This window comes from Empidonax traillii, unplaced genomic scaffold, assembly GCF_003031625.1.
Source record: "Empidonax traillii isolate 1590-97213 ecotype Southwest subspecies unplaced genomic scaffold, ASM303162v1 scaffold38:size1800464, whole genome shotgun sequence".
Classification (NCBI taxonomy): domain Eukaryota; kingdom Metazoa; phylum Chordata; class Aves; order Passeriformes; family Tyrannidae; genus Empidonax; species Empidonax traillii.
The window spans coordinates 1,605,068-1,749,246 of NW_020955231.1; the positions used below are offsets into that span (position 1 = coordinate 1,605,068).

Sequence of the window (144,179 nt, forward strand, 5' to 3'; positions counted from 1 at the left end):
ACATTTTTGAGTAATGAGACCTCAGGCATTTATGCTGTGCAGAACACCACAATGCTCAGCACTCAGTGAAACTCAGAAGAGAACCGCTGCCTTGAAAAGCAAAATGCTTACTGGCAAATGTTTTTTCAAAATGGGTATTGGAAAGCTGGCTTCAGTGCCCAGTTTAGTTCACTACTCCCTGTGCAGTTTCAGGCAGGCCACTTTGTCTGAGTCTGTAGCCTGGAAAGCAGTAACACAAACTTCCTTCTTCTGCATGTTATTCTATCTGCTTCCTGCTCTGACGTGTGTTTCAAGTAGAGGAGAGCAGAACTGTGATGGTGTTATTCCCTAGTAGTAAGTGAAGGGAGATTGACTCCTATCAGATTAAACTGATCCAACTGTGAAATCACAGCAGCTTTGGCTCACTAGCCCTTTAGCAGCGTTTCATCCACTGACAAGAAAAGACTGTCCTCAGCTCCTTGCATTTTACCCCGTTCTCTTTAAAAGGGAAAGACTGTACGTGACTGACTCTCAAGCAGGAGGCTCCTGCTGCCCTTCCTCGAGAGATCCTTGAGAGCTTAGTGACATCTGGTGGAAACTGGAAGGATCGCAAGCCCTTTATGATCACTGAAGTAATTTATAAAAACAAATTTTCAAAAGTGTCCCCGAAAAACAAACAACAAAAATGTATTGATTTTATTCTTAGAACCACAAGAGTAAAAAATCAAAACACTATATTATAATGATACATACCAAACACTGTACAGTTTGGAGACAAAAGTACTTGAAATGCTGATGGGACAAAACAGAGATGAAATATGAGGAATTGGCATTGGATTTTTGCAGGCATGTAAATTATCAGCCTGGTCAAAATATCAGTATAAAAAAACAAATTATGTAGGTCACATTTGCTCATCGTGTAGCACCAGGCCCCTGTGATATAATCAGTCTCCATCATGTTTAAACTTTGCTCAAAGCACCTATGTGCCTTTGTCTGGAATGTACCACTGTGGGTTTGTTGACAACCCACTTGTGAGCAGTTAGATATGTGTTCCCAGAGTTAGGATGGGGTGTGGGTCTGGCAATGGACACACCCTTCAGTGAAGGGAAAAGGAGTGAAGTTAATGTTATATTCAGGCAAAGTCTGGTAAGGAAACAGAAAAGGTGTTGCATGAAGTTCATATGAATTATCTTGTTTGATCTACATGCATATGCATGTGAACGGGTTTTTCCATTTTTTTTTCTAGATCTTTTAAATGCTATAAACATAACTACTATTGCTTTTCCTCTAATTTTTGTAAGTGCCCTTTTTGGATCTGGTTGGGTACAGCATTTCTGAAGCTTTGCAAGATGGAGCTAGTATTAACCAACAAGATTTTCTCCCAATGTGTTTTAGATATTGAAATAGTACATCCCCTGGAAGGTAGGGGGTTCCCTGTATTTGCCAAAGGTTTTGTGAGACCTTTGATATAAGGGGGGAAATATGAAATATTACTAATCAGTCTCCTTGTCCCCTTCATCCCTGTTTAGACTCAGTAATGGAAAAGAATGAATTTAGAAGAAGGAAATCAATAAAATGAAGGTCAAAATTTTAAGAAGTGATTGTGAAGGCTACAGTACAGATCCAGCTGCTGCTGAGAATCCAGAATGTGGATACACATTGAAGAATGCTGAACTGTGATCTTTAAGCCACTGGTAAGTTTAAATAATCGCAGCCTGCTGCTGCAATTTACCTTCTCATTCTCTGATAAGAAAGAATTAGAGGACAAAGCAGCATGAATTTCCAGCCTACCAAGTCCAAAGTGGATACCCTCTTTGCTACTTAGGAGGAAATTTTTCACTCTAAGGATGCATGTTGTCTGCCCTGAGCTCCTCACACCTCTGCCTCCCTTCACATGCAAGCTCATCTCTGCAGTGGTGTCATGATGTGTAGTGTCACTGCTGGTAACCTTATTAGCAGAGCCGATTGTCCAAAGACTTTCATATATGAGGCTGCTTGGCACTGCATGAGCTCTGGCCCTATTGTTTATGACAGCACTAGGTGACCTAATTCACTCCAGTGGGTCCATCACACATATCCTCACAGGGTGATTTCCCCCTCTGACAGGCCATTGTTGCCAACCATCCTGTTAGTGCTACACACAGACGGGGCCCTTACCAAAAGCTTGTCCAGTCAGTGGGGATTTACACGGGTACAGGACATGAGCCTAAACCTACTTGGGCAGACCTTAGGTCTTTAACATAGCAGACTATACAGAGTCTTCGGAGTTCAGTGTTAAGTAAGCCCATTATTTTAGTGTCCCTGACCAACACTGGAGGAGGATATACAGTTCTGCTGATACTGAGGAATTCATGGAACTGCTATGAAAGAGTAATAAGCTGTTAAGTCCGCGCACACAGAGAAAGCCATGTTCAACACCACGCTATACACATGGCATCTTCTGAGGGAGAAGGATTGTCCTACACAGACAGGAATGAAGGTAAAATCTCCACTTCCAAAGTCTCTAGTAGCTGTAAAAGGTTGAATGGTTTTGATTCTTTTCTGTAGAGAACAGTGTTATGTACATGCACTCATACACAAGCACACATTATTGTAGCTTACTTTTCAGTAGATTAGTCTGTGATTTGGCAGAAGGTGAGAACAAAGAAAAAAGAACATGACCACGAGAAGTTAAAGAAAAGTAGGAATTCTCCCTGCTTGCCCCATTTGCTGCATAATTTGTTGGCAGCCTGAATCCATCATCAGCCTGCTCCTGTGGCTGGTGAATGCATCCACACTAATACAGATGCCCTTCCCAATCTTGTCAGTTTCCTCACAGACCAGTAGATATCATGTATGTTTGTGATATTAGATCGATTGGGAATGAGTATATTCTATCTCTTCCAGAAGCCAAGGTAATTGCAATATGCAGGCTTGGCCCTCAGCTCTTGCAGAAGTAATTGAGAATTAAAAGCAGATCAGTCACATCCCAGTCAGTGTTCAAAGAACAGCCTGATAGGAAGAGAAGTGCTGACGTTTTGGAGGGAAACCACAAAGGGAGTTGAACATGTGCAAACCCTGTGGCTGAAAGCTGTGGAGAGGGTGTCCTCCCTTTGGTGGGCAGCAGAAGAGCAGCCAGGACACATCTCACAAACACATTAGTTACAGATCATTTTGGTGTAAATGATGGAAAAGAGGAGATGAGGGTGTAATTAAAGTTTACCAACTTTGCACTGGTAAGAAGCAGACAAGTGAACAATACCAAATGTGCTTTGATTATGGGCCAGTCTAGTCTATCAGAGCAGTGTGGTAGAGGTCCTACAAAAGCTAAATGGAAACCTAGCCTATGGTAAGAAACTTTATTGTCTATTCTGAGTCCTATAAATGGATGACTTTTTGAAGACTTCTCAAGGATCTGATCCATGTAATGATTTTGAAGCAAGTTGGACAGAAGCTATAGAGAGCAGCAGCTTTGATAACATTTTTCTTCCCTGCCCAAGGCTGTAATTTCTTCAGCTGGCTGTAGGCCACTGACCAGTGCAGTCCTGAAGGAAGTAGCCTAGCTGCAGTTTGGACTCTACAGGACTTTACAAAAAACTGTGAGTCAAGGTGCACAATCAGAAGTGAGGTGTGCAAACCTGTTGCCCTATTAACTGAACAGCTGAGAGGGGAGAACCGTTGAACGCAGAGGGGAAGGAAAAAAGTTTTATTGAATGAATACTTTTAACATATTTACTTTTGTCTGTGCTCCCAGTTTAATCTCTGTCCTTCTCAGAACTCCAAGGAAGTAATTGAGTTTCATCAAATGCTTTGATAGAGCTCAAAACAGTGTTATGTAAGTCCCCAGAAGGACCCCTTGTGTAATTGAACCTGGACTTTTGAACCACTGACAAAGTCTAGCAGAAGAACATAACCCAGAAGCCACCCAGCTCTTAGCTAGGGATCTAAGCAAATGTTGATGAGAAGGGGAGTAGGTGGAGAAGTCTCTATGAGATTGAAAATCTCAGCAGGAACTGGCATGAAGTGCTCTGGAAGGAGATGCTCTTGCCTAGAGCAATGTTGCTCTGAAGGAACCAGGCATTTGTATTGAGCTGAGTGGTGTGGTCATCCCAGTGCTGCTGGCATTCCAGGCTTTGTCTGGGCTCTGACTATGGGAACAGTTTTCAAACTTTTGATCTAAAATTGCTGTCAAGAAAAAGGAATGATGCTCAGTCTGTGCCAAGTGACTCAAGTTAGGTGATGCTAGCGGAATTTCTAGCTATCAAATAACTACTTTGTCCCTTCTCAGTTTTTAAATGATACATTAGCAGAATCCTACTCTTCCTCTAGTGAAATGTTTCCCTTAATGATGCAGCGCTAATTTCCTAATAATAGAGATAGATATATGCTATGTGTGTCCTAACTCACACACAGAGGTGAAGGGGAATGTGTGGTAATTGAAAAGTGTAAGACTGAAGAATATTTTATGCTTCCTTTTGTCTTTTCCTTGAGTACTCACTCAACACTTCACAAGCATTGCCTGTGACTCATGCATCTTCTTTAAGACAGCAAAGCAGTAGACAAGGAAAATGAGGTATGATAGTGTCAAGAAACTTGTCTTATAATGAATTATTAATATAATGAAGAGAGGAATCCAGGAGCTCTGGAGGAATATGTGTAGTGTTATTACAAGTTAAAGAAACTAACATTTTATTTTTTAGATCTACTGAAAGTCAAAGTCATTCAATTATTTCAAGAGTCATTCAATTATTTCATTTTAAGATTAAAAGAAAGTGGTCAGAAAGCATTGTCTATGTTCCTGTTGAATATTCCACCACAAGTTTTGCCCAGTTTCATTGAACAAAAAAGGATAGTTTAGTATAGTTTAACAAGAGATTAAGGCTCATTTCTTGCTTCTGGAATGATGTCAGCCTCTTGAGCATCATAAGAGTGTTACCAAGATGGTTCCTTAGCTGATATGGTGCTAAAGCTGGAGTAAAATCTGGAGAAGTAAAACAAAGACCTGAGTGAGGTTCGAGATTTTCTAACAAAGACCCAGTTTTGGATCCGTTGTTTCACCCAACAGTTTCTGTCAGCTACAGGTGCACTTTTGTTACCTTTTGTGGCAAGACTGCAGGCCTGGCATGCTTTCTCCTGATGTTGTAGCCCAAGCTCCTGCTTTATCAGCACTTTTACATATACAATGACAGCAGTTTCCTTGCACTCTTAGTGGGGACTTGCTCTGTGAATACTAGTGTTGCTATAGCTACATTTCCCTAATGTTCATTATTTCTCATAGTGTCCTTGTCACTTATCCAAAGATGCGGGCATTAGGCAAGCTCACAGCAGTCGTTTCTGCCTTGGGAGCTTTTGGTAGGTGCATTGAATGAGCCAAGAGGTACTACAGCTGAGGCTTTGCCTGGGATAAATTTACTTCAGCCCTGAAGGAAGTGGTAATGGGAGTAGTTAGGAGCTTTTTTACAGCAGTGTGATGGGAATGGAAAGCCTACAATCACTGGCACGCCTTTCAAAGAGGGTTGAACAGGAAGGAGGAGAAGGAATTGTCATCCCTCAAGAGAACAAATACAGGGAGGGGAGGGAGCACAGGCAACCTCAGTTAATTGCTCAGTTTTGTAATGAGCTGGGGTGCTGGACAGCTACTGTATAGTCCCTATTGTGTCTGTCGCCTGGTTGGGGGTGTACTGCTCTCAGGCATTTTAGCTGCTTTTTGTTTTTTTTTTTTTTTGTTTTGAATGGTTCAATGAGCAAGCTAAATAACACTGTAATTCAGAGCAGGATTGCAAAAAGTTCACTGTCCCTCAGGCGTGCATGTGTAACTGGTGCTGTGCAAAAAAGGCAATGAATTCTGAACAGCCACCTACTTCATGTGGGAGGACACTGAAGGAGTTAAGGCTAACTAAAAAAGTAGAGATGATCACTGGCAGATCTTGCAGATCTTGCAGATCGGCATCCAAGAGATGCTCAATACTCTGCATCTTCACTTAAACTCTATGGTAATCAGTCCTTAAGTGCTATTAAAACAGCAAAAAACTCTCACATGAAAAGTAGGCACCAAAAAATGTATCTCCTAATTTCAATAGACATGTATCTGTTGAATGGAATCTTGTCCTCTCCCTATACCCGTACTGGCATATTAAGGCCACTGAGATGATTAAGAAATTGGAATGTCTGTCATATAAGGAGAAGCTGAGAGAGTTGTGGTTGTTTAGTGTGGAGAAGAGAATGCTCAGGGGGAACTTATCAATAGATACAAATTTCTAAAAGGAAGGGAGTAAATAAGAAGGTGGAAACAGATTCCTCTTAGCAGTATCCAGAGACAGGACAAGATGCAATGGGCACAAACTGAAATTCAGGAAATTTCATTTAAACATAAAAAACCCACCTTTTTTATTCTGAGGATGGTCAAATATCAGAACAGATTGCCTAGACAGCTCATGGAATCTCCACCCTGAGATATCCAAAACCCACAGTCTTGAGCTCTAGGTGACACTGCTGTGAGTTTAAGGGTTTAGACCAGATGCTTCCCAGAGGTTCCTTCCAATCTCAACTATTTTATATCATAGCTCTTATTAGTTGTTAGTTGTTCCATCTGTTGGGCCTGCAAATGCATGAATGAAGCATGATGTTCTGTTATTCCTGGTGTGCACAAAGTAAGTAACCAAGAAAAAAAACCCTTATATTGTATGGCACTAGAGAACACTCCTCTGGTTTCACAAGCTTATTTCTAAACCTGCAGAGCTCCATCAGCACAAGGTTATGTGTAAATCATAAAACTTTACAGTTACACATATCTTTATAAGTGCTGTGCCCTTCCATCACACACATTACTGGACATTTAAAAGATTCATCAGATACTGGACTGTAACCCTCATTCTGCTTAGACTGCAAGGGAGACCTCTATTTTCAGTGTAAAGATCTCAACTGACATCTATTTTTTGTAGAATTACAATAATATTTGGTCATCTTTGCAAGCAGTAGGTAGGCAATCTTCATGTTGAGTCAGCTTTGTGATTTAACAGCTCTGAGAAACGCCATTGTTTTTACTGGTAACTGAATGTTTTGCATCTGGAGTTGCTGTTCCAATGTAATTTCAGTAAGTAAGGCACTCAGATTATGCAAAGTATCATTTAAAGTGCTATTAATTAACCCTAACACTGTAAAGGAAGGGATGATAGTATAGATAAACTTACATCCTCAGATGCTGAGAACTCTTTGAGTTGTGGAGCATCAAACAGGCATCTGGTCTGTGTGCAGCACACCCTGCAGACCCTGCCTGTGGAAGACTCACCCTGTTTTGGCCATTTGAACTATTGTATTATTTCCCACAAGGGAACAATTCCATTCAGTATTACTACTGTCCAGTAGAAAGAATGTTCATGTGATAACTTCTTGCTGCACTTTTAGGTAAAAGCAAGAACTCACAGTGGCATAATTTCAAGTAGCAAGTGAGAGCTGCCGATAAGCCCTCTGTTGCACGTAACTGGCTATGTTTATCCTGAAGCTAAGAGATATACACAGCACAGCACAGGCTCGGGACTGCTCAGGTTAACCCTTATGGGGATCACATTCCTTAGTATGCAATGATCAGGGTCATCACACTGAGATATGTAATGTTACCTCTAGCCCTCATTTTGCAGACAAATTTGCAACATACTGGAAAAATAAACGATTTTACAGGGATTATTTTACACTAAATAGACTCCAACTGAATTAGATTTGGATGCTCACAGTGTTTCATAAAACCAGTTTTTGTAAAACTCTGGGAGGATTTCCCATCACTCATAATTTTCAGTAAGAAAGAACGTGCTTCATTCCAAAGGCACTCCTGCTTTAAGGTCAAGAGCAAGGTTATTCATAAGTTAGGCTCTCATCAGATTTAGACAGATCCTACCAGATTTATAAGTATCTTTTCCTGAGGCTGTCTGAACACTTCATTATCATTATTTTAGGCTCTGTAGGACCAGGAACAGCGTGGGTGTATAGTTGTCAGAAGCATGCAGCACCTGCCTGGCCAGGCAGGAATTTGCCAGGCTGGAGGGAAGAGCACTGCATCCTGCCAAACCTGTCTTGGTAACACTTTTGAGTGAACTTCAGTGAAAGTTCATGGAGTGGTTCTGTGCCAAGGGCAGGAGCGATCAACAGCGACAAATGCTGTTGCAGTCACGATTTGCCCCTAGATGGCAGTGATTGCTGCTCTTTGGCAGCACAAACCATGTTTGCACGTATTTGTTCCATCACAAAAGGGCGTGTTGTTCAGTAAAAGGTAAACCTCCTCTCTTGCATATTAGAATGTGTGCAAATTACAGGCAGAGCACTTTATATACTAAATAATATCTAATAAGAAATTGGCCAGAGCAATATGATCCTTTTTTCTGACAGTTTAGCCTGACTTGTCAAGTTGTTTGAGCTCTTTAAAGAGTGGATTATCTTTTGTTCCAAATGAATGCATATCAGTGAGCCTTGATCGCCACATGAGTTCTACGTAAATGAAGAACACAGGAGTGGAACTCTAGTTTCTGCTTTGTATGGAGGGAAATGCTTATCAGCTGCTGGATGTAGCCAGATTCCCCTATACTTAAATGCTTAACAATCTTCTGACTGTTCTCAGTTTATCTACACTTTGAGCTCAGTAGTCCTATCTACAAAGGATGTGAGTGTACCCCAGTAGTACAGTGTAAAAGAAGAAAACTGTGAGGTGCAGATAATCCTGCTTAAGTGGTTTGGCCTCTTCAGGAAGTCTGCAGCAAAGCTGTAAGCTGAATCCCCGAATCCTGCCTTTAAAAGGGAGCTGACAACATGTGGTTCCTTACCATCTCCAAGAGAGTATACATAGCAGTCACATCCACCAAGCGCTTTCTGATGCTGACTCATTGTTTATTTCTCCAAGCATGGTGTCTATTGTAGGATGAAGCTGTGTCTATCATTTCAGTCATCCCCCAGATTATCTGCTGTCTAGGCTGACTGTCAGCATGGAGATCAGGAGCAGACCTGGACTGAGGTGACCACCTTTAGCTTCGAAGATGTGCAGAACCCTTGCAAGTCTGCAGTTTTCTTAAAATATTTTCAGGCCATAGATTGAGAGACTTGCTCTATAGGATCACCCCAGAACTGTGACAGATGGAGGGCTTGTCACCCAGCATGTGGTAAATTGTGTCGATCTGGCTCTGCCTAAAGTTGGTTTCAGAGCCTAGGAGATTTTCTGTGAGTGATAGTTTCTTTGTTGTGAAACAGCTTACAGAATATCTGGAAGGACAATTCTGTTTTATCTTACTCTGCTAGCAGCCTTAGAGGACTAGACCTATAAAAAAGTGTATGTCTCATCCAAACCAAAGTCCAGTCTCAGAGAGTGTGTCTTTATGGGGATCATAACTGTAGTACCTTTATCTGTATAAATGTAATTATTAATATGTTCCCTAAGAATAAGTTCATGAGATATGGCAGAATGTCAGTAATACTAGCTTCACAGGAATGTACAAAAGGTACCATCATCACAAAATCTGCCTATAGAGGAATATTAAATATAAGCTCCAATTAATAAAATATTTTTCTGTAGAGCCCTTATTAGTTAGTAGTTAAATACTGAAGCTGCTTTTTCATAAAACAAAATTGAAATTAAACAGATTTTTTTCAGAAATCTTTTTAATATTCCTGTAAAACAGGAAAAACTTATGTCAAACAGCAAACACATCTGTCAAACAGCTGCAAAGATGATGCACAAATGTGGAGAAACAAGTAATGCTATGAGGATTGTCTTCTAAACCCAGAAAGCTTATTCTAAACCACAGAAAAAACCACCTTTGCATCAAGTAAAGGAATATTTTCACTGAGAAGCTTAATAAAATTGTTGTGGTACAAAAGTCAATTGTGCATTCACGCGCAGTGTAGTGCATTCATTGTCTAGTATTTGTGCAGTAATTAAAGTGAAAGTGAAAGGCCAAATACCAAATGAAGGTAGCAAAGTTCTGAAGAAAATTTGGCTGATGACATTTGAAAAAATTGTGCGAACAGTCCCTTAAATGCAACATAAAGATAGGAAATGCAGAATATATGGAAAGTAATGCTGCAAGAAAGGAAAAAATGCAACGAATTTAAGACAAAACATTGAATTCTGCTTATGATTATACCACTATAAATCCAGAGTTACTCCCAGATTTATTTAGCTTTACTCTGGAACTTTATTAATATTTTTTAAATTAACATCTGGCTCAAATAATAAACTGCATTTCTATCTTTTGCTGCCTTCCAGCAGACTATTGGAGGCCAGAAAGAAAAAGTGGGCCTTGGCCTTAATTATAATTATATTACAGTGGATTTTTCTAAAAGTCATACTTTTAATTAGTATTTAATCCCCTTTTTTTTTCTGAATCATAAACCTCTTATTCATAATGAAAATAGACAGGTATTTTATTGTCTTGTTCTACTTCAGTTTTATATCCAATGCCTCTTAATATTTTTTCTTTTCCTGATATCAAAGAAGTTTTAAAAATATGTACAATCCAGTCAGATTGATGCAGTTTTCTGTGTTTAAAAGTTACTCTTCCAATGGACATGCAATTACACTTCCATATATGTCACCTTCTAGATGAAGGACTTAGAAGCAATACTATAGAAACGTGCAATCTTACAACTTTAACATTTCTGCTCAGATCCATTCACATGAACAGAAATACTTTTTACAGGAGAAATAAACTGTACAGAGAATTCTTTACTCTAATTTAAAGATCTGATTCAGCCCCTACTGAAATCAGTGGGAGTTACCATAGATTGGTTCATATCCTAGGTAAGAATTACAAGATAGTTAATCAGTGGAAAGGATCAGGGGAAGATGAAATGTATGTGTGTGCCACAATGCACACACAGTCATTTCACCTGGCTTAGTATTGCATTCCTTTTTACACAGATGTAGAATGAAAGAATACGTTCATGTACATCTGTGCATATTGCTGGGCTCTTCCTTTGAAGAGAACCAGTGAGGGTTTAAAGGCATCCAATTTTTATTGTCAGTTTCTTGATTTAAGATGACTATTGAAGGTGGTATAAACCCCTGGGCCGGGGTGATGGCTGGAAATGGTTCTACATTGTCCAAGCAACCAAAGGTAACCAAACTGAGTCCTTCCACATAAAAGCATAACTACTCTAATAAATACTGTCCAGAAGCCAATAGTGCACAACAATAGATGAAGGACAACTAATCTTCTACAAATGCCAGCAAAACCGTAAATCTTTATAGTTGCCCTCTGGAAAGTAAAGCTAATATTCCTGACAAGGTCCCAAAATATCTTCCTAACAATTAATATATTGTTACATAGAATACAAAAATTGTCCATGGCAATTTAACACAGCAGTGTTGCAGTGCTGCCTGGCTGCTTCTCCAAACTTAGAGCCAAGATTTAAATGACTTACCCAGAATGCGTTAAGCAAGGGTTTGAAATGCCTTAGAAATCAGAATAATCTAAAAACACATGTAATGTAACATTTGTTTGTGCTGGCTTAACATCTCTTTAAAGAAATTGCTGAGTGGTCCCTGGAGTCCAAGGGGAATAGCAGCAGGGAAGAGTCATATTGTAGTCAGTAGGAATCCATTGCTCGGAGGATCTGAAGGACTTCCAGCACAACTTCATAACAGAATAAATACTCATCCTGTGTGCAGAGACACCGAAGTGAAACACCTGGTTACATTCAACATAAATTCTAGGCAAAGAATAACAGACTAGTTGAAGTGCTGTTTATAACAACATCACCTTTGTAATATGAATACAAACCCTCACATATTACAGGGAATCCCTGTTCTTTTTGTTCCATCACTTGTAAAAGTTCAGGAATGCTGTATTTGAAGCATGTGTTTGACTCTCATTTAGGTCAGTGAAAGTTATCTATCTGCTTATTTTTAGTCACATGCTCAATAATTACCCTGAAGAAAAATGTATCAAAGCATGTGCTAAAATGGAAGGAAGAACTTACGCTAGTCTTCTCTTGCTTTTATTTCCACCACCTGTTTTCTCTAAATTGAGTTAGCTGCATCTTGTCTTCTCCTGTGTGAAAAATCTTTTTGGGAGTGGTTTTAACTCAGCAGTAGAAGAGTTTACTTGGTGATAATAACTCAGCAATAGCAAGAATAGCTGAAAGCTGCAATTTTGCAGGGCAGAGTTTGTAATATCTCACTGTTTTTGTGATCCTTGCTTTTGTTCTTGCTTTAAAAACAAAAAGAGGTGTGTGTTGTATCTGTATTATACTACTGCTTGGCTCTTATTTCAATTATTTAGTAAGGGGCAGACTTTCATATTTTAAACTAGACACCGCTTGCCTGGAAGGCTGTTATTTTCCACAAATGAGAGCACTAAAATTATATTTTAAGCCCCAGGTTTATCCAAGCATGTGGATAAGTATCCTAATTGAGGCTTTTAAAAATCATAATCTAGTTGAATACTGAGAACTTACCTTAGTTTGGATTATGCCAAAACGCTGATCTCTCAAATCCCTCACTATCTGCTTGATGTTGAACTATAAGAAGAGAACAATTTTTACTTGGTTGACATGCAAATTATAAAGAAAGATTTAAGCATATTCAGAAGGGGAAGCTGTGACTCATTTCTTTTAGAGATAGTATGTTAACTTATTAACTTTGTTGTTTAAAACAAAAGCTGGGTTTATTCACCTGTTTTGTTAGGGTGAATTCTAAGAGGAATTACTCTGTTCTAAGATGTTGTTGACATCCATACCATTTTGCAATACTTAACAATGATCTGTTTGATACTTACGCATAAATCCTTTTCTATATAGCTGAGCAGAATTTCAACACACAGCAAAACTCCACTTCTTCCAATACCAGTGCTGCAGTGAGCAACAATAGGTCCTGTACTGTGAGCTTTTCTCATGTAACAAATAAATTTTACAAGCTGCTCGGCCAGTTTGGAAGTATTGTGGTCTGGCCAAGTGGTGAATTGCAAATGACTTACAAAGCGCTTCTCTTCTGTCTGAAAGAGAGAGACCAAAAAGGTTAAAAATTATTAGTCCTAAGACCAATTTTCAAGGAATTCCACTAAAAAATTTCCAGCTCTGTGACTATTAGAGGACTCATTTTTGGAAGTTCTTGTCCAAAAGTCTGTAATATCAGATCCATTGCTTGTGGAATGAGCAAAGAGATATTATCTCATTAACTCTAAATTCATGCCTGTTATTCAGATTTTTACATTCCTAAAAAATCCGAGGACATGTTATAGAAGAATCAAGAATACTACTAGTATCTACTCATGTTAAATATATAATCAATTTCATCATATATAAAAGTATTAAATCTACCCAACTTACCTGCTTGTTAATCATTTCTATTTTTCTAATTACAAAGTATTCCAGAATCTGGTAATTGTCTAGCCTGAGATGGAAATTAGCCAGGTCTTTAGAGTCATTGGGAGGTTCAGGCCAGTACCGATGACATTTGACTTGTCCTAACTCCACTTCTTTTGTCATCATGGCAATCACATTTGATTCACTCTCCCAGATCATTTGCCAGAAATCGCCCATAGTGGATGGCAGAGGCCCTTGGGTTATAATGTAAAAATGTTCCTCTTCTCCAACTTTCATTCTAATGTAACTTGCGTTAATGTAGCCATTCTTTTCTCCCAGAGGAACTCGTGTCTTATCATCTGTACAGAAACAGAAAGATGCTTTTTGAGCTGTGGATGTGAAATGGAGTTCTACCATCTCCAGCACTCATGAGATAGGGAACCTCAGTCTCTCCAGCTAAGTATGGCTCTGGATTTTAGAACAGAATTTGACTAGTAGCACTAATATTAATCACTGCTAATAGGAATTCCCACAGATAAATTGCATGGTTCACTGCAGCTTTATTTCCCTTAAGATACTTGTGTAACATTCTGACAAGATTCCTAATTACCATTGAATTGTCTGGCAGTGATTCAAAATAGGGTATCCAGCGCTGCGTTTAATGTATTGCATAGAAATATTGACACTGGATTTTGGTGTTAGAAATCAGGAAAACTTCTAAGACTATATATGCTGCATCATTAATACATAGAGGTGCTGCAAATTTTGGCATGTGTTGTCCTGCTGCTGAAATTTAGAAAGACATCAAGTGTTCAGAAAGTGGTCCTTTCTGTCATGATACGTCCCAGGGAATAATGGGGCAGTGCATGTTTTTTTTTGTAAGTCCTTGCTAATAGCAGTCATTCAGCACTTGGACCCAAATCTTCTTTCTAAAATGACTTCTCATCAGTGATGAAACTTGTTTCTGACTCTGTTCAGAGCTGAGCAGCTGAAGGTCTGGTTGGACAATATGCTTTAAAATACTTTTGAAAGAACCTTTATTTTTCAAAGAGTTATGCAACTTCATAATTTCCACTGTACTTTTCAGATTTCCACTGTGCCACAAGTAGTAAATGTAGCTGTACATTTAAATAGATTTAAAGAAATGGTACAGTTCAATGCCCACAGAAATTTAGATCAGTAACTCTGAGAACAAGGGAAGGAAACACCAAGACAACTAGTCCCCTACCAGGCCAAGTCCTGCTTCATGGAAGATGATACTTTGGATAATTACATGTTGTACAATGCAGCCATGCTTATGTGAACTCTATCTCTTTTGGAAAAATCTCACTAATCATAATGAATAACTCCATTATTAGTGAAGCTCTCTGTGACTAAGGATGTGGTGAGATTTGCACCTCCTACATCTCAATGTTATAACTGGTTTTCTGTTTTCTGATGTCTTTGTTCACCCAGTGTATGTTTTTGTTACTGTGCATACTTACATGGAAGAATATCTTGGTATCTGTTTTTATTCTGGTTTTCTGGTGCTTTTCCAGTTCTGCACTCATCTATTGGTTTCACATGTTCTAAAGCCTAGATCAAAAAGAAATATGCATGATGTTCACATCCTCTATAGGCAACTTTTACAGTGTCAGTGTGAGCAAACTTTACTGCAGTGTATGACCCAAGACTGGCAAATAGACTTCTTACAGAAGACAATCAGTACACCATTCTCTAAACTCCTAGGCAAGGAATTGAATTACTTTATATTTTCTTCAACCTGAACAACATTTCTAGGCTTTCCAAGTAAGATTTCCAACCCTTATCCTCAGCCTCTGTCATTACAAATCCCTATTGTATATTGCTGTATGATAGATGTTTGGAACAGCCAAATGTCAGCATTTATAATGGATAACCTACTGACTAAAGCACTAACTATTGCACTATTAGCAGGGCAATAATGACAGTGAGTACTTTTCAGTGATGGAGAAAGTGATTAATATAGGGAACAGCATCAATATTATTAAGTGCAAATCATATGGTTGTTAAGTACTTCATAGTAGATTTAGGGGAACATGATGCAGTGTTGTTGGAAGCAGAAATGTGGAAGTTCATTTTATTTACAGTTTTGAGTTACCTTGACTTTTTTTTTTTACTCTTGTACCTATTTGATATGCACTGCATAATGTTCAGCCATCACATTATGCCACTGTACAGTCTATATGAACTGAAATACATGTTACAATTCTTGAACACCTGCATCAGTTACTAGAGGTTTTACTCAGATAAAATATCCATTGGCTTTGGTAACCAGCTCCCTATTAGGTCTTTATGTTTTCTGTGCAGATGTATGACTCAGCTCATAGTATGCTATACCTGTCTCAGTAATGGAATAGAATGGAATGAATGGAAATTAACACATCCCCTTGAGCCTTCAGGGAAAGTCAGCAAATCCTGTACACTTGAGCCTGTTGGATTTTGTACCCAGAAAGTCAGAAATATAAAGACAAGTGAAAGAAACTGATAATGTTGCAATTACTATGGAAAAGTGGCAGCTATTCATTTCACTGATACATCATTTAAAGGAAAATTCAGTACTGTGCTGAAGAGTTATAAGTCTATTCTTTGGGAATTTGATAATAGCTGAATACTCTATTTATGCTCTGAAACGAGAGATTTTATATGCCTTCCTAAATTTACAGTTTTTCATTATTTAAATGCCATCAGTTGTAATTATGTGTTTTCATTACCTATGGAGTTACATTACTTTTGATTTTAATATCCCAAAATTCCTGACTTTAGTAGCATCTTGTGGCAATGAGTTTCGTGGATAACTGTTGTATTATGTGAAACATTTTCCTTTCAACTAAATGTTTCTACATTAGTGAATCCCTGGAAGCATGAATTTCTTGCTTAGTGCAGCCCTTGGTATAGTTCTTAGGCAGACGTTTAGCAGAGCTGAGGGGGTAATGGGAAGAAGTCAGTCTAGGAAAAAGTGATTCGTACTCTACTTTTATATGTTATTTATTTTCATTGCACATGGACAGTATCTTTGGAAAGAGAACAGTGTAAGCCTGGCCTACGTGGAAAGATCCAAATACTGTTGTATCATCCAAACAGCAGAATAGAAACCCCATTCTGGAATAATTCTCAGAGAAAGTGGTTTCAGCAAAGATATACAAGTTGATCTCCCATACAGTATGCAGAAAGCTATTAAAAGTCACTTTCTTATGTGTGCTAAACAGTTAGATCTTAAAAAGGAATCACACTTTACCATAAACTCCTTTAACACCTCTTGATTCTCAATCCGCAACTGAAGGCCTTGAATAAGACCTGTGATGCCAGTTCTTGGATCTACTCCAGACCGTGATGGTTTCAAGTTAATTAACTGAGTCAGTTCATCTCCAGAAGCAAAGGTTCTGTCTATATATCAACAACAACAATAAAAACCACAAAACCAAAACAAAGCAACAAAAACAAAACAAAACAAAGTTTTTAATTATTATTGTTCATAGTGCAAGGTCCTGGCCTAAAAAAACTAGGGAGCTGAAGTATGTATGTACATTTTGATGCTTGTATGTGAGAAGATGTGAGAAAATATTTTTGGCTTACTTATGTTCACAGTAGAAAGAAGAATAAGTCAGCACCATGGATACAACCGGCACTACATTTCGTGCTATGTGGAAGCAGATACAAGTATTGCAACTTATTGCCTCATACAGTTTATAAATGCAGTCTATTCTAAATAAACTATTTTTGCTGAATTGTAAACTTTAATGCTAGTTTATACTGGTATAGGAGACTCTGGCCACATCTTCACAGGGAATCATTTTCATGTCTCCAACACTTGCCTGAAAATTAGTATTGCCACACCCCACTGATAGGAATAATCACTGCACATTCTTCTCTTCTAAAGTTAGAAAATATTTTTCTCCTCATTTTAGCTCACACTCCACTTCAAGAAAAACATGTGAACTAGCTTTTATGCATCAAAGTCAGGATTCAGTTTTACTAAGTAGCTCATCCTGAAGTACATATTCTGATCCAATACTTGACAGATTAAGAAAATGGATAAACCTTATCTCTCCAGAAACATCACTGCTTTACTGGAAAAACTTTTGTTACCATGTTGAGTAAAAACAGTAGCTTGTTGGTAAAAATTAATGGTTTGAGGCAGGGGAATAATGGAATTTATCTTTTTTATTCATAGGCTACTGTTGGCAAAGAATAACATGCCAGCTGTCTCAAAGAAAACCTGATTATATGTTTCAGAGGTTTGTTATAGGCTGAAGACAAGGAGCAATGCTGTGTTCTCCTCTTGTAAGATATCATCACTACTTTTAACTATTCTCTGTCAAAAAAGTATTGTGTTTGCTATGTTTTTGTCTGGGCTACAACTTTCCCCTGCCTTGCCTGAGCTTCTAAGACACTTTCTACTCACTTTGTGTTCTGTAAGTCTCACAGATGCGAGGGTGTTCCTATTAACTATTTGAGAGGGCCAGTGAAGACAGATCCCCACTCCAGACAGAGCACGCTATTTCCCATATAGCTGTCTTCCAGATCAAGTGGAATTTAGAATCCCTGAACTCTGAGTAGGTAGTAGATGATAGATCAGCTATAATTTTTTGTTTGCTTGCCAGCATGGCTTGGTAGTATGAGGGAGATAACTGTGGTTTGCTTCTGATAAGAGTCATCAGTAATTCATTGCTTCCACAAGGCAAGGGAGAGAGAGATCTATATTTCAGAAAATCTATGGGATACTGCAGCATCCTGAGTGTGATTCCTTTCACAAATTATTCTCATCTGGGGCAGAACAAGTTTAATTTCCATAAAGGAACAATTAGGTGGATTCTTTCTGTAAGCTCTTCTGGTGTCAGAGAGGCTTTGGCACCTGAGCTGTAAAAGTGCTTCAGTACGTGCTTAAGCACATCAGTTCTAGAGGTCTTAATGAAGCTGTTATGTGAAGTGAAATTCAGTGATTCTGGGAACGAAGTCTTGAGATATAATTTGGCCCTTCATTTTGTGTTTTGGTTTAAGTGTTTAATTTACTTCTCTGAGAAGTCGTATGAGAGCAGAAAGGGAGGCAGAGCTCCTGATGTATGTCTTCTTTTTGGAGATGCAAAAGTTTAGATGGCCTTCATATATGCCAGTGTTTTGAGTGCCTTGGTCTTTGAGATTCAAAGAGCAAATTCTTTGCTTATATTCAAGGTACTAGTGTTGTTTTCAGTGTACGTATATGGAGGAACTGGGCTATAATGTCAAAGAAACAAAAGAAGTTTTTGCATGGTTACTTCTAGGTAGAACAGGAATCCTGTGGGGCATAACATCATCTTCATTGTTCCAGCTGTCTGACTCAGACTGCTGATTTTCTCTTCTGCAGCCTTCACATTCTGCATATTTCTGTGACCTGTAAAACAGCGTTAGTTGAAGTGGTAAAAACTTTGATACTCTGAACTGTATAAAGATTTTGGGTTTAATATGTTTTTGATCACTTTTGACTTTCTTGAGCAACTACTTTTAAGAATTAGTCTGAACTCTGAAGAACATAAGTTCAAGGAGTGGTACTAGCATTTTGTCTGGAGTATTATTCACAACTCTAGCTAGTGAAAAACACTGTTATCTGTATGTGGTGGTTGTTTTTTTTCTCAGAGATAAGAGCATACTTGGAATAAAAAGCTGCTCAAAGATGACTGGAAGTAACAATTCTTGCAGTTATAGACCATTTTTCATATATGACATTTTCCAGTTTTTAGGCAACTGTAGCTTAATTGGCTTTAAGTGATACTTTATCCTAAAATATTTGGAAAATTTTAGGGCACTGGAATATGTTTTAGGTAGAAGATAATTTTGCAATCCAGAATATAGCTATAACATATGCAGCATGGGTTAAATATTCCTCTACTGACTAACTCAGGTACCCTCATACTTAACATTTAACTATGTTAGTAGGCTTAAGCAGTTAGAAATAGTAAAAGGTACACCTAAGAGGGAGAATAAGACAATCAGCAGCAATTTAGCCAATATCAGTAACCATTGCAGGCTGTGCATGTTCAAGTTACACAAAACTTTTGCACGTAGAAAATAGAAATACTGGAAAATACAGATAGTTAAAAGATTCAGATTAATAACATGGGCCAGAAAATCATCCTATTTGCAAAACAACCAGGAAAGATACTTGTTGTCCCTATATATGATAACTTTGTCTTAGCCATTAGAGGCATTTATGCATGTTGCACACAAAGCAAGATAATTTGGAAATAATCACACCTGATTAGCTGGTATACCATGAGATAATATATCAGTAATGAGATAATAGCCAGGGGCATCAAGTCTGTGCTGACATGGATGCTCTCAATTGCAGATGCTCTCAGAGCATCTTTAAAAATTTATCTCTGCAAACAGATATGTTAGGGAAGATTTTCATCCCTAATTGATTGGCCAAATACTTTTTATACAAAATTTTGTTTAAAATTTGAATATTTGTCTTTTTTTCCATTTATTTAGGTTATGAGTGCTAAAAAAGATCATATTTCATATATTCTGTATCATTGTAATAAAAAAAAACATGTATTACCACTACTCAATTATTCTTTGATTTCCCATTATCCTAGAGATTTAAAATTTGAAGTAAAATTCTTCTCTTCCTGTACTATGTGCTTTCTTTGAAGTAACATCCTCTAATTCTCTTGATTCCCATATGTCTGGACTTCAACATCTGTATTGTTACAGCCATAGTAGCACAGGGTCCAGCCCAGTCTGCAAGATCTGCTTGGAACTCTTAGTAAAACCCACACCACTGTTCTCTCCCCTCCTTAGCTGAAAGGCCAAAGATGGTTTAGGCAATTCCTTATGAGATGTTACACCTGGAAGCTTATATTCCATTTGCCTTAGTAATTGTGTGGAAGCTGTTTAGCAGCTCTTGCTGCAGATGGAGCTGCGTTCCAGTGGAACTGTATTTCTGTCACTTGGGACATGAGTGCATTTGCATACTATTATTAGGACAGCCCTGGAAATATAAGCATAAATTTTCCATACTATTTATTTTAAAAATTTTGTTTTATGTGAAAGACTTACCTGTCCGAAATGTTACTGATGATATCCTCATAGTCTTGTCCAGCCAGCTCACCTTGAAGAGGAGAATTGTGTGTGCTTTTTAGATCCTGCAGGTTTCAAATAAGAAAAAGCTGTGAAAAAATCAGTACACAGAAACATCAAGAATATAGTTACTTTCATCAGCATTCTTTCTTATTTCTGACAGAAATGTGTCCTTCACTCAAGAAGGAAAGGGAAAATAGAGTAGCTTTTACTTTCAGAAGAAAGTATATATTGCAGTATCTACTAGGAGTAGAAAGCCCTATCAGCTGCATTTGTGAGTTTCAGAACAATACAGTCTTCAGACATCTCTACAACTTAGCATGCATGAATGAACTTTGAAAAGGTTCATCTTTGTAATACCCTCTCTGATCTCATGAAGAGAATTCAGTCACAGGAATCATGAGTCACACTCATCACCAGCTCTTGGCAGCAGAAAGCACATGTTCAGTGTCTGAGATGGAACTGTTGGTAATAATTTACTTTTTTTAATCTCAGACACAAAGATGCTAGTGGCAGAAGCAGGATGCAGCTGCTCTACTGGAGAAACACTTAACTAACAGAGAAGGCAGACTCTTGATCACTCTCCATGTGCAGTAGAAGCAATAGTATTGGTGGATGGTTTTCCATCCTAGAGAGTAATAACTAGGTCCTGCACTTAAATAATGATGCAGGACATCTGCTGTTGTTATGTGGAAGAAGCTCCTTTTCAACTGTAACAATGATAGAAAATTATTTAAATATTAGTTCAAAATGGTGTTTCTTCTTCTCTTCTTGCTCAGTATTCCAGATGCACTCAGAAACTGCCCTGGCATACTACACAGTAAAAGTAGTGAATACCCCACAGAATCTTAATGGTAGCCACCACTTACATCTCTTTTCTTACCTTTGTGCTTGTATTTCCCCAGTAGAATGGGGACATTCATAGCTACATGTTTAAACATGAATTCATCTACCCAGTTTCTCCACCTTCTGACTGTATAGATTGGAGGCCCTTATATTGATTTTTGGCTTTAACTTGCAAAGGAAAGGTATTTTACTGGTTCTTTTATATATATATATATATATATATATATATATATATTTTTTTTTTTTTTTTTCAGTAGTTTGTAATTTTCAAAGTCTACATCTTTGGACTAGATGATAGTTGTTCTCTACAAAGTAAAGCATAAATAGTTTCTATTCATAGGAGACAGCTAAAGGTTAACTGAAAATAGGGAAGATGAGAGAGTTAATGGAACCAGTTCAGCAAAAACACTCAGGATGTGCTTTAGGTTAGGCATGTGCTGTGCTGATAGATAGATAGACTTAACCAAATTTACTTCAAAACCACTTTAAAACTAAATTTGTGCCTTAATACTGTATCAACTCAGGGATCAGGTAAGGAACATGTAACCCTACCACTATCTCCTACTTCTGATATTATTTCTTCGGTGTACTTTTTTTGTCAGATCTTAGACATTGTCTTGTTTTTATATTAAAAATTTGGCTCCAACACTCATTCCAACACTGTATTTAAAACCTCCACAAAGAAATTCCTCTTCAAGATTTTCTCAGCTTATTCATGTCAAGGATTTCTATCACTTTTCTTTTTCTAGTTTGATTATATTGGTCGAATCAGGGTTTGGTTTTTTAATTTGAGAAGACCTAAATTTCTCACATTTTCTGAGGGGTTTTAGAGTTGTAAACTTAGAAATAATAGATATTGTGAATTTTGATGTGGAATATTTTTCAGGACTTACTAAGGTTCAATACATAACCATGTTTGAAGAAGTTTGGATGCCTTGGACTTCTGAATATTAGTGGAAGACAATTGAATAGAAATCTTTTAATGTATATACTTTAGAAATACTGAAAGGATAGTAAAATTAGTAAATTATTTATTTCAGTATTATAATCAGAACAAGACTTGCAGATGCAACCTTCCTTTCCCCCCACCTGTTTGGCATATGTCTTATATTAATAACATGCTCTAATTTCAGTGAAATCCCCTGACTTACTCCAATGTCAGCAGCTCCAGTCATTGTAGCACATTTCCCTCACATCAATCTTTTTTCGTTAAGAAGGTGTGTTTGTTGCCCACATTGCAGCAAACCCATTTTGTAAACAAACATATGAGTACATTGCCCGATAACTTCCGATAACTTCTCCAATTTTACCTTGCTGCACATCTGGTTGGAGCCTTCTTCCTTGAAACTGGAAACAGGTTGAGCTCGCAGGCTTTCCTCAGCACTAGCTGAATACCAGAAAACAAAATCAAAACAAAATGTGTGAAAATATAGATCTATTTCTTCTCTGACAGCTACACCAAAGGACTTTGACCTTGGAAGAGGCACTGAGATACAGAGCAAGAAACTGGCATGGAATATCCCTTTCGTGGATGCTCTGAGAGGGTTAGCACAGTACAAATGCCATGGATCCCCACTGAAGAAGCCAGCATAGTTCAGACTTGAAAGATACACTGAAGTACAGCCCTATATGAGCAGCAGTTACAAAAAAACTGAAATGGAATTTAAATCTGCCCTCCCTAACCCAGCCCATTCCTTCGTAGTGCTAAGGGGCAAGTACCATAGATTAACTTTGGGGCCAGTGCTTCTGTAATATCATTGGGGTTTGCTGGTCCAGGAAATGAGTTTAAACTTTTCAGAAACTGTGTAATTCACCGATGTCATTTAAGATGAAAATAGCAATGGCAGTGTCTTCCTGACTGAGAATACTTGAAGCAGAGCCTCTGATTTGTAACCAGCAGGCCAGAAGGAGGAATTCTATATGCTTCCCACTGAAGTTTGTCCACATAATAGGAAACATTTCAGTGTTCAAAGAAATAGAAATTTGAGGACCACAAACTATTGGTAATATTATATAGTTGCTTCCACTCCCAGCTTTAATTAGTATTTAATTTCTGAGTATTCAGTAGAGCAGATCATAGAGCATAAGTTTCTTCCATAGAATTAGTCAGCCCTCTTAGTACTGCCCTGTGCAAGACGGGTCAGTTCTCAAATTAATAACAATCAACCTCGGAGCAGAGGCTTCTGGATTTGATCACAAACAAGCACAGAAGAGAGAGTGTCTGCCAGACAGAGCAGGAGGTGTAGTGGCTCCAGGAGATAAGTAGGAGTGGTGAGATGTGAATTACTGGGTAATGTATTTTAGCAGCTGGCTTCAATAATGGGCTGTGATTCTATCAATGAATTGTATAAAATGAGTTAAAATCAGACCAGGATTCATGACTAAAAAAAACAAGCTGAGATAAAGCCTCTTTGAGGGTCTTGCAGCTTTGCTTCCACTGTTACTAGACTTAAAAATCACACTTGGACATTCCCTTCCTATGGCCCTGTATCTTGAATAGTTTAGACAGTGCTGCAGATCAAGGTGAAGAATATGTTTGTATCTACAGATATGAATCAAACTAACTGCAAAATTGAAATGTTTTGCTAGTAGGAAATATGAATTCAGGCAACACATAATCCCACTTTTATCATATACTGAGTGGATGTAGCTGCTTACCAGGCTCTGCTTTTGTGTTTGTGGGGGAAGCTCTGTTGCTCTGATTGCCTGAATAAGCCCAGTGCAAAGCCACACTTCGGCAGACTGTGAGTTGAACGATGCCTTGAGCCTTACGCAGCAAATCTGTAACTGTTTGGCGAGGCAGACCAGAGACAAATGTCTCATTCACCTGAAAAATACGATGATTTGTATTTCCAGATTCCTTTAACAGAAAGCTTTTTTTTTTAATCACATATCCTAGCCTTAAGCAATCTTTACATAACTTCTTTGCACTTCATGTGTCCTCATTTTCTCCCATTTTTGATCCTCTCCTCTCTATGTCTTATACTATAATTGCCAGCAGAACACCACGGAAGTACAGTCTGAGACAGTAAGAGCACATTGTTTCCCCCCTTCTTCAGATGGAAAATGGAGAGGCGATGGAGGTGAATGAAAAACAGAAAAGGAAATAAAAAATACTGAAACTCCTGGAGGGGGAAGAAAAAATAGTTTTGGGGTAAAAAAAAAAAAAAAAAAAAAAAAAGAAGATGATTTATATTAAAAGATGGTAAGGTGGTTAGGATAGTATGATTTTAAATAAATAATTAAAATCTCTGTTTTTAGCTTTGCTTGTCTTCATAATACCTAACTGGCATCATGAAGGTTCTTCCCAGTGTCCTCCTAGTTAGCTGTTACATGCAGGCTTGGTCAGCTAACAGTTGTTTCCCTGATCTTTTCATCTGTCTTCCTTCCTGGGTATAAATACAGTATGGAATAGTTACAGTTTACTGCTTGCTTTGCTATTCTGGGTCTGCCTCTGCTGGAGTGTCCAACTGCTGGCTGTGGAGAGGCCCAGTCCCACAGGAGGCTGAACTCTAGGAAGGAGGAAGGGCCCCCAGAACAGTCCTCTGGCCATCAGGCAGCAAGGGACATCACGTTCTACATGTTGCTGTGCCAAGCAGCACCAGATTTTCAATATGCACAGTCTTTATACTGAACAGATGCTCATCATAGAGAATGTAGAGAAAATGTAGGCCAAAACAATGAAGAACAAGCATTACCTTAAGTAGAATGTCACCAACTTGAAGCCTTCCATCTAGATCTGCAATGCTGTCGGGGCTGATGGCTTTTATTAGGATAGCCCTGCCATTTCTTCCACCTACCAGTGCAAATCCTAGGCTTCCATTTTCTGCTTTTTCCAGCTCAATCTTAATAATGAAGTCCTACAACAGAGAAGGATTCAATCTAAAGTGGCGTTTATTCAGGGCTGTATTTTTTTGCATTTTTATTACCAAGAAATCCCATTATGCTTCACTGACTGATGTAGATTATGGGATATATATCCTAGTCTTGAATAGATATATAGAGCTTCCAGGGATCAACATAGCAGGTCCATGTATGTATCAGAATGAAAATAATGCACATTTATTTTCATAATCTTTTTAATAATTGCTGCTGGGGAAAATAACCTCTTAGGAGCAAAAAAATGTGTACTTCTGTAAGCCTTTTATAATATATCAAATAAATCACCTTCACTGGCAAACAAGGCACTCTGATCTCCAGCATGACAGTAACGCAGTACATAGTTCATTCTTTTATTGTTCTATAATGAAAATTTTAATCTTTCAACCCCAACATTCCATCTCTTTGGCTTTAGCGCTTCATTTGGTTTTACAATCAGCTGCCTCTTTAGGGTCAAGTACTATGCCAGAAATAGCAGCAAACTAGAAATGTTTAGGACTTGCAGCATGACTAGTTCCAGTGTCACAAATATCAGCCTTAGAAATTATTTTTGCAAGTTGAACAGATAAACCATCATGGATTAAATGGTGCAGAAGAAGCAGTAATAGGGATGACTTAATCAAAAGTGAGGAAATTGTTTCAATTTTTCTGCCAGGTTGGAGGTGTAATTTTAACAAAACACAGCCTTTTTTGCAAACCACAATCAAGAGAAAACTAGTATATCTATTCACATGAAATATCAGTCCATGGGGATAATTTCAATTAACATTGTTTTGCATGTGTTTTCACAAACAGAAGTTATGCTTGGACTTGTAAGAATTTTGAAGCACCACATGTTGCACTTTTTTTCCTTAAGAATAATTCCTGTGTATTTTAGGAATTCATAATTTCAAAAATGGCATTCCTCTTGCCAAATTCAAACCCTTGTGGTCTATGTCAGTGCTGCATAATAGTCCAAAGGTTGGGGTAATTATGCCCTCTTTTCAAATGTCCATCTGAGAATTTCAGAATGAAACATTACAGAACCACTTAATCACAGAAATTACAGAATATGCTGAGTTGGAAGGGACCCACAAGGATCATCGAGTCCAACTCCTGGCCCTGCACAGGACCATCCCCAAGAGTCACACCATGTGCCTGAGAGTATCCAAATGCTTCTTGAATTCCATCAGGCTTGGTGCTGTGATCACTTCCCTGGGGAGCCTGTTCCAGTGTCCAACCATCCCCTGGGTTTAATCTCAAGTTTTAAAGATTGTTGTGGAAAATATTTCACAATTACACTTATTTTCCCTAGAATCCCATGCTATGACATTCTGTGTCTTTTTCCTGTGCTACTTTCTTTCTAAGCATTGAAAAACAGCAACAGAAGAGTCTGTCCCCAGGATGTGCTCAGTGCATTCTAGTCCTTGAATGCTGAAGCAATTCCATACTTCAAAGGGCACTCTCCAAGTGCATTATATTCATATTTTCAAAGAAACTGGAGAGGAAGAAAACACATTAAATACCACTATTGAAAAAACCTCCCTCTGTATAGCCCACTTCATTTGATGGACCATCTCACACTTAAAATTATCACTTACTTTACATTCTGGAGAATCAGGAGTGTTTTGCTCAGCACCACAGTTTGTTTCCTCCAAATGTTTCTCTGTGAAAAAAGCAGCAACACTTTTAAGTAGTTGTACTGGTAAACTGTTCTATGGTATAACACTCAAAATCTTACTCAGAGATGAAATAAAACATTTTATATTTTATATATAAAATACAAAAATCTGGTGGATTTATGTGGGGTCAAACCCCTGAACTGAGCCTTCTGTGCATTATCCCTGGAGACTCTGTACCTTCCAATGAGAAGGTTCCAAAACAAGCTTTAAAAGCTGCATGTTATAGCATCTAAGACACCAGATGGACAACAGGTATAAATGTTCTTTGCAACTCCAAAGGAGGCAGACTTTTTTATGAAGCGTTAATCTTTCCCAGGTGCTGCCAGTATCACCTAGAGACTTATTTTCTTTCAGAGAAGGCACAAAATTTTACAAATTCTAACTGAAAAATGCAAAGTTACTTACCCTGTTCATGCAACAGATGCTGCTCTCTGGAATTCAGGCTTTCATTTGACAAAGAAATATTGGCCTTCTCCGTCTCAGCCAGTGGCCCTGAAAACATACAGGTATGTTTGTTCTGACAGGCCTCCTGCTAACCTTCATATACACATGGGAATGTAAACTCTGTGCTGAGATTATTAAACAAAGCTTCAAAATCCAATATTGATAGTATATAAGGCAATTTGAGACACTACTGCATTATTAAGTTTGCCAATTTGCATAGGGATATAAAGAATTGCAGAGATATTGCATCTCAGCCACTGCTATTTTAAAAATTGTAACAACAATCAGAGATCAGGTGGAATCATTTTAGACACTTGGCAATGATCAGGCTGACAAAAAAACACACCTCTACCCACCCACACCCAGTTTCGAGGTTTTGCTTTATCATATCTTGGTGATCTTAGTTGACTTCCACAAAGTACTCTTAATATGTGAATTATAGAAAATGATGAATGTTCTGTTGTTTAAAAAAAGCTACCTGTTGCAGTTGCAACTTTAGTATGCATTTTTGTAATTATGAGAGTCTATAAAAATGAAGATTTGCTTTCTTAATAACAAATTATTACAGATTTCTCTACAAATCTATCAGTGATGATAGCAAACAGAACACCAAATACCACAGTACTGTGGATTTTTTAAAGTGCCTTATAAAAGAGAAAAGAATCATAGAATTATTTGGGTTGGAAGGGACCTTAAAGACCACCTAGTTCCCACCCTCTGCCATGGGCAGGGACATCTTTCACTAGACCAGGTTGCTCAAAGCCTCAACCAGCCTAGACCTGAAGACCTCCAGGTATGAGGCACCCACAACTTCTCTGGGCAGTCTGTTCCAGTGTCTCACCACACTCACAGTAAAGAATTTCTCCCTAATACCTAATCTAAACCTGCCCTCCTTCACTTTGAAGCCATTCCCCCTTATCCTGTCACTATATGCCTTTGTCAAAAGTCCCTCTCCAGCTCTTCTGTAACCCCTTTAGGTACTGGAAGGTGCTGTAAGGTCTTCATGAAACCTTCTCTTCTCCAGGCTGAACACACCCAACTCTCTCAGCCTGTCTTCATAGGAGAGGTGCTCCAGCCCTCTAATCATCTTCATGATCCTGCTCTGGACTTGCTTCTTTTCTTGGGGGTCCCACAGTCAGATGCAGCACTTGAGGTGGGGTCTTACAGAGTAGAGGGGCAGAATCACCTCCCTTGACCTGCTGGTCATTCTTCTTTTGATGCAGCCCAGAAATGGTTGGCTCTCTGGGCTGTGAGCACACATTGCTGGGTCATGTCGAGCTTCTCATCTACCAACTCCCTCAAGCCGTTTTCCTCAGGGCTGATCTCAATCCATTCTTCATCCAGCTTGTGTTTGTGCTTGGGATTGCCCCGACCCAGGTGCAAGACCTTACACATCTTGTTTTATAAGAGAGGCACGTAACTGTACCAGTGTAAAGTTCATAACTCTGTTTTAGAGGTGGATCAGACCTGGTTACTTATTTTGAAGGTGTCTTGAGAAATCTTCACATCTGCAGAGCTCATGGAGCAAGGTTGTATAACCAAGGTCCTACCGGAACATACATTTTCCATGCTTTAGTTATACCAAATTAACTGAGAGTGCCCATAGCTTTATTCATGTCTTGTAGTAAACTGCTTCAGCTGATAAAAGCAAACACATGGGTGCATGTGGTAGAGTAGGAAATCTGTAACTAGCTTGACTTGGAATAATTTCTTCAGGTAACCATATGCCAGTATTCAGATGAGTGTAGGCATGTGAACAATTCTGGTCCAGAGTTACTTTTTGAGGTCATCTTTGCATGATTGAAAAAAAAAAAAAATTCAAATATCCAGTCAGATAAATGAAATTGGGGTTAGGCCTGACTTAATTCTGCAGTCAAATGTGCACTGGAATTCCTACTTTCATAGCTAACACACTTTGCATGCAGAGACCTAGATGTGATACCTATCCTTCCACCTCATGGTGCAAATGCAACCTCTGCTTGCTGAGGGTCCTTCTACTGCTAGAGCAATACTGGTCAAGTCTTTGTAGTGAAGATGTATACTCAAGTTTTGTATCAGTTATAGTATTAAATATCCCTGACAAGAACTGTCTTATATTAACTGAGAAATAACAGTGCTGCCTGTTTCTGATTTTCTATAGTTTGTTGATAACAGTTTTGAAAGGTGGGCTAGAGGATGAAGTAGTGGCTCATATTAAATAGTGGCTCAAAAAGTGCTGGAAAACTTGTTAAGGAATAGTTTCAGTCAAAACAGATGTTGAGATATGACCACATAAAATTCCCATTTAATAACAACAAATTAGAAATAGAAACTGACTATGCAAAATTCTTTTTTTTTTTTTTACAGAGAACTATACATTTTATTTCTGTCTTTACAGAGCTACTGAGTTTTCTTCAGACCCTTAAAATGGCTGTAACAGAAATACTGAATGCTAAGTTACAATTTGTTAATAGCTTTTTAAATGCAATGAATCAACACTTTATGTTTATTTTCAAAATCAGAAGAAAGTTTTGAACTAAACCCCAAAAATATTAGCCTTACTTACTATTTTCCTGCTCTATAGGAACCACTGGATTGCCATTTCTGGGGGCAGAAAAAGTGAAATATGTGAGCTATTTAGAGCTGCATGCTTCGTAAAGCACATATTAAAATTATATTTTAGAAAGGTAGTTGTATAAATTGTAGTTGTGCTTCTATGATTTTGTAAATGGTGCTCTTTTAAAAAGCATTTCTATCAGTATATAAAAATATTTTATTTTATTTAACAGTAGTGAAGCATTTTATTTAAATGGTTTGGGGGAAAATGGGAATGTTAAATCACCTGTGCCAAAGCAGAACTGCTTTCTGGTACATTTTGAAATCAGCTTCAGTTACCCCTCTGTAAAGTGCGAATGCTCTGTAAGTTCCTTTACCGTGTTTCTCCTATTTGTCTCCTTAGAATGTAAATTCTGACGATCAGAGGGTTCTACCTACTGACTAGGTGTAATGAGGCGGCAGTTTCTTCTTCTGCTAGACAAGTGAAGGTTAATAAAACATTGATAAAGGTTTGAACTATGTTAAAACAGAGGTGACAGCCATATAATCACTCACTCTGGTTACGTAACTTAGTTATTCACATGCTTTTGGGTTAATATTTGACTGTTCCTCAGATCAACCTATTTCTGTATCACAGCAGGACCTGTGCTGGTGTTACCCCAGACTGTGGAACATAAACTGCACCCATGAAATAATGAGGGAAATCCTTTACTGCAGGTTATTCTTTAAGCCTGGGATGACTTCTTGTTACATGCTGCAGATTAAATGCTGCATTTTAGCACCTTACTAAAACTTTTGGCTATTAGAAGGAACTCAGAATTTCCCATCAGAAGTAGTTTCTTGCTTGTAGTTGTGTATCTGAGATTGTATGGAGAAGACTGTAAATATAGTGGTGTAAATATAAAGATTTTCCCTAGAGAACAAGATATGTGAAAATGATGGTCAGCCTCACAGTTAAAGGGTTCATATTTGTATTCGGATGGTGAAATTTGAAGAGTTCTCATTTGTGTTGGGTGAATCTACTTGTACTCGCTGTGTTGTAATTACAAGGACTTAAGACATTTTATGAATGTTATTTATCAGGTTGCAAAATTCAGACCTTTGAGATAAAGCATTTTTCCTGTAGTTTGTCTTGCGCTGATTGTTTGACTTGCTGATGCAAAATTTAGAAACCTGCTTCACCGTTAGGATTGAGATTGAGTACGTGCAGATTTACCTTGTGGCTCTGATTTGAACATTCTGCGTGGCAGCTTCACACACTCTCACTGCATCCTCCAGGCTAATGCCCTCAGTCCATAGTCCACAGATGTAAACAATCTGATCTCGTGGCTGCAAACTGCCTTCCACACTGGCAGGAGAGCCAGGCACTATTTCTAGCACATAAATACCTTGTAACTTGCTTCCAGCTCCTCCTGTGAGCTTCAAGCCTAGAATAATGCAGAGAAAGCATCTTTTGTGGAAGTGTGCTTTGAATTTCACTGTCAGTGACATAAAGTCTAGCAGAATCGATGTGAGTCATTGAAACATAGGCTGAATAAATCACTGACTTTATAAATAACGGTTTTGTCCCAGTAAGATGGGGTATACAAGCTGGACTGAGAGAGTGAAATGCCTTTAGATGTTAGAAAAAGTACTGAAAAACTTAAATGATGCTGTCCATCTCTATGCTTCAGTGATTCCGTAGCGCTTTATTTCACCTGATGTTCAATAGTCATTTCAACAGAACTTTGAGCTGCATAGCAGTGGCTGCAGTGCATTGCCAGAGCACTTAAGTGCTTTGCAGTCTTCAGGTAGGGAAAGGAGGCCTATGACAACTGAGAAGATAACTATACAGTGGAAGTCTGAATGGTGCACTGACGTTCAAGGAATTTCTGAAGAAGGTAGTTTCTCACCTGAAAACAGGATATTGAGCCTGAGCAAATATAGCCATACTGTTTCCTGAGTCTACAGTTTTATCCCTGTGCAGTACTCACCACATTCTGTAGAAATACCAAGATACTCACATTGTGGGGATTTTCTTTTATTATTTGTATTGCACAATGATTTATGCCTGTGGTGAATCAAGGATTTAAGTGGAGATTTTTTGAGTAGCAAACTGTAGCCCTAATCTGTGGCTCACTGCTCTCAAACTTTACCTTTTTTTATTTTTTTTTTTCTTTCCCTCCAAACAGATCTTTATGCATCTCCACAGGTACTAGACATTATTATCTAACTATCCACAACTTATGTATATCAGTAACATAAAGAGACTGAAGGTCTGCCAGAAACTTCAGCTGATAGGGTGATAATGCAAAGATAATTTCTCTTCATTGGTCTAATAAGAGATATTAGTTTTCCCTCTTAGGCCTTGCTCAAAATAAAGCTCATGGGTGATGGCAGAGACCATAAAGGTGTCAAGGTCACTCTGAATCATACTGATTCAAGACCACAGTTGCTTATGATTATCTTATGATTGCTGTAATCCCCATCCAAATTAGCAAGCACAGTATTCACTACACACCTAGCTGTCCATTGGCACCTTTTGTGAGAGTAATTTCAGGAATTTCATCTGGCCTAATAGGGGGATGTGGATCACTGTCAGCACGACCAACCACAAGGTGCAGATCTGGAGGAGAGCTTTGCAGTAAAGTCAGGACTTCATTGCATGGTAAAGATGTGACATCAATTCCATTCACCTAAATGACAAACAAGGAAAATCATGTCATAGATCTCATTGACCACATGTACTTCTACCTCCACTCTGAGTTTTGCATATGAACTTACTTAAATTAGTTTTCACTTTCATGTAACTGCTTTGCTGTGGTATTCATTTCAGTGAATGCAACAATTTAAATACAGTAAGATTTCCTTCTTGAACTTTTACTTTTCTGAATGCAGAGCTTTCATAAAAGTAGCTTTTTTTTTTTTTTCTTGAAACTCAAGGTCTCGCAAAAAACAAGGAAGAGAGTCTAGTGCAACAAATTGTACATGAATCAGGTTGAAAAAATAGTTTATTCATCCACTACAAAGGACATCAACTTCTGCATCCTTTGTACGTCACCTATCTTATTACAGTAATTCAGTTTGTGTCATTTAATTGGGAAGGCATTTAATGTCTCAGTTGTCTTGCGTTGGTGCTAGATGATTCATGTAATTTGCCTGGTCATAAAATCTATTCAGTCTGAAATTTATCCAACTGAAGTCAGCAGAATTAGATTTATTACATGATTCATGTGCAATTGCGTACCTTAATGTGTGATAAACTGGATGCTACCAAAGGAAGAATGCCAAAACTAAATGAGATTGATCTGCAAATACTTTCTCCCCTGTATAAACTACAACAGTTACTGTACCATAATGATTCTGTCTCCCCTTCTCAGCCTTCCATCAGAAAGAGCAGGGTCATTCAAGATTTCATCAACATACAGGCAGGTGTCCACTTTGTTAAGAACTACAGAGAATCCATACCCGTTGTTCTCTGACTTGGTCAAAGTCACAAATATCTCCATTTCCTATTAAAAACATGCACAAGATATGTTTGATGTAGGCTTTTCTGTTGCTTCATTAACATCTTTCATTATGTTTTATATGCAGATAGGAATCAGATTCTCAGGTGGTATAAACAAGAGTACACATGAGGGTTTCTCTGACCATATTTCAAAATTAATTTTCGTTCTTTTTACCTTGTGGACTTCATGTTGATTGATTGATAGGGCCTAATAAGGTAGAGAATGCCACCTGGGCCTGGAATTTTGGCATTTGAAATATGTAAAGAAAGGCTTGGAGTCCTCTGAGCTGACAAATATTGCAATAGCAGGGTGCAGAGATTATTGTTGTTATTACTATTACTGTCCCACTGAAAGAAATGGCTGAAGCTAAATTTTGTCCACAGTGCTTCCACATTAATAGGAATTTAAAGCTCATTAGTGTCAGTAGGAATGCAAAATGTTCTGCATTTGGCAGGAGACTGAGCCTTATATTTTGAATAATAATTAGCACAAAGATCATACTTTCTTATCAGAACATTACAGTAATATCACTGTAACAAAGTGATTTTCCACACGGGCTTTAAAGATGACAGAAAAAACCCAAGTAGCTGACTCCAATGAATTTTAGAGGCTACTAGAGGGCTTTTAAGCCCTTGCACATTGAGAATAATACTGCAGAATGCTGGAAAGTTGGAGAAGGAGTAAGATGTCAAGAACAAGGAAATGGCCTTAAGGCAAATGCTTAAGAATTCTGGAGAGGTGGGCTTAGTGGAAGGTCTGCTTTATTTGAAGATTGTGGATATTCAGGAAAGGAAAAAAAAAAGGCATGTAGAAATAGCATAGAAAATGAGTTAAAGTTTAAGAATGTAACACTCTTAAAGTTGTTTCTTTTCCCTTGTATTTTATCTGTTAATAATTTTGTGCCTATCACAAACCTGAGCGCAATCTTCATTTTCTTCCTTCTCTTCCTCTGGTTCCTCCAAGTCCTCCCATTCATTGTCACTGTCGTGTGTCTCTCTAGCAGGCGGGGATGATGATAAGGGACCACAAACACGCGGTTGTGGGATCACAGGGGTTGCGGAGAGAGTCTCGGAGCTTCCTCCTTGTGAAAGTGGGGTCACAGGCATTGAGCTGACAGTGAGATACTCTTCATCAATAGGGGTTAGAGAGAGAGTTTCAGGCATACATTTTGTGTTCGATAGGTCAGCATGACTCTTATTAAATATGCGGCTGGAAAATAAAAAGATTGCAGTGCTGGGGTTTTCCTCCGTACGCTTTATTAAAAGGCCACTGAAAAGTCTACTGCTTATGCATGACCTTATTTTCACTTTAACTGAAGTACTAGTTATGGTATTGAATTGCTGTCTGAATTCTTCAATGTTAGTATAAAACTGAAAAAAACCCCAATATTTTGCTAAGCTACTTGAAAGATTAAGAAGCTTTCATAATTTGAAAAATGCCTTGGCAAAATCTTCCAACTGTTTTTTTTTTTAAGGCATTAGTTAGTACTTTTGTTCCTTCTTGGAAAAAAAACCCAAACAATCAGACAATGCCCAAATCACTAATTATTTCATCTTCCATAAATGAATTCATTAACTTTTCTGGTAAGTGGTTTGCATATTAAATTACTACTACAATTTTTATATTTGCATTTTTCTTGAAAGAGGAATGATAGCCACATTTCTGGCTTCTCCAGCTCTTGGTATCTGAGAGCAGACTAGAAACATAAAATGATTCCTGTCTTTCCATGAAAAATGTAAGTCCTGACTTCTTTCTGTCAGCCTCGACGCATATGAGTTGTCCTAAAGAAATCAATGGATTTATTCAATTACTAGAACTAAAATTATTATTGATTTAATTCCACTCTATTGCATACAAAGTGTTCAGCACTTTTGATATTCCAGCCCAGACTGCAATCATGTAAGTTGTGTTTAATATGTTTTTGTAAAATTGTTTTGGCTGTTGTCATTAATGAACCCTATAAACTACTATGACATTGTCTCCCATTAAATTTACCATTAAAGCTCAAAAAAATGCTTGAAACATCTTTTTTTTTCAAAGTATGTTTTCTTAATATCTATCCTTATTGAAATATTGCTAAACCTCATTCATCTTAAAAACAGTTAAAATGGCATAGCATCTACTAATGCTTCACGTAGCAGATGCCATGTCTTTACATATCTAAGTCACCCAGGATCTTTTGTTCTTTCATAAAAAATGAGCTGTCTACTGTCTCCCAAGCAAACATGGACAGCTAAAAGGAAAACAATTGAGTTTCTTGTATGAAATCACAGACGATCCCTGTTGTTAAGCTCTTGTTTCAAAAGTTGTCTATAGTCAGAAGGAAGCTATAAAGTAGAGTAGCAAAACACTCACTTTAGTTGGACATAGTAGCCTTCCATGGTATTTTTGAAATACTGATGAAAGTAAGGAAAATGAATAGGCTGGTGCTGTATGCCCTCAGTGAGGGAGGCGATCTAGTCTGGTAGCATGTGTCTGTGCAGGGAGGAAATGAGAAGCTGGACATCTCCAGTAGCACAGCAAAGATGAGAATGAGGTTGACAGTTTCTACTTTAATAGCTGGACAAGGTACTTAGAATAGTGTGGAAGAAAAGTGGGATAATTAGAAGAAATGTTTAAGGATAGCAGCAAATAGAGTCTGCTCCTTTCTTTTGGAGAGAGGAAAGAAAAGAGTATGTTCAATGGACGTTGGTCCAAGTGGATGTCATAGAAGCTGTCACATGCTAGTGGAGTGCTGACTGACCTTCAGAGGGTAGGAAAGGTGTTTGGCAGAGCTACACAAGCTCAAGGCAACGAGCCAGCAGTGAGTGGCATAATCTTAGCACAGCTTCTAACACAGTTCTACATCACCACAGGAAATAACACGAGTCTTGGTTCTGCAGGCCCACATACGGGCTCTGCTGAGATGCTTGAATTTCTTTCGGAGTCTTGATACCCCTACACAGAACTTCACAGGGGAAGTTATGGGCTGAAGTTTTTCAAAGCAGCTTTTTCTTATTGATGGTGACAAAGAGTGAAAGGAATTTTCCATGTGAAACTCCGAGCAGGGAACTTCTAAAAATCATATGAGAAGATTTATACACTTGCATATACATTGCATTTTGAGCAATCTGAAGAAATTTCTTCATTAATCAAAAGGAATTCTTTTATTAAAGCCTATTTCCTTCCAGGGGTTTTGCATGTTTTTGCTGGAAGGATCATTTAGACTGAGATTATGTTTAAAATATTGTTTAAAATGTATGCCATCTTCAAGTGCTCTGGCTGCCTTTTCAAACTAAATAATAATGAAAATGTATCAAACAAAAACATTTACTTCAGAGCTTCCTTCTTGGAAATAATCCAAAACTTTTCTTGGAATTTATATTTTGCCACAATAAATGTAGTTTTGATGAATCTGTATCTCTTGCCAAATATGTTTGCTACAGCCGTATTTCTGCTGGTTTTGCTCTCAGCAGTAGAGAAGCAGATATGTAAGCAGGAGCTTCATTCATTAATCAAGTGAAGCTTGTCCTCTCAACAAAGAGAAGCAAAAATTATGAAGTGCCATCATGGCCCCACTTGACTTGCAGTCACCTAGTGCTATAAATTCCTAGACATTAGAATATCTGTCTGGGTCTGTTCTTGATGAGTGTCAAAAGAAACAAAAAGATTTCAAGAGACTGTGTGGAAAAATAGAAATTAATTTTCAACAGAATTATTAAGCTGTAAGTTAAGGGAAAATCCTCTTGGTTCTGATACTTTATATTTTTGTGCACTGGGAAGGATGATGAAAATGAAATGGATTTTCTTCTGTTTGCCAGTGTCTGATAGATCCAAGAGAGTGTAAAAGGAGACTGAATCCATTTGCACTGTATTTTATTGTATAATTCCTCTGTCTCAGGGCTGCTATTGGCTTCTGAAGATTAGAAAACAGAAAATAACCTTTTTTTTCCTCCTTGATCACAGTTTGTCTTCTGATTTTTTTTTTTAATTCCTATGAAAAAATTTGAAATTAAAAGATCACATAATAAGAAAAAAATTGCCTAAGTCAATTCTGAAAAAGGTTGAAATAAAAAGAGGATATAATAAATAAGAAAGTATTTGCTTTCTATATAAGTCAACGGGAGTCTTTCCACTGACTTCAAATGGCAACTAGATTCAGCTGAACAACATAAATGATTACAGTAGTGAAGCACTCACAACAACTGTCTTGCAATATACTTATGCAAAATTCTAATAAAATGACAGTAAATAGGGAAAGCAGATTAGGAGAGTCAGAATAAGATGGTAAAACAAAATCTTCAGTAATCAGTAGTGATTAGAAGCAGAGATCCCTGTACTTTAACTTCAGCAATTCACTTTCAAAATTCTAAGAGTCAAAGGAAAGATTGCAGAGCAGATTTTGGGATTTCCTACCTTTTGACCAGTCCAAATTCACATGGTGAGTAGCAGTTCTGCTTCATTTCTTCTTCTAGGGAGTGTAATACTTGAGAACTGGAAGCTTCTTGATGAAACTTCCAAAGATACTTATAGAAACTCTCCCTGGATGTTGTGAGCTTCTCTATGGGCTTGTCTTGAAACTCAGCTTCCTGCTCTTCATAAGCTGAGCTGTCATCTTCAGGAGGCTCACTGAAATCTTCTGCCACTGGAGAATCAAGGCAGTCTTCCAGGTCTGGAGAGGTGCTACCTCCATCACTGGTAGACTGATCCATACTGTTTCCTCCTGGCATTTCTGCCACAAAATCCTTGACTGGAGATGGTGCTGGAGTCTATCAAAGTAAGAGAAAGGTTAGTGTAACTCCTTTTTAATCTCCTATAATTTTTCCTTTAAGAACAAAATATTTTGAAAAGGCAATATCAATAAGCTTCTGAATCAGAAAATATCAAAAGGTAGCTGGAAGGAAGGGAAAAGCATAGAGGGAAGTACTCTCTCACCAAGTAACTTTTTTGTCTTTATGCTTATCTTTCACATTCTTTGGAAGTTCCAGTTGGAATTACTACATAAGTTCACAATGAAAAATTTTCTAGAGACTCCTTTTTTTTTTTTTAATTTCTGTTCATCTCATGCCTCAATGTTGTGTCTATACGCTGTTCATTCTGTAGAAGTAGCTTCTAGACTTGACCCCTCTGGCACTGACCATAGAAATCAGCCAAGGGCACATTGCAGGGGTGCAACAGGAGACAGTTTGTTATCTGGAGATGGTTCTGACAGTCATTTCTGTCTGCCCATGGACCTCTATAAATCCTAGTGGGACAGGAACCATGAGCAGACCATTCTGCATGGAGCATGAGTAAAGCAAATGCATGTTCATTTTAAGAGTACTTGTGTATGTGTCTATGACTTTGTTCAAGCAGAAAGCTAGCACATCTAATGGTACTGGTTTAGCTCTGCAGTCTCTACTTTTTGGGGTTTTTTTGTTTGTGTTTTGTTCTTCCCCCTGCAGACTCTGCTAACTCTCAGTAGGAAGCTGGATAACCTGTTGAAACCATTATTTCACTTATTTAACTTTGTTAAGAGATAGTCTGGATAGGGAAAGCTCTGTAGCTTCCTCTCACTTTAGGGAGTAATATAGCTACTCCAAGCCCAGGAGTTACAATAGCTTCTGGCTGAGGATCTATTAGAGCATTTTTAGAACCACCACTAGAAGACCTGCTTGGGTATGTGCTGTTTCACTCCAATGACAGTACTGCGACTCAAAAATAGTTGGACTGTTTCATATCTGCAAGAGTTGTATTATTTTGTTTGCTATGGAAATATCAGTTAAACTCTAGAGGATGAGTTAAAGCCAGGAAAAGAAAGAAATGGAATAGAGGGCCTTGGAGAAAAGGGAAGGTTGCCTTATTCAAGACTGGACAGTAGTGTCTTTCCAGGTTTACAGAAGCAAGTTTCTGTCAGAAGCTTTGCCTTACCAGGGCAAACTGCTCAATTTCTGGAAGAACACCTTTTGGTGGTCTGCAAAGTAGCAGCGTAACTTCTCGAGGAGCTCCTCTCAACAAGTGCAGGACATCCTAAGCAGAAAGAAGAAATAATATTTCTCATAGAACACAGTCTATAGTACACATCATTTTACCAACTGAGATGGAGACGATTTTTATTGTGAATGCTAAATTCCTGGTATTTGTGCCTCTCAGCAGTTTCTGAGGGCCAAAATTTGCTACTGAAGGATTGTCATATATTGTCATAGTTTATATGTGAATGTGTATATAGTTAGTTAGTTGTCAAGTAAAGTCAGCTTTGTTTACAAACATCTGTTCCACCAACAGACACATAGGTTTAAATTAATTCATTTTCTTTTCTTGAAGAAAACGGAATTTTTGGACAAATTCATTCAAAGCACACGTGACAGCGACACATCTTCAGTCAATTACATCAGCACAGCTCCCCAAAGTGCCATATTATGATGAAAAAAATAAACCCACATGTAGCCTACTTTTACCATGTAATTTCTCCATGTAAGTGTGGAATTTTTCATTCCAGCTAAGAAGTTACACTGGATTTGCCTCACCTGCTGGAAATTTGAATCTGGGGCATTTGAATCTGCTTGACATTACAAAGCACAAATGATCCACAGAGGGAAAATGCTCTAATCATGCATAACAACAATAAAGATTCCAACTAATTAACAACTGGTGTGCCTCTAACAATAGAATTCATGCATTAGTGGTAGAATGTTATAAATTAAATAGCAGAAGAAATTCTCTCTCAGAATTTTTTAGAAGGAAATTCTCCATAAGAGTTCTAGAGAAGAATCATACATAGAAATCAGATTATATGCAAATTCTGCCTCTCTCCCATGATAATTAAATTTAAATGTAGTTTCATCCCATTGTCTTTATTAACCTATTATCCATCCAGAGCCCCAGTAATAGTACTGCCTGGTACCTGATACAAAAGCCCTCGAAGAGGTTTCCCATTCACAGCTAAAATGATGTCTCCAACTTCAATTTCTCCATTCTCTTCAGCTGGCTGCCCTGGAAACAGTCTTTTGATCCTGACAATAGCTCCTCCAAGGTGTTGGCAAGAATCTCCTTCCATTTGCAGAACACTAAATCCAAGGCCTCCAGAATTCTTTGTTAATTTCACTTCAAATGTATTATCTGTTCAAAGCAGAGATTGGAAAAAAAATGAGAACCATGGCATATGTACCCCCTAAGGAGCTGATGTGCTATACTCTCAACAGACATTTTCCCTGTGTGCTGCAGAGGTAGATCTCCTCATAGTAATGGCAAAAGAAGAGTTTGGTGTTCCTTTATCTTACATAAGTTCTTGAAATCTCACAAGCAGAATAGGAAGAACTGAAATCTAGTCCACCTTATGTTTGCAGTCTAGTACAAGCCCATAAAGCAAGAAGCCTTTTGTAGCAACATAAAGAGTTCACATGCTATCCTTTTCTGACATTCTTCTGTAAGTATTGCATAAATTTTACTATTCTGTAGCTGCCCAAGGTTAGTTTATCTCCAGCATAGCCAGCATAAGCTGGAACTGCTGCTCTTTCATTTGAGAATGAGAGATCAGGCCATTCCCAAATCCCATGCTTGTAGCTGAATTCCATTCTCCTAAGAATAATGTAGAGCAGTAACTTCCCCATGGAAAGGTATGGTTCAAATGTAGTGTTTATGAGACAACCTTCAGTAAAAGATACAGCATTTATTTTTTGGCTAAATTCTGTGAAAGTGATCTCTGAATCTTCTGTTTTAAAGAAATTAAGTGATGGCAGTCTCCAGTCCTGGCCCTGGGGCAGCAGTTCACCCCAGCTTCATCACTGTCACAGCATCAGCAGTTGTGCTGGCAATGCTCTCTCTGAGTAACAGCCTGAACACATTGGCACAGATGTTTCCTGCCTGAGAGTGCCATAGAACACAGACAGGGGCGTTCCCTTGCCAGCCCCATCTCACCAAGTCTGAAATACAGTATTTATGCCTAGGATAAGTTCATCTACATCTAGCAACTGTAACTCTAAAAGTACATCAGAAATCACTTTATTCAGTTTACAGTTTTTCTTCCAACCCACAGAAATTTCACAGAATTATTTTCATTCATTCCTTTCTTGCACATTGTAGGAAGTCACCCTGAGTTCCTTTTTTATCACTTACCATCTGTCAGAAAGCAGAAGTCCTTGGTACCATCTATGAAGGATGTTGCCACAGAAACAGCTGCACATTGGTCCTCCTTTCTGTCATTAGCAGTCACACCTGGCTCTGCCAGTTGGTAGTTTCCCCTTTCTAGAACCAGCTTGGCAATCTAAAACAATGATGAAAAGGTTACAGTTACACAGTACACAGTGAGCCCTAAGTCTTCTCACTTTTCAGGAGAATGGGGTTGGAGGGGGAATGAGTTGGGAGTGGGAGGTGAGTTTCCTTTGCTAGTGTGCTTTATACTAAGTCCAGTTTAGTCTACTGTGTATCTTACTGAGCACTGCTGTTGTACAAACCTGGCCAGATTTCTTAAGGTGTTCCACAGCCTGTTTGTGGGTGATGCCACAGAGGCTGATGCCATCTACTTCCAGCAGACGATCACCTGAGGCAAAAGAAAAAATAAAAGGGTCAAGATGCTTTGATGTTCAGGTTCAGAGAGTGTAAACCTTGAGGCTACCCATGTTACAGTAGGTCTTCATGCTTACATGTGTCAAATTAATATTATTACTTCATAGGAAAGCAATACTGCTTGTTGTACAGCATTCTGTAACTAGCACATAAAACATACCAGGGTATTCTCTAAGTAAATGCAGTGATAGCATCTGGTTATACCAGTAACACTGAAAGTAGATGTCAGAGTCAGTAGCCTGATGGCACCTACAGAAAGTAACCCTACAGTCTTGGTGTGAGGCTTCTGTTTTGTCAGTGGGATATCTACATGTAGTACAGGGACAGGCTGAGGAATAATGGACTGCATATTACATTTCATAGTTGTAAAATCTCTAATCCCAAATGTGTTTCATTGTCTGCACTATCACCGAGTTCTGCAGCCCAGAGTATTACTGCCAGACAGGTTACCTATCTTTATTTGTCCATCTTTATCTGCTGGTCCTCTGGGAATAATTGACTTCACATATATCCCACCGTGACGCACACTAGTGTTAATTCCACCCTGCAAAACATATGCCCACAGATTAGAGTGGAGTCTTCATATGTTCTTCCTGTGATAAAAATCAAAGCAACTTATACATGCACGGCAAAGCAACTGTTTCAGCAATTACATTTTTTTTTAAATATAGGAGAAAAAGGAAAGATGATGTTACTCCAAACCCCTGTCCAGTTGTAACACACTTCCGTAGACAGTAATCTTGTTTTATTTTCTCAGGAAAATGCAATGCATTTCTGTGTGGCTATATAGAAACATTAACTAAATGTTTATAAATTTTTCCCTATGCTCACATAAAGATGGGGTTGCATCTTTCAGTTAGTCTCCTGCCCAGCCTCTAAGCTATGCAATTTCCATTCTGCAATTATTAACCTTTTAGACAATATATAAAGAATGGACCTCAACTTGTGCAGCTCAGAAAAAATTGAGATTAACCTAAGAACTACGTTCTCTCCATCTACATCCTCTGGCCGAATTCAGATGAAAAAACAGCCCTAAATTTCTTCTTCAGGCAATGGAACAGCTGTTGCTTCCTACTCAATTTCAGCAAAGACTGTGAAGACATCTCAGCCTGGAGGGGTAAATTCAACTTTCATAGGCAGGACAAGCAATTATTATTCAAATGTGGCAGATGGTTTTCACTGCTGCCTTCCCTAGTCCTCTAAATATACAGAGAACTGTTTTCCTTATATTACAAAATAAAGTTGTCTAGGGCCCTTCCTCTGGCCTTCAGAGTGAGATGCACAGCTTATCTTGAGCCTACAAAGCAAATCTTTCAGCTCCCCAGCATGGGATGACTTCTGTTGCCCTGGTTGTTGAGGCACAGGCCAGAGCCATGTCAGGGGCTCTCAACAATTAAACAGAGCCTGTGGCCCCTGCTTGAGCCCTGCCATGGTCCCCTGTGGTCTGCATATCCCTCCCTGACCAAACTCCACTTTCAGTGGTAGACCTTGCTCTCAAATTCAGTAAGGACAAAAAGGCTTTGTACTGCCATGTGCTTTATGCCAGGACACTTCTTTCACAAATTGTGCAGGTAAGAACCGGGAAATGAGCAGAGCCTTTGTTCTCAGTCATGTAACAGTTTGACAGACAAAATGAAAGATTAACAGTAACACTTGCAGTCACACTGATTCCAAAAGTCCCATCTTCTTTAAGAAGCTCCACTGTATAGATTTCCTTTGAGTTGGTTTCTGATGGAGATGGTAAATGTGCAGATTCAGCTACCTGTCTCAAAAATATAAACACTAATGACATTACAGCATCCCAGTTTAAAAACAAAAAAGGGGGGGGAGATAGAAAAAAACGAAGAGAGCATTTGCAGAAGGTATAAAGGGTTTGATCCTGCTGTCACTGCAAACCTGGAATGATACGGTTTATATCTCTGATATTATCTGAAGCTTATGCTAATGTTACTCAAAATACAATCTGTCTAAATGTGCATAAGCTGAGTATATATAGGGAGGATGTCTAATAGTAGGAAATTAGTCATAAAATGTTGTTGTTCTCTGATTGGCTGGGAACTTAAAATATTTCAAGAAAATAATCAAAACTTTGTGCCTCCACTGGCAAAGGAAGGAAATTTTTTAATAACATTTCTTAAAACAGTTTCCCTATTCACATATTTCAGACATGTCTCTAATTTGGACATTTCCAATGTAATTTATTCCAAGGTTTTCATTCTCCTTTTCACAAGTTTTTAATTTCTCAGTTACTTTCCATTCTTAATAGCTGCTATGTTGTTATATGCTGGGCGTAACATTACTTAGCAGCATCAAAATCTCAGTTACCTCTGCATCCAGGCTATCAGCTGAAGGAGCTGGAATCTTAGAGCCCAATTTTGGTGCTAAACTCCAGGAAATAGTCTTCTCAAGTTCCTCTATGTTTATGTCTTGTTCTTTGGGGAGAGCTGTATGACAATCCTGAATCTTTTTTCTCCCACTGTCTACACAAGAGATCTCAGATCCACTAGTGCTGTTTCCTCCTGACAGAATCTTTTCTTCATTTAATCCTTCTTCATACAAGTCTGTAAAGCCATACCAAAATAAAACATTGCTGAATGTAAGTAAACTTGAAGGCAAATATTGCTATACACCAGAACAGGAGGACAAAGTAATTTCCTATTTCAACTGATTGTGAAATCTGATCCATAAAATGAGTTAGTCACCATACAATGGAGCACTGCTATTATAAGTGTGCAGAAATGTGTTTGCTTTGTCACTGCAGAAGACTGACTCTCTATCAGAGAAAAAAATGCCAAAATTCCCTTATGTTCAGCAATGGAGGCCATAATAGACTTTTTCACACTGACACAGATCTCAGGATACCTGCTACGAGTTGACTATTTTCACTGCTGGCACGGTTATTATAACTGGCACTGAGTAGCAAGAACCTACTACTACATCCCAGTGCCTAATAAATAGGAGTGTCCTGAGTTAACTATTAGCATTCCAGATACAGCAAAGGCATTTGCCTTTATACCTTTGGGTTGAGAGATGATGAGCTCCACTTCATCAGGAGAGTTCTGTATGATTTTAACTGCAGTATTAAATGAAACACCCTCAAGGCTAATATTATTCACAGAGATGAGTCGTCCTCCTTATAAAAAAAAAAAAAAAAGGATAAAACCGAGACAAAGTACATCTAAATAAGGAAATAAATCCAGAGTAGCTAACTTTGCACTATGCAAGTATTTTAATTCTAATTAAAAACTAAGGATAATGACCTGGTTTGATATTTCCAGCTTTGTCTGCAGGTCCTCCAGGGATAATTGAAGCGATAAAGATACCAAGGTCTAATTTTCCTACATTTTCTCCTCCGATAATTACAAAACCTGCAAAAATGAGATAGCATGAGAATGCAGAGATGTTGGCAGCATTAGAAAAGATGAACCTTAGGAACACAAAAGGCTCTTACTCCAATGGTGTAAGTTTTATACTTTGTCTGAGGAATGGGGAGCTCTGATTTACATGGCATCAAGGTCTTGATTTGGGAGAGCTTTAAACTTGCATTATAATTAAACTGTGCTAGTGACTTTGGTCGCTATTTAAACATAATTTCACAATAAGAATGCTTTCCTGGCTTCCTACTTCTAAAGACTCCCAATTACTTTCTTGTAAGAGTCATAAATTAGGTGGATCTGCAGTGTTTAACACCTGCAGGAGCAAGTTGGTATAAAAGCTCTTTAGATAATTATTAACATTATTCTACATCATGCAGCCAGGAAACCTGAGGGCCCCATGTAAACTTCTAATCTAAGAGATCTAAGAAAATTAAATCTACTGTCAAGTAGTTCAATTTCACGATCCTAGCTCTGCCTATTTCAGAATATATTCTTCTCACTGCTGTAATAGTTGGGTTTGGGATTAGGATATTACCTACAGACCTGCACCATCTAGAAATTTGATTTTTAGTTGTATTAATGGTCAGCTGTGAAACCAGATGGTCCTCTGAACTCATCCACAAGAACAGGATACAGTGTTACTACAGTATTAGATAACTAGATGATTATTATCCAAATAACAATCCAAAAGTTGAGAAACATTCATGTTGAGCTTGTGTACATATTTTGCACCCTCACAGGCAAACCTATACGGTTTAAGATAAATAAAATCAGTACATATGTATTTCAGATACAAAACTAAAACCATGTTCCTTTCATTCTACTCTTAGCACTTGGTCCCCTTGATCTCTGTGGCCTTAGTTAGTCCTCTTAAAACATAGTGGTCTTGAGTTATGTGCTTTTAAGTCTTGGAAATTCTAAATCTTTTACAAAGATTGGTAATCTTTCTCTATAATAAGTATAAATGGGGTGAACAAGTTTACAGTCTTGCCCAGCTTGACGCAGCAAGCATCAGTGTTAGCACCAGGACCTATTAGTCCCAGGAATATGTTCCTTACTTACCAAATCCATTCTTAGGGTCACGTTTTAGGCTGACACAAATGATTTCTCTTTCTAGACCACTTAGAAACACTTCCTTTTGGATGGCTGGTGATGCAGGTGCTGCAGAAACAGAACAGCTAGAATAAATGTAGATTAATGCAGGGAGACAGTAGATTCGTATATTGTACAAAACTGGAGCTCCAAAAATTAAAATATATTTTGTCCTCGATTTCAACATTACCACTATTTTAGAATTAATATAACTCAGGAAGGAAGCTCAAACAAGTGTTCAGAAGTTTTCATTCTTTAGAAAAGTCTGTGTACAGAGTTGTGTAAGCTCTCCCTGTAATATTCCTTTCTGTGAAACTATACATTTTTCTGCAACGTTTTTATTAAGGTTAGGATGTTTAAAGAGTCGGGCATGTAGTGGCCATTGAACCTGGCCATGATTTGGACACAAAATCTCCTATGGCTTCCTTTGGAAACTCTAGCCTGTGGGCACCTTTGGCTCTGAAGGTGCAATCCAAGCAACACTGATTACAATGGTGACTTCTGTACTGTTAACACAACTTAAGACTGTGCAATTGCCACAGTGTTTTTGAAGTAAAGTTCTAATTTTAAGATGGACTAACCAATTAAGCATAGCTTCATATTCCATAGATCTGCTCACTGTGTGCGTGCAATATAGCTTCTGTTAGAAAATTAGATATCCACACCTTAGTCCAGTCAGTGTCACACAGATGCAAAAAGAGAGGAGCACCTGTAGCCTATTCTGTTTCATGCATTATTTACTGAGTTGCAGGTCTCAACTGCAAACCAAAGCGACCTCTGAGCACAGGGACACTGCCCTGTACAAGAGTGTCTGGAGTACTGAACTACGTCTCTGTAGAGCAATAGGCACCATTATAGAATAATTTTATCATGAAGTCCCTTACCACTGATGCAGACAGAAAGAAGGAGTTAAAGGGAAGAAAACAGCTTGTCTTGCTAAACTCTGGATTAATTCCCAGGACCAGAAGTTCAAAAGGCTATTCTTTAATCTGTAAGTAAACTATATCTTGGTCTCCTGATATTGAAACAATAAATATTGAAGGGTACTGTCTCTCTTTATGTTTATTATACTTACCACTGATTGTGTTCTGAGTTGAATGGATAGAGAGGTAGTCATAACTCCTTTGCTTTTCATTCAAATTGATGTGCATCTCTGACTGGGATAGGCCTGATAAGGACCTGAATGAAGGTATGTTACAATAACAAATCAGCAAAGGTATTTATCACCTTTCATTGTCAGTCTGCCAGAGCCAAGATGGGAAGGCACATGTTTATATCTTTTCAGCAAGTATTTTGATTTTCTGGGACACATTTCATTGTAGGGGAGAGGTAATTTATCCTTGCCAGCATTTGCTTCCAAATAACAGCAGCCATTAGACCATTCATATGACTGATTTCACCCTGTGTTTTTCTCTGAGCTGAGTGCAGGCATCAGGAAAACAGAGCATAGCCTCATCATGATTCATTTAGCTCTGCTGTTCATTTAGACAAAACTATATCTGAAAATTTTCCTGGTAATTCATGTTCTTCTTGGCTCTGTTCTAACTCTAAGTATTCTAAAAGCCACTAGAATTCATCAAAGGCTTCGAGACTGTGTGCAGCTATAGTAACCACCTACACAGGTGAATGTACCAACACAAACAAGGAGAGAGAAGTTCTTGTACTGTTCCTTATGATTTGCACAGGAGGAATCAAATTGACAGGAGGAATCAAATTAGGAATCAAATTGATTCCTCCATTCCTGATGAAAAAACAGCTTCCCTAGTGCATTTAGTTCAGATACTGCCATTCCCAAGAAGATACAGAGACAGATTTTACATTTATTCTTCCTTATTTTTATACTTCCCCATAACCCAGTAAATGGTTCATTCCTGAGTCTGGTACAAATTTAAATGTCATTCTTTTTCAAGTTCTTATCTGTTAGTCTGTTAGTTTCCTGCCTGTGTTTGTACTACTGCTGGCACCATGGAGCCCCTGGACTTTTGTTGTGACCACAATAAAAACTTTAAAAAAAAAAAAAAGGTTGCCTCATAGTTTACCACAGAGGTTTGCAATTATATAGTCTATGACTGAGTATTCTTACACACATTTAGAGGGAAAAGCAAACCTACCTGCCAAGATTGCTTCTGTCTCTCGTTCTGTTGTTGGTTTCCACACTGAGGTTATCACAAGATTTGCTCATCATCCCAGCTGAAAGGTTTTCCAGGTTTGCTCCATAGAGTACGTTCTCTGAACGAGACAGTCTCTGGATAAGAGCAAGGTGTTCACGCTGAGCTGCATATGCAGAATTTGATTTGTCGATTTCCACAAATTTACTGTCCTCTGATTAAGAAGGGAAAGAGAGAAGGAAGGAAAGAAAAATCCACTGATATTATCCCATCTTTTTAAGCTCAAAGGAACTTTCCATCTAACCTTTTGAACATGCAAAAAAAAAAAAAAGATCAACATTACAGATATATTTTTCTTGTATCCTTGAGAATACCTAGGCCTTGGAGTCAGTAGGAATTTTCAATTAATTTCTTTCATAGAAAGCATATGCTGTATTTCGATTTCATTTCTGTGAATTATACTACAAATTCACTTTCCACACAGATGAAACGTACATCCCTGTATAATTTAAACCTGAATATCTCTGTAAAGTGTATTTTGTCAATGTTTGGTATATGAGACATCTATGTCTGTCAGAGTCTGAATTAGCCATCACGGTAGTAATTTCTGATCCTTCACAGGTCCTCCCCTCCATTATATGCATATCTCAGAATATAGGAGCTCTACTCTACATGCTTTCCAACATTCAGAGAGGTGCCAAAGAGCTGAGTGATTTGCACAAGTGAAGTTAAGTAGGGGACCATCTTGGTGCCAATGCTTGCTACCCAGTTTTTCACTTTTGTGTGAAATCTACTGCTTGCTTAATGACACCTGGACTCTGCTATATACAAATCTGTCCTCTCAAAGGATTTTATTTTTCTGAAACATGATGGTGCTTAAGGAGGCATTAATTTATTTAGGTTTTCAATTGGTGGTCTGAAAAGGGAATTTGGAGGAGAGAGGGACAGCAGGCAATTGCAGACAAAAACAAAAACTCTGCTTGATACAGGCCAGCATCAATATGGGCTTTAATTCTGCTTGTAAATGACAGCTAACCTCCCCTGTGTTTTCCTAATAAATATTAGCCCGAATACAACTTTCTGGAGCACTACTCTGCAGCATTAAATCTAGGCTCCTCTTTCCTTGGTGGCTTTGATCAAAAGCATTTCTTAAGGCATCAGAAGGCTTAACTGTCCACAGTATTAGCGCAGTCTGGAGTTGCTATGGTGATTCCGAAGTAGGGGGTTGCTATCAAGTTTTGAAGTGATGGTGACTTATACATCTGAAGAGTGCAGCAGAAGCAGAAGCATGCAGAAAGAGTCTCATAATCTTTTACAGCCTCACTGTGTTGGCAAAAGCAGCATTTTGAACTACTGCCTGTCATTGCCTTCACAAAGCTTTTTTTCTGGGACAGCAAGCACACACTGAACCTCGGAACCTGTGGTCATATACTTTGTGTAAGTCTGGCTTGTTTTAGTGATTTGGTGTACTTGTAATCAGGACTTGGGTTATAATTTTCTTAGTTCTCAATAATTTTTTATGTTATATATGTTATATATGTTAATTATGTAATAATTTTTAGTAGGATATATTACTACAAACAAATGTGACACAGGAAACTTTAGGATTCACTATTAGCACTCATTTGTATGCTAAAAAGCACAGTCCCACTAAATTAGGTTTGAAGCTACAGGCGTCCAGCAACAAAAGGTATTTTGAACCTAAATGCTATCCTAGCATTTTTTTCCATGGGAAAAAATCTGTGCTGGTGGAATTTCACCTTTCATTAAATGGTTTTAGTAGGAAGGAGACAATATTTCAATCATCCTGTTCTATCCCATGGTATAATTTGTTTACAGTTTTACTACAGAAAGAAGTATGCCAGCAGATAAGGCATGACACTTGACTCTCGTGCTAGAACTCACTGGTTCAAGCACTCAGGGGTTGTAAATGATTATTGTTCTGTTCAAGGAAGTGAAATGATGAGCTAGTGAAAACTCCTGTTGCTTCAAGAGTCATGACAGCGGTCAGCTTAGACTGTTATTTCTTATGTGCCTCAGTTTCCCCATAACAATCCTCGCCCATCTTTACAGAACATGCTGAGAATTGTGGGTGGAAAGTGCTATGCAACTGCCCTGGGTTGAGCAGACCCTTGTCTTAGAAACTATGGAAAATCTGAAGTCTTAAGGAGGTATTAGTCATATCTTCCACAGACATGGCAAAATCTAAGATAAGAGCTGCTAGCAGCTACGTAGTTGAGAGGGTATTACTCATGTGCCTTTGGTTTAGTGGTTTTGTTGTGGGACTGAACTGTAGGGTTGAATCCCTGTCTTATGCTAAGATAACTAAATTCAGCTCCAGCATATCTGGGCGCTACTATAGTTCTAATTTGGGTGGAACATTTTTCAGGTTACATTTGGGGTATAATTCTAAGCAGGTCTCCTGAAGGGAAGTGAAACCATTCCTTTTTTTTTTTTTTTTTTTTTTTTTAAATCTGAGTTTAGCTACATAGTTGTAATCATCAGAGAACCCCTCTTCAGCTGCTACACGTACCCATTCACATGCACATGCCAAGTTACAGTTACACTCCTCTAACTTCCAGTGTAGTAGGAGACATTATTTTCTAACTTCAGCAGACTGAAACTGATGTGGCAGGCTCTAATTCTCAGCTTTGTGAATGCACCTTTCCTAAAACCTAACCCTGTCCTATGGGCCCAGTAGCGAAAGCGTATTTATACCTCACCTGATGAAGTTTGCCGAAGTTGCCTAGAATTCATCTGTGCATTGAATTTGTGCTGGGCAGAACAGAGGTCCAGTAGATATTTACATGTCTTCGCTGTATCAGTAACGAAGGTGTGTTTCTTGCCACTGAAGCTGCTTTCAATCATAAATTTTTTTCTCTGAAGGGAAAAACAAAGCACAGTTTGCTTCATATATCAGTCACTACACTGAGTTACTGAAAGTTCATTTATATAATTTTGTTTTGTCCAGTTGCATTTATGCCTGACTACATGCCTTCTGGGTGCAGTAAATGCCTGTTGTAAATTCAATAGTTAGCGAGGTATCAAAGTATCTTTTATGTGACAAGCCTTTGGACACTGAATGCGTTGAGAGCAGGTTGCTAGAACTGCAAAATTTGGCCCTACAGATGTTAAAATTATTAAACAAATTTAATATGAAAATGAACATATCTTCAAGGGGCAGCAGGACCATTTTGAGAGCAAACAAGTTGAGAAACGTGTGATGCAGTTTGACACCTAGACCATATGACAGTAGATGGATATACCTCTAATGTCAAAATCCCACTTAGAAAGGGTCACAATCTTGTCACCAATACCAGTTTGTTAATATATTAAGAGATGTGGATAGGAATAATGAGATCTGAAAGCAGGAGACATGATCCTATTACTGGTGTAGGTAAGAAAACAGAAGAAAGAAGAGAGAGTGGTAAAGACAATAGAGAAATGAATATGCAATATGCCATAGAGAGATTCAACATAGTCTCTCTGTAATAGTCAACACCAGATTATTCAGTTTTATAGTAATTTAACTCCAGCTTTGGCAAAAAAACCTCTAGAACTACACCTCATGAAGAATCGGGTATCTTCATATCCACATCCACATCCAGCTTTGATTTGAAACTATTTGCAAAAAGTACTTGCCTGTATGGAATGAGTCTAATTCTGTCTCTTAATACAAAGTGACAGGAAGAAGGGGAGTAAAGTTGTCAAGCAGAGAAGAGATTCAGTTAGTTCCAACTCACATGAGCTGAAATTCTCTCTGTTTCACGCCACTGGAATCGTAAACTGGCAATTCTCGTGTGATTTTTGATCTCATAGACAATGATGCCTTTGGCACAGATTCCCAGGATTATGTCCCCTTCTGCTCCTTTCTTCTCTTGGGACACGCGATAGAATAGCACTCCATATTCGGGAAGTTGCTGAGTCACCTTGTAGAGAAAAAGGACTTTTACCATGCATTACTGGAAAAGATTCAGGGGAACAAAAGATGGGTAGATGGGAGAGGAAATGCTTTTGAATGTCTTTATTGAGTATTCTTTCACTCTGTCAAGGATCCTTTGAAAACACCAAATTTTCATACCTACTGCCTCACAGAGTCATCACCTTCCTTTGGGATGTCATAGAGTCACCACATACATTAATTTTCCTTGTGTAAAATTGAAATAACACTTTCCCACATACTTCATTTGAAGATGTAGGGTTGTTATGTAGCTTCCTGCACAATCATCTAAACATTACAGTGGCACTGAGGTACTCAGCATTACTGCTACCTGGCACTTGTGTGCATTTCTGAATAGAAACCCACGCAGGATTAGTGCAGCTAACTACTGTGAAACCTTGTTTATTTCCATTTTCTTTTCTGTTTCCTTGAACAAACCCAGAAACCATGAGGTATACCAAATATGATGATCTTAATAAAACTATTAATACTTTGTTGCCAGGGCTACTCTGACATTATTATGGGCTTGTGGGGTTTCCTTTCTACAACAGTGATGATCAACTGGAAATCTTAACTGCAGTGACACTACAGCTCCTAGCTTGCAACTCACTCAGGCATGTATGCCCATTCCTTCATGGCTATCATCTTGGAAAATAAGACATTATATATTTTCATCACCAACCTCTTAAGTTACCGGTTTGACTAAATTGTACCTCAAAGTATCTCACCTAAATATAGTGGTGACTTTGGAGGGAATTTCACTGCCCTAAAATTCCCTTCAGTGCCAGACAGATCTTCAGTGTCACTTCTTTCTTCCACAGTGCTCATTGCTGGACAAAACATTAAGTAGGATTTTACTTCAAGGGACTGAGGAGCCAGCTTCTGCTCCAGCCCTCAAACTGTGCAGAGAATACTCTGAGGAACTCATACAGAGGCTCTTGTGTTGATGCTTGTCTTTCTACCTCCTGTACTTGGCCACAAAAATGCTAAAATGTGATCTTTTACAGAACTATAGAATACAAGGATGGCTTACTGTCCTTTTTTTGTGATCTGCAGATCAACATGAGTTTATGCTAATACTTTTTTTTTCATTCTGAGAAGCTGTTGTGGAACCCCCAAATGACTTTTCAACCATGAATAGAAATTTTCAGTGACCAAAATAAAACACTTTAAGAAGATATGCTTTTCAAAAAGTATCCATAGCACAAATGTTCAGGTCCTGAAAACTGGGGCATCTATAATCACTAGCTGAATCTGGGGTTTAATTTTTAATCCCTTTCATATTTGGAATTTACATGTTCTTGCCATGGGGGCTATCTTTCTCACTTTGTGTGATGTCTTGGCTCCTTCTACAGACTTATTCATTGAAACAGCTACCAACAAAGCTACTTTTCATCATTGGATTTGCCACACATGATGGAACTGTCATTAAGACTAAGCTTCAATCTATTTCTTCAGTTCCACTGACAGTGTTAGATGGGGAGCAAATATAATTAAATAGCAACTGAACTAAAATGATGCTATAAATAGAAGCATGTGGCACTGCAGCAATATGGGTCCTGATATTTATCACTTGTTTAATCTAGGACATTTTCATTTGATGGAAAGCAGAGAAGTTTAGGGAAAGGAGAAATTAGCAGGAAGAAAATTAAATCCCACATCATCATGACACTTCAGAGCCCTAGAGAAATAGTCATGCGAGAAAATACTTCAGAGAACTCCTTCCTCACTTTCAGGGTTCACAGATAATTTTAAACAAACAATCACTACCTGTTTAGAAATTACAGCTGCTGTAATTTCAGAAGTCCAAAAAAGGGCTTACTCCCATGTTTTATAATCACCTGGAACCCAGACATGTTGGTAACATGCCAAAAATTTGCATCAAGCCTTAGGACGCTGAAAATACACTGAGATGTGCTTTAACGCTTTATATAAACTCTCAGAGAAAGTATCTACAGTAGAATGAAATTCAGAGGTTTTTTTACTATTTAAATTTGTTCACTGTAACTAAAATGTGCTGTAGCAGGCAAGAAGGAAATAATAGAAAAGGCTAAATAGAGAGGGGCTTTCTACCTCAAAATAAATAAATAATGTTTGGGTATGGCAAGTTACCTTTAAAAATTCTAGTTCAGCTTCATCCTCAAATAGGGAACGATTCATGCGATGCAATTTAGCGAGCTCTCGCTGTACATATGCCAGGGTCATTTTCTCTATTCGACTTGCTGGAACATAATCTTCAACACGAAAATAGTTCTTTCCATGCATCTGTGGGGAAACAAAACAAACAAACAAAAAAACAACCAGAGAAACAAGAACCTTTTGTTCTTACTTGACTTTTCTTATTCTTTGCATTTCATTTTCAGGGTGGTCCATATGCAGAAATCACTCTGTTGCCTTTTCCTAGAGGAAGGTGGAGAACAGCAGTGTAGTGTCCTGACAGCCTGTGCCTCTTGTGTCTGTGCTCAGCCAGGTGCTCTAAGCACATACCAGTTCTTCGTGCAGAGGGGACAAGGGTGTGTCCTACAGTATGTTCTGCACTTGGAGCTGCATTGGACAGCTACGGCTACATCAGTACAACCTACAGTGGGGGACCGTGGCCGTGATGGATCCAACCAGATGGATCAGACCACTCAGAGTTCAATTAGTAGAGCTACACTAATTTATATAACTTAGGATATGGAAGAGAACATAAATGGGTATTTTCTACACACTTCAAAACTAGGACAGCTAGTTCAGATACACCATACATGACCTTCCTGTCTTCGTGGCTTGTGGATCTGAGCCTAGACATAAAATAGCTGTGAATTCTGGAGTGTTCATTTGTCTTTCTCTTCCATGCCTACTACTCTCTAAGTCCCTCTGCACATCCACACTGTGCCTATGTTGGAAATTTTCCACAGATTTTCTGGGGTTCTCAATTATGAAGGATAAAAATCTCTCATCATTCTGCCATATTTCCTGCAAAATTCACCCGTCTCACTACTGCTCCTTAATTGGGAATATTTTGTAATTTTTTTAATTAAATCTGGAGGATTTAACTGAAGGACTTAAATGAAATTCTGTGCTATTCAAATTTCTTCTTTAAATGCTATGTGACAAACAAAAGCTGCAAAAGTTGTTGAGAGAGACTTCTGTGAAATATTGTATTATTTATCCACACCTCAGAAGCATAATTGCCAAGCTCTGCCTGTAAAGCCAAAGCGCCGAGTTTCAGGGCAGTCTCGTCATTGCAATATAATCGTTCTTCCAAAATATCTTTCCGAAGCTGCAGGTAAAATTGATGCCTTGTCAAGCCGTGTCTGGAATACAAAAGGGTTTAGGAACACAGGAGGAGCTTTGAATGGTATCCCTAAAAGCTCCTGTTTTTCCTGCAGCCCACAGAACTGTGCACTTACTGGATAACATTAAAGTGGTTAACAAAGAATTTTATCCTTAGAAAGAGTGTAAAATTAATGATGGAGGTTTTCTTCTTGTGTTGGTCATTCCAGCCATCTGGGGCCACTTTGTAGAGTTTAGTCTCTTCATCCAAAAAGAAGAATTCTTTACCTGAAATGAGAATGTTGGGTTCTGTAATAAATCTGGATATACTTCAGCAGTTCAAAGTTCTGCTGTCTTCATATAGTGCATCACCAGTAATGAAATATAAAATGGATTGTGAAGGTCAGTGAGATTTACTTCTTTGTGTCATAACTTACTGTTCTTTGATGGAGAATTTAGGATAACAGCATGCAATTTAGGATTACAATGTTAGATGCAGGATTAGTGTGGTATCTATGGAATCACTTAGAATTGAGGGAGCTTGCATTCTGCTCACCACTCAGGTTCTGCACCCCATTGTAACCCTCATTCCCTAGACACAAGGTATGCTTCTTCCTAGTGTCTCAGCCATGCTTGCCACCAGAAATGGACTAGGGAGAGGTGGGTCTTGTAGATGACATAGCTGAACCTGTACTCCTATCTAGGAACAAAGACAGTCAGCTTTCCTCAGTTCAATCCTTCCTGGAATTTCTACTGGAGCTCAGTATTATTCCAGGTCAAGGCTGTGACACAGCCTTTCCTGACTGGGAATATCATCTAATAATATGCACAGTTCTGGGATAGATATGCTTTACTTCAGTGCAGAACAGTTTAAACCAATGTACCTTACTTTTGCCTAAACTTTTTATCTGCTTTCATCTGAGGATCTTAAAAGAATTGTAATGGAATTCATTAATGAAGTGACTACAGAGGCACTGAGGGAGAGACTGTTACTGTACTTAGCTGTGTCTCATTACCTTTCAGGTAAGCCAAGCCAAAGTAGAAATGTTCCACCAAGTTTGCATATGCCACCACAGTGTTGAAAACATCTCTTGCCTTGGTCTTGATGTCACATTGCACCTCAAGGCACTGCCCATTGAGTAGAATCACATTGAGATCCCTTTGGGACAAATAGGATTTCCCTTTTTTAGTCTAAGAATATGCAACAAAGAATGAAGAATGAGTGCCAAGTACAAGCAATTCAGGTTCCACAGCATTTTATTACTGAGGCCTCTTAATCTCCTATCTCTCATATCTCTACCATGGAAATGGTCACAACACTATGCTATTCCCTGCCTTCTCATAAATTAATATCACAAACATTTATAATTTTAAAAAACACCCAGAGAATCCCAACAAAACAACTGACCATACCCAGACTCTGTAGTCACCAGGGTTATTCTAGATTTGGGGGTAATTCCAAATTCCCTTTGCCCTCATTTTTATTTCTGTATGCTGTTAGCTTTTTACCTTATCTTAATGAAAGGTAAAGGATGTGGCTGCAAGCTGGAGAAGTCCCATACATCGGCACTAGATGTTACATTGCATATTTGTTGTATGATCTTTGTCTCAAAAGTCTTGGACTAAAGTGAGCATTCTTAGCTGAGAAGGATAAATTAAGCTGGTTTTAAACCAGCAGAAATAACTAAATAGCAGTGAGAATTAAATCACTTCCTTTCAAGTCTCAATACCTCTGCAGGTACTTCGTTGTGAGAGGAGGACATGGCGAGAATACTGGGTTGGGATTCAGATGCAACTTACAAAAAGCCCCAACTAAAAGGTAGCTAGATTAGCCCTAAATTCTTGATCTACTTACTTACCACAATTGATCCAGGCAGCTGCACGGTAACTGGTGGTTCACTAGACAAAATAACAAATTCTGGACCTGAAAACTGCAAGGAGGAAATTTAGAAATTTAGTAGATTGTCTCCATAATGTAATGAACAAGAATCAATGAAACCCATTTCTGTTATCTATATGATGGAGCTAATTGACTTCAGTGTCTAATAATGTACAAATGCTGACTGAAGACTTCTCTCTGAGGTCTCTCCTGTGTGGATTCTCTGCAGTCTAAGTAGGGGTAAATTCATGCTGAAGCCTTTTCTTCTATAAAGGCACTTAACCAAGATTAATTTCCTTTGCAAGGCATCTATTTTCATGACACCTATGGAAACTTACTTTATTCTGAGACCTTTTCCCATTTGATTCCTAATTTACTCTGAGGACAGCCACAGACATGTAAACACATACATACACACCACTGTGATTTCATAAGCCTGGCTTACCTAGGAACCAGACTGAAAACCAGAGCTGCTTTTTTCCCTATAATAAAAATTGACTGATAGTTCTAATTAGTAGACTTTTTTTTTTTTTAACTTCAACAAACTTTAACAGGGCAAGATGGTTTTTTTTCTTGCTGAACATCAACCTCAAGTAATTTTGCATATTGGGTTTTCACCAGATTTATCTACGCTTTTAGATACCTTACACAGAGAGAAATAACTAAATGTCTTCAAGTGATAAGAATGTGAATCCTTCCAGTCACTGTCCGTGACTTAGTAACTTGACTCATTCAGATCCTTTTGAAAAAAAAATTAGGGTTTATTTCATAATAATAGTATTGTCCTGTCTACAGACAGTGAGCTTTTATATCACATTAAAGATTTGTTATAACAGTTGCTGAACTCCTACTGAGGAACTCAATTATTATCCCAGCAAAAATCATATTAATAAAATTTAAAACCAAACTTATATGCAAGAGGATAATTTTCCAAACTCTCTAACTGAAGCTCTTGACCAAATATCTACCACTGGTCAGTCCTGAGCTTCTGAACTGAGAAGAGGTGAAAGGGCTCATCAGCCTAAAACCTGTCCCTTCTTCCACAATAGAAAGCTCCATAGGAAAAATCACTGTGGAGTTTTCTGTGATTCAGTTATTTCTGGATTTTTGTGATCCAGCTGCCAAAGAAACATTACCCCTCCCATTTAACAGAGTCCTACAACAAATTAGCAACTACAAATAGACACTTAGGCAAACTATTGGTTTGGCACACTCAGCGCTTGCATATGCTTTGTGTAACAAAGATTTTAAGTCCTTTGAGCACTGTTGACCAGCAAACGTTTGGGTTCAGTATCTCTGAAAATTTTTATGCTGTTCTGAAGCTCCTGTTAAAGTGGCTGGTAAAAACATTCTGTATGGTGTTTGATGCTTGCAGAAATCACACATATAGTCAGAGAGGGTTTTATTATCAGCTTTTGCATACTCTTTATGAACATGAGCTTTCAGTGTTGTCAGTTCTGAGATACCACAGCTGGATCATGCCTAATTTGGAGTCTGTCAATTTAGAGATGATTCAGTAACTCATATGCATGTCACTGTTGAACAACAATTAGATGAGAGGTTTCTCTTTAGTGATATTTACATTAGTGATATTTGAAATCAGCCTGTATGTTTTTCATCATTCACCTTTTCCTTCCTGTGGAACAAACATTTCTGTGATGAAGCAGCTGCTGTGTAGTCTTTTGTAGACACGGAAAAGGTGGAACCTAAGCTTAACAGGTTCTGTCGGCTGTTCTTCTGAGTTCCACCAGGGATTTCTTCTACAGCACTGACCGACCTTCAACAGAAATGTCACAGTGAGCAATATATATAGCATGCAATCAAAGCAGCACTGACTTGAGGACAAAGAGCTTAAGGTACATTAACTAGGAATATTAGGGGGTATTATGAAGTCTAGGAAAATGTCAGGTAAAAGTTCTTAAATGTTTCTTTACAGAAAAAGAAAAATAATTTAACAGGAATAATATTACTGATGCCTTCTGTAAATAAATCCAAACTCTGCTTTAATTTGGTAACAGCTGTTTTTTTTTTTTTTCATTTGGTGAGCCAGATCTAGCTGGTATAAGTTTGGTGAAGCAAACAGGCAAAGAATTTAGCCCCATACCCTTCTTGGAATTCTACGGGATTAAATAAATTTCTCATTTCTTATATTCTCCAGAAAAAAGCTTCAGAAAACCTTATAACTTGTTGTTACATTATTCAGAATTTTCCAGGAATGGTAATTAAATTATCTGAATACTAATCCATTAGAATAAATTAATGTCTTAGGGAACTGAGGGAATTTTCAATTTAATTAATAGAAATACGGGTGAAATCTCAGATCAGAAATCTGTCTTTGTACTACAGTTTCAACACATAAAGTAATGGTGTTTTCTGCCTGAGGAGACACATGTATCCTTAGAATAAACTTAAAATATGCTATGTATTCTTGTCAATGAGAAAAGAATGATCATGTGGCTCAGCAGGAAAGGTTTTCTTGAGGTGGATTTTTGTTAGTTACATTTTTTAACAAACGCCAGAGTCACATGGAAGGTTTTTCATTATTCCAAAGTTTCATCCTTTTCTTTTGCATATTGCAAACTTACTTCAGGAGACTTTTCAAGGAGTTTCAAAAAAAATTTAACAAATTTACTTGAGTAGTTGCTGATCTCTTGCACCTAGTATCCAGTGTCAGGGAACATGGGAATGGTTCAAAGCTACATTCTGTGGGGTTCAGACATGATATTAAGAAGCATTTCTTTACTTAGAGGGTGGCCAAATGTTGGCACAGGCTTTCTAGAGAAGTACTCATTGGCCCATTTTAAAGGCATTTGGACTTAATAACTTGCTTAGCTTTTGGTCAGCCCTGAGGTGGTTGGGCAGTTGGACTAGGTGCTCATTGCAGGTCTCTTCCAACTGAACTATTCTGTTCTGTTCTATTCTATTCTATCAATCCTAGTTTACATTCCTCTGTCTATAAAGATATCTAGGTATTTTTGTTTCTATCACTGCAACGTCATCAACATTTACCCAAGAAATATGCCTAAAAATTGCCTGAAGTGACTTTTGTGAGCATAAAAATACTATTAGCTCAAAACCCAAGATTCTTTATTAAGAAGGCTTTCTTTTCCTGTGGAAAACATTTCCAGTTTTTAGTCCTGTGAGGTGAGAGATGCCAGATTTCACAGCTGTGTCTTCTTTATATGTAGCCCAGAGCCCTGCATATACTTACAAGTTTAACATGTAAATGTCAGTTAGACTGCCAACAGAACTGAGCATGATAATAAGCTGTATAGCTAGTAAAGCCATCACTAAGTTTTGTATTGATTGTCCTTCTGCACAGGAAACTGGTGATTTCCAAAATAGTTATTTCATCTCCATTGCTGTTAAGGTACTTGCAATAGGATGGTGACCCTGGTAGAAATTCAGTAATGTAAGCAGGTGCTTACAACTAAAAGTCAGGTTCACAGTCCTTGAAGTTCTATGGGAAACAGCTTGCTGGAAATTTGGAGAAGAGAGTTCGTCTTTCAGCAGAGAAGGGGAACTTATCCTTGGCATCATGAGTTTAGATCAAGGATATCAAGATCATAAGCAAGTTATTAATCAGAGGCATGACAATTGCTCCAAAATACTCAGTAAATAAATCCAGTTACTGATTGCCAGGTATAAGATGCATATATAGATGTCTGTATACACACAAATATATGTGTGTGTGTAGTCAGACAGGTAGACAGAGACTTCTTTTTTCACAAAAGCAGCCACTATCCTGCAATCCGCTTGTAGTTCTGTCTTGTAGTTTTAGAGGTGTACTGGGGTATCTCATATTGCCCAGATTATCATGGTTGATTTATCAGGAATTTCAAACTGTTTACTTGGGATACATTTAGCTGGGAATTGATCTAAATGGAGGATTTCCTGTGGACCTGAATTACTCATGTCATGGTTAAAAGAAGAAACTCCTGTTTAACTGGGTCAAGAACTCTATTAAATGGGATGTCTGTAGGGATTACATGGTGCTTAACTATGGGATTCTGGTCTTTGCGGTGCCTAGAGGCTAACAGTACTGACATCTCCTCTTCATTTGTAAACAGCCATGATTACAGCTGCACTGTGCTAAGACCCAGTCTAGGAAACTCTTGTTTTGCAGCAGTGGTGTTTCCCTGGCTTTTGAAAAGGAGTTAGTATCACCTGAACAATTCTCAGTTTTCTTTGTCAGTGCCTACAGGGCTGCTGTACATGCCATGGCTGAAATGAGGCTAATCCTCATGGCAGAGCAGAGGTCTTTACTGCTTGTGTCCCTGGGTTACCTGTAACTCTTCAGTAAAGTAGTACTGAAGGGCTGGATACAGCTGACACAAGTGAGAAAAATCAATCTAAGTACCTAGATGGAAATGTAAAAAGCCACTGAAAATTATGGATCATGTGGTCTGCCAGAAGCACTCCAGAATACATAAGGAACACATCTGCTAATATGACAGCAAGGCAAGACCACATCCAAATTATGAATACAGACAAATAAGGACTCTGCCAGAATGCCTTGACAGGGAAAGCGATGACTGTTCATACCTTCTCAACAGGTTTTCCCCTTCATAAAATCATATAATCATTAAGATTAGAAGAGACCTGAGAGATCATCAAGTCCAGCCTTCCACAGACTCTGTGGAGCTGCTTCCCAGTTGTTTCAGTCACAGAGGGCTATTGCTCTTTGCCTGATTCTGATGGAGACAGCCAGGGGCAGCTGTTCTGGGAGGCCCTTGGCATCTGGCAGGCCACAGCGGTGAAGAGTAAAGTTGGAGATCTTGAATGTGCCTTTTTTGTATGGATTGTTCAGGGCCCAAGTTTCATTTCACTAGAGCATTTGGACTGTTCCACTCAGAACCAAATTAAGCTAAGTGCACATTATTTATTTATTCTACATAGTAGAATATGATGTATTATTAACGTATTTATTCTGCATAAATAGTATCTATTATCAAAACAGCCCAGATGGCCATCCCAGCATTTTCTGATAATGGCATTGCCACACTAGTTGTCCACTTCACTCGGTTATAAAACAGCTTTCATCTTGTAGAAATATGACTTGAGATTACCTGTTTATGAAGAGCTTGTAGCTACTTTGTGTCCTTGACTCACTAAGTGGAGGGTCACATGACCTGTGTGTCTCTGGAACTCTCCCTGAAATAAAAAAAGGAAGTTTCACAATTGAAGCAGTTGTAGCAGCACTTAGCATCTGATGTTGGGACAATTACAGCAGGCAAGAAATTTATACTGGCTCCTTCCTCTCTTTCAGATTAGCTACCATCCTCACTTGGACATAAATGGCTATTTAATAAGGTTAAGTGAATACTACCAGCAGTATTCCCAGTTTCCTAGTTATTGTTATTTCCTCTTCATACTGCTTCATGTGAATATAATTTGGAAAATAGCTGCATAAGTACAATGTCTGTAGTTTCCATCTGTATGGGGGTAATTTGTGAAACAGCTTTTTCTCCTCAGAAACTATGTCAAATTTTTGCATAAAATTGGGCAGAAAAAGCCATGACATTTCTCTGGATTAATCAGAGTAGAATATCAGATCACTGAAATGAAAATGTTTGTAAATATTCCCCTGGTTATTTGCTACATTAAATATATTTTGAATGTTTTTACATCATAAAATATGGTGGGAGTAGAGGATGGTTTGTGAATCCTTAGCAAATAAGATTTGTATTGTTTTTCACCTTCAGTAATCACTGCTGCTACAGAGAGGACGGGTGTTCCATTGTCCATATACATGAAAGCTGAAATTTAGAGGCAGACCCAGAAAGGGTTATGCAAGTGGTAGCTCTATTAAGGATTTCTGTAGCAGCAAAGATGTTTTAAATCACACTCTCATGCACACGGTGTGGCTATTGGGGATGGTCCTGTGCAGGGCTAAGGTTTGGGCTCAATGATCCTTATGGGTGCCTTCCAACTTAGCATATTCTGTGGTTCTGTGATTTAGGGAAGGGTGGGAAGGTTAAATTTTTCTTCACTTAGATCATTTAAATAATCTTATTTTAAGAATTACGTATCAAACTATTACATAGGCAGAATGATAGTGTGATAAGATGAGCTCTGTGGAAACAATCATTTAGGTCAGCTTTTTTTCCAGATAAAACATCCACGCACTACATCCTGAGACCTCACTTCAAATTCCAAATGAAAACGTGACATTGAATTCTAGTATACCAACCAACCAAGTGCAATTTTACAAACTAGAAAATCTACAGTCACTTTCCTAAAATAAGCATAAACATGTGTTGGTTTTTTCCAAGCTGCAGATGGTAGTGACAAAATGTGAGACTGGAGATAAACTAGTTAGCAAAGTTAAGATTCAGTCCTGTGTTCTAAAATGACATGCTTTTCAAAGAGAAAAACTTGCAAAATTCTCTGCTTACACTATAGTTTTCACATAATTGAAAAAAAATACTTTGACGAGGACGTATAATTCCCCTCGGTTTTTCTTTATTGACCATCATGGCAGTGGGGCAACTTGGGTAGTTTCAGTGGCCAGACTGCCATGCTTTGATCACAAATTTAACACTTTCCTGATGTTAAATTAACATGTGGCACTCAAAGAAGTCAATCCTGTAGATTATTATTTTATCTTTTAAAGTACAGTCTTGCTAGAGGTACTGATCTGCTTGGATAATGGTTCTCTACTAGATGGTAGCATTTCTTTTCAGAGAAGAATGCATTTTTTTAATATGTTATCTCATGAAAGAATGTCTGTGGCAAACAAGTTCTCACATTCCATGTTGACTCATTTATTTTTAGACTCCTGTATTACAAAATGAACAGCTACCAGGGTTTCAGTGGAGACTGAGACACACACAAAGTCACTGGAATGAGCCTTTGTCAAGTTTATGATCAAACCTTTTTTTTTTGAAAGGGCTTACAAAACAGTAAGTTTACCTTCACTGTGTGCAATCAAGTTTACCTTCACTGTGTGCAATCAAGTATATGACTGACACGTATGAGTCACATAGGGAAAGGCTGCAGTCTCAGGTTTTTATTGCTGCTGATACTGACTGCAATTCTGGAGCTTCAGAAAAGTGTCTTTCAGGAGGAGAGCATTAACAGCAGTTGTACAACTAACCTCACTTTCCTCATTCTTGGGGCAACAGCAGCTCTTTGCTCTTGGGAAATATGAACATCTTGTCTAGGTGATCCTAGATCAGATTCCAATTTATACATGAAGATAAAACCTGCACAGCAGTACTCCCCTTCCTACTAAATTCCCTTCTTTGCTTTAGGGTATCCCCCTACAATATGATTTACATGGCTTGGAAAGGAACTTGAATGATGTCTAACACAGTGTCTTCACTGAATGCATTATCTCCTGAACAGTTTCTTTCATGCTCTTCCTACCACAAAAGGATTAAAAGTGAAGATAAAATTCCAACTCTGATATCTCCAGACAAAGTAAATCAGAAGAACAACATGGCATTTAGTACAACAAAAACAAGACGCTGAGCGGGAAATATAAAATAGTTCCAGGACAAAAATGAAAAGAAAACAAAGGGGCTTTTGTTTTTTCCCCTCTAGATTTCAGAATCAGTCCCTTTTTTTTTTTTATTCCATGGGTTTGGAGAAACATTAATCCCTACCTTTCAAGACTTAGGTATTATTCATAGATTCAACTGATTTCAGTGCTGCCATCTTGACATTTCCCATCATATGCATTTGTGGGGTAGCTCAACCTTTTCTCACCTGTATCAAGACCCCATGTGCTAAAAACATACGTCAGGCTTTGTGATCTGCTGAACAGCTTCACCTCGAAAAGGGGGCATAAAGCAAGAAAGAGGTGATGGTACTGCATGGTAACCAGGGAATATATGTACAGCTTTACATTAGGACACAAGTGAAAAAGAATCTGATCTAAGTATCTTTCTTCTCTATGACTTAGCACAAATATACCTACCAAGTTATATAACCACAGGTTGCATGGGAGTACCTATCACCTGATATACCTATATGTGGGTAGGCCCACATATTCAAACAAAGGACAAAAAGGATCAATACATAATTCCTAAAAATTCTTTCATAAAAATCTTACCTCTCCTGTGTCCTCGATTAGACAATATCAAAGATGCACTTTCAGAAATACTATTAGAGTCACTATAGTCTGCAGAGAGTTGTCTGTAATCTTCTGTTGACTGACTGTAATTCATTAATCTGGACCCTTTGTCTGGAAACAGAAAAGAAATATGGTGAATCACATACTTCAGTTATAAATTATTATATTTGCACGATAATATAAATAACATTTGGCTTAAGTAATTTTAATATAGTCTACATCTGTCTATCTCTCTGTCTGTCTTCTAATGCTGACTCTAGTTCCTTAAGGACAGAGGAAAGCTTGATAACTTCATTCTATTACTTTCATAATCTTATTCTGACCAAAAATAGTTTTCAAAGTTCTTCTCACCCATTCCAAATAAAACAAATCTAATACATTAACTCTAGTCTACGTGTTTAACTGAAAGGTTACAAAGTGCAGATAACCTGCAAAGTTCTCATTCCTTGTACTGTGAGGCCCAAAACCTTCTGCTATAAAGTATTCTTTCTGTATGGAGGATGGACAATGCCTAGACACAATCCCCTACCAGAGCCAAATGCAGAAATTCCATTAAGAGGTCATCCTAAGTCATTAGGAAGTACATATTTATCTTGCACACTGACTTTACTTTGGTTCCATCGCCTCTTATCCTTTTAGAGAATCTCTGAGGGTGATAATTTTTAATTAAAATTAAAAAAAAGAAAGAGATGGAAGGTTGCCTTGCGAAGTGTTGCTCACACATTTTCAGTGTAATCAACATCCTAATTCACTGAAGTCCTTCAGCAAGTGTAAGCCAAATGACCTAAATTCCTGGAAAACACAGAGATCACACCAGATACATAATCACTAGAACCAGTGAAAGGAAAATGGCAGGAATTTGGGGCTAATAGGGGGAGCAGCAGAATTTCCACCAGCTTATGCAAATGTGAAACTAAGGTCAGTTTCTGAGTAAGTGAGCCAATATATTTTGAGGGGTGCTTTGTCTGTATGTTTTAAAAAGAATCTCCTTTTCTTATAACCAGTAATACCCAATAGAAATGTTCCACATGTATTTAAGCATGTGCTTGATTTCTAATTGATTTAATGGAACATATGTGTGATTTGCTGAATAGGAATTGGACCGCTCATATGCCTAATCTTGAGCATATCCAAAAAAAGCCTGCATAGCTTGGGCCAACATTCCCCTTGCCCCAAAGTCAGAGATCTCTGCTGAAATGAACAGTACAATATAGAGACTAGAAAAAAAGATAGAGAATTACACTGAGATGTAGTAAAATCTTGATCTTAGTCAAATGAAATACTAAGTTGATATATACTGCTTTGTTTTTGTAGTGACCAGGATTTGGCCTTGTGTCTTGAAAACACTCCAGCAATTCATGTGTGAATTTATAAAACAACTTTTGAATAGAAAAATTAAATCAAAAAGAAACCACAAATCTTTGCGTGAGTAATCAAATAGGAAGGATGAATATATCTTCCTTAATGGCAACAGGATAACCTCACAGAATTCTACATTCAAAAATACACTGGAGTATACAAAGCACAAAAGCAGTTTTGAAAGTAGAGGTGTTTTATATGCACAGGTTTTATGCAAAGTGTTTTAAGAGTCGAATCTGTGCAAGCTGATTCGTTATCATTGCTTTGCAGCCCTGAGAGTATTGTCCTTTGTGGAAACAAGGAAAAGAAATCTGGCTGACTTGCCTCAGAGTACTCCCATTATGAAGTAATTTATATGTAAAGCAATAAATATCCTATCCAACACTACATGTAATCACTACAGCATGAAATTAAACAATTCATCTAGCTTGGGAAAGACTCAGAAAAGGCTGGCTATATCCTTATTAGACAGTTCAGCTTATAAATCTTTCTTTACCTTGGTGAAAATTCATCTGGGAGGACAGTGGTGAGGTGTCCGATATTTTCTCATGCAGCCTTTTCCTTATCACATGACTCCTGTTCAGCTGGGAGGCTGTGCTGTCTTCAGTGACCACCTGCTCTATCTAGAAGACAGTAATGCTGCAAGTCAATGTCATTCGATATGTGGACTTTGGACTCTCATACTGAAGTGATCCTTGTCCTCTGGCTGTCAGAGGCTGCTGATTTGCTTTGTACAAACAACTTCATCTTCTCAGATTAACACAAAGCCGGACTGAGTATTGTTGGCTTCATGCTCTCATGCTAGCTGAGTTTAAGAGGGGACACCCTCTGTTACAGTAGTAAATAAAGTAGTAAAGAGTGCAAGGGGAAAAGTCATCTCAGAATGTTAATGACTACCGGTTGAAAACAGAAAAAAAATTGTGGTGTGTTTTCTTCCATTGTCTTGCTTCTTTTCAATAAAAATGTTCTTTTTGATATTTCAAATTTTGAAAAAGACTCAGGTGCTCAGATATTAAAGACCTCATGTGGTCAGGTTTGATTGCACGACAAATGTTCAGCTCCTCTCAAGGACAATGAATTAATTTCTCAATATGATGTAAATGTGATCTCTTTGAATTTCACAAAGTCTGAAACCAGAGTGGCAATGGAGAAATTTTTTCTCTTGTGTACAGTCCATTCCTTTGGCCAATAGGAAGTCCCCGTAAAGGTTATGATTGCTTCAGTATTAACCAAAGAAATTAAGATAATATAAGTGCAAAAGCTGAATTTGTATCACTTCCCTGGAGAGTACACGTGATGTCTAAGACAGCTTCACTGCTTCATTTGCTGGTACACATGCCCACTCAATTTCTTGCTTAGAAGTTTTGAAACAAATCTCACTTCCTTAATCCATACAAACATAAATTTCAGCCAATTGTTTAACTGTATCCCATGTTGCTGCTCACCTTTCTCACCAAAGAAATGGAGATTATTAGAGTATGAGAGTAGTACCTACCTCACTGACACTTCCCAGTGCAAACTGGACCATTTTCTTTACATAGACATTTGCTGGTAAGGAAGCAGATTCCTTCTGATGTGCCTCACATGCTTCCAGAACTGATTCAGGAGACAATCTTTTATGTGGCAGATCTTCACAAAGTGTTAGCAGGAGTGTGTGTAGTTGGTCGCTCAGCTGGAGGGACTGAGCCAAAATAGAAGAAGTGTTAAATAACATCTCCCAGGGTGTTGAAATCCTGTATAAACTAGGACCAGGAATTTCTGTAAGCCTTTCACCCCAAGTGAAAAATGGGCACTGAATTCCTTTAGACTTAAGGAACATTCCACACAAGCAGCCAAACATCACTAAATGGAGCCTCTAATGGAATCCAGGATAGCCTTGGAGGGAATTGGCATCTCCAAGGAGGGTCATCAGCCCAATTAGGAGATTCTTGGTGACAGACAACAGTTCAGCTTGCTCCAGAGCTTTGCTAATTAGACTGTGAATCAAAGATCCTTGCAAGTAAGATATGTGGTAGCATTAGCTTCAAAAAGATGAGGACTTATACCCATAACTGTTGCTATAGAGACCAGATACTTAAATTTTAGGGCCATTTAGCTTATAAAGCCTTTTCTCTTAGAACATAAAAAAAATACATAAAGCCTTAGAACATAAAGCCTTTCCTCTTAGAACCCATGATAGGGAGGTTAAATCTGCTAAAGGCTTGTGCTTTTCAAATCAAGAACAAGCAACCAAAAGCATCAATATAGAAATGAAGCAAAATGTGCGCTACAAGTCTGAGAAAGGATTCCCAGTAAGCAAGAAATTAAAAATTTCAGCCAGCAGAGATACTGGTAGAATTTTAAAAATAAAGACAGTTACTTAGTTTTAATTCTGCATCCCCTTTTTGAAAAAGCACATAAATGTGCACAGCACTGCAATCATGCCAGCGTGATATTTTTCTTTTAGCCCTTCCTATCTTAGAATAATAGAATCATAGAACAATTTAGGTTGGAAAAGACCTTTAATATCAAATCAATCATAAACCCAGCACTGGCAAATCAACCACTTAATCATGTCCCCAAATGCCACATCTATACGTCTTGCAGATACATCCAGAGATGGTGACTCAACAACTTCCCTGGGTAGCTTGTTCCTTATTATCTTGGAATAAATAATCTTCACTCTTGAAACTGAGGTATGAGGTATGATTCATCTTAATGAGAACAATTCTGGTTTTTGAAGAATAAAGAAAAAATAAAAAACCAAAGGAAAGTAAAGATGAGGTCCAATTAAACTTTCTGATTTGGGTGAATTGGTATTTTTGGTGCAGCCTGAATCTTGACACAAGCTTTCCAATTCTTTCTAGTGGTCCAAAACACAAAGCCCCTCTTACCGAGACTTCAGATTATGCCTCTCAATCTTTGAACTTACCAGAATAAAAGAAAACAACAGTTTGTGTTACTGACCTGATTTGGAGGAACCTGGTAATCTGCTGACCAATAGAGGGTCATTCCTAAGGAATACACCAACATCTGTCAAAACAGAAAAGGGAACCCTGTGTGAAGTCAATATTAAGTATAGAAAAGCCTCCTACTAGAGACACCCTCTTTTTGTGGCTTTTGTCACAAAATGGTAGAAGTCAAACAGATAATTTGTTTTTTAAAACTAGACTAAACTTATCTGAAAGTACAATAGTTACTCTTGTAGCATGCAATTGGTAATGTCCAGCTTGAGGGACTGAGCCAGGCTGCCCTCTATTCAATTATGTCTTAAGTAGGGAAAGAAATGTGAACTCCTTTCTTAATTTTGAAGTTCTCCCACTGCCAGTTAAAACTCTCCCCTACCTGTGGAACTGACCAGCAGTCATATCCAGGAAAAGAATTACTGGACTGAGGGCTGCCTACTCCACGGCATCATGTTTTCGCCTGGTCTCTAAATGGTCAATTATGTGGGAATCTGAAAATACTTTGTACTGCCTGAGGTAAGTATACACTGATGTGGTCTGAGTAGTATTTAAGACTTTTGGACATCTGAGTGTTGTATCTTACTGTCTTGCCAGAGAGACTCATTTGTCAGAGAGAATAAAAATAAATTGTCAGCAAAGCTGAATGTATTTCTGACTTCCTGGAAGTGCTTCCACTCTCTGATTGTATAGATACTGCAGTCCTGCTGCTTCTTGGATTACAGTTACCATATCTGGTGAAACAGTGTTCATAGAAATATTCTTCCTTTCTGTGTGCCTTTGCAAATAATACATTTCTGCTGACCTTGAAGAGTGACATTCAAAATTGATTTTGATGTTGACATACATGCTAATGCAACACGTAAATCTTTCTAACTGTAGCCTTATTTGATTAGTCATATTAGAAATGTAGTAGGACAGTAGGTACCTGATATGCTGCATTAAAACCCACAAGCTTGTCTTAATGAGGTACTGTCAAGATTTACTTTATAATACACCTCACCTTTGTTAGTCCAAAGCGCTGGTGTTTACTTCTGTGGAGAAGTTCTGGTGGACTGAAAGGCAGAGCTTCTGTCTGAGATGCATTGTTTTGGAAGGACAAATTGCCTTCAGCAGACAGTAGTACTGACCATGGGCAAATCACACAGATGGCAGGGTCTGAAAAATGTTGAGGTAGATAAGGGAGACCTTAGTGTTGAATTCACTGCACTCAGAAAATCGTATTTCTGGCATCTCACCTGTATAGCCAAACTAATCACTGATGTTTCCTGAAGATGTACCCAGAATGCCTTGCCTGACTTCCCAGCCAGACCTCAGACTCGCCTTGTCCCTGTGGCCTTGCCTGGTGATCGCTGGGCTGTCTGACTCTGGTTGTCAGACACCACACCTGATCCTGACTCAGTTTCCCACCTTGACCTCTGACCTGCCTTGTTACCACAAACCTGTGTGGTGGCTGGATTCTCAGTTATTAACCCCAGACCTACTCTGATCATCTTTGGATACTGTGGGATAGAGCCCTGGCTGGCACAGCCCCTGCTGACACCCCTGTGGGTCCCTGGTCTGGGCTCCTTCCTGAGAAACATCTTGCCCTCTGTCTTCCCTGAAAAAATCTGTTTGAAAGTGTCTCAGAAACGGACTGGATTCTACTTGCAAATGTCTAAATACTCTGAAAAAAATATCACTGCAGAGATCCACTGAGGTTGGTCCCAGCGGTGTGAAGCAGGAATGGCAGCACGAGGATGTGTAGTTTGCTGTAAATACTGAATTTGCATACACGCAGTAAGTGAATTTGACCAAAGCCATCCAAGTGATTTCATTAAAATACGCATTAAAAAACAATAAGTAACAACATCTAAGATCAATATGTTTACTCTAGAAAGAGGAAAAGCTGCATGAACTATGGCAATATTTAGTCACTGGGTTTCAGGAAATATTGGTAATTTAAAAATAAAAGGTTGGCTGTTGAACCACTCTTCAGTCTAGAGTGTTAGAAGGGAGACCATTCAGGTCTCTGCTGAAGAAGTGCTCAGAAATGTGCCCTAGATGCTTTGGTGTTTTAGCATTTAAAATCTGAATATTAAAAAAGGTCTACTTAGTTCTTATGCATGGTGACCTTAACATCAGGAAAATGAATACTAAAAATAGGTAAAATGTTAAGCTTGGAACTCATACACACCTAGGAGATCTGTATAGCCGGAGGACCCAAACATTCAAGACTTAGGGATGGACTACTAGTATTTGCAACAATTCAGGCATTTACTTCTTTAGAAAATTAAAAGTCTTAAAATCATCAGCTAGCCGTCTCTTTTGCTCCTTCCCCATTTTCTGTAGTATTGTATGCAAGTACGAGTAGCACACGCTAGGAAGCTTGTGTGTTTTAGAAACAGGCAGCCAGCTTGTACTTCAGCCTCCATGAAGAACACCTGGCCTTCTGTCATGTTGGCCAGCCCATGACTGAGCATTCCTGCCTAACCCATCAGTGCCCAAGCACACTGGAAATATTGGTGTAGCAAGTAGTGTTTGCCATCGCAAGGTCTAGCATCTAGGATTTATTACATCAAGCACAGTGCAGCAAATGCTTGTCTTAAAAACAATCAATCAAACTCAAAAGAAGTAAAGTAATGCAATAATTCATTTCCAATTATAAGAATCATAAAAAGATACTTTTCACCTCACCTTTGTGAAGATCCTCCAGAAGTTGTATTGTGGACAGGTACAGAAGTGCCCATATTTCTTCTTCCTCCAAAGGGCTTCCTTTTGCCCACAGGACCTCGGCCAATGTCACACAGGAACTGCTCATGCCTGCTGCAGTAAATGCCAGGTTTTGGACACACTAAAATAGACTGAATTGCTCAAGACAAGCCATAGTGATTATAACTGTACTCTTCTCTCATAGGAAGAAATATATAGTGAAACACCCTGCTTTTTTTGTTCAGAGAAGGTAGATGTTGCTTATCCCTGTCCTAATCTGAGTAAGAGTAAATAAAAGAGACTGAACTAAGTGACTTCCAATAATCTTTTTGAGCCCTTTTACTCATCATTTGAAACCAGTCACAAGATTCTGTGGAGCAAGTAGCTTTTACTCAAAAGATCTTTCATGAATGTGTGCTGTTCAGACTTTGTGAGTGGTTGTTTGAATGGCAGGGGATTGATTTTGCTGCTTAATTGGATATGCTTTTCTATAAAAACGTGACAGAGTTAATCTAGGAAAAAAAGAATGGCAAAGCAAAAGATGCACTGTAACAAGAAAGGTTTATAAAGAGTCCAACAGAGGAATTGGGTTTCATTCATTGCTCAGCAGATTGGTCAGTAAAAGCTTGTAGGCTCTTACTGAATTCACTGATAGATTTTCTTGCTCAGATATCTGAGACTCAGTACTTGCAGTTCATCCATTCCAATATACGTATAAACTTGCTTTATTTCACTAAACCAAATTAAAAGATGATTCCCTCTTCAAGCTGCTGAGTACCAATGTAGTGGCTCCCAGCACACTGTCCTATCTGATAGGTACATAAGTCCAGGTGTACTGAAAAAGAATGTGGGTCCACACACTCTCCCTGTTTTGTCTCAGTTGCAACATAGCATCAGATCCTTTAGACAAAGGGATTCTGTAGTGAATTATAATTTCATGTTTTATGTACTGGAAAAGTATTTCCTAATCCCAGCCAACTAGAAACTGATTTGTGACTTCAAGTGTCAAGGCTGCTCTGCCTGCAATGGAATTCATTGTGTCTTACAGCTGATTGCTTTGCCAGCTTCCCATTCGTTACGGAGTCTTCAAGGGGTCACTGCAAGAACATTACAGTGTTCTGCAGGACCAACTTGTTGCTGATTAACAGGCTACTCAGACTTTGCTTCATGGGGTCTTGTCCTGGCTTACTAGCTTCCAAACAAGGAATCACAACATATGAAGAATGATCCCTTGTTGCAATCACTACAAGATTATAAACCAACCTAGTGACATTTTAAATGGAACCAGAGTCCTAATTTTAGTCTCTGCAGCTTCAAAGGGCAGTAAATCTTCTTACAAACCTAACCTTAATTAGAAGAGACAGACAAATCTTCTTAATCTAAGCCATCACCATTTCTCTTAATAATAAATTACTGTGATAGCATTTCACTTAACCCTATGGTACTGGGACTAAGCAATAAATTCACCTTCCAGGAGCTAAAATCTTTGTGGGTTCTCTACATAGATAATCCACCAGACTGTATTTAGTGCTGTTTCATTTGAGATTGTGCTGGGGGAAGGAGCACTACATCCCTCATTTTAGATAGAAAGTGCTTTAACCAGTTTTATTTCAGTGCTGATATTTCTAACTAGCTTAAGCTACTAAAGTGCAGGTGTTACAACTTCCCAGAACTAAAGTGAAATCAGCAGTCCCATCAGAGATGCTTAACTTTTGTCATGAATGTTTTTTTTTTTCTAGGAGTAAAAGTAATGTCTCAGATCAATACTAAATTTGAATTAAATGAATTCTGCTATCAATGATGTGCAAACTTCTTGCAAAAAGTGTTAGCCTGTATGGCCACGGAAATCATAATCTCTTTAAAGTGTAATCAATTATTGCTTTAATGTAATGTAGAGTTAAGCAATGTGCTATTTCACAAGCAAATTGCCAACTGATTTTTAAACACTCGGAATATCCTGTAGTTTTAGGCTGTATTGTTCACTTCTGATTTTAAAGACCGACATGGTGTGATATTTGACAAAAATGTAACTCTGTGAGTTCTTGGGGAAAAAAATACATCTCATTTCCTTTCGTAGCCAGGCTATGCTATGTAAATTATATGACACTAAAAGTGATGGAAAGATATTGTTATCATTGTAGCAGTGCCCGTATTAATGGTCCCTCAATTTAATAAAAGCTGTGATCCAGAACAAAACAATTTTGACCTTTATGCAAGATACAACTGATGAGACAAAGCAGATAAATTAGGAGACGAGAAGGAAAAAGTTAACAGCAACCTTGCAAAAACGGACATTTTTGCAGTAATACTGTATATCAGGAAATGATGCTAGGTCTGGTTGAGCCTGCAGGCAAAAATTAGAGCAGCAAAATGTAATCACCCACTTTGGAGTCTACCCAGGATATAGAGGTTAATGTTTTTGTGACTGGAAAAAGTAGCAAAGGGCTTCCAGTGCCAATTTGTGCTTTGAGGTCAAAGGTGGATTCTGCTGATTTCTATGGAAGAAAATAGTGCCATCCAAATTAGTCTAAAATATCCTCCCCATTCTAATCTTTGTAATGCATTTTTTTTTTCATTATGAGGACTCTCTCAAGTCAAAAGATTTCCCCCTACTCTTCTTGCATAGATATGAAAGGGACATTGAGGTGAGGCTAAACCATCATTTTCCCACCAACATCCACCTATTTATCACATTTCTTTCTAAATTACATTATTCAATTTTGGTACATTTCGTTTTATCATTTGTGCACATTTTCATCCATTGAAAGCTAGAGTCAATGAAGGAAATTGAATTTATCATAAAAGTTAATGAACTGCAGCTTTGTATCTGAACTTGACACTTAATAATAATTGTGCATTAGTAATTTCATATGCCAGGGTCACTTTATGTGCAATTTGGCTTTATTAGATTTGGCAGTCATATTTAGTAAAAAGTAAAAGAACAACTTGGCTTTTGGCAATCTTCATCTTTTGCTGTTTTGTTTACTGTATAAAGACAACAAAAGAGCTAAAAACTATTACTTTTGTAGGAAAACTGACCTTCCCTTATCAAACACAGTAATGTGCATTAAATATCCCAAAGAGGAATGGGTCATCTGGATTTCTAACTAAATGACAGCCCTTTTCATGCCTGCTTCTCAGAGGGAATTTACTGGGGAGTTGATTCAGCTGTAGAATCAGTTTCATGGCATGAAAGGCTTAATCCACTATCTGGATGATAGTGAAGAAAACAGATAAGGGAGATCATAGGACACATCAGTGAACAAGATGATGAGGAAGGAGAAATCAAACTTAGGTTTTGAAAATATGGAGTCAAGTTTGTTTCTGGTCTACTTTTAAAGGCATAAAGCGAGAACAGATTTGCCCCGTCTGGGCACCCTGAAGAACAACTGAAAATTAAGACTTTGGCAAAAAAGTTTCTGTATGAACACAACAACGACAACAACAATGACAACAACAACGGCAACAACAACAACAAAGGATTAACCTTGGTAGGAACCAAGCATTCTGTGAACTGGGAAGTCTTCTGTCTAATCAGAAATGCCTTTCAATTGTTACTGCCTGGAAGGTCTTCTTGCAGAAGTTGTCTTTCATCTGACTGACCTTTCAGTTCTGCTTCATTACTCCACTTGTATATTGCAAAATACCTAGCTGGAAACGTAAGAAACTTTTAATTTGCTGGAAGGTGTAAACAAACGTAGTTTTTGTAAAAAGTTCTGTCTGGGAAGGGTGTATTGCCTATCTATGGTTTGGACATAAATGCCCATCACAGCCCCTCTACTAGAGGTGACTAATTGATTTTGACATGAGTGAGCCAGAGAGAGGCCACTCAAGTAGGTCCTCTCACAGGTTTGAGAGGTTGCTAACGTCAGCCACTAACCTCACTAAAAGGGTTGGAGTGCAGGCTTGTACTGACAGGCAAGTGAGAAGGGGCTTGGAGTGTAATTTTTTTCCATTTACACCACTGTATCCAGAAAAAGTTCTTGTAACAGCCTGTGGAAGCTGGTGTAAACCCACTGCACTTGAAGATACATGAAGTTGGCTAATACTGAACTTGATTAATTTAACTGCAATGCCTGAATATCCATCGGTTACTTTCAAGGACAACTTTAGAGACAAGGAATTGCTTCTTCTAGTGTGGCATTGAAGGACACACTGATAAAACTACACACAAGTCTATAAAAAGATGGTCTTTAGCCATCTTTCTCTAGATACAGTATTTTTCTTAGCCTCCTATCCCTTTCAGCTGTTGTACTCCAATTTCTTAGCTATGTTAGCAGTCCCTTTTAGGACTTGGGTGCTACCTGATAGTCAAAAAGCGCCTTCTGTAAATAAATGACTAAACCCAAGGGGACCCAATCCTCCTTCAGTATAGCCAAAGGCAAAACTTCTCGTATCAGTGGCAGGAAGATGCAACGGGGGGAAAAAAAACTTCCTGGAAGAAGGGAATTAGCCAGAGGACCTCAGGCACTCTTCTGCAAGATGTCAAGAAATCTGCTTTCAAGATTTCTGATCAAATGCCAGGAAATATGTGAACTTGAAGTGACATTTTACTAGGGTATTGGAGGGCTAATAGACTGATTTTAAGGGTTGAAAAGGGGTCCAGAAAGATAGCTTAGCAAAACAGACTTGCTAATTTTTAAATAACTTTTAGAGTGAAAAGGAACTAGGAAAATGCATTTTTAGTCATCATCCTTTTACTTGACCTGAGGTCCTGGACAATGGGTTAATTAACATATCAAGTAATGCAATTTCTGATCATATCCAGGTGAGGACTTTGACTGAGATAAAATCAGTCTGGCTATCCTATCTCTTGATTTTCCTCTGTGGTTCCACCCTTCAAAGATTAATAACTTACAGTAATGCATTGCTTTGAAGTGCCTTATGTTTAAAAGTAGCCCAGTGATGAATTTGAATCTTTACATCTTTATGACACAAAAGTTCGGAAACTTCATCAAAAGAGACTGAAAAGTCATGGATAACCAGAAGTAAATTAAAGCACAAATATTCTCTCACTGAAAGCAAGATAAATGATTTTTTAAATACCAAGTATTCCAAATACCCAAAGAAAAGCTCTTGCAGTACATCTCAGGACTGACTGCATAATAAATCAAATTTAGAATACAAAATTAGGGGGATTAAAAACAGGATCAATATCAACATTTAGGTTGAGCTATAGTTTCAAAATCATCAGTGATAATTCCAAAGTAAATTTACAAAATTTATCAACAGTCTGTCCTTTGCCTAGCAGTACATTGATGTGACATAACAAAGAAAGAACCATTTCTGTAGTCACTAAGGGAGAAGGAATGATGCACCTAGCATCAATCTCACTGCCTTTGACTTCTCTGAGTCGTGGTGGCAGGAACAGCATTCGGCATGAACCTGAACCAGAGCCAGAGCCAGAATCACCTTTCTGCATTCAGTAGGGGATATTTCCAGGAAGATACTTAACTGATCTGTTTTGTGCCCTTAAAAATTATATAGTTTTAAAAATGAATGTAGAGACAGTTTTGAAATTTAAAATTATCCTAGTGTGCATAAAGATTAAATATTTGAAGTACCTAATCATTTCTGAATTGAAATGGGAAAACATGGCTTGCATTTTATAGAGGCACAAGATTATTCCACAGTATTTATGTATTAATCTGATTCTGGGTTTCTACAGACAGTTTGCAATCATTGAAACAACTTGCCCCACTCCAGAGTGTCTACATTAAAATATTTTTAAATGAACAATTTTCACATGAGGATCACAATCCTCTGTTGCTCAAGGCTGAATTGCTGAATTTTTTACTTCTTAAAAACAAATTACAAACAAAAAACAAACAAACCCTGTAAATTAGAATACTGTATAGAGATTATGAGATGTGTGTCTCCAAAATATCTATGACTGGGTAGTCAGGAGATACTGAAGAATCAGTGAAAGTTGTGGCCAAACTGTCAGTGACAAGCCTAAATTTCTTCTGGTTTGCATCTGATTTATAACAAACCACAAAACTGGAATGTGCAACTGGCTACAGAGAAAAGATGATCACATCAGATGTAATTGTGAGCTTTGAATAGGGCCTGACTGTATATATTGTTTTGATGATTGTTCTGATTTAAGACTTCAAGTTGTGTTCTGTTTTTGAAGAACAGTACTCTTCCATAAGAAAAATTAAGGTTATAAAAAGTGCAGTGTAGAAATTATTTACTAAGAAATGTCAACTAAATATATTGGGTCTATAGGCACTATTCATCTATGGCATTTCAAATTGAAAACCCCAGTAAATTCTCAAAATATATTAAAATGTTCAAATTGAATTGAGGCAATACTGTTGCTATGAGCAAACTAATGACTGTTACTGATAATCTATGGAAAAATAGAGAAAAAACTGTATTGAAAATAAATGTAATATAGTATCTTAATCATAAATGTATGCATAGTATAAAGAAACATAAAGGGAAAGAATTTAGGCAGAATAGGTGGTCTCACCATGTACTTTAGACTGTCTTAAATGTTACATCCAACTCTGAGCTTCTTCTGTATATAGTGAATGTTGGACCCAATACAGTAACCCTTTGATATATTCAAATGGTTCTTAACACATGCTATCATTCATGATAACATGGGTTTTATCTGGATACATAAGCATAGTAACTGAATAAAAAGCTGGATATGTTACTTTGCTTAAGTACAAATTACTGTATTTCAATGCTGCTTGTCCATAAAATACCAGTAAATTTTAGCTATATGGAAAGTAGCAAGAGACCAAAAAGAGCACATTTTTTGAAAGTTCAGGTTTAAAATTATTTAAGTCATAACGTGATTTATTAATATATATTTCATATACAAGTGTTATACTCCAATACAGTGTACAGTTATAATTGTGGAGAGAATACACCTTATTCCTCATACCAGAGAGATGAATCTCATTAAGTATGAAATTAAACTCTCTAAATTATGGGTTTATAATTGGAATAAACTCTTAAAACGCTGTTAAAAACTTCTGTTCAAATGAAGTACACAGGTGGAGCCAAATCAGTAAACACCGACAAGTCAATAAGGGAGTTGCCTTGTTGCTAAAGAATGACTTTCCTTAGAAAGATTACATCCCAGAAATTGTAGCTGGAATGATACAGTCTTCACTACACAGTAATTTTTCCCTCCCTAATGTAAATTTCTTTATTTTATTTCCTTTCTAGAAACGTATACTTTAATCAATAGGAGAATTAACCAGACTATTGTAAAGCATTCAGCACTCAAGGGAGATAAAATTTCATTGCTGCAGAGAGACACATTTCTTTGCTACAAAATCATAAACTTAACATGGGTTGGGCCAGTCTCTCAAGAAGTCTAATCTTTGAAAGAAAGAGTTGAAATCTGGTTCCTGAATAGTGTGGTTACATGCCTCTCTGTAGTGACTTTCATGAGCTGAGTGCTAAAAAGCGTGACTTTATTACAATTTCTATGGACATTGTTCCTCAAAAACACAAAGTATTATTGATTCCAAAGAAAATGTAGAAAACCCCAGCATCCTACAGAATCAGACTAACAGAAAATTACGTAGAGAAAATTCTTTTTTCCTCTCTACTTCAAAGGGAACCTACCAGTGAATTTCAGAGGAGAATATTCCACTGTCTGCAGCCAGTTTGCAGATGGATATTCCTTCAGTAGAAATGCATAAAAACATGACACTGGATAACTGCAATCGAAGGTGGTGTTATGCTTTTTTTTTCCTAAGTTTATATGCCCTTTCTCCTCTGCCCTTTGGCTGATGCCAAATACCAAGGACCTCCTAGAGTATGTCTACGATAGAGAGCCACAGCCGTTCTTCGGGTTTTTTTTCTTTTTTTCATGCACCTTTCATAAAAGCTCATTCTACATATGAGTAGACCAGACTGGTGACCTAGAACTGAATCTAATACATCTAATACATAATCCACATACTAGCACTTCAAAGATTGAAGCTTCAAAGCCATGCTGTCTGCTGCTGCCATGACAGAAATAGCAGAACCCAAGCACCATAGTAGTATTTGTCTTTTATGTTTGTTGATTTATGTCATTTTTAAGGCATTATGTACTTCTGTGCAATGAGGCAGCCTCCTCCCAGACAGAGGAACAGGGAATGAAGGGCCAAATGATATGCCGATGCTGAGGTTAATAGGAAGCACCACAACACAGGTAAAAGAACCTGAAAGGCTTTTACATTTGCTTCTTCATGTACCAGAGAAAAAGGTAGTCCTAAATGAAAGATGAAGAGCTAAGATTTTAGCTTATACTGTCCAGTCTTCTCCAAGTCTGTCCACAGCTTTTCAAGCAGCTAATCCTACTGTAGTCAATGTTGCTGTGGTTTGCTTACTGCTAACAAGTTAAAGCTAGTTCTTGAATTCTGAAAGTGCCACAGTTATACCTTTGCTTGAAGAATAGAGAGATTCAAAGCTTCTGATCCTGATTTTGATGCCAACTGGTTCTATTGCCTGACAAAGACTCAGGTCTTCTTTCACCACTTCATTGAGGATGATGTGGTTTGCAGTCATTAGTGATACACATTAGATGTCATTAGTAAATTCTCATTATTGGTATTCCTCTAGAATCTCAATCTAAAAATCTCTAAATCAGTAATGTTTATGAAGCATATGCCAAAACTTCCATAAAATCAGGCTGCTTTTATTTTAGAAACTGCAAACTGCAGTATAGGGACTTGCCTAAAAACACATTAGAGAGCAGTACAGAAGAAATTAGGAAACCAGTTTCTTAACTGAGAGTCTTTAGTCACAGGTTATAAATATTGGTAGTCTTTCTGCTGTTTGGAGTTCAGTGCTGTTTCCTAAGTAATAGTACTTAGTACAAATCCATGAATAAATAATATACTTAAACATGTTTTCTAGAATCATGTGAACTGTGCTATGCAAATGAAGACTTATCCCTGTTGTAAGAGCAGTAACAATTTTGCACCTTCTATTCCTTTGCCTTCAATAGAAAATAAAAATATGCTGAGGTACTCTGATTTTTAATCAGTGCAATTCTGTCGTATGAAATGAGCTTTAATGTAAAAAAATACCCAGGGTAAATATTAGATACTGCTGTGCAAAGCCAGAAAGATGAGTGATTTAATAGCTATTTAATTGATAATGAGATTAAGAAAAATACATAAGAACCTACCTGTACAAGTTGGACAGATGCCGCATCCAGAATAGTCTGAAATCTTCTATATTTTTGTCCAATAATGATTGTTTAGACCATAATAGTTTTAAATATAACATTAAACATATTCAGGACTTGATTGGACTTGTTTTTTGGGGTTTTTTCCTCTCTCTTTCCCTCTCTTTCCTTCTGTCTTCTCTCTTTCTCTCTGTTTTTCTTCCTTTCTCTCTTTCTACTGCTTTGTTTGTATCTCGTAACCAAGCACTGTGTGGTCCAGCAAGTGGCTAAGCAAGTAAACAGTGAGGTTCCTTTTCTTGCTTGCAAGCCAAGCCTAGCAGCTCCTGGTTTGAAGTTGAGGGCAACGTCATGTCTGCTAAGGCTGTTTACACTCCTTCCTTTCTTTTTTTTTCTTTTTTTTTTCTTTTTTTCTCCTGTCCTTTTTTTTTTTTTTTTTCCCTCTGGCAATTCACCCACCAGGTAATGAGAGACAGCTTTTAGGAAGTGGCTCAGTATAAATCTCTGGGTCCGTCGACTTACAAGAACTCAATTGGATTACCTGACGCACACGGGAGCATTAGATCTAAAACCCCATAGACTGATGTCACTTTCAGCCCCTGCCAATCCAGGGAGCAACTGTACACCAAAGCAGAGACTGATGGTCTAAGGGGGTGAGTGTATCTTTCATGAGCAGCAAAATCCTTCAGACTCAATAAACAATGCGGATAAGATTTCGATGGGTCTATCTGGTGGGGAAAAAAACCAAACAAACAAACACAAACAAAAAACACCCAAAACAACAAACTGAAAGAAGGGAATTCAAAAAACACCCAAAACAACAAACTGAAAGAAGGGAATTTGATGGTTTTTAATATAGCCTAGTCTGAAAAATTTTAGTTAGTTATGGCAGGGTGCAGCTGTGCTCAGAGCAGGGCAAAGGGAGTTTGTGGCATGCTGCAGGACAACTGTGAGCTGGGCATAAGGAAGTGAAGGTAAAAAACCCTAGCAAAACAGAAGAAAGTTCCATTGGAATTATTCAGTAAGCTCTTCGTATTAATTGTTTCTCCATTTTTCCAGCTCTATTTCTCTTGTATTCTTTTTTTGCATTATTTTTATAAGAAGTCCACAAAACTGCATTTGTTTACTCTTTCTTCCTATGTTTTGTTCCTGAGCAATGACATTTGCAAATGCATTTTCAGCTACAATCTTTATGGCAATACCTCACAGATGTCTCCAGTGCAGATTTCTCTCTTCATGTCAAAATGAAAATCATGGATTGTCTCTCTGCCTAACTTCATGCAATGAGTCATTGAAATTCAGTGTGGATAGAAAAAAATGAAACCCACAAAAGTCCATTATTTCCCTATTTTTCACTCCTTTTTCCTTTCTTAGTCACTGGGAGTGCTGCCACTGTTATGCCCAGCCCATACCCCGAGTTTCACATCCGATTTGGTCAACCCTTCCACTGTATATGGGTCTTGACATGTGCTTTTGAAGAAAATATACAAGCTTCTTTATTTATCCTTAAAGAAAAAGTATTCAGGCTTTCATCATCTCAAGTGCTGTAAAGCCCTCTCTTTTGACACTGAGAAATTCAATATTGCCTTATCCAAAATGTTGCAGAAAATATCCATTTTGCTGAATTCTCACACTGGGCACATCACCCACCCTTTAGTATCGCTTCTCTGGTCCCTTTATAGCAGAAAAATAAAACTATTTCTTTTCTAAATAAGCTTTTGATACAGAAGTCATAAATCTGATCTGACAGGCTGTCTGACAGAACTGCAGGCAGGATTAAAACTAGATAGAAAAGTCTCACATCTATGATGTCCCAAACAGAACATTTTGGAACTGGCAAACCAACATCTACTGATGAACCTTACCAACTGTGCAATAAAAACTACTTATTGACCCTTTTCCTGTGACCACTGGGACTGATACTGCTCTTCATTTTTTGAATCCATGGATCCAAATACCAACAGATTAGCAAAAAAGCTGTTAATGATAAAAAGAAACTGAGCATTGATGCACCTCAGAAGTATTCTGCCTGATTGTCAGATAGTCATACTAGCAGGAGAAAAGCAACACAGAAGTTTGTGGCTGCTCCTTCCCCAGGTAATGAGTGGGGAGGGGATAGGAAGTTATTTATAGTGGTGCATTTGTAGCTACCAGATTAGATTTAAGTAGATGTGTGTATAATGCTGTTTGTGGAGTTAACAGAGGTCTGTTGAATCATTTTGCTAGGAATAATGTGTTATGTGAACATGCTCCTGTTAAATCAGGTAGAAATGTTATTCTGATCAACTAATCAAGGTTCCTAAATAATTTTTGCTCTATTGCTTTAAGAAAAGGCTTGATCATTCTTCTCATGAAAACATGCAAATGCAAACCTGTGGTAGTTGTTTTGGTGTAGGGAACAGTTCCAGATTTGTGAGATTAAATTCTCATTCATGGTTCCTTCTTTATTCTAAATAGTTATTGAAAACAGCCATTTTAGAAAATTATTCACAACCTATGGGTTGTGAATAATACAACCAGTAGTATTTCAGACTCCTAAACTCAAAATAGACAGTATGAGAGCTTCAGCTGAATTAATTCCATTCACCTATTGAATCTGTAGTGTGTACAGATGACATGTATGGAATTGCAGCAAAGTTTATGTAACTAGATCACTATGAAAGAAGGTTAACAAGATGAAAGACTATTTATCCCAGTGAAGGAACTGCTGGATGGAGGCTTAGGATCCCCCTTATGTTCCTTCCAGCCTTCTGTGAACCGGCAATGGGTAGAATCCAATTATTCTCTGACATTAATGCCTTTTTATCCCACAGAAGCTGAAGTGTGGGTAGCTCTTAAAGTTTACATAAAGGTGAAGATAGCTATTTACTTCTCAGCTGATAGTGGTACAAGCAAGCTGTCATAACTGCAACCACAGTTCAGGCCTGGTGTTTTTTTCTAAATGGAGAAGACCTGTAATGCTTCTGTTAAGTTTTAACTGGTTTTACTACAGAGTCTCATGGAGTGGATCATAAACTGCTTGGGCTATCAGAGCCAAATAGAGATCACTTAAGCTTCCAGAAAAATCAGGGAATCTCCTTTTTTGTTTTAAGTCTGCTCAAGACATCTAACAGGACTTAACCACTTCTTCTGATAGTGAACTTCCACACATCATCCCTATTCCCAGTAGACATACAAATTAAAGTTTTATTTCCATCATGGTTTCTAAGCAGATTGGAATTTGTCCAGTCATCTATATTTAGCTTAGCAGGGATGCTCTTGTTCTGATCTTTGCTGCCAAGGGTGTTTCACAGGAGTATCTTCATGGGAATCAAAAAAAAAAAAAAAAAAAAAAAGGAGAAGAGGCCAGTATCTGAGTAGCCTGTTTCCTTTTAAGAAATAATTCCAAAGATAATTAAAAATACCTCTAAACTGAGAGTGGAGGTATTCTGGGGTTTGTTCCTAAGTTTGTGTTTGAAGACAGCAGGAAGGCAGCATAACATTTACTGTCACTTGTGACAGTAACCCACTTTTCCTTAAGAACAATAGCTGGCAAAGTCTGGCTGAAACCCCTGGGAATTTCTATATCTTTAGCAAGTTCTATGAATGGATGAGACCAAATTAAAACACTACTTTCAATACAATCTGTTTAATTTTGCTTTTGCTTCTTACACTGCTTTTGAAATGGGATGTAAGGCAAAAAGCATTACTGGACAAGCAGTTCATGTTTGTGATACCTGATTACAGCTCTGCTGATCCCAGAAGTAGTTCAGTGAGAGGCCAGTATTCCTATGATATATTCTCCAGTGCATCTATCTAGGATACAAGAAGAGAGGTTGTGAAATGATTACTATTTAGTGCCAAATGCTCTCAGATTGTAATGCAGCCACTCTCTAAATAAGAACAGTAAGTTCAGGCCATTAATCTGAGGAAAGGAAAGTCTGAAACTTCTTTAAATGTTTCTGGAATGTGGTGATGGAATTCCACATATACACTCAGTGTATAGTTATGTCATGACCAGCAGATACATGGATACTGATTATAAGGGGGAAAAAAACATCTCCTTTCTCTCTTGGAATAGAAATTTTGTTTGTTATGCTCTTTGGCACAACAATGAAACCTGTGTATATTCATGCGTACTTGTATATATTAGATTAACATTTTGCTTACAGAGTGAAAATAATTTTTCTCTACAATAGATGAAGAGATCAAAATATATTTTTTTATTTCAAAATCCTAGAATGAGTGTACATAAGTGATTAGAGGGTACTATTCCATAAGGCAGAGATGTTTGCAGGCACCAAACTAGAACAAAGAGGTACAGTTTCACCCAAGGGGATCATTTGTTATTGAAGGTATCCTCCTTATTCTGCCTAATGTCATCCACTGAATGCTAAGTACTGTTTTGTGCAGTATGATCATAACACACACTATTAATTATCTTTAAAATGCTTTGGTAAAATCATGAACCAATAAGATGAACCAAGGCAAAAAAGATGAAACTAAGTTGTCTGTATTCCTCTACTTGCCATTTAGCTCGCTGTTCCCACATTTAGTTGTTATTCAAAACTACTTTCAGAAGTTAGCAGGTTTTGTATTGGAATAATTATATGGAATGCTAGATTCAAGTAGCATTCAGACAGGATCTAAGATAACTGGTGTTGGCCAATTTCATTTTCTAGCTCTTTTTAGAGATAATGTGTGACACATTAGCTACTATAGGAGAGGTGTTTGCAGTTGAAACTAAAAACCTTTGACAAGAATTTGTGCATTCCTGGGAAGTAATTTTTTTAATCAGAAGGACAAGTTTGGGAATGAAGAATACAGAATGCTGGTTGGAGAGATTGTATCTGAAAGTTTGCCTTCAGTATCGCTCCAGTTCAGTGCCAGAGTCATCAGTAGTGTTGTTCTTTATAAAGTCACTAAGTTGTGGTCAACTTTGGATGGTCTCATGTAGCAGAAACTACGAATGGAGGATGGTACAGGAGCTTTTCAAACGATGATCACCTTCTAGTGACAAGGAAGAAAACGGTGATATAGAAGTTCTTTATGGCCTTGTTCTGAACCCCGGAAATGCCTTTTGCTCTGAAATTATTCTTAGAAAGGCAAATACTAAGTCTTCATTGATAAGGATACAGGAAGGCATATCAGTATGTAATTTAGAAAGACAGACATGGGGTACAGATATAAATTATGTTTTGCAGATTCCTGAACTAAACCCTACAGCTGGAAACCTGCACACATTTACAATCAATCTTTCCCTACTAAAGAAACCACAACAACTTGGTTGTGATTCAGGTAGAACATATTGTCACAATCCAACCCAGTGAACTCATTGTCTAATGTTATCCTCAGTCAATGCTAAACCCCAAGAACTTTTCTTGAATTCACCTATGAAAAATTTCCACTGAATAATAGAATAAATAAAGAACACCCTATGACGTGCTAATATCACTGTATAGAATAATGAGGTATGTGATACCATGAACACTGTTTTCTAAATAGTCAAACAACACTTCCCTCCACAAACAATTTCCAGTTGGCTGAGTCTGTCTAATGATTGTAGACTTGGCTGCCTATTTACTCAGTGTACCAAGTAATATAAATTGGCTGCATATGGAATTCTGGCAGCTCAGAAAGAACTTGTCGGGAACATCAAAGAAGGGGTTAATAGTATTAATGATATTTGAGAGAACACAGTTCCTCGACTAGGCATTCAGCCATGTCTGAGCTTCAGTATCCATTAGCCAGGAACACGGCCCCACCCTCACGTTCACGTCTATAACCTGTCGCATGGTGCCCCACGGTGGCTGCTTGCCTTCTGTAGCATGTGCTCAAGCCAGGAAGTGCTCCATTCATTTTGGTTACTACTAAAAAAAAAAAAATAAATATTTACCCCAGTTCATCATTATTTGCTAATAGTCAGAATTCAAGTGTGTAACAACACTTAGAAACTACTGACTGTTTCTAGTTCCATTCAAAGAGGGAATACAGGCTCCTCTAGCTGGTTGCTTGGAGTTGATTTCATACTGCTTTTCAAGACATAATTAAATAAAAAAATGCAGTTGTTACAATGTTTCTTATACTAGATTATTTTTAATTTTTTCATTATTAAAATTAAACATTTTTACATCACCTGTATTTATCAACAATTAGTATGTGTGATTTTTTATTGGACATCTTTTTAGGCTGTAATATGTCTATTAGTTTGGGGTTTCGTTGTAATTATTTTCGAGCAAATTTCCATTTAATTTTCTTATGTGAAATGCAGCTTCTTTGCCACAACCAGTGGTAAACAAAAATGTTTCAGAAAAGATATTATTACCAAATATCTTTCACATAAACATTTGTATTACTTCCATAATTTTGTAAAACATTTCATAGTCTGGAATTTCTTTCCATGTATATCTATCTCCCTTAACAAACAATATTTTGATTTCACCTGTTTTCACAAGAGGACATGAATGTTGATCCTGGCTGTGACATTTCAAGTCTCAGCTTGGAAAAACTGTCCGCCCTGAGCACCCACAATTCCTACTGATCTCTTCTTAGTGAAGTAATTAGTGAGGTGAGGAGAGGGTTTAATTTCCAGAAGGTGGTTTTCAGTGCTGCAAGGTACCCAGGTGATGATGATATGTATAAATGTATAAATGACTATAATATATAATGATAAAATTACAGAGGCTGCATATATGCACGGGTGGCTCAGCCTGAAAAGTCACATAAAATTCCGACTTTGGAATGAAAGTCGGTTTCATTGGGGGCTGAACATTAATGCCTTTACATGGGGAATAAACAAGAAGAGTTAGAGACATGCACATGCTTACAGGGCTGTGATCCTACTGGCATCACAGAGATCTGGTGGGACAGAATTCCTTTGTGCTGCTCTTCAGGTGCTCTCTGGCTGGCCTGCAATCTCTCTTCAGGCACTGGCTTCAAACTGGTAGGAGTGAGATGGATTGAGGTTCCACTCCCTGTTCTAAACTTTAGTTTAGGGCCCTCTTCAATCCCTTGTCAAGCCCACGACTGAAGTTGCTCTTCGCCTTCTCTAATAGATGGTTCCCACCAGCCCCCCAGCAGACCAGGTTTCTCAGAGTGAGTCCCTTGGTCAAAGCAGCCAAACCTCTGGCTGTGGCACCAGTTCTGTAACCATCTGATTTGCCAGATTCAACTGGCCCTTTCAAACACCTCCTTCGACCAGGAGGACTGATGAAAAAATCTGCTTGTGCTCCAGAGTCACTAAATGCCACTCTCAGGGCTCTGTAATAGTTCGTGGTACTCCCCAGATTGCTCCTAGCTGTATCACAGCTATATCACAGCTGTATCACAGGTGCCCACATGAGCAAACAGCAGCAGAAGATAGCCAGTGGACTGTACAAGGTCTTGGCAGTCTCTTGGTGACACCCTTGTGAGCAGCTCACCTCTCTACAGAGCACGTCAAACGAGCGCCTCGCAAAGAGAGTCATCTACTGCTGTCACCTGTCACCTTTTCTCAGGAGCACAGGTTGTTACTGGGGAGCAGATGGGGCTGCTTTACTCAGCTCCAGCATCTCTTCTGATGTGACAGGTCTTTCCTCTTCAGTCTGCAGAGCAGTGAAGCAGTTCTGCAAGGGCACATGCCTGGAATATCTTTATTCTATTTTCAGTTTGTCTAAAAATGACTGTAGGGATAATCAGATATTTACTTGAAAAACAACTATTGTGGTTTAAGCAGTTACCACCTTGTGTCTGTTCACTACAGTCCCACTCCACTGACTTACTCTGTTGTATTATGCTAATTCATTGTGGTGCAAAAATAAATCAGTATTCTTTACTATGGCTGTTTTGTGGACAAAAATGACTACTACTTCTATCTTTTGGCTTGTTATTTTATGCTATAGAATCTAATTTTTGACATTTTTATTTTTACACTTAAAAATTTGAGTCAGACGTTCAGATCCATTGCCTTGACTCCAAAGATTTCAGCCTGAATTGTTTGCTTTGCAGTTTATAAACATCATTATACTTAAACTTTGTTCACTGCCAAGAGTGTGGTAATTGATAAGAACTTAATGAAAATATTACAAAATTACAAAACTGTATTTCAATGTAATGTGACTGCTGAATCCAAACATTTTAATATGATTTCATAAACATGTATATCAGTGCATGGGAGTGAAAAAGCTTGCAGTATTTTGACATAATTCAGATTTTACTGGCACTTTTAAAATCCAAACATTTATTAAACACTCAACAACTGCTTATTTTAAAGCAGCAGTCCAAATCCAATACTACTGCTAGATGAACACTGACACTGAGGAGAGAATGATTAACAATTACGTGTAGGCAGAGGAGGATTTTCATGCTTCAGATTGTTCATTAACTTAATTTTGGAGTTTCTATTACTAAATAAACTTGCTTATTACATTCCTCTTATATATAAAATTTCATGTTTATTTTGGAAAAAAGATTCAAGTTCTGAGGTTGGTGATTCCCATTATTTTGCAAAGCAGACACCAGCTTTCAGATTTTCTCCCTGGCCACTGTAGGAAAATGCACCTTTATTGTCAAACCTATCACCCAAAATCCTGTCAAGTTTATGCCATTCTGTTGCCTCAGCAGGCCGACATCCAAAAGTCCTTGCTGCAAAGACCTGGGCCCCTGCGGGTAGCCAAAACTCCTACAGTCTTTTCTCTTTATATTGTTCTGCAAAACTTTTATTCCACTTGTGCTACTGATCCTCTATGACCAAATATGAATCTTCTGTCTGGCTGCCTGTACATTCTGTCACAATGGATCCATACTCCTGCTCTCTACTGTATCCTTCTAATCTGTTGAGAGGTCCAGAGCAAAATGCTGGCTCTGTTGAAGCCTGTTGCAAAATACCTGTTTACTTTAACAGATATCAGGAATTTAGTTTTGTATTTTCTTGGATATCATTGAGGACAGTCCAGAAAAAGAGTTTTCATCCAGATGTATGCAATACAGGAGTGTTACCATAATGCTTGTAAGAAAATACTTCTGCAAAGCAGTTTCAAAAACAATACTATAGGGATGCTCAATGACATTCTCAAAGTTCCCTTTTCTTATATAGGGACTTATTTTTGAAAAATTGATTATACACCCAATCAAAGAAACCTTTGTCCTTGCTTAAAGAGGTATTATTTCAATGTGTTGTAAATGTTGCATAATGTAGAGGAACTTTACAGCCAATCTAGCATATTATCTTTATTTTTAAAACCATTATACTGATAAGTGACAAATTTACAGTATGAAATACTTCCTTTCGCATTTTTCCTTCACAAAATCTTTACATATTTTGGATTCTCTATTCAAATAAATAAAGCTCCTCCATCATGCTTTGCACCAATACCAATCTGCTCTTTTTGTATAATTCCTGAATCATTATTTCTGTTGCTTATCAGCTCTCTATTCAAGATGGCAATAAATGCTTACGGTATACAAGGTTGTAAGGACTAGTTTTAAAAAGTCACATATGAGTGTCTCAGCTTGGAAAAACTGGCTGCCCTGAGTACCCACATATACCTCTGTCTAAAAGCATCAGCTTTGTCAACTATAAAATCTAATGAGAGTTTTATTATGCCTAAAAAGAAGAAATGCAACAAATCTGGATCCTAAGCAAGACACTATTTTATACCTTAAAGGAACTGTTGTCCTTTTTCACTTGCAAATCTCAGTGCAGTCTTACTTCAGATGGAACAATCAGGAACAATGACTCTCAAGAACACTAGGAGTACCATCAGTCCTGGAAGGCCATAGGACTTGTTGCAAATAACTGAACTGGCCAAACATGATGTCACTCTGCCTGCTTCTGGCTGTGCAGAGAAGACCAGAGGTTAACATCGGAGGTCTATTTGCCAATGGAAATAAACATCTGAAGGTGCCATGACCTGCATCAGCCAAAACCAGCAGGCTGGTTTAATCTGCTGGCCAAGATGAACATGACCCATCCAGATTAAATTTTGCTTGCAGTGTATTTTGGGGATTCATATTGCCCCTTCTGCCAGCTGAACTTTGCCTATAGCTTATGTAAACACGGAGGGGAATGCAATGTCTGGGTCTGATCTAACACATCGCAACAAGAAAAAACTGGCTAATTCTGTTTGGGGTCTGTCCCACAAAAATGATTTTTTTTTTTTTTTGGTATAGATATAAAGGAGGGATTATATATATGTCATTGGGATCTGTAATAAAACTAACATATGGAACGAAAGTGGGCTTGCTTAAATAGAGAATTTTAAGGGCAGTGTGCAGAGATCTCACTAAAATGGGCATATGAATATGTACACGGATAGTTTATGGAGGTGAAGCTTTTAATGCCAAGATAGTAGACAAAACTGGAATATTCTGAAGCACTACCTTTACCATGTGAAAGTCCATGCTTATTGAAGACGGATAAAAGCTGTTATCAACAATCTTGGTAGAATGTTTGGCATCTTCAAAAATGTGACATAAGCCACATGTTTGACGACAAATTAAATCTGAAATGTCCATTTCCACAGTAACCTCTGCCTAACTGGCAGGTTTTATATATTTTTAAAATACTGCTCATAAGGGCTTTTTTTGTACTATGTAATAAAAATACACAAAGGCTTGCTTCAGGGTGCTGAGTGGCCTCCTTTTGTGTCTAAGCAGGGACTATGGGGGGGGGGGGGTAAAGACTAAAAAAACCCCAACACTCTCCCCCAAATAACAACAAAACCCCAAAACCCAAACAAACAAAACCCCCAACAAAAACAAACCAAACCACAAAACCCCAAACAAATAACCCAAAACAACACCTAAACCAATTATATGCCAAGGAAAATACTGAAAATCCAAGTACTCATGTTAGGTGCCAGGAACCAAAGGGAATGGTAACAAAAAACTCAAAATCCCGCAAAGAGGTACTGAAGGTTTAGAGGAAGACCACTGCCAGCGGAGATACAGAACAATAAAACGCTACACCACTCCAGACGCCCAATAATGAGATAAAGCGCTGCCATGCCAGGCCTGCCCCGAAAAGCCCGGAGCTGCCTGGAGTGCCGAGGCCGCGAAGGACGTCTCGCAGCACCGATGCCAGAGTACGACGGCTGGGTGCCAGCGCCCTGGCGCAGAGCGGGAGGGCAAAGGCCTGGACACATGCAAATATTGTACGAGAGACCCAGCAGGAAGAGAGGCCCGGCCACCGGGCGCCATTCAGGAAAGGGACCGCTCCAGGGGAAGGGCAGCGCGATCGCCGGGCCCGGGGCAGCGGGAGGTCCGCAATGCCTCGGCGGGGCCCGGGCGGGGCCGGGCTCGGGGCAGCGCCGGGCGGGGCGAGCGCAGGGGGCGGTGCAGCCGCAGCCGCAGCCGCGGCGGGCGGAGCGTGGTGCGTGAGCGCGGCCCGGCCCCGGCTCATTACTCAGCGGCCGAGGCCGGAGGCGGCGGGCGGTGAGCGGAGCCGCGGCCCCGCGGGAGCGGCGGTGGGCGGAGGGGGCGCGGAGCGGGAGCCGGGTGGGTGGGAAAGATGGATGGGAGGGATGGATGGAGGGTCGGCGGTGGCCGCGGCCGAGCCCGGCCCTGGCGTTTTGTTTACGTTCCGACGGGCAGCGGGCGGGAAGGAGCCGGGGACGGCCCGTGCCCTTGCCCCGGAGCGGGCGGCGGTGCGGGGCTCTCCGGCCCGGTGACCTGCCTTGTGTGCTCGGGGCTGGGGGGTCGGGGGATGTGCAGGTGGATAATGGCGGGGGCCTCTTTGTTGGTGTGGCAGGAGGGGCAGGAGGCTCGGTGCGGGGCTCCTCCTCCTCCTGGGAGCGGGGGCACCCGGGCAGGCCGGGATGGTCTCGTCTGCGGGGAAGGAAGGTTCTGCAGGAGAGGTGGGGGGGATGCGACCTTCCATGGTCAGCTGCCATGACCTTGCTCCTAAAAATGCCTCTTAAAGCATAAAAATACTCCTCTGGGATAATGTAACTGCTCCATATCCGGGAGCTGGGGGGTGACCGGCAGCGTCTTTGATTCCTTTGCCTTTGAATTCTTGCGTTTCTTGCAAAAGGAGCTACTGTCTCTTTGCAGAATTTCTTTTGCTCTTTGGTTTCTCTGTGTTGTTACCTCCAGTTTTCCTCCCAAAGTGTGTTTCTTTATGCCTTTCTGCTTGGAGTAGTTCCATCAGTGAAGTTTGACCTGAGCTTCTCTAATAACCTACTAAAATAAATGCCCCTTCATTATTTATTCCACCCCCCAGCTACAGTAATGGTTTTGGACGTATTGTGTCGTTTTAAATCTCAATGTTGTACAGAACAGGCTTGCTGAAGGCTTTCAAGCAATTGAAAAATTCTACACGCTTTGGCCTATCTGATAATATAAACACAAAGGGTGTTAAACTTGTTCGGGGATGGAAAGTATTACTTACCCTAGGGCATGTGCATGTGGAATTGAGCAAGCTTGCTAACTGCAGCTGGGTTTTACTTACAGGTGTGGAGACTTAACCAGTGGTGGTCTTGCAGGTCACAGGAGAACTAGTCTCAGTTCTAGAGATGCCAGCAAATGCAGTTCTAGGCCCGAATAGTACATGATGGGCATCTGTGTGTGCCTACAGGTATATCAGCGTATTTGATAACTTGGAAATGGTTTAAACTGTGACATGAAATGAAGCTGAGCCAAACCTGTTAAGGGATACTGTCAAAGTGAGTTCACTGACTTACTTGAGAATTCCTTGTATATAATGAAGGAAACTCTTTATTCTTCAAATATTAATTAATAAAAATGTTGAATTTCAGATAGTCCCCTGCCTTGATCTCGGTCTGTGGGAGCAGCCATCTTACCTTTTTGCCCTGTTTGATTTGAAGATGTGAACATAGGCTAGTTTGACAGTAGGATGCTGTTCTGGAGCTCTGCAGGACATGTAATGCCAGGACAGGGACCAGACACATTGCAGGCTACCTGCCAGATCTTGATAGTTTTCAGGGGGGCCAGCTGGGCAAAAGTATGATAGGAGAAGAGAGAGAAGCATCTGCTGAATCAAGACTAATTCAGAGTTGCAGAGGGTGTATAAAATCATACTATAAAACAAGGAATTTTAACGACCTCTTCCACTGCTAAAGTTCCCAAGATTTTTGGACCATTTGCTTGTATAAGGATTCAAAGTAATCTTGAGGGCTATCATATACTTCATGGAGACTTCTTGGTCAGAAATACTAGTGAGGTTATCTGATAGGATTCCAAGTTCTATAGTTGTGATTGTTCTGGACAGAAGTAGAGTTGCCTTTTGTGTATGGTTTTTGTGTTTTAAGTTTAACTCTGGTCTTTAGGACCATCACGTTTACTGGGTTTATCTGTGTGCAGGTATAAGCTCCTCTACAAGTGCTTTAGGTAAAATTGTTACATTAGTGAATTGTTATGCTAATATTGGGGAATAAACGTTTGGAGGTGGTAACAACTGAATTTATTTTCTGTCTGCTACTTACCTGAAATGAATTGATGTGTTTATTTCATGTATTATTTGTTTATTTTCTTAAACACTAATGCATTAGTATTTGAGATCATAATCCTACCTGGCTATTTATTTACTGTATATATGTTTTGGGTTGGTTTTTTTTTATCCTTCCTGAACTGCCTAAATTGTTTAGATGCTTATCGTTTAAAAGATGCGTGGAATGTACATGTTCACCTCCTCATTTCTGAAGATTGATCCAGTACTCTGGACAAATACAAAAGTCCTTCCTAATAATTTGCTGAAAAGTACAGTGTGCTATTTGCGTGGGGAAGAAAAGGGCTCTGTGTATATAGTTTTACTGTATGTTGTATTTAATATATGTAATAGTTTTTTTAATAAAGGCTAAATGTATATTTTTGCTCTAAATGTTCCCTTTAGAAAAAACCTATAGTCCTTAAATCGAAACCTGCAGAAACAGGCTTCTGTTTATGTAATGGAAAGATGTTTTGAAAGCTTTTTAAAAATCCAGTTGAGATTACTTATGCTGCTTGCCTGCTGTGAAATTCACCACAGTTTTGCGATGAATTCTGAAAACAGATTTTACTGTGATTTAAGAATCTAGACATCCGGTTTTCGATTCTTTCAAGAATCCCCTTGTTTATATGGAGCTGAAAATTGGCCTTTCAGTTTGATAAAGGCCCTTTCTGGCTGTCCTCATGAAAAGATGAGCTACATCCAAAGAAGCTTTCAGTGCTCCCTTTACAAGGTGTATTTGTATCAAAGTGCAGCCACAGTCTCTTTTATTTGTGTACATTCTTTTTGACAATGACTATAGTGTCGGTGAAAGATACTTGGTTGATATAATTGCTCTGAGAAGTCGAGGACTTAATGTATATATTTCTATAACACCACAACGTAGTTTTGTGTTCAGTGGCTGCCTTGCTTAAGCAGTTTCTGCTACCTGCTGTTCCTCCTTGCCAGCTGCTGTGTGGCAAAATAGATCAAGGAGCTAACTGATCCAGCTGAAACAAATCTTCCTCTTGGACTATTTTTCAGCCTGATTAATTCCCTTCTGTGTCTGAACCAAACGGCTGTGCCGTTGCAAGGTTGAAAGACCAGGAGGTTGCTTGGGCGGGGGCAGGATTGCTGTCAGTCAGGGATGTGCACAAAGGTGCTCACAGATCAAGTGGTGATTGCTGGAAGACTGAAGTGGTGGGAGGAGGCGAACCTCTTATGTTGAGAAGTGCTAGTTTAAAGATCTGTTTGCAGACTTCTGGTGCTGTTACTGAAAAGCATTCTGAACAAGATGTTAATTTTGGTTTTTAAATGCACTGTAGAGCCCAAAATTATTGGGGATAAGTATCCATTTGGTAATGAATGTTGATCTATAAGTTATGTGCCAGTAACTTGGTGTGGATGGACATCTTCTTCCACACCTAGCTGTATTAATCATTTCAGAAAACGTGTATTATCAACAGGGGCCCTTAAATAAAGTGATCTGGAAACTTTTGGACTGAGGCAGGGCAGTGGGCAGAAATTGCATCCTCCCAGTGCTGAAAACTGTTTGTGCTTTCTACTTTAAATACTCCATGAAGAAAAAAATATTAACTATTTTAGGACTATATTTTATGTGAAGGAATGCAAGTGCTCAGTTATCTTTTGTGGCACTTCAAAAATATGTAGCATTTATCTTTTATTTTTTGCTTGGTAGGGGCAGCTCTTAATTCAGTGTTCAAAGCTTTCCTTCTAATAGCTTTTCACAGCTTATTATATCTCTGTATTACATTAAATCTTCAAGAAAAAGCTGAAAATAATCTACTCTTTTTCTGCCCCAAGTCTTATACAAAATATGGGACTGCAGATGTAGGTCACTGAGTAGTTTCTGAAGTTGCTTGGATTTACCAAATACTTAGTGGAATTTTATTAGCAATAGACATCTGTATAAGCTTGTCCTGTGGCAGAACTGGAGCCTTCTTAGTGAGTGGTGATATTTTTAAGAAATGTGCTGCCTTAAAAAAATTTGAACATGATGCTGGGAAATTCATGGTGACTTTGTGATGGGTAGAACACATTGCCAATACATTGACTTGAAATGTGTGAGAAGGAAATAAGCTATAGGTGTAGCTGGGCATAATAAAACCTTTAATGGAAACTAATACTTGAATTTGAAGAATAATTGTAGAAAACAAAATCAAAACCAACCAGAATTGTTAGATGATTTAAAATGCAACTCAAGATTTATTTTTTTTTTTAATGTAAACTGTGTCAGCTCAGGGAAGGCACTAAGAACAGAGTAATGAACGTTCTTCTGCGAGCTGAAAGACCCTTTTCTGTGGAGCATAAGGATCACTCCGGCTTACCATACAGACAGCAGGGAATAGCAGCTTGCCTCTGCTGTAGGGTCTATAAAGCCTTTGAGTGAGAACTCCTCCAGCAGACTGGAGCTGACTGCGTCAAACTGTGAGAAAGAGATCCATTACTAATGTTGAATCAGATCAGCATGGATAACTTCGCAACTAGCTGTTCCTATAGGTCTGTTAAATTGACTGTTATTTATTTTGTAAAATATTTTTGTAAGGTTTTCTTTGATTTATGTGTGAAGAGATAATGATCTTGGTGTGCCAAGCATGTAATTAATAACCACACATTTCATCTTACTTTTTTTCTTCCAAGTGATTAAAAACTAATTCTTGATTCTTTTTCTGTCCAAATTGATTGACTGTAAGCTTGATACTAAAATAAACCCTATTGTTGCCTATATTGTCATTTTTATTGTTGGATAAATGCTGCTTGTTATGTGAACAGATGGTATGCTTAATAATTTTTCTTAGTTGAATATTGTAGACTAATGCTAAAATGGTGACTGACAGAATAAATACTTCAGGTTAATGGTAATTTGTGTTGCAGACAAAGCAAATACTGTGTATGCGTTCATATGTGTGTACACTTAAAATAAACAGAAAGGGCAAACACTAATTTTACAGTGCTACTGGACAGCCTGTTTGCTGTGATTATTGATTTTGAGAGTTTTTTTAAAAAAAGACAAACACAACTCTAACAACCTTCCATTACTTAATTTTATTGACATCATACCTAGCATTCTTTGATACTATACATCTTACAAGTGTGCAGAAAAATGTCTTTACTCAGTATTTATTCTTTTAACTACAAACTTCTGCTAAAATGTGTGTTCCCATCATTGTAGTCTGTGTCCATTCAAACATTTACCTTGTCCCTTAGTGTGCTGAGCTAAAGTTGAAATGTCTCCTGTCTGGTCTTTCCTTGTTGTGAAGTAAGAAGGGTGAACAGTAGGTATCGTGTTTCTCACTGGGGTCTCAAAGTCAGGGAAATGCCCAAGTTAATAAAATGAAAATGGTTCTTCAGTTTGCTGGCAGAAGAGGAGCTGGGGTCCTGCTGGATGAGAGGCTGACCAGGAGTCAGCACGTGCCTGTGTAGCCCTTGAGGCTGATTACTTGCTGAGCCGCATTAGAAAGGGCCTGAGCGGGGGTTCTGGGGAGGAGCTGTTTCCATCTGTGGATGCTTTGTGAAGCCCCGCTGCAGAGCTGCTCAGTAGATCACACAGCCCCTCAACTGGGAGAGAGACAAACGAGGGAGTTCAGCACTGAGTGGGGTCTGGAGCACCTGAGGGTGCGGAAGGGACTGGGTTTGTGACCTGAGGAAGAGCAGGCTCAGGGAGAATGTAATTGCTGTATTTAACCAGCTTTAAGCAAGGACGTTGGAGAGGTGATGGAGCCACTTTCACCTCTAAAGTGTACACTGAAAAGATGATTCAAGGTTGCAAATGGAATGTTCAGGAGGACAGGAAGGAAATTAATGTCTTGGTGCAGCAGAGGATCCTCTCATGGATCAAGAGCCCAGAGGGACCATGGCATCTTCATCCATGGAGACTTTAGAGTGAGCAAGGTTCAGAGCAGCCTGAGAGAAATACAAATTTGAAGTTCTACTTGTTTTGGGCAGACAGATGATCTCCAGAGGTTGCTTTCAAGCCATATTATAATTCTACTGTTTAGAGATTTAAAAACTTTTATTTTCCAAGTAGCTTGAAGGAAGTTGTCAAAACAAAGGCAGGGTGATGTAGATAAACAAGGCTGCCCAGAACTGTGTTAGAAGTTGTGAAGGGAAAAGTAATGAGATGTGATAAGCATCTTAGTTCAAGTCTGCTGGTGGCAATACTTATTTTTCTGCCCTGCATTGAACTTTCCAGCTGACTAGGCCAGAATTGCTTGCAGGCTAGCATAAAGGACAAAAAAAAAAAAAAAGGTTATGGTGCCTGTTATGCCTGTGATCACTGTGATGAACACAAAAACCCATCTGCAAAGAAACAGTTGGCAGTGAGCAGCCTGATAGCCAGCTGAAGTTAGTCCACATCTTACTTTCTGTATCAGAGGAGCATGTTGGCAGCTGCTGCTCCAAGGCTTTGGGCTGCTGGGTGGATGATGGTTCCGTACTCAGCTGGAGCATGGTTACCCTGGCAAGGGACTTCATGGAGCAAACCAGCTCTGAGCTCCAACAGATCACAATAGCAGTTCATGACTGCAGAGAGGTGGCAGGACTGATAGCTGCTGGGAGGAAGAAAAAGGGGCCACGTCAGAATCATAAATCTCTCTGTGCTGTTGTCTTTAATGCTTGTGCTTCCTTGAGAAGACGTTGTCCCGCACCTCATTTGTTTCTGTTAGTTCTTATGTATTTGTCTATTTAGCAAAGTCAATAAGAAATCTTAGGGAACGGGAGGTGAGCAGAACAGAAAGTTACAACCCAGAGTGAATGTTTTGTATCTTAACAAAGCAGCTGTCCTGGTGTGAACTTGTAGGTATTTAAATATGTGAATACAGCTGCTCATGTGTGACTCTAAGAGACAATTGTGTGGGAAATCCAGTAATGGGGATGGCGCATCCTTGAAAACACTAGATGTGTTCTTTAATAGCTTTAATACTAAGATGATGTTGGAGTAAGTATAAGTCAAGGTGCTTACTTGCAGTATCTTGGGTGTAAAAGTACATAGTTTTGAGCATGTAATCCCAAGTTTAAGTTTTACTATGAAAACAGTAAAAGTGAATGCCGTGGCTGACATGCCGACCAGCATAAATCTTGATAAATTCTTTATTGTTCATTGTGATTTGCATGGTGACAAGCATCCTGATTGCCTTCAGAGCAGAAAGAGTGGTCCTAAAAAGTTTTATTAGAAGAGTGTGAGCTATGTTCACTTGTTTCCCTTAGTGCCAAAAAGAGACACACAGTAACAGCAAGGTTTTTTTTGTGTGGCAGTGGCTCATCTAAAAAGCAGTGAAAACTTCCAGCAGCAGGTGACTTCCATTTGCACAGTTGCTGCAATGCAAAGCTCATCCTTGTTGAACAATAGACTGGGTTTCTGTTGCTGCTTTTTAGAAAAGCATTACAAGGTTCTTGCACCACTTATATGTCAAGATGAGGGAAGGGGGAATACAGTGCAGTTTGTAATAAGCTTTATAACCTTTATTATGAAAGGGTTTCATTAATATTAGCATGATGTTGTGGGGAAATCAGAAAAGCTTGATGTGACTAGAACTACTGGATTCTCCCCCTATTTTAGTTTGTTTGAAATTCTTTTTTAGTTTTCTTCAGAAAATTTCTCCTCACAACTGTTACCTGTTTGGTAACTTCTGTCTGTTTTTGCTAAGGCAGAGCATCAGACACTACTGAAGTCTAAGAGAAATGGGACAACAGAACAGACTGTATTGCCATTAGTAATGATTGGTGGAGTTTCCTACAAACTACTTAGAAAGTAAAGCCTTCCTTCCCAGCCCACTCCCAGGAGATTATTGTGCAAAGTAATGTATCTCTGAAGGAATTGTTAGTGCTCGAATTGTCATATGTTTTGGAGATTTTTGTTTCATTCTAAAGCTCTTATTACAGAGGTATTTTATGCCAAATACTTTAGACAGGATTTCATAGCACATTAATCTACTTGCACTTCACAGATAAATGCATGAAAATAGCACAGTCATAATTGGATTCTAAGTTTTTGTAGCTGGGATTTAAAGTTAAAACTAATGTAGTTTTAAACATTCTGAAAACTTTTCTTCCCAGCTGTTATGCAAATCCTTGCTTCCTCTAATGTTCTGTAGCTTTTGTCCTCTTGATCACTGATATTTAATTACTATTTTAGGTCACTTGGTATCTTTTGTTTGCTGTTGTCCTTTCAAAGAATTAGAGAACTGTTTGATCTGTTTCTTTTGCTTAAACATTTAATTTTCATATGCTTCATCTTCCTCTGCAAGAGGTTAAAGAACAAACATTTCCTCCTACCTCCAGAGTAATCCTGGAATGGGATTTCACTTCTGAACTTGTGCAGGTCTCATTGAGTCATATTTACTGGTTTACTTTGCTGATGGTTTGTCTATTTTTTCTGTATTGTTGCTTTTCCATTGGTCACTGGATGGGCAGAGAGCTGGCATATGCAGGCACACTTCTGTGGAATGATTAGAATTAGAACTCCCTGAGATAGTCAGCTGAAACAGCGTTGTGCCAAGATTAGCAATTTATTCTTTTCTTGTGAATTTCAAGTTAGCTTATGGTTAAAATTTTTAAGTATCTGAATAAGTTGAATGGGCCATGACATGCTTCTGGCAAAAGGGAGATATCTCCAGCAGCATGGAATGGCATTCCCTTGAATTCAGTGGCCCCAGTCATAATCTAGGCAGGATTATGATCTAACTTGTTTTCTGTGTCCGGCAGCATGCATTCAGATTGCATTTCTGACAATTAAATTGTGTGCTTAAAATGAAACAGCTTGTTGAACTGTTGTTTTACTGAATTTTCTCTGATTTCAGATTTTAAGAGAGTTGTTTAAAAAATATACAAAATGGAACTGACACATAATGCCCTGAGATAAACCTGAATATTTTAAGCCTTTTAAAAAATTTTTATCTTGATTTTCTCCCCATCTCCCATCTTTTTGTATAATCTTTTGTTAGAAAAAGGATTAAGGAAGATCCTTGTCTTACCCTATTATTTCTGAAAAGGAGAGTTTTGCTAAGAATAGTTTTTAATCTGCTGTCACAACAGCTTCTTTGCCAAACTGTAGAATTACGTAAGTTTTCTTTTGATGGAGCCATTCTTGTTTATGATTTCTAATGCAAAACTGACCTGCGGGACACAAAGTCTTACTTCAGATATTGTCATAATAGGATTCCTCATGGAACCATCTGTAATGGAGCTTCGTGTGACATTACACTGAAGAAGCTGTAGAGGTACTTTCCTGTGAAATGTAACACAGCAGAGTGCTTGCATAGTGATTTTTTTTTTTTTTTTGGGGTAGATATAGCACTACTCATTCTGATAATGCTTGTTCTAGAAAAATGCTACCTATTAAATGTCTTTATGATTAATTTAAGTCACAGTTCAGGAATCCATAAAACAATTTGAGAGGAAAGGTAGAGGGGAAATCTTCATTGTTAGAAATGCCAGTTTACAAGCTGTTTACTATTGCATGCTGCAGCCTATCTGCCTTGTTTCCATCCTCCTTGCATGTGAATGGAAAGTGCTTTTGAAGGGGAAGGAAGATACTTACCTAAAAGGATCTCTACTGATGTCTAATCACTTAGTAAAAAAAAAAAAAAAAAAAAAGAATATTTAAGTATGGAGGAACTCCGCAATGTATTCTGTTACAAAATGCATTATTTCACTGTGCAGCCTCCTGTGTTAATTAATCTTTGTGTCGTATATACCCTTATCACAAAAATAAAAACCCCTGGAAAACATGTAGTTCAGAATACTAGACAGCAGCAGAGTGTCATTAAAATAAACTGATTCAGAAGTGATTTATTACTTGTTGATGATACATACTTTAACAAAGTGCTGTTGGCCACAGGTGAGATTTTCCAGAGAGGGTACACTGGTATTCCAGAGCAGCTGTGTTGCAGGAACTGACCTGACTGGGAGAAATGCTGGGAAGTTGCATGTCCTGCTGTCTTATTTTCTGTTATTTGGATAACCAGGGCTGATTTGTCAGTCACCAAACTCAACTCGATAAAGTTTGGGTAAATCCTGAACTTCATAACTCTCAATGCAGTTTTCAGGATGCTTTAAATGTTTATGTTGGTGGCTTTCTGTAGAGATTGCTTCATGTTTAGATTATGTACTTTTTAAAAAATTACATTCCAGAAACCTGGGAATCTGGATAGCACCAGGTGTGTGATATTCACAGATGATAAAGAAATGTGAGGTTTCATTTCCCTGTCACAGACGGGCAGACTCCCCTGCTTAGAGAAGAGTGAGATGGCTGAAGGAATGGTGGATAAGCAAGCACAAATTTTCTCATCTTTTCATGGATCTGATAGCATGCATTCACTTATTCATCTTACTTTCCTTACCTTCAGGCTGCTGGAAGTCTATGCATTTTGACTTATCATTCTCTGTTTTCTGAATCTTAATTCTGTTTTACTTTAACTTCCCATATTATAAAGTTAGAGCTACCGGTGTCTATGATATATATTTTGCCTAATTGGCAGGCAGGCACTGAACCAACAGTCTGAATATTTTTCTTCTGTGACCAGCTGCTTTAGCCACAGTTGTAAAGGGGAGATAAAACTGAGTAGCACTGAAAGGGCCTGAGGTGAGGTCAGTTAAAACAGAAACATGCAGCCCATGTGGCTTTTTCTCATTCTTTATGGGGTGATCTCTTTTGTTGTCTCTGTGCCCTTAACAAACAACACCTTAAATCTTCATGCATGACTACTCTATGCATTTTTTGTAGTGGAGGCCCATAACCTATAGTCTAATGGCATTATGTGACAATGCTTTAAAGTGTCGAAAAACTGAGGTGCAAGAGGAGGAAGGTGGATTAAGTGTAATCCTGTCAATAAGAGCTTTATAGATAAAAAGCAGAGGAATGTCTGTTTTGAAAAGAAAATCACTGCAAAACTTACGTCAGTTGTGGGTAATTTACTGTGGGTGCAGTTCTTAATTTTCCTGCTTGTACAAGGCATGTGATGTGTTTATCTGAGTACAGAATTCAGTTCTCAGCTGAATTCAATTTGATATTAAACAAAACAAGTGTTTTAGTAGTACCAGAAGTTATATTCATTGTCTTATTTTGAATGTTTTGCAAGAGATATTTCACAATATGAGAATTCTCTTTAGAAATGTGCATAGCAGTTTAATACTGATTTTTATATAGAGAGTACTCAAAAGTTGTGACTGTGGGTTCAGCACTTGAAGTTGATGCTGCTGACCCCAGTTCAGGAGTCAGGAGTAGAGAATACTGGTATTTGCTACTTGCTTTGCATAAATTCATGCTTTGAGCTTTTGAGGGAAATGGGATGTGGATGTGTTGACTCTGCCTGTACTCCTTGGGGAGCAGTGTGTGAGCTTTGGTGGTTCTGTCCATGCCAGCTGACCCAGCAGTGCTAGGAAATGGTTTGGTTGGAGCAGTGTTTAACAACAGGAATTGGTTTTTGTGTTTGCATGTGATCTTACACTACCTGTTTATAGACAAATGTCTGTATCGGTATTCTGCTTGTTACAGTCTTAATTTTATTGCTTCCAGTCATAGGTCTTTCCTTGCTGTTAAACAGCCTCTGAATCATTATTTACTTCTGACATTATTTGAGAAGTTACTGTTTGAAGTTACTTGAGAGATGGAAGGAGAAAAGCTCAAATTCTGGTTGCCCAATACAAAAACTTCAGGTTTCCCAGTTTCAGGTTCAGCTGTTAACGTTTTTGCACTGGTCACTGACTGATTGCTGGATCAGCCTTCCTTGTATTTGAACATAATTTGATGCAGGGAATTTCAGCACTGATGCATAAAATGTAGTGTTGAAAATGAGCTGTTTGAGCTCATTCCTCGTTTTATTAACCTTTTATTGTGACTTTTGGAACCATTTGGCATGAGGTTTCCATTGTTTAGTGGCTGAGGTGCTCTGGTATTGATCAGGTAAGTCTGACAGAAGCAGTGCTAGAGAATGTTCCAGCTTCAAGTTCTTGCCTGTGTGACTCACCCTCCAAATATAATCCCTAGGGTGTTGTAGCTTCAGTGACACCACAGACTGTCTGCCCTCAGCCTTGCTGAAATTGCTGTCTTTTCAAGAGAGGATGAGGAACAATAAGAAAAGGGAAAACTCAAGGGGCTGCATTTGCCAGCAACTGCTACTGAAAGCTCTACTTGGGAAATAAGTGTTTTGCTCTTCCCTGGAGAGATCCTTGCCTGGCTGCCAGTAATAATTCTTGTCTCCAGCCCTCCCTTCAAAGCAAACAAGGAAGCTCCCAGTGCCAGTGGTGATTGTAGATCAGGCTGTTTACCTGAGCTCTGCCCCTGTCACGGCCCCTGCGTGGGGGTCAGTCACTAACTGAACTGGAAGAGGGAGCAAGTCAGTTTAATTAAGATGAAAGATGAAACATACACCTGCTATCCTGATTTATATTTTTATATACTTCTTTTTTACTTTTAATGACTTTTAGTCTACCTCTAAGCTGGAAGCTGGCTTTCAGTAGGTGTGAAATTTTATGGACGAATTCTGCCCCCTTGCAGTTTATACAGTAAGTAAATATTAGGCTAGGAAAGATTTAAAATGCAGGAAGCTAACTAAACATAATTTAAAAAAAAAAAAAAGTTGCTGGTTGTTTTTCCATGAAGAAGTTTTCTCCTTTCCTGTCCATGAAATTCTACTATAATAGTATTAAAGGTAGAAGTTCACCCATTTGCAAGAGGAAAAAAGAGAGGGCTGAGCCTGGATGTCTGTTGAAGAATTTTTGAGAAGCTGACTAGCATTTGTCAGCAGCCCTCCTGTCTCCCTTGAACATTAGTTCCTCCTCAGTGCACTTGGATTCTGGTCTCCTGTGTCATCCTCGCTCTCAGTTCACACATCTTCCTCCACTGATTCAAGCTCTGCTTTGTTTTTCTTTTTGTCTTCATGTTATCCTTCGTAAATTTTAAATATTTATTTCTACTTTGATTCAGGATCTGGAAAATCCTTATGATAAGTACCTCTTGACTCTTGAGGACATTTTATACTTCTTATATACTTATATTTGGAGAGGATGGGTGCAAGAAAGCTTCCTCTATGTAAGGTAGTAGGATTGCTTGTCTATTCCAAACAGAGCTGGTATTTGGGGAAGGACGTCAGTTGTGAAGATTAAAACAGATTATCAGACTTGTTTTGTGAGTGTCGCTTTCAAGATGTGCTGATGGGTCGTTGGAATGCCCTTTGGAGGGCAACATGAAGTCTTGAATTTAATGGAATTTTAGATTTTTCTGAAGGAACTTTTACTGATAGCTTATGAAGAAATAAGTATAGACTTTTTATTTGCCAGGTTAAGAACTTAAAACAAGAGGCCAACTTTTGGATATTTTACAAGTAGCTTACAAAATCATTTTTATAGAAATACACTTTTCCAAACAATGTAACTTGCTGATCTTCCTTGTCCAAGGGAGAATGTGCTTCCTGCTTTGCTTAAAGTCTCCTGTGATCTCAACCATCCTATATAGGGATTGTTTTGTATTTAATAATAAAGCTTATGTTCATCCTAATTTTTCCAATTTATTCCATAGATGGCAGAGGCATCACTGAGCAGGCTTGATTGGAATTCAGTATGAAGTGCCAGTGCTCCTGTGTGAACCTGTGCTGTTAAGTGGTAGGCACCTCCTTGTTACTGATGGGGCTTCAGGTGATTTTTGGAATGCATAATTCAGTTCAGTTCATAGCTACTGCATTCAGATGGGTTATCTTTTATGGAAACTGTAATAAGGTGAATAACTGGCCAAGAAAAGACCACTGTAGTGGAGAAGAGGATGGTTTATTTCCCTGTATGTCCTCCCCTTCTTAGTAGACTCCTCAACGACTGGAAAAAGTTGTCATGTGATCCAGCCAAAGCATATGAACCTGTAAACTGGAACACTAAATCACTGTAAACATTGCATTACTATTAATGGATTTTGTTCATTGTTTATTAATTTAGGACTCTTACTTAGTTGTTTCCTGTAAACTCTACTGAGAACAGTTAGTTTAACAGAGAGGGCTGTAAGTCTTTCCAAGAGATTTATCAATCTGGCAATGGTGTTTTTTGAACCAGTGAAGTAATGACTTGATTCAAACAGCCCATATTACATTTTCTTGAGCTTCATTTGCTATTATGTACTCAAAAGTTTTTTGTTTTAAAGCCAAATTTATTTTTCTATAGCAAACCTATGATCTTTTCTGAAATTAGCTTTAGTGGAGAAAGCCATCTGTTTATTGTTAAATGTTCAACAGACTCTAGGAAATCAAGTAATTGCTTTAAATATTCCATATAAAAACTACTATTAAAAAAGAGAACAGTCTTAAAAGTTTAAAAAAATTAAATGGGTCTTAAATATCTTGTCTTCAAGCAAACTGAAGTGACTTACCCTTTTCTGTTTGAACTTGAAAGTAGTAGGCAAGTCATAACACAGAAGTCTAAATGTGCCCTTGTTGCATTTATGCAGGTTTCCCCTGCCTTAGTACTTCTTTTCTGGAAGAACACTGAGATCTGGTGTCCACCTTTGCTTTACTGAATCTCTGACTAGTGAAGTTTGACTTTTTGGTGGGCAAAAGATATCTTAAAATGTACTGTTATTTTAAGAAATGTACCTGCACTGCCTTCAGGCCTGACCTACGTAAAAATCACCCCAGTACTTTTGTGGTTTTGTTTAATAGTTGCAAATGGAAAATAGCTTCTGGGATCAAGCTGTAGACTTGGAATTTTTGCTATGCCAGTCCTCCCATGAGTGGTGTGAGCCAGGCAGAGGACTCCTATAATGCTGGCATGCATTACATGAGGTGCAAGGCACTTCCATGTCCTTTACACATCAGCCAGAGGCCTCATTAAACGTGTCAGCATTAGTAGTAGTTCAGGCAATTGTGTGGAAGTTGTTCAGCTTAAAACCATCTGATCTGTGAAAGCGTAATTTGAAAGCCATGCAAATCCTATGGTCAACAGTGAGAATATCTCATTTTAGAAATAAGCTTTAAGTTTTTCAGACATCTTTGGCATTTGTAATGGTTTAGTAATATCTTGCTTCAGTTTTCAGCCAGCTGATGTTAACTCCTTTTTCCAAATCCCTTATCTGCATTAGCATTTAGCAGAGCTGGAAGTATTGCAAAATACAACATTTAGTTTCAAGGGCAACATGGAAAAAGAAAATGTTATTAAAAGTATGGTTACTTTTGTGAATAACGAAGGAGCTATGGAGTTACCTTTAAGAAACAGAATTCTTTCGTTTCCTAAATTTGAGCCTTTGAAGCATTTTTTTTTATTGTGTATCTGAAAACAGGGCTGTATTTGCACTATCCATTTAGCAGATGTCCAGAAGCCTTTAAACATGACAGCTGAAAATTGGACAAGCATTCACAAACATATGATGCATATAAATCAGCTATGTGTGAACTGTATTTTCACAAAGAAATTAAATAAAATTCATTAATGCAAGAGCTTTATAAACACTGTGCATTTGTTTGGCATTCAGTAGCAATCTAGTGTGTACTTGAAGTACTGTTGGCTTTTTCTAGGTCAGCCAGAGATTTCTGCAGTATATTCATTTTCATAGTGTTAGATGCCTTCTAAATGGAGTTATTGAATCATCATTGATATGGAGTTATGTCATTAATTGTACTGTGTTGATTATATTAGTAATTAATGTGTTAATATATGCAACTGTTTTATTTTAAATTTATATTTTTCCATTTCTGCATCTCTTTACTGTCATGGTCTTCATCTTTTGTTAATCCTACTTCTGAGCAGCTACTGTAATAAATCTCCTTTCATTGTAGAACAGTTTTGCCCAGGAGGCCACAGTTTTCAGCATGTGTAGGCAGATTGCTGTCTTAGTTGGTGTTTGTGTTGTACCTAAGATATGTCTTGCCCCAAAGAATGTTTGCTGGCTTAGCATCCTAAGTTTCTTCCAAGACTAAGCCTACTCTTAGGATGCTTGCTCTTAGGAAAGCATTGCTTTAGAAACTGTAAATGTGAAAACCAAGTCTGATTTCATGCAAAACTTGTAGTTAATGCTGGTTGTTCCTGCCTGTGGTTTTTCTCATTTCTTATATTTTGTTGCATTACAAGGTACTGGGGTATGAAAATACCTTCTCTGCTATACCTTTTCACTGCAGTAGGAGTAACCTGAATATGGATAATTTCTTAGATAAAAGGATACATAGAATAAGGTGTTCTACACTATAGCCTGGAAGGAATCCTGGATTTTCATATCATATTGTCTAGTGAAGGTATAAACCCGCAATTAAGGGCAGTCTTGGAAACTTAGCTGTACAGAGCCAATGTTTCTCCACCCTTTAAGTTTACAGTATTCAAGCCTATTCTGTTTCCATGTCCCTAGTGGAAAATTATCTCTTGGGTTCCATTTCTTTGTCTGAACAGAAAAGACGTCTCTCAAATGTATCCTTTTATGTCAGTTTTTAATGCAACCTTTGAAGCTTTCCTGTTCATTGTTACTGTCTCTAGTGAGGAGGACGCACAGAAGGGGTTGTAAGATATTTTGTGCTCTTATTTAAACTGAGCGATCCTTTCTTTCACAAAACCTGTTCCATTGCTGTTCCTCTGTGTGCCTGGGATACATGCATTCAAATCACTGCATAAGCAAAGTAACCTTGTACATAATTGTGTGTGGTTTTAAAGTGATATTTGATTTAAAAAACCTAGTCTTGGTATCTAGTTAATGTGAATGCCAGCAGGTGTGCTAGCCAAGCAAGTAGCATTTGATGGTCCTGCACAGAAGGTAAATACTCATAAGTCTAGTGGAAAGCACACAGTTCTCCAATTAAATTCTAATTGTGGATACTTAAACTTTCTGTGGTTAACTCAGGTGCATAACACTGTGGTCTCATGAGCTGAGCAAGTTTTTAATTGCCTGCTGTTTCAGCTAAACTTCTTGGAGTCCTGGTGCAAGTGAGCCTGGATTGATTTTAAATGCTAAATATTAGATTGCCCTAATCCAGCCATAAATACATGTGAGGACTGGTGTGATAACTGTCTGTACCATGAACTCTGCACAGAGTAAAGCTCAGCTGAGCCACACTGGTTCAAACATGTTAAGCTCATGTGGACCTTGCAGTGTGCTGGTTAGAGCTGAAGCTCTGTTACTGTGGAGGCCCCTTTTGAGCGCTGACCAGTGGTATCATAGCTATTAAATGCATTAAATAAAGCAGGGTCTGGAATGAGCATCAAGCCATCTTTTTCCTCCTTCTAAAGAAATCAATCTATACACTCTGCAAAGACAAGTTTACCAAATATATTCCTATTGTTTATATAATTTTGCATTGTGAGTTTTGTTTTTTTTATCTAAGGTTTGGCAATTTTTAAGGTTTTTAATACATGTGCAGTAGGGCTTTTAGACTGAAAACTATGTGCGCAAAGAATTAGCTCCTCTTTCCCACCCCACATTTCTGTCCCCAAACCATTTGTTTCTCCAGTGAATTTAAGGTGTACTGGAAAGTCATTTTAACATGTACTCTCCATACATTGTCCTGTATCTTGATTAATAAATTGAATGCTTTCTATGTTAGAGGCAAAATTTAGTCTTGAAATACAGTATTATGTTATTTTCCAGATATCTTGAAGTCAGCAAGTTTATATGGAACAGTCTTGTTGAGACATGCTAAGGTACATGGCAGATGTTTGCATATTTGGGTATGAACATTGCTATACGTGGTTTCTTTATTGTTTTAAATATGCTTATTTTAAAGCTGGGTGAAGAATTTTGGTCAGTCATCATTGTTAGCGTTATTCACTTGTGGAGGAGGAGGATGTGTCAATGAAACATTTTTTTATAAATGTCCATATTTCTCAAGGTTAACCATGATACTTTCATAGATATATGCTACTTGCATTTTCATGGAGCTACATGTTCAGTGTGTCCATGTTTATATCCTTTTACAGTTGTATCAGGCTGTAGAGAAGTGATGAGTGGAAATTGTTGACTGAAGTCTCCTGCAGGACTATTGAATTCTAGTTGCTGTTAGTGAATTTAGAATAAAACTTAGGCACAGCCTTGCAGATCTCCTGAGGTATGGATATAGTGTTACTTGCAATTCCTGCATTTTTATTGTGCTTCCTTGGGTAAATAGTACTTACAGCAGTCTGAAGAATTAGCAAATTATTATGCCAAACACACAGTACTATCTTAGGGTCCAGTTTTGAAATACCCTTATCTTGACTAATTGTGGGCTGACAGTAAAAGGTTGCCATGTATTGAGATCTGCTTAGGCACAGTATTTTCAAGGAAAGGCACAATGGTTGATGTGGGAGAGGAAATTGAAGTTTTCTGTGGGATTATTCCCCTGCTGACAGTTGACGGCATTCCAGCAATTTGACAGTTAATGGGAAAAATGTATTATTAGTTTCCTCATTAATAATAGAAATCTGGAGTCTGCATGCTGCCTCTCTTTCCATATGTACTTCTGCAAAATTGCTAGAAAATGGAACAAAATGTCAAATTTCAGGCAGACAACTTTATCTGATATAGCTTAATCATGTTTTAATGAAAGACGTTGAAGGCAAACATCGTTTAAGAATCTTAAAAGTCTGACAATTTCTGAATTTAGACTTGCTTTAATATTTAAAGACTCAGATTTTTGGTGTTGTGGATCTTTGAAGCTAGTTTTCATGAGACTAGTCATCAGTATATTAATAGATAGAAAAAAATTAGGTCTTTGGCTTTTTTCTCTGAGCTGTGTTTACAGAGTTGGCAATACCAGGCATTTCTGAGGATGCTTTCACGTAAGAGAAAGATACAGGGAGCACAAGGGGTTCTGAGCTGAGTGGGAACAAACCACTGAGTGGCAGTACGCTTGGTTATAAAATGAGACTTACACTCTCATGGTTGATGAACAAAACTGTGGAAGTTACGAGACATTGAGGTGAGGGGTGCAGAGGAGCTGAGTGTCAGGGCTGGGTTGGTCTGAGGAAGCCGTAATGGCCCATGTGAAATACCAGAGGGCTGGAGGCAAGGGGCACGTGTACATACATTTTAAGACCTCTCTTTGTGCTGATCTGAGTGTTTTATGTCCAAGTGATTTATTTACGTCCCACAATGGCACCCCACAGAAAATGTGCAAGAAATGGCTTTTCTGAGAATGTACTCCATTTCTTCTGAAGCTGAGTAAGTCTGTTTTATGGTAGGAGAGCATGCATTTAAAATGGAGAGACTGTACCTCTTGCTATCACAGTACAGACTGATAATTTTTGATGAACAGCACATGGGGCTGCAGAAAAAAAAGGAATGATAATTTAGATGCAAGTGGAGATACTCCTTCCTCACTTTGGGGATACCTCTCCTTTCTCATTTATTCACTATTCTCTTGTGATCATGTTTTAACTGATACCATTTTTCTATCCAATCTGTTGGTCTGGGGTGCTTTGAATTCTTTCTCTGCTTTAGCCATTATTACAAGCCTACTTTTCAATCTCATGTGAAGCTTACAGGAACAAACTTCATGGATAATGGTGAAGGAATCAACTACTGTGATTCTGGTTAAATATAAGCATATATTCAACTTGATGAAGAGTTTTCAGATTTGGAGTGGTGCTCTAGAGCTGCTGCATACAAATGTATATTGAAGTACAAAACCTTTTCAGTTTTATCAAGTATTTGTTTTTCTGCTGTGTCTTGATTGCTTTTACTGGTGCATTATACCCTGACTTGAAGTTTCTCAGGAGTTCTTTAAACACTTTTTTTTTCCAGAGAGCAGTGAAATGGTGCAGAAGTTGTTTGTTTTTGCTGTATGTAATAGAAGGACTGTTTGTTTTTGCTTGCTTCCTCATCTAAATGTTTCCTGCAAAAGCAGTCTTTGCACTGTAGAAGTCATCTCCCCGGTCTTGCTCTTTACTCATTTTCTGTAACTTCAAAATATTGCCAAATATGGGTCTGAGAAACCTTAAATCCTCACAGCGTTGCAAGGGTAGTGATGGGTCATGGTAGTGGAGGGGAGTCGGCTGTCTGGGGAAGGGTCCAAGTAGGTCAGGTCTCTTACAGAATACCCACAGCTATTTTAAGAACATTTCTTAAAAGGAAGAGTTACTCAACAAGTTTTGTGACGAAAGGGGGAAGCACTCTGAAACTTTCTAGTAATTTATTTTGTATAGAGTTTAATAGATACATCAGTAACTAAAAAACTGAGTTTTTCAACTGTCAGTAGAAAGATACAGTGCACTGTAGGGTCTTCACTATTCAGGTGCAAGGTATGGCATGTTTTTCAACAACATTTTAAGGAATCCAGTATCGGGGAAAGACTTTTAATCCATAATCTGATAGTGCTTTTGTAGTATGTTATGTTTTTGCCATTTTATTTCTTTGTTCTTTACTAATTGGGGTTTATGTTGGTTTTGAGTTTGTTTGTTTTTTGATTTTAAGTTCTAAGAGGCCTGATTAAAGTGAAAGATGTAATTTAGATACCAAATCTTGTTACGAGCCTAATTTTTAATTTCACCATAGGTACTGTCATAGTCCAGAGTGTGCGCCTTTTTCATATATCTTTGCAGAAGACTGCCTAGATGACTTATATATTCATAATGGAGTTGAAACTTTATTACAGAAAGATTACACAGAGTTTTTTTTTACCTTGGTAAAAATAAACAAGGATTTCTCTTATATGCTGCTGTGTACTAAAATACTATTATAAATTATGAAATGGTTAGTAAATGCAAGTTTCTCTGACCATATTGGCAAGAACACTATATAGTTTTGCATGTATAATAGATGACAAAACTTCAAGGCAATAAAATTTACTTGGTTATAATAATGTGTGTGGATGTAGGTAAAATCTGTTAATATAAAGAAATTACTTTCTAAGAGAATACTGTCTCTCAAGATCCTTTTCTTAAACTATACTTGCTTTGTTTCACTCTTTGATCCTATGAAGTTTATCAAATTGAAAGAAAATGAAATTGAACACTTGGCTTTGGCTATTCAAAATATTCACCTTTAAACAGAGTGATGTCAGCGTTCATCTGGAGACCTTGGAGGGAAAGGAGCAGTCCTTCCTGTGTTTGTTTCAGAGGAATTATCCAAAGTGAAGATGAAACTTACATTATCTTGATGCTGATACCAAACAGCAGAGCTGTTTACCGAGCTGTTCCAGCTAATCCTACATTGTTCAATGTCACTAGATCTGAATTCTTTTTAAAAGATAAACTCAAGATCCTGTGGTTTTTTTCTCAGCTGATGATGAACAAATGTAAGATTGCATGAATTATTGTCTTCATTCTTTGTTTTCTGATTTGCAGAAATTTGTTTGGGTGATTTCATACTGTCCACAGTAAATTTTCTTTTTCCTAATTCAGAATGGGGTTTTTTTGTCATTATATGTTTGTTGGGCATTTTTATTCCAAAACTCTGTGCAAAAACATCTGTGAACAGAGTGTTGAGAAAGGAGCAGAATCCAAAGATACAGTGATAAAAGGTATAGGGAAGAAAGAGCTGGGGATGGTGTCATGTATTGCTAAGAAATTGGGCTTTTTGGCTCCCTCCAGTAAGGCTACATTTTTTTAGTATGAGTGGACTTTGGTGGAATATACATCCTTTTTTCTTACTCTTGTTCTCTCTTTTTGTGATTATTACTTTTATTCATAGGAAGTCGTATGTGAGATCTCTGACAAGGCCAGTTTTCCTTCTCTGGCCTGGACTGGCTGTATGTGTTTCCATATCAGTGGCAGGTATTCCTGGCAGTTGTGACCAAGAGTATTTTGACAATTGTCATATCTGGAAGACTTGTTCATGATATTTATGGATATGTTAATGATATTTATTTATGGACTCATGCAACAGTTCAGAATGGGACCTCTGGAGAGTGTTTGGCTCAGACTCTGCCCCCTTGCTGCACATGTATATGTGAAGGGGTGGTAGGACTCTTCGAGCTCTCTGGATGATGTGTAGCTTCCTGCCTTTTGATCGTCTGTCATTCCCACCTAAGACTTTTGCTACTCTGTCTTCACTTTTGGCTTTCTATTATTTTTGTCCTTCTGGAATCTTATCTTAGGAACACTTCTAAAAATAGAACATTTCAGACCCATGCCATCTCATTTCTGCAGACATGAAAAATAACTTACATTTGCATATTGGACTTATTTGGGAAGTATCTTTTGTGTCTTATAAGGAATTTTGCCTTTTGTCAGATTACATACAGTTGTAAAATCTTAGTTTTTCATATTTTATCTCTTCATAGGCCATAAGCGAAATTTGGATGAACTAACTAAGTCGCCGTCATGAGTAGGAGCAAGCGTGACAACAATTTCTACAGCGTTGAAATTGGAGACTCTACTTTCACTGTATTGAAACGGTATCAAAATTTGAAACCAATAGGATCAGGAGCACAAGGGATAGTATGGTAAGGTTTCTTTAACATTTAAGTGTACCTTCAGTTTTCCTTAACAGAATTCTTTGAGTTCTTCAGGTGGTGTGTGTCATTGAGCAGGAATGTGGAGAACTACCTTCTGTCGGAAAAACAGCAACAGTAACTCCTGGTCATTTTTCCTTAGCAGGGGCTATTGCTGTTGCTTTTTGACCCACGTCCTTTCCAGCTTCTGAGTCAATGCCCTTTTGTGCAAATTCAACCAGCTGTGCTGAGTCCTGTAAATTAATGAGGGGGAAAAGAACTGGATAAAGACACTAATCCTGATCCATACTGCTTGCAGTGAAACAAAAGAGAGAAATGCTCTTTATAATGTTTGCTGCTCGTAGATGCTTGTACTTCTTGAAATGGTTTGTTACGAGTCTATTTCACTTGCTTTTGTAATCTGTGTAGTGCCTAATACTTGGTTAGTGAGCATTTGTGATGCTGTCATCATAATACGTAAATACCTGATGCAGTTTAGGAAAATTATGACTTGACAGGATAATTCTTTGAATAAAAGCTCTGATTTGTGGACTGAAAAGTGTCCAGTTGTTTAAAGTTGGTGACAACAAGCTGCTTTTAGGCACCGTTTCCTGTGCAGTGGCATTTCCCCGAAGAGAAATGTTGGTTTGAGCTTCCTGCAAGTTTTTTGAATTTTCAAGAGAAGGATGTAGATAGCACAGGAACTTGCAGATTTTCCAATTTATTGTAACTCTTAAGATGCTAACCAGGTATGTAAAAATACAGAAGAAACATCAGTGAGAAGAAAGGAAGGGAAAAGCATAATCTCAAACACTTTTCCCTATAACATCTTTACTACCTTGTTCTTGACTTGATCAGGGTTACAAGGTTTTACGGTATGGATGGGTTTTTAGTTATTGTTTGTGTCTTAGCAGGGTTAAAAATAAAAGTGTGCTTATTGCAAATGAAATCTTGAAGGCCAGTACTCTAGAAAGATTTAGTTTTGACCTGGTAACTTCTGGCATTAATATTATTTGGTCTCTAAGTAGCAGCATCAGAAAAACTGATCTGAATTTTGTCTGCATGTGTGTTAATATACTGCAGATGTAGACAATCATTTGACAAGTTTGTTTAGTTGCTATAGAAATGCCAAAAAAAGCTTTAGATGTTATAACTGTCCTTCTGATTGCCAGTCATATGTTACTGCTGTTTTCCAAGTTTGTCTTCCTAAAGCGAAGATCCAAAAACTGACTATGTAATTACTGTGCCTTTCTCTATTTGGTGCTAGTGGTAATTGAAACCTTTTTAGTTAAACCTCTCTGCTTACTCTGAGGAGGATTGGAGTGCTCATGTGGTTAAATTTTGTCCGTGTCTGGAGGAGATATGGTGCAATTCTTTTGACTTGGATTGGGGTTTTTTTTTAGTTGTTGTTGGTCTGTATTTGTGGTTTTTGGTTTGTGGTTTTGGTTTGTTTTTTTTTTTTTTTTTTTTTTTAAACTAACAGATCTGACTTGATTTGGAAAATATTAAGTAGTTTACCCAATACTGAAACAGGCTCCAAGGCTGCTGTTATGTACTGGGGATGCAAAAATTAAAATACTGGTACAGGAGTCCCAGGTTGGTGGTCTTTCCTGGCCACCTCTTGAATGTTCTCTCATAAGATAATCCTTACATTGTGGGCAGGTGGAGAAATTACAGATAAAGTAGAAAATGTAAACCAGAGAAATTTACCAGTAGGTGTTATTCCCATTTTCTTTTCTTTCTATAGTGACTAGAGGTTTTGATGATAAAAAAATAAAAATCATTAAAGCCTATATACTATATAGAAAATCTGCTTTTTAAAGTAGTGGGTTTGTGATTTAATAGATGCTACTGTTTGGTGACAGATGTTCTTCATGTAGATTTGAGTACCTTTCTTGATAAGAAACAAGAAAACAATATTTTCTCTGCTGAGACTTTTTTAGTAACTGATAAATATTTCCTGAGTCTGCGTGATAGTCATCAGTTGTATTAGCTCTGACAGGAAAAGCAAGCTGAGCCTTCCTGTCATGGGAATGTGATATGTAAGGGAGTTGTCCCCAGTAACAGTCTTCATCAGTTAAACAGCTTGTGTCACTGAATTGTATGACAATCTTGACATCAGTCTGCAATCAAAATGTTACTCTTTCTTTTTACCAAGCTAAAGCCAGTGACATCTAGATGTTAAAGCTTTCTTAAGACTTTTTTATTCTTGACAGTGATGCTCTCATTGTCATCGGAATATTAAACAACTACATAAATGAAAGCAGGGGACCTTTATATAACCTACTTTTCCGCTCTTTTCCTTTCTTTTCAGTGTGAAGATTCTGTGTAAAATGGATGTGCTTTTTATGTTTGAAGTGTTTTGGATCTTGTTTAGGTTGTATGTTCTTGGGTGCCAGTGAGTGGCAAGAACTCAATATCTTTGGGAAGCAGAAATCCTGCAGTATTTTGTAGAGGTTGTCATGTGTTAATACTCTGAAGCTGGGAAGTATTTTTAAATTTTGAATCACTCGGCATATGAGAGCACTTTGCTGTATTACACTCCCTAAAGCTGAGTAACACTGGAAATTTGGAATTTCTGCAGATATGATAAAGTATCTGAAAAAGGTTGTAACTGCCACAGCTTAAAGGACCTTGGCACTAGGGATATAATAATGTTATTTTTAATTACAGTGCAGCTTACGATGCCATCCTTGAAAGGAATGTTGCAATCAAGAAGTTAAGCCGACCGTTTCAGAACCAAACCCATGCTAAGAGAGCCTACAGAGAGCTTGTTCTTATGAAGTGCGTTAATCACAAAAATGTGAGTGCAATGTCCTTGTCCAGACATTATAACTAGAAGGTTATTCTTTGTAAAAGGAAGTGACTTCAGGGGAGATGTTCATTGCATGGTTGTATCTCCATGATAACTACAGAAGGATATATCAGAAGAGCTATTATTTACTGGTTTTAATACCTGCTCACTCTTTAAATACCCCCTTCACAATCAAGAAGGGACTCAGTGTTACATTGCTACATTTTACGTGCAGCTGTCAAATAAGAGGAGGATGATTGGTAAGTACATCCTTGTCTCTGTTGCCGCTGCTAGACACATAGCAGGAAAAAAAAAAAGGCTGTAATAGGTTTTTCTTTTTTTTTCCCTGGTGCATGAATGAGTTTGGAATCTTGTGTTGTGACAACACAAGATAACATAACACATAACATAACACTATGTTATGCTTATGAAGCTGTGCAGTAGACCAGATCATAGAAATGGAAGGAGAATAAGTGATACATTTATCAGAGTTGAACTACAAAAGGCTGCTATTGGCCATTTTCTTCCCTCAGAGAAAGCTGTGTTCAGTCTTCCTCCCTTTCCCTCTTAATCCACCATCAGGAAGATGGCTGCTAGGGAGATAGGGAGTCATAGAAAACTTACTCTGTCTTTTAGCTTCTTGGGAAAATCTTATAACTTTTCTCAGATAGAGTTGGCTTATATGGATTCTCTGAAGGAAGTTTCACCTAATAGCATAATTTGTATGGTGATAAACTATTACAAACCTGCCTGACTCTTAGTATCTTGGCTTGTTTCTGCACATCCCATCCATTCTTAGCATTGGGAAGTGTCCTAAATCAGCTCTAGGAATCTGTTTGTCTCTTTGGGTTAAGTTTTTTCTTCACCTCTGTCAGTGGCAAAGTGGTATCTCTTAGGGAGCCTTTGTCAGATTTTAATTTTATTATTCCTCATATGCAATAAAAATCTTACCAGGTGTCTGCAAACTGAAAGTAGGAGGAAGGGGAGACTAACCTCCTTAGGTTTTAAACTTTGAATGTCATCTTATTAATGTACACAGAGTGTGAGGAAAAATACTCCTTCTAAAATCATTAGTATATGCTACAGCATGTTAGGCCTGGTTGAACCACTGAGCATCTTGAGCTTCAGTGCATACCAAGAGGTTCATATCAGAGTAATAGTTACCAGTTTTGAAATGTTGACTCTGCAGCTATTTCTGCGGTGCAATTACACTTCCTCTCCCTCTTCTGACAGATAATCGGCCTACTGAATGTGTTCACACCACAAAAATCCCTGGAAGAATTTCAAGATGTGTAAGTCTGATTTAAACTAAATCTGAGAATTTATTTTCAAAATATTCATGCCAAAGGATGAACAAGAGAAAAAATACAATAAAATAGCTGTATTATCTGATTTTTTTTTCTTCATAAGCTACATTGTGATGGAGCTCATGGATGCAAATCTCTGCCAAGTGATTCAGATGGAGCTAGACCATGAACGAATGTCCTATCTCCTTTATCAAATGCTGTGTGGTATCAAACATCTTCATTCAGCTGGAATTATTCATAGGGTAAGTGAACAAAACTGTGTATAATTTGCATTGCACCTGGTTTTGCTTTGAGTATTTAAAAGATTTTAAAAAATCAGAAATAGGATCACAAAAGGTGATTCATAGCCTGTCCCATAGGCAGAGAGAGAAAGCTGAAAGGAAGTCATCACACTTACCATTTTGCAGGGTGGTTCTGGAATGAACCTTTTGAATATTGGAATGATTTGATGATAATCTGCTCAGAGCGAATAAAAGATTTTTGCAGTTACATTACCTCCTCTGTATAATGTTCTATCTTAGTAGTCATGGCAGGAAGGAATATCTGAAAGTATCTCTGCTGTTATTGTTTTGGTAACCAAACCTGAAATCCTATCTTTAGAAGGGACTGCCAATTTTATTTCTCTTCTTGAACTAGCAGAATAATGAATAAGTACCTGAAACCATGATATAAACAGGTGATAAAGACCTGTAAGTGGAGCTTGCATTACACCTGTCTGTCACAAAACGTTCAAACTGTCCACAGGCAAAACTTGACTACTGCTTTTTAAATAGCATCTATGTGGCAATCCAGTTAAGAAATTTTGAATTTAAGGTTGTCTGCTTAAATTAAACATCTCATCTGTAATTCTGTGTAGTGTAAAGATTGCTTGAGATTGTCTGATTACAACTCTTTAATGTTAGTTTGGGAAATGGTAAGCTTGTATTTCTACATTTTTATTGTTACTTTTTTAGAGAGCTTGAGAAGTTTTCCTTTCTGAAAGGATGCAGAAGATTTCATTAAACTTAGTCATGTGGGTTAGTTTCAATCATTGCCATATTGTCTTTCTCATGGATGATGTACACAGCAAAGCAAGTCATGGATGGCAATTTTGTGATTGCCACAGGCAACACCACAGGAATTGCTGGTAGGATGCTTGTCCAGGTCAGTGGTTCACCACCTTGTGAGTGGGATGTTGAATGACCTGCAGGCTGGATCTGGCAGGCTGACACTCCTGTTCAGTTTGCTGCTTTTCCCTCAAGGGAACAGGGACAATTGTTTGAATAGAAAGTACAGTTTGAGTGGCCAAACATTGCTTCCTTTTGCTCAACTAGTTCTAGTACTCATCAACTGCTTCATTCCAGTGAGGAGCTCAGGGAGCGAAGGTGAAGCTTCTTGCAGGCAGTTTCCCTGAACTGTTTTGAAAGAGATGGGCGAGGAAGAGTAGGGAGAAACATCACCTACAGCCAGACTCTGTACCTGGTGCTGCTTGATCTGTGCATGGGCATTGAGATAAGGCAGTGAGTTTCTTGCATTATTGTGGGAATGCTAGGGAGAACTGGATTACTTCACTTACCACTGTTGGCGTATTACATTGTGTATGACCACATATGAGATTATGCAGCCCTTTGTGTCCTAGTGCATGTGCCTTTGGGTTTGAAATAACTGTTTTGTATGCAACTTCACATTACCTGGTCTCTTCAATACTTAGGTATGCAAGTTAATTGCTGTGGGTTTTCCTAGGTCTTTTTTTAATTTGGAAAAATGGCATATTGTATGGACATCCCAGAGTAGGTAATGTACGAATCTCTCTCTGTGGATCTTAGCGCAAGCATGAGGGACCTTCTGAAATGGTGCTTGCTTTCAGGGTGGTTTGGACTACTGTAGAGTGGACATTGATCCTGTGGAAGTCACAGACATTTGTACATTTACAGAAAAGGAATCACTACTAAGGTGGTTGTTGGGCAGTAGAGACTGCTTTGAGGATAGAATTTCTGCCTCTGTAAACACAGGTTAAGTCTTTAAAATGCTTTATATTGTACAGGGATACGTGATACCAAAGAGACTATGGATACAATTGCTATGTAAATAGTACCATATGTATGCATGAATGGTTTTGAAGGACATGTGCAGATACCTTTCACTTGCATGTCTTCCTGGCAGATTTTCAGCAGACAGTTTCTTGTCAGACTTTCTTAGAAGATTAAGTATGTTCAGACAGAACGTTACCCACTGTGTGCGTTGTGCCTTTACACTTCAAGGTATGAAGTATCAAAATTCTGTTTCTTTGCGGAACAAGTTAAACAAAACCTCAGAAGTCAAGGAGGGCGTGCTTGAAAAGGGCTGTGGACCATGTGGCTGCAGCAGTAACTCTTTATATCCCTCTTCTGGGCTCTCAGCACCACTGTCCTTAAAGTTCAAAGCTAATTACTTGGTTGAAACTCCTTAAATATAATCAGCACTACTGTGGCTGCCTGTGGGGCATTCTGGCTATGAATCTAGTGTACTACTTTAGTGTTCTCTAAAGCTTTAAGCTTTTTTGGTGTTGGTAGTTTCACATGTTTTTTAACTGGGTTCTTAAGGTTTTAACACAGCGGTGGGAATCTCAACATCTCAATAGCTTTTTCAAACCTTGTTGCATGACTGAAATCACAGCAATCTGTATGTGCCTTATAGCACTGGAGAGTACTTGCCATAGAAATAAGTGGGTTTTTTCTAGTGAACTGGAGGGATGGAACGAAGCAGAGATCAAACACAAAGAGAATTTCAGTCAATTTCACCTGGAAAAGTTGTAGGGGACATATTTAGTTGCCACATCAATGGGTAAAAATTTGATCTCTGTAAAGATTTGACTGTAGCTTTACACTGACTTTAACAGATTGTACAAATGAACATTACTGTGTTCCAAATATTTTGCAGAGATGCAGTTTCCAGACAGTGTAGAAGTACACGTTCACTTCTGTTTCATAATCTGATAGGGAAGAATAATCAGCGTTTCAGAGTTGTGCCTCACTGATTTGCTGAGGGACACAGAGTGTCTCATTAGTCTTGCATGGGGGCTCTGAAACATTGAATTCTGCCTGATTTTGAGTACTTAACAAAGGAACCTAATTATGGAAGCCCTTCACAAATCTTTTGGTAATAAGGAAAAAACCCAAAGAAGCCCTGAATTACCCTCCAGAGATATCTCTCTCCCCCTGTCTGGATAATGGGGATACAGCTGTGAAAAATCTGTTTTCTAAGCACTGACATTTTACATTTTTAAGGTTCAGTGACACATCTTCTGCAATAGGTTCTGGATATATTTATACGGCCTAATTAACTTGATCCCCTTAAAGGAAGTTTTGAGTTTGTGTTTATTTAAAACATAAGAGATATGAGTTCTGCATGAATTTGAATGCAGTGTTAAGTCAAATCTGGCCTTCATCATTTTAATCCTAGGCTTCATGACAGCTACATGGTGTGCAGAAATTAAGGATGGGCAGCATTGTGTAAACTTTTTTTGCATTTTGTCCTCGTAGTGATTTTTCTCTTGCAAAGGGAAGATCTTTTAACATTTTGAATGTTAATCTTGCAGCTTTGAAGAGGATGAGTATATTAATACCATAAGCTTGCACCTGGGATTTTGCAATGAACATCCTGAAAATAATAGAATTGTGCAAAAATAAAGCTAGTAATAGGACTGTAGCAGAATCTGAAACATATATATTAAAATGGCTGGAGTGCCTTATAGAACTTGAATTAATTTGTGGGTTTTGAGAATGCTTTAAGCCACAGTTGTCTGCAGAGACTTGTGCAAGTGTTTTTGAAGTGCGTGTATGAATATGTATGTATGCAAGACTTTTAATTGCTCACTAAGATTCTGTTGTTCTGAAACTTTTTTTGTGATTTCCTCTCTCTTAAATGCAGTTTTCTTAGCTTTATGAGGATATTGCTGAAAGTACAAATGAAAACTACATAAATCTTGCAAATAGCCACTTTTAAGTCTCTGTGAAACAGTGACAGATATTGCTACTTCTCAAATGCCTGCAACTCAAATGCTGGAGTCCTCTGCCGTATCTCGGGTTTTTCTCTCATTAATCTCAGTAGAGTGTAGGCAGGAAGGATCTAAGTCTTATCTGTGTTGACCTGTGTGCTGTGAATCATTTTATGATTGCTAAGTTATTCGGAAGTTGCTCTGTTTGTAATATGTTCCCTGTGACATTCAGATGTTTGTAAGATCCTCCTGAGATGATGATGGAGTATGCCAGTGTAGTGTCTGTGTAAATAGATTGTTGTAAAGCCGCTGTTGTCAATAGGATTCAAGTGAAAAGAATAGTTACCGTGTTTTTCACTAGGATGATCTAAAGCTATATCAGCGCTTCACTCTATATTTTTCACTGCAATATAATGATTGTGTTAATTCTTGGCAGTTTTTCAATGGTGCCTTTTTGGTTTGGTTGCCAAAATTAGTATAAAACCAAATCCTAAATGGGAAACTAAAACTATGTGTGGCATGGAGATTTCCTTCCTGTGCAGAGAAACATTGATTCAAAAGAGGTAATGTAACTTCAACTAGCAAATAAACCTTCTACTTTTTACATTCATATTGTAATTCTAATAATTCTTGTATCAGGATGATTATTGCATCAAATGATTTCAGCAATTGTCATGTTACTTGTGTTCTGCATCATAGTAATAATTATTGTTCCAGCGAGCAGTTTCTAGACCTTTCCTCAGAGCTAACACTTCTTACTAACCTCAATTTATTTCAGACATTACTAATGTATCTTGTAATGCTGATTGTATTTTCCTTCTTTAATTGCTATATAAATCTACAAGCACAATAAAGGAATTAATTCTGTAGCCTGCTGAATGCACATGAATTAATGCAAGGGGAAAAAATTGCAGTTATAGCAGTAACCTAGTTATATGTGTGGGGTATAATGTTAGCAGTATTATCTTTTTAAAATGTGAACCAGAGAGTACTTTGTGCTTGTCTTAGCAGTCATATATGATGTTTCTTTTTAAAGGATTTAAAGCCCAGTAATATAGTAGTAAAGTCAGACTGCACTTTGAAGATTCTTGACTTTGGACTGGCCAGAACTGCAGGAACTAGTTTTATGATGACGCCTTATGTAGTGACTCGTTACTACAGAGCACCAGAGGTCATCCTAGGGATGGGATACAAAGAAAACGGTCAGCAAATATAGTCTTTCTTTGGCATAGCTTTTTTCTTTTTTTGTTTGGCACACCACATTTTACATGTTAATGTTTTTTTCAAGCTGTAGAAATTTTATAAATTAGTCTTTTGATCAAAATGCAGATTCTGGATACACCAATTTGTTTATTCAACTCAACCCATTAGAAAATGTTTGCATTTAATAGGAGAAGAAATTGAGGGCCTTGTTTATTTAAAAATTTAAATAACAAGTGACATCCGTAAGAACTGGAATTATATTTTCTTAATATGTGTTATACCTTAGTAGACCTTCACCAGACTTTATTCCTGGTGAAGATGTAAATTGTAATTCATCAGTAGATGTGTGTACTAAATTGAATGTTAAATAACCTGTATAGTCTTTGAGGATGTAGGGAGCATAGAGGCTACTGAGGAACAGACAAGCTGCGACTACCTACTGTGGCATTTCTTTTTACTAAAACCAGCCTTCTTTAAACCTGTTGCACTCAGTTCTTAATGTTGCTGAAGTCGATAATATACTTGAGACAAGAATACAGAGAGTCCTGTCACGAAGAATCATAGATTCCTTGAGGTCCGTGACAAATTCCAAGGAAATTTTACTTTGTCACTCTGCTTGCATACATTTCAGTTGTCTTTATACTTGCTCTGTGGCCAGTCTGTCTCTCTGTATCTTCTATGAGAAAGTAAGGAAAGGCTGTGTCGTTTGAGGGAGGCACACAATCAAGTACATTGCGCATTCTCAATGAAACAGCCAATGTCCCTTAGGAAAACAAACTGACATGTCATTCCTGCATTCCTGTTGTAGCAGCCCCAGTTCTGCTGCCATTTCATTGATATGCTGCCACTGTGGCCAGTCAGCTCCCTGGTTTCCAGCTCAGGCAGGCGCAGTGCCCAGAGGTCACTGGGGGTATTTTATACCCTCTGCTGATCAGCCAGCAAGACGCTGAGATGCCCTGCTGCTTTAGGCTTGGTGAGCTGTCTCCTGGGGATGTGAGGTGTGGCTCCTCACATTACTGACACAACTGGGGCTTGCTCTGCCTTTCAGGATTCCTAATATAGTCTGTGAACCTGCCTGGCAACTGCAACTGCATAGTCACAGCCAGTGACTTCAGGTTGTGTGTGAATGGTGTTAACCATGAAAGAAGGCAGCTCAAAGGAATGAGAGTAGATCATTTTTGCAGGACTGGTTTATTTCTGTCTGGGTGGTTAGCATGAATGAGAGGATGTATGTTTCTCCAAGTGAGAGAAAAAATAGCCAACCATGGTTGGCTATTTTTCCTGTGATTTAGAAGTCACAGGTTGAGTACAGCAAGTTATTTTTTTTTCCCCTAAAGTTTTGTAGGTTTGCAATTTTGTCCCTTTTTTCCCCCCAAGACTTTACATTGACCATTTAAGGGACCACTAGATAAAAGTACCTAAAACAGTAGTATTGAGTCATGCGACTGCCTTACAGAGGAATTGATACAATAAAAGTCACAAGTTTTCTAACTCAGCTTACCCTAATTTAGATTTTTCTCTTAAATAGTAAGTAATCTTGAGTTGCAAAAGTGTGAAACATTCTTTCCACTAAAAGGTTGCTTAGGTTATTGTTGGTGTTAAATAGATTGTGTTCCAGAGTATCCTGTCATGATAGTGACAATCCTGTTCCTAAGGACAAATGACTTGTTAGTGCAGCAGAACACAATTAATAGTTTACTTTCATTTGAAGAACTACCACACCTTCCCAAAGCCAAATCCATGGTCATTGAAATTAGACAGGCACTTCTGGAGAATGTAAATTTGTGGACTGAGTCTGAAGACAGTCTGCATTTCCACATGTACCGTTCTCATCAAAAGAATGTTTACATAGGCTGTAATTCTTCTCAGTCACTACCTGAGGAGTTTGTGGAGCTCCCATGACAAGGAGACAGGTATCAAGGATGCACTTACATTAAGAGCCATGGGCTGTCCAGAGGCCTCACCTGTTAGTATGGATGCTATTATAACTCCTTAAGCCAATAGTTAAATTAACTGTTAACTTATTTAATATAGAATTAAATACTGAAAATTGGTGATTAACTAATGGTTGCAGGGTCATCTGGCAGTTTCAGTGCCCTGCTGAACCGATGTGGGAGGATTGCAATTTGTGTTTTGATGACTGAGATACATACTGCAGAGTACTGTTCTTTTGTTACACACATACAAAATATTTGTTTTAAAACTAGCAGAGATCCCAAACTGATATATATCGAGTAACTTCTACATAGGGTTTTATTACTGAAGGAGATTTGGGTATATCACATTAAGAAATGAATCCTTGCAAAATCAAGAAATGAAACTCAAGGACTGAAGGACTGTTCATGCACACGTACCTTAACATATTTAGATTTTTGCACAGTTAGGTGCATAATTATCAGAAAGGAAGCACTGAAAAGCAAGGAAAGCCCTAAACCCTCTGTAACAAATACTTTTAAGTTTCCTATTATGTACATTGGGTTTGAACTTCATTTTCACGTGGTATTTTTTCTCCTAGAGTTATAGAAAACAGTTCACTTCAAACAGGGTTATTGAGAGTACAATGAACTCCTTATGACAGCAGTAGATTTTTTTAAAAATATTTACAAGTCTGTAATGAGATATTACTCATTTTACACGGTCTTCTATAGAGGTATTCACAGGAGCAGTCCTCAGTGTACAAATTAGTTTAGCTTCATCAAAAAGGATAGAGATGTCTTGATTTAATGAAAGCAGCAAATCAAAACACCCCAAAACATCTCAAGTTAGGTTTTGTAGGGTGACCAGAAAGATGGTAACTTTATTGTGTTGGACACAAACTGATTACAACAGATTTGGGTGTATTTTGGGTTGGGCTGGCAGAAGGTTGATTTGCAGGTCAAAAAGTCAACATTCAGAATTTTATTTAAAAAGTCAAATGCAAAACTTGGCTTCAAATCCTTGGGTCTCTGAGCCAAATAATATATACTTAAGTATTTGAAAAGGGTTTTTAAAGGAAAAACAGCACTAATCATAAAATGTTGACAATCATTTTTAAATGAACCAGGCCCTTAATTTTGACCTATTAATATGCACAACTAAGATCTCCTATCATATGATTGAGATACTATTTTAGAGGAACTTGTAAATGAGGGAGAAGGAATCTCTTCAGTAAGAAGCAACATTGTTTGCTTGACATTGTTGAGCTCCTTAAGAACATTTACGTGTGATTCTTAGTATATGATTGTTCTCATTTAAATCCTCTTCTTACGTGCTTAATTGAAATTCCAGTGTCATGTTTTATATAAAAGTATTGATAATAATGTAATTATTATGACTTCAAGGAAACTTTTGCATCCAGAGTTAACAGTACCTCTGAAAGCAACTGCAAAAGAAATTGGCATACCTATACAAAGTAAACTTGTGCATCTTTAAGTATGTCTTTTGAGTGATTTATTTTAAGGTAATGTAGAAAATGCATATTTAATTTTAAAAAAATTGCTTTTGAGTTTTTCTTTTGTACGAGATGTTATTTCAGCATAACTGGAGAAATATCTTAAAAAAATGATTTCAACTGAAAATCTTCTAGGAGCATACTAACATTGTCATTAACTGATCCTCTAAAATTCTAAGTGATCTTTTACTGATTCTGTTTGCTTTTTACTTAAGGGGAGAGAGAGATGCATTGTAACCTGACTTAGAGGAAATACTTGATGTTAAATTTTAATTCTAGCACCTAATTAATTCTCCTAAAAAGCCTGAATTATTTCAATAGGGAATATTTTTACAGGTCAGTTTACTTTGCTACTTTTAGAATTATTCATACAACTACAGTGGAATTACTTTCAAGAAATCAAGCTGTCTTTGGCACTTAAATCTGGTCTCTTGGCAGAGGTAGCTTTGCAGGCCTCAGAGCTTGGAGAAGGACTTTACTTTGCTTGATTCATCTCTCTCTCTCTCTGCTCAAGCTCTCGCTCTAGCACTATATTAAACAAAAGGATGTTTTTCTGCCTTGTATTTGAGACAGTTAAAAGCTAATCCTTACACATGGTGTATTTTAAAGTGTTTTCATTGATTGATACAAAAAGATATGCTCTTCTTCCTGTGCTGTCTCTGCAGTTTATAGGATGCAGTCATGTTATGCTTCTTTTAATTTTAAATGACCGTTTGCTTTGCTTTTCCTTCTTTTTGTGCTACAAACATAGTGGATTTATGGTCTGTGGGGTGCATTATGGGCGAAATGGTTTGCCACAAAATCCTCTTTCCAGGAAGGGACTGTATCCTTGTGCTGCTGCAGCAGGTTGAATTAGTTAGGAAGTGATTAACCTTTTTATTGATGTTGTGTCATGAAGATGCATATTGTACAATTTTATTTTTTTTTATTAAATGAACATGGATTTTTCTTGTGATACACTTATTAAAAAAAAAGAACTTCATTTATATTCAGGCTGCACCTAGCAGTAGGACATAGTCTCTGCTGGTCCTGTAGTTAGCATACATTCACCTTCACTCATTACATTACACATGCTTTTTGTAGTCACTTCATGTGTATTTGTGTGTCTGGATATTTTTATTTCTTTTATTTTAATAACTATCTTTTATGTTAATATCATTGCATTTTGTTTTCAGTTGACATTTGGTCAGTTGGGTGCATCATGGGAGAAATGATCAAAGGTGGTGTTTTATTTCCTGGTACAGATCGTATCCTTACCTTTGGCCTAGGATGTAGTTGTAAAAGGTCAAAAGATACTGCAGCTATATAGTTCCAGATTAAGGTGGTTCTAATTTTTAAAATACTAGTTTTCAACTGCCTTTTCAAAGTGCAAGTTCCTTATATACCACTTTGGCAAACAGACTTATTTTTTCTTTTTCCTTTTTCTTTTTTTTCCTTCTCTGTTCTTTTTCCAGTTTAATATAGTGCCTATCATTGCTTTTGAATGTTGTCACATTTAAGACAAATTTATTTTTATTTTGTTTTAGGTGGTGTTTTACTGGTTCACATGCATTGATTTTTACTTTGAAGGTCATTTTTATGTAATAACTTACTAATCTTGTTTAGTAGCTGAGTGTGTTATCAGTTATTATTCTTTGCATTTTATAGAAAATGTTCACAAAAAATTCCTAATCATCTTCATTAGTTACACTCTGGAATTTTATATTTTTGTATGCAAAAATGATCCTGCAAATAGCTTTCAGAAATACCTGGCACTTCTGTCTTCCTATTCTGTGAATGGCTTGGTGGTATTTATATGGGTTGTCCTGTGAACACTATTTCAGAGGAAGAGTCCACTCCAAACAGAACTGAAACCTCTGTATCATCCCTAAAATTAATGGAAATAATTGGTGTTTGACATCTCCTTTGTTTTAGTAGTACTTACAGACCAGTTTTTTTGATGCCATCAGAAATATTTCCTGCTTTTGCTGCAGGTTGCTGTTTAAAAATTGATAAGTACCATTTAGGCGTGAAGATCGGGTCAAGATTTTGAGACACGGTGAGGAGATCAAGGGCATCTTTACTTTCACACAGCTCTGTCATTGCATGAGCTGCACCATGCTTTGCTTTATGCATCTGGTTTGCTAGCACGGCTCTTCAATTTACACTCAATGTCATATAGTGTAAATACTTTTTTTGTCAGGGGCTGTACTAAAACTCTATAGAACTTGAAAATCGTTATATAAAGATCTGTTGTTAAGTTTTAAGAACAGAAGAGAAGGCCTGCTACAACCCACGGAAGATTCAGGTGGCCTGGTATCCAGTCTTTGATGGCAGCTGAAAAGCTGGGGAGAATATATGAATGAGATAAGGGTACATAAAATTTTATGAGCGTTCTCCCAGTATCTAACCATCTGCAACTAGGAATTCCTGAGACAAATGTTACTTTTTTTTGTTCAGTAACATGGATTAAATTCTTCTGCCATGAACTGGTCAGTCTCCCTTTGCGGTGTGCAGACTTCAGTTAAGATGTTCCTTATACGTCCTTGAAACTCTTTAAATTCTTCATTCAAGTTGTTGACAATATTGTCGTTGACTTGTGTGGGCCCAGACTCCATCCTCTGTGTGCCCACTGGTGCTCAGTGTTGCACATCCTGGGTGAGAGTTGCCCAGAATTGGGGTGAGGTATCAAGATGGGAAGAGAGGACAAAGCACCTACGTGGGGTAATTCTCACGAGTGCCTTGGTGATGTGTAGCAGCTCCAGTACTGTGCATGTGTGTTCAGACCAGGAAGTGAGAGTTCTTCTCCAGAACCCAAACAAGACCTTATTTAAATTTAATACATTTTGTGAGTCGTCTAATATTCTATTTCTCAGAAGTATATCCTTTTCTAGTTAATTATTATTTGAGTAAAATTCACATTGCCTTGACTATGCTATCATAGTCTTGCTTTGTTTCACTGTTTTTTCTAAGAGGATAGTCCTAATTTGTGATGATAAACTTGATATTTTATTATAATTTTCTGTGCTTTCTTTGTTGGTTATTTCATGTGGTTTTAATATAACTTTCTAGCTGAAAATTAGACTCAGTGTTTTTCTTAGCTGCATAACCTTAGATATTGATCAATGGAATAAAGTTATAGAGCAGCTAGGAACACCATGCCCCGAATTTATGAAGAAATTGCAGCCTACAGTCCGAACTTATGTGGAGAACAGACCTAAATATGCTGGATATAGTTTTGAAAAGCTCTTTCCAGATGTCCTTTTCCCAGCTGACTCTGAACACAATAAACTTAAAGGTAAGGTCTATCTTCTGTGTGTTGTATGTTTTAAAAGTTTTAAAACTGAACAGAAATGTTTTGATTTTGTTCACTATAAAATCATCCCACTAAAGATTTAAATATTTTAAGATTTATATCATGTGAGTGGATGAATGTGCTGGCATATGCTTACCGCCACTTATGTATTTTCATGAAACTCCTATTCTTGGAGCTGTCTTTATAAAGACAAGTAAATACCTATATTCTTCTCAATGACAGATACCATTTAGAGAAATGGCAGATGATTTAGAGAAAAGTGGGGGAATCTTGGAATAGAAATTGTGTAGGCAGAGTAGATCTTTGTTCTCTAGGGATGAATATAAGGAGTTTATATTCATAATATATAGATACCCTGTAGTTATTTCAGAAACTTACTGGTTTTGAGTCACCTACCAGTGGAATCAGACTCACTGTATTTTCTGTGACGAGCAGTACATGACAGAGGGGGGTAGTAGGTGCTTGCCCGCTGCTGTTCCGGACAAAACTGCACTGCCAGCTAAGCTCTTCCATGGAAGGATGTCACACCAGGGGACACCGTATGCTGAAAATGTATAGTGAAACATATCCAACTCCTTTCCCATCTATGTAATTCTTCAATTTTTTTTCCCATCAAATGGGCCATTCTCGTAAACCTCAAATTATGTGAGAGTTGCGTCAGTATTTAACTGGAATTGTTTACTCTGGATCTCTTCTTTATGAGGTTTGAAATACTGTGTTATGTCCTCTATATATGACACTAGTCTGAGCAGAAAATTTTATTTTTACAGCAAGTCAAGCAAGGGATTTGTTATCAAAAATGCTGGTTATAGATGCTTCTAAAAGAATCTCTGTGGATGAAGCCCTGCAACACCCATACATCAATGTTTGGTATGATCCATCAGAAGCAGAAGCTGTAAGTCCTTGTTTTAGGTCTCTACTTGGGAAGGTACTGTTCTAAAGCCATCTTGTTGTGATGCTTGATACAGCTGCTTAAAAGAAGATTGTTGCACATTTCGCTAGAAGATAACTGAGCCATAATTATTTTTACTGACATTTATACATGTGTTTATTAGAAACAGCATTAGGAATAAGCTTAAACTAAAGTACTGGTCTCCGTGTGTTTGTGCAATTGCATATAATCTTCTGAACATGTAGTAATGCATCTAAAATCTTTTATATAGGGTTCTAATTTATTGAGCTTCACTTTTTTTGGTGTGGTTTGATTGCCCTTGATGGGGTTTTGAGGTGTTTATTTCTGGGCAAGAGAAAAATTTTCATTGGTTTTAGTAATTGATAGTCCTCTTAAACAGGAAATTAATGTTCCAGCAAAATCAGAATACAAAATCTTGTGCTTTAGGGATTAGTTGAAATTTTTTCTTAAAAAATTAGTTTTGGGATAATATCAACTTAAGAGAAAAGTGTCCTTTTTTAAAAAAGAAAGGTGGTTGGTGATTGCCACTAAGAATAGAAAAAGATGTCTGATTGTAAATGGAGCACTTAGAATTCTGATGATCTGTAATAGTTACATGGCAAATTTAGTAATTAACAGTAAGTAGCTAAATTTGGCTGCTTGTGCTGGAGACTGCACTTTGGAGCTCTTTTACCAGACCATTTTTCTATTCTATTACCATACTCAGTTTCTATTTTAATTATTACAGTAATGTAAGCAAGTTTTTTAATCAGAATAAATTTGAAGCAGTAGCATCTAGAAAATAGGCCAAATCTGAGTGAATGTATGATCATGTAAATATGGTATTTTAAAAACAGATTCATGTTTTGAGTGGTTAATTTCATTTTCCATTTATACTGGTTTTGTATCCTTTTTGATTGCTCTGTAATGAGTTAGTTTTGTTTTTCAGCCTCCACCAAAGATACCAGATAAGCAGTTAGATGAGAGGGAGCACACGATAGAAGAATGGAAAGGTAAGAAGGGCATTTAAAGTAATATAAGGCTTTTGGGAGTAGGCTGGACCCCAATGATTACACTGAAGTTCTTCTGAGCAACCTAATAGTATTTACTTTACCTGCTTGGCATGGCAAGGAAATAGATCAGTGCTTCACAACTTCTTGATTATTGGGACACTAAAAGTTTTCCTTTGGAGGACCTGAACTTTGTAGTGAATTAAAGACCTGTTCATTTCAGTCACCTTTTGCAGACCATAGGACAGCATTTTTAGGGAGGGTAACTCTTTTGGACCAACAGCTAAAACTGAAAAAGATGAAGGAGTTTGAGCAATTTAAGTCTGATTTAGAAGGACTAGTCATCAAATGAAGAGCATTGTAACAGTAACTGCTCTTTTAAAATCAAGCAGAGGACTTGTAAGAAGAAACCGTAAGGAGTGTTAGTAATGGGCAAGATAGTGAGTTTAAAGCTGGTATGGGAGATGATGGTGGTTATCAGCTGTGGGATCCTGAGAAAGTAGCTGGGCTTGAGGTTTGGAATGGATTGTAGTATGACATAAGACTCACACCTCCAAGAGCGTGATCTTTAGTGTTCAATACTGGTTTAGTGTCTCTATTTCCTAGTCATACATATGAGGTCCAAAATGGTAAGTATAAGGAGAATGTCTCTGTAACTTGTAAAGCTTGTGCTTCGTTTTGAAATTGCTTCTAAAACGTGTGGTATTATTGCAGAGGTTCTAGGGCTAAGGAAAAACTCCAGATTGCTGTGCAGGCTATAAAAATTGCATTTAAGCAAGAGTTTAGTGCATTGAGCAATCTAATAATTTGTACTGAAAAAGTCCAGGAAGGGATATTAGACCTGGATAACCTTTATATCCCCAGAGGAAAAGGAAGAAGGGAAAATATTTTATGAATAATTTTTGACAGTTTCATTGTGTTGGCTAGTAATGGGCACAAATCTGTAAAATGTAGTACTATCATTCCTTCAGGTTACTTTCTGTTAAAAAATTAGTTTTAATTGTAAAGGCAGAGATAAGGAGAACTGTGGAAATTCTTCTACCATCCTCATTCCAAGCAAAGTTATTTCCCTTTTGAAGCAGATGTGCTGAGGGTGTTTTAAGCAATATGGAGTTTACTTTTGAGATTTCCGTAGCCCTTGAAATTATAATTCTTATATACTAACATTATGTTCCATTTCATGGTGATCTGGACCTTTACATGTTGTTGCTGGGGAAATTTAGTGGCAAATGTGCATTGGGGTTATGGCAATGCTGTCTAGGCTTGTTCTCAGGTCTTCCTTTACAGACAGCTGATTGAGTTTATCTGTACCAAAGAAGCCAATGATAAAAACTGAGCGAGCCTTAAGACTCAGTTTAACCTCAGGTCCCAAAGCAGCCTGGAGGAAAGAGCCTTAGAGAAATGTCAGTGTGTTCTCAAGAGTGCTAGGCCATACACAGGTCATACATCTGTGTCTAGCTCCAACAGAAAAGAGCTGTACATTTTTATATCACTTTCCAGTTGCTGTGTAGCCTACAACCTGTCATTCAGAACTAATTCTGAACTGTAATAAACCTGTGAAATTTAAATGTACATCTTAATGGGAGATGTGTTCTAGTCTTGGGGTTGCAAATTCATTTTTTTGTCTTCCCTTATCTACATTTTCAGAGTTGATATACAAGGAAGTCATGGACCTGGAGGAGAGAACCAAGAATGGGGTTATACGCGGCCAACCAGCCCCTCTAGGTTGGTTACAATAAAAGCACAGTACAAAGCTCTATGAGTTGTAGGGCAGGAGGGAGTAAAGCTGTTCAAGACATCCAAAAGTAATGTAACTCAAAGATATGGCCCTTAAATCACTGAACCTCTTGAATTCTCCTTGAGATATTGTATATTTGAGTGGAATATAGGGGGCTGACATCTCTTTATTAATCATCTTTTAAATAATGAATCAGGATCTCTAGGTCTGAAAATTGTTAAGTACTTTGCACTTCATTTTGCTGGCTTTTGGCGAATATGCCATTTAACTGACTCGTGCTAAAGCTCTGTGACAGAAGCTGGACTGCCCTTGCGCACTCTGCTTGGGGTTCACTGAAGTTCAGACTTGGAGAAATTCCTGGGTATCTGAGATTGAATAGATGTGATGTGGCTGGGCACCACCTACTCCCCAACCCCGAGGGGAGGGGAAAAAAAAAAGCCAAGCCCCTTCTTTCTTTATCAAAACATGTTGATATATTCTACCTTAGGGTCTCAACATTTTCTAGGGTATCTTAGCTCTGCCTTACTGTCTGTGTGGTTATTTTTTTAAACCTTCAACCATTAGGATTTACTGTGATTTGGCAGCTGGCTGTGCCATGTAAGTTCTATGGTTCTTGACGTACCATTCATTAAACTCCACCTTAAAGACTTGTGGTTTTTATTTATTTTGACAATGGATTGAGCTACATCTCTTTAAACTTGCCAAAACAGGGAAAAGTAATGGCCATTAGGAACAGACAGACTAATGCAAGTACTGAACTGTGCAACTGTATCTGCAACTGATTTGCTGTTTTGTTTCTCATAGCACAGGTGCAGCAATGATCAATGGCTCTCAACATCCATCTTCATCATCATCTGTCAATGATGTGTCTTCAATGTCAACAGATCCAACATTGGCCTCTGATACAGACAGCAGTCTAGAAACCTCAGCTGGACCTCTGGGTTGCTGTAGATGACTACTTGGTCTTTTGGGGGGTGGGAGGGGGGTCCTTTTAGTCATTAATAGGGCACTTTTAAAATTTGGTGGTATTTTTGAGTGTTTTTTCAAAAATAATCATGGAATTCATCATAAAGTGCTGTAATTTCAAACTGTAAGTTGTGTTAAAAGCAGCCACTTTTTTGCTGTAATTACCTGTAAAATATTAAACCTGATAATTTTTATTGTGGTTTTAAAATCTGCATATTTGCTTTACTCTTATGCTGCTGATCTTTTTTTACTGAATTTGTAAGATTTGTTTTATCAAAGCACATATTAATGTTGTGGTCATTACCATATAATGAATTATTTAAGATTTTATAGGTTTTCAGTTTTTTAATTAGAATTTATTCCAGATGTTTTGTTCATGATATCCTTCAGAGTTTTATGCTTGGTCATGTATCTGTGTCTAGGTGGAGGGGTAGAGATTTCAGTGCAGCCAGCTGTAGTTTTGGTCATATTACTGGGGTGCTGGCAGTGAAAAAGATCCTCTTTTATTTTGGCCACTTGCCTGTAATACTTCAGCAAAAGCAACAGTTAATGAGTTTTTTTAGAGAAAAAAAAATTCTTTTGCAAAATAACATTGTCTGAATGGGTTTATGAACACAAGAAAGCAAAGCATATCTTCAAAGCTGCAGAAATACCCGGCCTAGCAAAGTAATGTGATGTTTTCTGCAGAGTTGTGGCATGCCAAATCTTGTGATCACCATAAAACACAAGGATACTTCATGAATAATACATTGCAATGCCAATAAACTGTTTACTTTTAGCTTGTAGCCTGTTTTTGTGCACACAAAACAAAGTGTATCCAGGATGTCTAGACTGACAGAAAGGAAAATGAATATGCTGTAGCTATACTTTCATATAAGACATGATTCTTGGGAGCTGTAGTTCTTACTGGTTTTGTCTACTAGGGTGAGTGCTTTTTGGGTCAAAGAGGGAATGACATGAATGCAATAGGGGCAAAACTTCAGCTACTCTTTCTCCACCAAAAATACTGATTGCTAAAAACCATTAAGTGGTAGGAGAACCTCAGGATTTCTGTAGCTAATGCATTAATGAGCAATATATGCCATCCAAAGGAGGGAGAAGTAGTGCTGTATAAATTAATATTTATCTCTTTCACTTACCATGAGATCAGTGTAGCAGAAATCTTAACAGTGGTTCATTTTAAGTCATAAATATTCAGTGGTTTTCATCACCGAAGCTCCAGGCTTCAATACACTTTTTAAACAAAAGATATATTGAGATATACAGAACACTTACTAAATAGTCATATAAGATGGTGCTGCTCATCACAGAAGTATTTTAACTGTTTACATTTTATATTTACAAAATGATTTATGTATAACTGACTTAAGTTTGAGTTAAACAATCATTCAGAATTTATTCCTTTGGAAAATGCAGATTTTTAGTGAAGCTAGGTTGTATAATTGATTGCCTTGTGTAGATGCATATTTTGTGTAGTGAATTAGAATGTGAACAGCAATTTAAATTAGTAATGCTCACAAAAATGGGCATTAATACAGAAGTCTTGCCGGGCGCTGAGCATAAGCAAGTAATGTAACTGGCTACAGATGTCATCCAGGAATGACTGATGGTCTTCAGTGTGGTTCCTTCTGCTTGTTGGGTTAAATAAGTATCTTTTTGAAGTTCTAACTGAAAGAGGAAAATTTGTCTTTACAGTAGGTTTCAAAAAAATAGAAGTGATAGTAATGCTTTTGATATCTAACATGTCTTTTTAAAAAACATGCAGGGTTTACAAAAAATGGTAATGTCTCAAAGATGACTAAATTGATAAACTGCACAATTGTTTTCCTGGCCTGGCTAGACTGCTGGTAAGTGCTTTGTGCGTGTAATTTTGCTTTCCTCACTTGTATCTAATATTTCAATACTGCCTTCCTAAACCACATTTGTTAAGGAAATTATTTTTGCAGGATCCTGCCAAATTGTGTATTACCTTGGAATAGGCAGGATATGTTTGGATTCATCTAGCACTGGAATGTAGAAAATCTGCTCAAGTTGAACAGAGACCAACTGAACAGTCTATTTTGTAATTTTTTTATCAAAGTTTAAGCTGTGAATTAAGCCAAAATTTTTGGTTGTGCAACAGTACTCCGTTGTTATATAGGGTAAAATGATAGTGTGGTCAACACAGTGTAATGAAGACTGACAAAAGCAACTTCTGATGCCTCTAAGTGCTGTTAAAAACAGAATTTGGTAAATATAATTCCTATTCAAATTTATTTTAGACCCCTCTGGACTAAAGTGATGATTGAAATATTTTGAAACTTAAGAATACATTTTGCTATCGCTTTCCAGTGTCCTAAATAAAACAGTCACTGAAATGAGTTCATAAGCTCTCAGGAGAATTGAGCTTTTCTTCTTTCATGGTACATTTAATGAACAGGGGACTGTCCACTGCAGCCTGTTGCAGTGTGAGTGAGCAGTGTTTAAAGGGATTGTTTTGGTAAGGTCAGAGCTTTGCCTGTGGAGACCTAGAGTTCACTTCTGGCACTATCTTCAGAGTAGTGTTGCATTTTCTTTTTTTTTTAATTGCTTGCATTTTAGGCAAATTAATGGCAAATTTCAAAGATAAGAAGTCAGATTCAGTCACCAAATAATCACAGCATTCTAGTCTTAACTTTCCTTTTTATTTGTTGAAATATAAAATTATTTAGGCGATAGTTGTACACCGCCACAGATAGCAAACAAATAGGTAACTGGTTTTGAGCTGTCTTTGTCTGTTGTTAGTTGGATTATATGTTGTCCAGTACACTGTACGATTTTATTCCTAAAGTATCGTTAAACTTTATTTTAGACTGATTCAAAATCTTCTTACGACAATAGGCTTCACTAGAGCACATGCAACTTTCTAGGGCTGTTCTAAGCCATTGGAGACTTGGTAGGGATCGAATTACAATGAACTGTCTGATCTCTTATGTCATGTGAGGTTAAAAGTTGGGCAATAATAGTGAGATTGATTTCCACTTTCTTTGGTCAGAGCTGTGGCATGCATCAAGGATAAAACAGGTCTCTCTTGTAAAAGTTGTTTCTTCAGGAATTTGAAATATAAGTGGGGGGCAGGGGGGAGCTGGAATTAGTACCATGATGGTGTGCTGCAGTGCTGTGTTGTAAGGCCTTTCGTTGATGCAACACAGTGGGGTCAGAACTGATGTTCCACTGTGTGTAAGTGTGTGTGAGCAGCTGGGCTGGCAAGAGCAGAACCCTCAGCCCAGCCTGACTGTCCGGGGCAGCCCTGGTTCATTCTGCTCTGCTGAACAGACACAGCACTTGGCCCTGCGTGAGCTGCACGGCTCGGGCTTTTAGCTTTGAAGAACCTTACTGTGCTGGATGCAGTGGTATGTTTTGGATAGGAATTCCAGCTAGATACAGAGTATCATGAATTGTTTGGTAAGGGCAGTGTGTGGGTATGTGGGGGGGGGGGAGGTGTCTGTGTATGACTGTGTGTCTGTGTCTATGTGTAGTCCCCATGTCCCCACCACAGGGTGGGTGTGGAGGAGGTGCCAGGCCACAGCAGTAGCACTCCCTGCTGTCCGAGGGTCCCACGGGGCCGGTCCGTGCAATCCCCTCGGAATGGTTGGTGGAGCAACACTGAGCACCTGGGCAGGTGCCCTGCAGGGAGGGAGGGATGGATGTGGCATTCAGCTCAACAGTGCATGAAGGAAAATGGTCATAAATCTCCTGCAGGAGGATGGTTCTACCCTGCCAATAATCCAAAGTGTATGATAATGTTGCTCCATTAAGATTAGGGGGGAAAAGGGAGAAGAACGTTCAGCTTACACTCGGTCTTGCTCTTTCAGGTTGCTAAAGGGAGTAAATTACGGTTTCTAGAAATGGTTTTGTTTGCTGTTGGCAGCAGCTTCTCCGTGGTGTTATATTTTATTTTCCTGTCAGTGGTTTGGTTCTTGCGTATTTAGGTTGAGGACTGGAGTTGAAGGAGAGCTTGTCTGCATTTTTCAGTAGGATTAGAAAGAGTTCTAATGAAGAAATATGATGAGACAGTACTGCCTACTCAAATTTTCAATTAATTTAATTTATTCTTAGTTAAGGGCACTGGATAAAAGTGGTATTTTAAGTGGTCTCTTTCACTCCTTTCTCCTCTTCTTTAGATATGTCTGCATTACAGAAATGTGTTATGAATCAGGTCACATTGTGTTTCTACTTCTGCAGTTGAAAATTTAAGCTAGGTTTTCTTGAACTACCTCACACAAACTTTCTACGTTTCTTAAGTAAGCAAAGCTAACCCTTGCTATTGGAACTACACTGAATGTGAATAGAAAAATACACCTCCTTTAGAAAAACAAACCTATTGGCCAATGTTGAGACAATATCAGTAAGTATGTTTCTTATCTATTTCACGTAAGATGTCCATGTGTAATATATAGCTTGTGTACAGTAATGTACATCTAGAATATTGTGTTAGCTGTAAATTGGTGATTTTATTATTGTAGTCTGGTTTTGTAGGGTAAAAATAGCTTACTAGTAATGTCAGCTCATCCTTTACATTTTACAAAAGGAATAATTCTTGGTAAGCTTTGCATACAGATGAATTACTTTTGTAGGCCCAATATCTAGTCTATTTTTGAGAGTTCTTTAACTTTTATTACTAAAGTTGAGAAAAAAAAAATCCCACCCCAATTATTGTGATCATTCCTTCTGCCCCTTTTGAAGTATATTCTTAATTTTATTATGTCCCAAGAAATACGAAGTAGAAGATTCACCATTAAAAATACTGGGGAAAACTGTAATTGTTTTTTTCTTCCCCACATTTGATACCTTTTCCTGCTTTTTCTTTTCCTTTATTCCCTCCAGATAAGCTGTTGGTGGGGCATTACTGAGAACATTGTGGGTTTTTTTACTCATTCATGCCATAGGTCATTACATGTGCACCACTGGAATGTATACATTGTTATCTAGTATGTCAATTGGTTATAATGATATTTTAAATAAAAAAGAAAAAAAAAAAGTTTGACCACTATGCATTTAGTGTTTCTTCATTGCTAGGGTGGAACAGTTTCATATGGATTGCATAATCAGGCTGCAATTGAAATCTTGTTATTGTCAGTACTTATTGAGAATTCATCTGGTTTTAATGGTCCTTCAAGTCCTGTCTTGTGTGTGAGCTCACTCATGGGCAAAGTGACGTGGTTTTTCCATTTCTCCATTCCCACTGATTTTGGATGTGCCATAGACTGTCAATAGCCAAGTGTCGTTGTGACCACTGGGAATGCATTCTTGCCTCCTTGCTGTCAGCTCTAACTGCTTTATTTCCTGGAAATGCAGCTGCCAAGACCCTGTGCTGCAGAAAGAGGTAAGCCAGGAGTTGTCTAGTGTATGGGACAATCTCCCAAAACTGAGTCTCGGAGAGCCTGAAGGCTCTGACTTCTGGAGAGCTGACTTGTGTGCCCAGACCACTCACTGCCTGCACTGACCCCTCTGCTGTGAGTAAATCCTAACATAATGCATTTGATTGCCTTCACTTCCAGCAGGGTGTGGGTGTTTCCTTGAACAAAGGCAGCAGATGCCCCGGAGCTGTACTTTCAGTGTCCCTGTACAGTTTCAAGGGAAAGGGATGTGACCACTGCAGTACAGTGTAGCCAGCTTTGTTTCTGTGGGCCAGCTGTTTGTGAGATGTTCTTCTACGAATGTGATGGGACTCACGAATGCTCTTATTTATTTGCACGTGTCAGCATAAAATGCAGCCAATTTCAAAGGATATGCTACTAACAGAGCAAGGCTGGAGAGACAATCTTAGCTCTGCCCAGGACTTGTGTGTGGGTGACTCAGGACTGAAACACTCCTTAGTGCTACTGGCTTCAATGGAATGCGCTGGTGAATGTAGATGATTCAATGAGCTACCTCTGTTCATTTTCCTTTTTGTGTCAGAAATTACATGGATACCTTCTGAAGGGATTTTTTATTATTCTGAAGAGTTGTTTTGATTTTTTTTTTTAAAGCATATACTTGTGTTGGGTTTTTTCACTGAAAAGTTTTTATGCTCTTTTGCCTGCAGTGAAGTGGTGGGAAAAGAGTATGGAAACAGCAGATAAAGCTAGAAAAGAGTGTATCATCTTCCTCAGATAAGGCCTTAGTGTTCCATGAGGTTGTGTACAGCAGCACAGGTGGATTCCCATTTCTTGCATAATTGCCCGTGTCTGGAAATGAACATTATGGTCCTGTTGCTGCACTTAAGAGTTAACATCCACCATTGTGAACTGTAGCGTGAACAGGGTAGTTTGCAGCGTCTTGCAGGCTTTATTTACTGCAGCATCTCATTTTCAGAAGGAGCTGGAATTTATTCCTCATGAACAAGAGGCATAGATGGTGCTGGAGCACAGCAGTCAACCTGGAACTGGTTAGTTTCACTAATCAGTTTGAGTGTATAAAGTTTTTTGTGACACTGCAAAGAAAAATTAATTTTATCCTGAATGCCAGATTAATTTTACTGCTACAGATCTGACAGATTATCCTGTCCTGGAGCTGAAGCTTTGGGATAGGCAGGTTTATTCCCGAGTTCTGCTGTATGTAGCATTCCCTAAGGTTAAATACTTACACAGTTGGCCAGCAGTCCTGTTCACTGCTTGTCTTGCAAATTTGGTGTTTAGTCTTCCAATCAGCATGGCTCAGTTCTCAAGTTTGTTGTGTTCCCAAACTAACGGGAGAAGTCTGCATGTGATAGATACAGGAGATAATGCAATATACATAGTCTAAGGAATGTGTGAGCCACCAGGATGAATACAGTGAAAGGTTTCCATTTTGGGGATAGGAATAAAAGACGGCATTAAAATACCCTGGTTGCTACTACTAGTTGTATTGAACGTATCAGTAGAAACTTCCTTTTTATCAGTCCTGATGTTCTGCTTACACCCTGGTTCAAGCCACTCTCCAATATTTAGGTTTATTTTGTGATAACTGGCCCGGTACCACAGTGCCCTGACACACTGTGCTCTGCCAGCTCAGAGTCATTGTTACAACAACTGCTTCTTTATCACATTATGCATCTTAATGCTGCTGCCATCCTATTCCTTGCAAGATCACTTGTGACCATCACTAATAACCTAAGGCTGAGATGGAGAAGAAAGGTGGGGGTGATGCTTGTGCCTGCAGGTGGCAGGCGGGTGCTGCTGAACACACGGGTACCTGCTGCCTCATGCCAGGGGCAGGAAGGAATCCAGTGCTGCTGGAAAGCCTGTGAAGAAGGAAAAAAGCTTTGAAATAACTGAATTATCTGTCCACATAGCTTTCTGTACCACCTTGCTTGACTTGTCTTATCCAGAAAAGATTAGGTTAAAATGCTGGGTTTTGCTCCCTTTCAATGGTTTTCATTTTTATAGGAAGAAGTGTTACAGTGCAGCAGAAACAAGTAAATTTCCAGATGTTTAAATACTGAAATGGCTGAATGTCTATGAGATGATGATGAGAAAGTACACCTTTCAGTAGTGACTATCTGCTGCTATGTAGATAAGCCTATTCTAAGGTTATTTCCAGACTGGGAGTTAAAATACTCTAGTAAGAAATGAGATTCAGGGCATTTTTTGAAAATACTTAAAGCAAGCTCTTCATTGCTCCTTCTGTACTTTCCCTTTAGGCAGTTCATGTTGTCATGACACTTTTCTGTTAAAAAACTTTCTCCTTAGAGACTCCCAAGCTGCCTTAGCTGTCAAAGATAAAGTGCCAAGAAAGCGTGAACAGTGCAGTGAGTGCTGGGCTGGCAGGTCAGAGATCAAGCTGAATCTGGTGAAACAGTTTTCTGTGTGCAGGCTCCATGTGGCTCAGGGTGCTACAAATGCTATGCAGAGCTTCTCAGAATTCCTTGGACGGGCCCTGGCAGGTTTTTACCAGAAATTACAGCTTCATTCTAACCATTTTTCCTTAGTAGAAATATTGAACTTGGGCTGACAGGTTGTTTGCAGTATTCCTCCTGTCCCTTCATCTCCTTGTGGGAACCACCAACAGAAAAATATACTAGGTGTAATGAGAAGTGATATAAGGCAGCCAAGGGTCAATTGTCCAGGGAAGGTTAAAGATAAGTCCACACCTTTCCCCCTTTACCACCTCAACACTCCCCCTCCCCGCAATTGCACTAATTTCTCTTACTATAGGTTTTGCTATTAGAGTTTTATGGATTAAAAACCCTCAGCAGCTGGATCAGTTGGATGTCTTTTGATGATAAGAATCTTCCATATTCTACCTTGATGACTGATATTCCATATTCTACCTTGATGACATACATCAAGTCATGATTTTTTTTTTTCCTTGCAGCTAATACTGGTCTATTTTT

The 144,179-nt window shown here is 38.2% G+C and overlaps 3 protein-coding genes across 9 annotated transcripts in view; 1 reads left to right on the top strand and 2 right to left on the bottom strand.

Annotated features, from left to right (window-relative positions):
- Positions 1-9,583: 9,583 nt before the first annotated feature.
- FRMPD2 (FERM and PDZ domain containing 2) lies at positions 9,584-81,684 on the bottom strand. Its single transcript, XM_027878130.1, has 47 exons — positions 81,571-81,684; positions 72,408-72,536; positions 70,735-70,889; positions 69,736-69,801; positions 68,285-68,470; positions 67,286-67,412; positions 65,410-65,541; positions 62,420-62,504; positions 58,977-59,127; positions 57,331-57,402; positions 56,488-56,662; positions 55,609-55,759; positions 55,374-55,512; positions 54,326-54,478; positions 52,017-52,202; positions 50,997-51,153; positions 48,277-48,487; positions 47,241-47,344; positions 46,136-46,234; positions 44,957-45,064; positions 44,713-44,829; positions 44,022-44,257; positions 43,354-43,458; positions 42,147-42,240; positions 41,585-41,670; positions 41,247-41,394; positions 40,036-40,250; positions 39,063-39,161; positions 37,569-37,921; positions 34,088-34,382; positions 33,018-33,176; positions 32,186-32,360; positions 30,902-31,112; positions 29,696-29,733; positions 27,112-27,198; positions 26,626-26,690; positions 24,865-25,026; positions 23,825-23,993; positions 22,477-22,553; positions 20,300-20,391; positions 18,517-18,632; positions 16,500-16,648; positions 14,728-14,818; positions 13,268-13,602; positions 12,718-12,933; positions 12,398-12,460; positions 9,584-11,599 (listed from the first exon to the last, which is right to left on the bottom strand). The coding sequence occupies exons 2-47, from the start codon at positions 72,529-72,531 to the stop codon at positions 11,528-11,530; spliced, it is 6,606 nt and encodes a 2,201-aa protein (XP_027733931.1). The 5' UTR covers positions 72,532-72,536; positions 81,571-81,684; the 3' UTR covers positions 9,584-11,527.
- Positions 81,685-92,873: 11,189 nt separating this feature from the next.
- Positions 92,874-144,179, top strand: part of MAPK8 (mitogen-activated protein kinase 8) — a 58,067-nt gene continuing 6,761 nt past the window's right edge. Inside the window, exons 1-12 of one of the 5 annotated variants that reach the window (XM_027878137.1) lie at positions 92,874-92,958; positions 115,126-115,287; positions 117,949-118,078; positions 119,303-119,361; positions 119,480-119,618; positions 124,368-124,533; positions 128,716-128,787; positions 131,059-131,241; positions 132,030-132,154; positions 133,101-133,164; positions 134,809-134,886; positions 135,709-140,876. In XM_027878137.1, coding sequence (XP_027733938.1) covers positions 115,166-115,287; positions 117,949-118,078; positions 119,303-119,361; positions 119,480-119,618; positions 124,368-124,533; positions 128,716-128,787; positions 131,059-131,241; positions 132,030-132,154; positions 133,101-133,164; positions 134,809-134,886; positions 135,709-135,854 — 1,284 coding nt within the window. In that variant the 5' untranslated portion in view covers positions 92,874-92,958; positions 115,126-115,165 and the 3' untranslated portion in view covers positions 135,855-140,876. The other 4 variants (XM_027878138.1, XM_027878135.1, XM_027878136.1 and 1 more) reach the window with 4 other exon arrangements.
- The window catches only part of LOC114054717 (rho GTPase-activating protein 22-like), a 39,740-nt gene continuing 38,998 nt past the window's right edge, over positions 143,438-144,179 (bottom strand). For all 3 annotated transcript variants that reach the window (XM_027878134.1, XM_027878132.1, XM_027878133.1), the window contains exon 7: positions 143,438-144,179. This exon is cut by the window's right edge and continues 960 nt beyond it. The gene's annotated coding sequence lies outside the window, so the exon portion shown is untranslated.

Coding starts and splice junctions, on each gene's coding strand:
- FRMPD2 (XM_027878130.1), bottom strand. CDS start 72,531: ATGAGCAGTTCCTGTGTGACATTGGCCGAGGTCCTGTGGGCAAAAGGA. Junction 44,830..44,956: donor AGCTGGAAATATCAAACCAG/GTCATTATCCTT, acceptor TTTTTTTATAAG/GAGGACGACTCATCTCTGTG. Junction 12,461..12,717: donor ATATAGAAAAGGATTTATGC/GTAAGTATCAAA, acceptor CTCTTCTTATAG/TTCAACATCAAGCAGATAGT.